Consider the following 144179-nt stretch of genomic DNA (forward strand, 5'->3'; position numbering starts at 1 on the left):
AGGGGATGGACTAATCCTACCCAATATACCAGCTTTTACTCCGCCATCAAACTTGACAATTGCGGCGTGGCCTGAAGGAGCAATGGCCTTAATGGGGACACGTCTCACTGTCATCCATGGCAAGATGATTAAGAAAGTGATGGACACGGTGAACCAAAACTCTTGCCGTTTGATCAAGCTGGAACTAATGTCTTTTTTGTAGGATTTGGTTTTTGGATCATAAGAGATTGTAAGAATAATAAAGACCCAGAGAAGAGCAAGAGCAATCCATCCAGCAAAGCGATGAGTTCTTTCATATACATTGTGATGAAGATGGCGAACTAGAGGGAAAGCCGCCAAAGAAGAGAGGCAAAGAAGGCCAAGAATGGTGGAGGCTACACCTATGATCTCTGGTGAACTGTTGTCTCCATCTTTGAGGGTAAGGACTAAGGCATACATGAGCCATGCAATTGAAGAGACACCACAGCTACTATGAATAACTCCGAGACTTTGGAGAAGGGATGTTGTGGCTGTCTTAATAAAGAGAGGCACCCATGACCTTCCCAAGAACTTGACCGCGAGCCAAAAAACAACACGCAAGAAGGCCTCGTTCCTACACAGTGTCAAAGCAACTATATTGGCAAGGGAGAAAAGGGCAGTTCTATTCTTCCCATACGAGAAATGCCCCGTGGTTGCAAGAACCAAGCCAGTAATGTTTAGAATCAAGCAAATTGAAAAGAGTCCCTTGTACACTGTGAAAAACCCTTGGTCGAGCAGTATAACTGACAGCCTCGAATTTTTCTTTCGAGATGGCTTTGATGCTTGTTCATGTATACTAGCAGTCAAAAGTGTAAGTGGGGTTTGCTTGATCTGTTTCTCTACGTCGTTCCCTTGTTCCACAACCTCCAAACTAATATCTTCATGATCTTCATCGTCCAGGTCAAGATCACAAAAGTGGCTGCCGCTTTTGCTTATAGACCTCTGAATAAAAGAAGGGAACTCTTTGGGAGAACCAAGCCAAGGTATTTTGATGGCAAAGGGATCTGCATGAGGTTTGATATCAAAAGCCACGCCTCGGCAGCTCGAAGACCTTTCTTGGGTTTGCATATTTCCTATCACAAGATCAAGGAAGAAGACAAGAGGGTTTCAAACACTGTGATTTTCATGTGCGAAAGAAATGCTACTTATATAGGACTTTTTTTTTTTTTTTTTTTTTTAGAAACTACTTATATAGGACCTAAATGTTGGCATATTTTAAAGAATGATATTTATTTCACCGAGTGGCGGACACTAAGTATACATAACAATTTTTATATATTAAACCGGTGACTTGAAGTCACGATTTTTAAGTGAAAATGATAATTATAAGCCATAAGCTCAGAGTAAAAAAATAATTATATATATTTTATGTGCAATAATACATGTGAACTAATTATTACCAAAATATAATATATGTGCACTAATTATTACGAAAATATGTGTGATATAATCTATGTAAACTAATGTGAAAGAATATTTTCTTTTTCAAATTCGCCATAACATGCCTCCATACTTTTTTTTTTATTATTTGACTTTGATAGATCAAAGTCTATTGCTATTCAGTTTCTCAAAATAGTCTAAAGCTATCCCAGTATCAAAACGGAATGCTTTGAAAAACGAGTCTCATTATTGCACTAACTGACCTTTAAACAGATTCTCAAAAAAAGAAAAAAAAAAGACCATCAAAGTTTAAACACAGCAAGTCCTGAGAAATTGACGTTGGCACACAAACGAACAGTAAATATAGACCTAGCTCCTAGTCAGGAGGCTTTCTCGCGTAAGAACATCTTTCTGTGTTCACTTCTATTTTCTTTATTTATTTTCCTTTAATATAAAGTAATGTGATTTTTTGATTAGTGCTTTCAACTTTTAAACTTTAGTTGACTTGAATAGTTTTTTGGGTATTGGAAAGTGCTTGTCTTTTTACTTAAATTTTTCTTCCTTCATAAGGAAGGCTTCTCTTCATGCAATGTTCATGGTTTCTTTTGTTTAGGATAATAAAAGATAATTTTTTTGTAAGATCCTTTTTCTATAATTCAATAATTAGGACATTTGAAATTTTTATTGAAAACACAAAGAGATGTTAATTAAGCTACAAGACTAACATTTATTAATTAGACTTTTATTTTCTTAGAACTAATTAAATGTGATTTTGTTAATATACTTGAGAGCTAATTAATATTTTATCTCAATGGTGCACCTTGAATTGCCTTTGTCTGGCTTGTACTCCATCGGTTTGATATGTTTGATTTTTTATTTTTTGTGAATTGATGTGTTTGATTAATGATCAAGTGAATACTTACAATTAATATTAAGGTTAGCTTCAATCTCCACCCCAAAGTTAATTTGATGGAGATATAACTCGTCGCATCCAAACTCATCTTGAAATTTGGAGCCAAAAGAAAAGTTGTATGTACCGTGTGTTGAGACACATGTATGAGTATTATTGTTGCATATTTGTCCAGTTTTGATGTGTGAATAAGATTCTCTTATTTCTTTATAGGGTCAAAAAGAAATAAGGTCAAATTTTGTATGTATTGGCATATTCAAGTCAAAACGTACTTTTGATGTAATTGAGTTTTAGTTTAGATTTTTCATTAACTGTACGGATGGTACCAATTGAAGACAAAATAAGAACAAACTCAAAAACTGCTCAAAATGTTTCAACTATCATCTCGGCATAAGTCTTGATAGCAGTTATTCTATCAAGGTTCCTTAAACCTCGACAGCAAGCTCGATTGCTGTCGATTAATCAAGTTTGGTTTATGCAGAATTATAAATTCTATTTTAGATGACATGGTTAGGGGCGTAGTCAAGATTTTTAATTTGGAAGGGCCCAATTACAAGTTTGTACATTAGTTATAACTCATATATTTATGTGTACATATGTGTGAGATAGATAGAGTTAAAAGAAATAAAGCTTAATGACTAAAAATGCCACAAAAAAAAATCACTAGTTTAAGCAAAATAATAAATTTTTAGCAACTTTCACATTTGAAAATGCACAAACATAGTGTACTTTTGTTTACTTAATAAAAAATAGCATCTTGACAATTTTGTTTTTTATTTTTATTTTATTTGAGTAAACATGTGTTTTGTTGGGTAAAACTCACTTGAGAAACTAAAATATTATAATTATAAAAAGGGTCATATTTCAAAAGAAATGTTATAAAGAAATTAACATTATATGATGCATAAGACTCGTAACAAGATAAAACATATGACAATTGCTTCAATCACTTACTGAACCACAAAGACTAATGACTAAAAGGTGACTAATACTTTTACTTTATTTTAGTCATTTTATATGCCATAATTTGCTAGACAACCCCACTTACTTAATTATTTTCATTACTTCTATATATTTTCTTTCATCCTAATAGTTTCATGCTTTGATTATATCCAATCATCAACCAATAAGATTGAGACATACTTATGATATCAAATATTTTTTATCACGCATCATTCTATGTAGTGAGAGATAATTACCTTAACCCTTTGATCGATCATACAACCACAACATATTTCAAAGGAGAAACTACTAAAACTAACATTAGACTAGATATGCGAATTTTTTTTGGAGGGGCAATTAATACATATGCAGGGCCAGCTTGTTTTTATATAGTTTCGACCGGTATTTCTCTTACCGGTCACTCAACCGGTACAGAAACATACTTGTATCGTACTGCTCTAAATACGGAGCAGTACCGGACTATACCGGCTGTACAGGCGAAAATTGAACATTCCGGCCGAAAATTGAAATTCGGACGGTGCTAAAAAAACCTATATTAATCACCTGCACTGTCATCCTCCAGTCACTAACCCGGCGCCGATCACCCACTGCCAGTTGCTGCTGCCACCGCTTCTTCTTCACCTTTGTCCAGCATAAAAGCCGCTTCTTCTTCACCTTGTCCCAGCATAAATTTTCTCCCTTCTCTATATACTTTTCTTGTTTTGTCCGCCTCTGATAGTCTAATAAATGTGAACGAATGATGTTTAAATGGGCTAAAAGTGAAAGCTGAAGTTAACTTTTCATATTTTGTCTTTTTGACATCACACGGCTTGGTACTTTTATTATTATTAGGATTTTACTAATGTGTGCCCTAAGGGTACACATTAAGCTTTCTGTTTTTAGAAAAATTTTCTCGAGAATTGAAAAAGTAATAACAGCTTTTTCAATTCCCGAAAAAATGTTTCCAAAAACAGAAAACTTAATATGTGCCCTAAGGGCACACGTTAACCGGACCCTTATTATTATTATATTATCATTTTATTAAAAGGATAGAAACATTAATGAGAGAGAGCAAACTCGTTTGTTTTTTTGAAAAATATGTAGCAGACTAGTTAGTAGTAGTAATTAGTCCTCCATACATTTTAAAAAATTATTAAGTTTTGTTAATAAATTATATACAATTTGACTAATAAATATATAAATAATATATATATAAGGGAAAATTTGAAACGGTACATCGGTATTGATCAATACCTGAAGTATATCGTATCGCTAGTCAAATTGGTACAACCTCTAATACAGTATTGACTTCCTTATTTTTAATAACTTTAAAATTCTAAGAATGTTGAGGGAGCATAATGGGCATTATTTCGACTATAACTAGAATGTGGATAGATAATAAGTTTGATTAGTACCTCATCCTATCTTATTAATGGAAAATTATTAGGTATTTTTGGGCCATGGATAAATTATGTTCTCTCCTCTTATATTTATGATAGACTTTACCATAATTTTAATGAGTGGACTCCAATATGAATGTGAAAAAAATGAGCATCATTCTCAATATTCCGAAAGTACCTAAGAATTACTCCTTTTTATTGGATAAATATTTACCTCATCCTATCAAATTGTGTAAACATTTTGTCAATTAAATAGGTAAGAATAATAATAATAATAATAATAATAATAATAAAGATTTTGTGGACCCATACTCACTTTTACTAAGTGTGCATTTGGAACGCTTTCTATGCGTTTTGCTGAAAAACAATGAATCTCGTGCACTGTTCACAGAACTCGCATGTATTTCTTTCAAAAACAAAAAAAAAATTTAAATTGGGTTACACGATACTATTCACACATTTAAAAATTATTTTACTATAATATTTTTCAGTTTTTAATTTTCAACAATAAACAGTATCCAAACATACTCTAAACTTTCTTGAAGGCAAATATAATGAAAACCTGTAATACTACCTCAAAAACTTGTAGGTTTAAGAAAGAAAGGAAATAAGGCCCCACGATCAATATAAAGATTTTTTTTTTTTTTTTAATAAAAAAAGCCCTTAAACCCATCAAAACGTGTAAGTTTTGTGATGGTAGGACCAGCCCTAGCTGTATTTTCTAATTATATTCATTGTGCTTTGGGTTTGGGGATTTTTTTTTTTCAAAACACAAAACTGTACTTTTGAAATTTTATTCTTGAACGTGTGTTAAGCATAATAAATGATTGCATGCCTATAAAAAAAAATGATTGGATGACGTTTAATAAGCGTTTATCATTTTGGAAATTATATTTTGCAATATATATATATATATATATTTTGAAAATATATATATATATATATATATATATACTTGTAACTTGTTTCTAAATGGAGAAAATTTTGGTTATATATGTATTTATGCATGCATTTTTAAATGTTTCTATTAATCATATTATTCAACTTTACCTGGTTGTAGATTTCAAAAAATCCTCCTAAAAACTTCCAATTTATTTTCCTTGTATATCTTGAGTAAAAGAAAAATGACAAAATTTAACGACAAAATTGGTTATAACTTAAGGTTACAAACTTACTCAATAAAATAAATATTACAACATATTTTTAAAATCTAACCATTGAACATGTTTTTTACACCCTTAATACACATGTTAAATTTTTTGTCAATCAAATATCATTTACTATATGATTTATTAGCTTATATTTTGTGCATAATTTTAAATTATAAAAACTTGCAATTAAAAAAATTTATCGATGACATAGCTATTGATTTTTAATTTTCTTGAAATTTTGCAAGCATAGATGATATAAGAAGAAGATGTAATCTAATTGTAAATTTGTCAAAACTCACCTCCAATAAAAAGATATTAAGTAAGTTTATAGCTTAAAACTATGACTAATTTGTAGCTAAACTTTGTCTAATGAAAAATTACATTTTCATTTTTTTTCTCAGCGTCTTACATATGCCTTTCACTCTTCAATCCCTCTTTCTAGAAACCACACAAACAATGCCTTTTATAAAGCCCCTGTTGCCTGGCCTCAAAGTCCTTATTCAAATCATATGAATTAGGAGTCTTAGACTTGTAGGCCACTACTCTTATTTATAGTAGGAAGGAAAATTATTAGGTACTCCGATAATATACAATAATTTCCCTTAGTAGGAATATGAGTACCAATAACAGTGGGCAAAAAACTCCTATTCCAACATGAAATAAAATTCCATGTAGGCAGGACATCTAGGTGTCGTGCACCTCAACAGGATAGAGATAGATATAGTAGGGGTGTGCAAAAAACCGACGAACTGAACAAACCGACCGAAGCCGATCGAACCGTTGCCAAATTTTCGGTTTGGTTTCGGTTCAATTCTGTTTTGGTTTCATTTTTTAAAAACCGAAATTTTCGGTTTCGATTTCAGTGCTAGATTTTTTCACCTGAAACCGAACCAAACTGACCGAATATATATATATATATATATATATATAAATATATATATATATATATTTGTGTAACATTAATACATAACTGATCAGTGGCCTTAATGGTATGCTCTTTATGATTTAGCTAGCTGATCCCAAGTTCGAGCCTTTGTGCGGGACGTTGGTATTTTTTGCTATTTAATTTTTTAAAACCCTAGTAGTAGCATAAATATAGAAATACCCTTGTTTATTCTTCCCTTTTCTTTTCTTCAGCTTCCCTTTTCTTTCTTCAGCCGCCACTTTCCCCATTTTTTTCTCTGTCTATCTCTACCTTTCTCGTTTCAATTTTTTCTCTCTACCCTTCCGTCCTTCCCCAATTTTCTCTCTGGTCTCTGCCCTTCTCAGTCCAGCCGCCTCATTCTTTTCTTTTCTTTTCGTTTTCTCTCTGGTCTCTGCCCTTCTTAGTCCAGCCGCCTCATTCTTTTCTTTTCTTTTCATTCTCTGAGTCCCATGGACCATGGCCATGCCTTTCTCTTCTCTCTAAGTCACATGTCTTTGTTCTTTCTTCAATTCACTACAAAGACATGGTGGTAGGCTCAAGCATGGTGGTAGGCTCCTGCTATGGTGCAACAACGGTAAAGTTCTGTCTAGACCCTTTTGCTAATTCAAAATATTTTCAATTTTTTGTTGGAATCTGTATGTAATACTATAAATTGTTGAACAAATATTGTTGGAAATTTTTCTTTCTCTATCGTTCTGATTTGTTCAATAGCTCTCTCTCTATGTTGCTCTATTTGTTTTTTAAATGTGATTAAATTTAGGGTTTTGAAAATCTCAATAACCCTCTCTTTGGAAAACCGAAAACCGACTGAAACTGACTGAAACCGATATACATCGAAACCAATGGTTTTCTAGTCATTTCGGTCGGTTTCGGTTGAGAATTTGACAAACCGAAATATTCGGTTTCGGTTACCTATACAAACTGACCGAAACCAAACCGAGCACACCCCTAAGACATAGTTTTAACTTTTAATCAAGATAGTCAAATTTGTACCCGAGATCATTTCAGTTTGGTCAAAAAAATGATATATTTCGATACCGTTTAATACCCGTGTAACATTTCGAAATTACCGCTATTTTATTTTATATAAACATTACTATTTTTTTTTTTTTTTTGATAATATACTTACTTATTTAGTTAGAGTTTAAAACCATGTATTTTATTAAGATAAACCATGTATATATATATATTGAAAAATGTTAACCATTCAAACACCCATCTAACTTCACAAGTACCACATCAAGTGTCTAAACTTGATGGTGCACTGTAAATGCACACGGTCCATCTGAGGTGTTGAAGAAAAACAAAAAGTAAGCTTTGTTGAGGACCTAAGAGCACTCATAGCAGTGGTGCTATATAGGTATAATGCTATTTTTTAGCTCTCAAACACTAAAAAACCATCATGCTAGATTTAGCTCCTCAGCTATAGTGCACATCTAAAGATAGATGCGCACTGTAGCTCAAAGCTAAAAAAAAAAAATTATTACACTCTCTCTCCTCTCTCATTAAAATAATCCTTTCCTTTGCTCTCTCTTTCTCTGGCTTCTTTTCTTTCTTCTTTCTTCCTCAATTTTTTTTTTCTCTCTAGCTCCCCGGCCTCCTTTATCTCCCTCATCCTCCTGATCGCCGGCCAGCTCCCTCACCACCGACTTGTTCCACCGACCCAGATCGCCGACCCACACCAAGCCCCATCGCCGATCTCTCCAAGCCCCATCGCCCAGTCCGTGCCCCTCCACCGGCCTCAACGTCACTGGCCCAAGCCCCAAGCCGCCAATCCACACCTCCGCCCAATCCTCTGATTAGACCCATGCCACCCAGTCCTCCCCATTCTGCCGATCCACGCCTCCGCCTAGTCCTACGATCAGACCCACGCCATCTCTCTATTCTCTTTGCTGTGATTGAGTTTGTTTGTTTGTTTTTTTTTTTTTAATGTGTTTTCATATGGGTTTGGTTGTGGTGGTGGAATGATGTTTGATTTTTTTTTTTTTTCTTCTGTGGGTTTGATGGCTATGGTGGTGGCAATGGTGGTTGTTGTGGCTATGGTTTGGTGGTACGGTGTTTGATTTTTTTTTTCCTGTGGGTTTGGTGGCTGTGGTGGTGGCGATGGTGGTTGTTGTGGCTTTGGTTTGGTGGTACAGTGTTTGATCTTTTTTTCCTGTGGGTTTGGTGGCTGTGATGGTGGATTGGTGACTATGATGGTGGTTTGATTTTTTATTTTGTTTTTGGGTTTGGTTGTGTCTGCTAGTGGTGGTGGTGGTGGTGGTGGTATTGGTGGTTGTGGTTGTGGCTGATGGTAGAGGTGGTTGTGGGTTGTTTTTTTGGGTAGTGGGATATATTATTTTATTGTAGGTGATATTTTTTTTTATTGTGATGTTTATATTATTTTATTGCGTTGATAGCTAAAATAGATCTACTGCTGCAGCATATGTGTAGGTATAATAGATAAAGTAACTTTTGATGAAGCTAAAAATGAAAGCTAAATTTTTAGCTTCACTGCTATGGATGCTCTAAGGTGCATGTCACAATACGTTCACCCTTTTGACCGAAAAATAAAAACTTGTCTCTCATTTTAAAATAAAATGGGACTTTGTCTTTCAAGGATGTCGAGAAAATAGGGAGTTGCTCGCTGAAATGAAAACAAGAAGAGAAAGGATAGTCCGCCTAAACCATCTAGTATGTTGAAAGGAGGAAGAAGAAATGAGGGATGATCTAGCAAGCTGAAATTTGGACCATCATGGTCATCCAACAGTCTGAAGATAAAGATATGTTAGTACCAAAAATACTCAAGGAAAAAAAAAAAAAAAAACTTGTTCATCTTGTATCGGCCCGGAACAAGTTTACCGGTGAAACCACCGGAATTCATTGGAATTGCCGAAATACACTGGTATTTTGGGCGGTACGAATCAGTAGTGTTTTTGTACTGTTTGACTTGCCAGAACGGTAAGTGTCGGCCGTACCGGCCGATACGGTACGGAATTGTCTTCCCTGCTCTAACCCATTCTTCAAGGGGTTGGTTATGGAAATCCTTTTGTGTGCAATCGGTTGGTTTCGGTCTTTGTGCTCGGGCGATTTCAATCACTTTATCGGTTAAAGGGCATGTCAAATTTCCCATTTGGAGATTTTATTCATGAGCACGTATTAAGCATAATAAATGATTGAATGCTATTTATCATTTTGAAAATTATATTTTAGATAGTTTACAGGACTTAAGTACTATTTTTTAGTTTTCCTTTTAAAAGTCAACTATGTAGTTACTTAATTAAAAATACAATTCTATTCTATAAGAAAAAAGATCATATAATTAAATTTTAAAAGAATAATCTAAAAAATAGCACCTAATTACTTAAATTTTGTCTATTTTACAATATAGACTTGTAAGATATTTTTATATTGAAAAAAATTTGGTTATATATACGTAAGGTCATATCAAGTTAAATTTGATATAATATTAAGTAGCGTTAAGTCACCTATCAAATTTTTATTAAATTAAAATATAGAAAATCCCACCATATATTGGATTACCTGATTTCTATATCCTTAAACATGCATGCTAAGTTTTCTATCAATCAAATGCTATTTGTTATTTGATTTAAAAACTTATCTTTTATTCATAATTTTAAAATACAAAATCTTAAAATAAAATATTTCATAAATAACATAACTATTGATATCTAATTATCTTAAAATTTTACAGACATGTAAGGTATAAACCTTATTGAAACCCCATTGTAGAGGGTCTTTTTAAATGTGTAAAGTATTTTTTGGCTGAATTATGAATGCATAAAGTACCATCCAAATTGTTACTTTTCTGTGTTCTTTGTCCAAGATGCCAGTTTTCTGTTGTTCTTTCTTATCAAAAAATCGAAAGCTATATACTTTGTCACAGCTTACTTAAATGTCAACTAATAATTAAAATATTTAAAGTAATATACCCATATATAAATGATATAATCTAATTGCCAATTGACACCCAAATAAATTGTAACAAAGTATGTGGCGAAAAGATGTTCTAAAATAACTCTTTTTTTTACCTTCAGGATAAAATCCGTTAAAAGCTTCATCTAAATGTTTTCATGGTCTTGACTCTTGACCCTAGAATCGAGGTTGCCAAGTCAACACGGATTTAGTTTCCTCAGCATGTCGGCGCCCATTAATAATTGAGATAAAGAAATCTAACGGAAGCTACTACTTCTTATTTGGGAGGATTTTGTAAAGCCAATAATTTTCGAAGTGCATCTTTTAAATATATTTTCTTCAGTATTACTTAACATTCAATTTTTAAAGGGTTGCAAAATAAACAATAGCAAAGGAACCATAACTATAAGAACATTCTTGATACGCTCGACTAAAATTGTAATCGTCCATACAATGCAGGTCATGGACGACCTTAATAAAACCGTCTTGAGGGAAAAGGTCATCGCTCAAAGACATGAACACTCGTTTCCACTCCTCAATGAGTCGTTACAAGAAATTAATCAACCTCTAGACCGTTGGGAAGGACAGCTCATCATTAACATCCTGCAAGGGCGTTACCAGGCAAGATTAAAGCCTCCATCAAGACTCCACCAACGGTTAGAAGAAAACACCTGTAAGCACACATATATAAAGACTAAACCCCAAAAGGGGTAGAGGGTAAGAAAAACACTCTAGTATATTATTCTCATTGCTCTCCTTTGTTAATCTGTCTAACTTTGGCATCTGAGGCCTTTTTGCAGGCACAACGCCGGCGAACTACTTCCTTTCTTTCGTCCACGAATTGCAGAAGATTGGATTGGTCAGGGACGGCTTCCATCTGGACAATCATAATAGATTGACGATCTGCTTATCATCACTTTGGCGCCATCTGTAGGGACGATGATTCAACACGTGATCTGTCCCCAGTCCAAATGGAATCCAGTACAAACCCAGATCCTGCTGCGTTGACCCTATAAATCCAGTCGCTATTAGCAATCGTGGAAGCAATGACTGCTGCAGGAAAGTAATCGTGCAAACAGGGGGGACGACGAAGACAGCAATAGAAGGCGAACCAGCACTCCGGAGGAAGCAAGCTCGAATCTTTTAAGAGAAATGAGGAAAGAGATGGACGAACTAAGGAACGTCATCAAAGGAAAGACGGACCAAAGCTTGGAGAGAATTTTCCGGAAGACGGATTCGCCCTTCACCATAGCCGTCCAGGAGTGCCTAGTGCCCAGTACCCTCCAAGTTTCGTCTACCCCAGCTAGAACCTTTCGACAGGCTGAAAGATCCCTTGGATCACCTGAATACCTTCAGGACGACCCTAGGCCTTCAACAGCCACCTGACGAGATCTTGTGTCGCTCATTCCCTATGACACTCAAAGGAGCAGCTAGGGAATGGTTCAACAAGTTGCCAACATCGTCCATTGATAATTTCGAAGAGTTAAGCAGTTCCTTTGTCCGTCATTTCGTAGGCGGACAGCGACCAAAGAGAACTGCCGACCACCTGCTTACCATCAGACAAGGAGAGAAGGAACCACTGAGATCTTACGTGACACGCTTCACCCGAGGCATGCTGGAAATAGACGAGGCAGATGACAAGGTGCATCTCACGACCTTCAAAGCAGGATTGAAGTCTAGGGATTTTGTGGCGTCCTTGGCAAAGAACCCCCCTAAGATAATGGCTGAGGCATTGCTAAAAGCTCAGAAGTACATGACCGCGGAAGAAGCCCTGGCAACTATTGACGGGGCAGATAAGAGTAGGGAAAAGAAGAAAGAAAAGGAGGAAGATCGAAAAGGGCTAAAAAGGGATCGGACTGACAGACGAAATGACAATGGAAATAGAAGGAGGGACGATAAGAACCCTCGTCCATCAAAATTCACTCCGCTGGTAATGCCAGTTGATCAGATCCTAACAGAAATAAGGGACGAACCATCCCTAAAGTGGCCAAAACCACTCCATTCAGCACCTGGATTGCGTGATAAAAGGAAATACTTCCGTTTCCACAAAGATCACGGGCATTACACGGAGGATTGCAGGGACCTCAAAGAACAGATTGAGGAGCTCATTTGTAATGGGAAGCTATAACAGTATATAAAAAGGGGAGATTCCGGCAGGTACAGACAGAAAAGCCAGCAAGTTAATGCATGGAGAGATGAAGACCGCCCCCAACCTCGTCCACAGAGCGCGCTAGGGGAAATAAAGACCATCGCCAGAGGACCGACCACTGGGAGATCATTCAAGTCTCTCAGGAAATCATGCCAAAGACAGGTAAACATCGTCCACAGTATACCTCCATCGAAGCAAAGACGCACCAGTAGAGATTTGTGTTTCTCTGAGGAGGACGCCAGAAGTGTGAAGCAACCCCATGATGACCCACTTGTCATTATGATTATGATCGAGGAGTTCAACACGTGAAGAGTCCTGGTCGATAGTGGAAGTTCAGCAGACATAATCTATCTTTCTACCTTCCAACAACTAAGGCTGGATCCAAAAAGGCTCCATCCTTTTGAGTCTCCCCTCGCCAGTTTCAGCGGAGACAAAGTATACCCCAGAGGAATCGTGGCGTTGACAATAACGACTGGGTCATACTCCCTTCAGGTAACCAACTAGCACAATTTCCTGATAGTAGACTCACCCTCGTCCTACAATGTGATCATAGGGAGACCGATGCTTAATCATTGGAAGGCTGCTATCTCCATCTACTGCTTAAAGGTGAAGTTCCCAACAGAACACGGCGTCGGGGAGATTAAAAGAGACCAAGTATTGGCACGAGAATGCTACCATGCCGTCCTGGCCTCAAAAGAGAATCATATGTGGACAATTGAAGAGAAAACACCAGAGATTATGGAGAAACTTGAAACGATAAAGCTGGCTGAAGGGAATCCTCTAAAGACGACCCAAATAGGGACGAGCATGAGTCAAAGGACGAAAGGTGAAATCGTTAGCTTTCTGAAGAGCAATCTCGATATATTCGCCTGGAGCCATGAGGATATGCCAGGGATCCCAGCAAGCCTCATCCAGCATCACCTAAATGTTGACCCGGAGAAGAAACCTGTCCAGTAGAAAAGGAGAGTCTTTGCTCCCGAGCGAAACAAGGCAGTGATGGACGAGGTAAACAAGTTGTTTGCAGCAAAATTTATCCAAGAAGTCCACCACCCAGAGTAGTTGGCCAACGTAGTTATGGTCAAAAAAGCAAATGAGAAGTGGAGAATGTATGTCGACTTCACAGACCTGAACCAAGCCTGCCCAAAAGATAGCTTCCCACTACCCAGAATCGACCAGCTAGTAGACTCCACAGCAGGGCACAAACTTCTCACATTTATGGACGTGTTTTCGGGATATAACCAGATACAAATGGCTGAAGAAGACCAAGAGAAGACCGCTTTTATCACCAGCCAGAGACTTTATTACTACCAGGTCATGCCTTTTGGGCTCAAGAACGCAAGTGCCACCTATCAAAGATTGGTGAACCAGATGTTCGAGAAGCAAATCGGGAGGAACGTGGAGGTTTATATTGACGATATACTCGTCAAGAGCAAGGAGGAAGAGAACCATCTGGACGACCTCAGAGAGATGTTCAATACTCTCAGGCGGTACAACATGAAACTCAATCCGTCCAAATGCGCTTTTGGAGTTTCCTAGGGAAAATTCCTTAGGTTTGTGGTATCGTAGAGAGGGACTGAAGCAAACCCTGAGAAGGTCAGGGCAATCCTGGAAATGTCCTCACCCAGGATGGTCAAAGAAGTGCAATCTCTCACAGGGAGAATTGCAGCACTCAACAGGTTCGTCTCGAAGGCTACAGACAAATGCCTTCCATTCTTCAAGACTTTGAAGAAGGCTTTTTCCTAGACGAAGGAATGCGAAACGGCGTTCCAAGAGCTGAAGCGTTATCTTAGCAACCTGCCCCTCTTAAGCCCGTCCAAAGAAGGCGAAAATCTATTCCTGTACTTAGCCGTCTCGGTGACGGCTGTCAGCGCGGCATTGATTAGAGAAAATGATGGTTTGCAACTTCCTATGTATTACGTTAGCCAGGCCTTCCAGGGTGCCGAGGCGCGGTACCCTCGTATAGAGAAGATCACCTTCGCCCTGATCATGGCTTCGAGAAAACTTCGTCCATATTTTCAAGCCAATCCCATCATCGTGATGACGGACTAGCCCATCAAAAAAGCCATGAACAAGCCCGAGGCAGCAGAAAGAATGGTGCAATGGGCAATCGAGCTCAGCCAATTCGACATAAAATATCGTCCAAGGATGGCGATAAAAGCACAGGCACTGGCCGATTTTATAGCAGAATTCACCATCCCTGGGAACGTAGAGAATATCTGGACGGTAAATACTGACGGATCGTCCACTCAAAGGGGAGGCGGAGTAGGCATCTTCCTCACTTCCCCTGAAAAAAAATGTCCTCAAGTATGGAGTCCAGCTTAAATTCCCTGTAACCAATAACGAAGCGGAATACGAGGCCTTATTGACGGAATTGAGAGTAGCCCGGGCACTAGGAGTTGAGAATGTTGTACTCAAAAGCGATTCCCAACTCGTCATTGGGCAAGTAAGACGGCAGTACGAAGCAAAGGAGGCTAGGATGCAGAAATACCTCAAATTGACGAACCAATTGATAAGCTCCTTTAATTACGTAGAGTTCATCCAGATCCCCAGGGATCAGAACTCAGAAGCTGATGAGGTGGCCTGAAGTGCCTCAATGGATAACAAAAGTTAAAGGTTCGATTGGAAGACGGAAGAACAAAACTATCCTAGCATCCAGAAACTTCAAACTTTCTCCGTCCACACTGACCGTGGCTGGACGAGCCCAATATTCACATTTCTTCAAGAAGGACGACTATCACCAGATCCAGAAGAAGCTAAAAAGGTACGGAAACGAGCAACCAGATTCATAATACTTAATGACGAACTCTACAAAAGGGGCTACTCCCAACCGTATTTGAAATGTGTGGAAAAGGAGGAAGCCAGATACATCCTTGAAGAAGTACATGGGGGAATCTGCGGAGATCACACGGGGGCAAAGTCCCTCGTCAGGAAGATCATGAGAGCAGGCTACTTTTGGCCAACAATGCAACGAGACACAGCTGATTTCGTGAAGACGTGTGACAGTTGCCAAAGATATAGGAATGTTCAAAGAATCCCTGGGGAAAAGATGACCACAATATCGTCTCCCTGGCCATTCGCACAGTGGGGGATCGACATCATGGGTCCCTTACCTCCAGGAAAGAGACAAGTGAAGTTCCTACTCATCGCCATCGACTACTTCACGAAATGGGTGGAGACAGAAGTTCTGGCAACAATCACCAAAGCAAAAGTACAAAATTTTGTTTGGAAAAATATTGTTTGCAGGTTCGGGATACCAAGGACGATCATATCAGACAACGGTCGTCAGTTTGACAGCCAAAGCTTCAGGTCATTTTGCTTGGGCTTGGGCATTAAAAACAAGTACTCATCACCAGGTCATCCTCAGGCCAACGGACAGACGGAAGTAACCAACCGGACCCCACTTAAGATCATCAAGTCCCGGTTGGTGGGGGCAAAAAGAATATGGCCTGAAGAACTGCCAAGCGTCTTGTGGGCATATAGGACGATAGCGCGGACACCAACTAGAGAAACACCGTTCAGTCTGACATACGGCACGGAAGCAGTCATATCGGTCGAAGTTGGGCTCACAAGCCTTAGGAGAGAATTCTTTGACAAGCAAACTAATGATGACCAATTGAAAGAAAACTTAGACAGTCTGGACGAGATTAGAGACCAGGCAGCTGAAAGAATGACCAAGTACCAACAGAGGATAGCCGAATATTATAATCAAAGAGTGAAGCTGAGAAGATTCAACATTGGAGACCTCGTCCTTAGAAAAGTCACCCCTGCAACAAAGGATCCAGCGCATGGCAAATTGGGACCATCCTAGGAAGGTCCCTACAGAATCGTCCATTATTCACGTCAGGGCAGTTACCATTTGGAGGACTCAAAAGGAAAAAGACTACCTCGTTCGTGGAACGTCGAACACCTAAAGAGGTATTACGAAAAGGAACCATAAACTTCAGTGTAAAACCTATTTGATACTTCTATCTTATGTAAGCAATTGTTTGAATCATAAGTATTATCCAGCATTTCTTAAGTGTTATTGAGCAAATCATGCGCCACAGTTTTCAAAGGAAAATACAAACGATCGTCCAAAGAAAAAAATGACGATAAGATTCCTTAAATGGATGTACATCATCTCAAAAAAGCTAAACGAAGATAAGATTCGTTAAATGGATGTACATCGTCCCAAAAAAGCCTAGTGACGATAAAATTCCTTAAATGGATGTACATCATCCCCAAAAAGCCTAGTGACGGTAAAATTCCTTAAATGGATGTGCATCGTCCCCAAAAAAAAAAAAAAAAAAAAAAGCTTAACGACGATAAAATCCCTAAAATGGAGGTACATCATCTTAAAAAGCTTAATGACAATAAAATTCCTTAAATGGATTTACATCGTCTCAAAAAGCTTAATAACGATAAGATTCCTTGAACTAATCGTGTAAAATGACTTCATCCATACAACGAAGCAAGTGGATCAAGGTAACCTCGTCCATACAGGACTACGAAAAAAGTCAGTAAGTGGGGAAACCTTTTTAAATCCCCCAGGAAGAGGCAGAAATCCTCACACAACTTATGCGATCAAGAAAAGCAAACACACAGATATTTATATAAAGCCAAAAATCAAACATAGAATTAAATTGTTTAGAGGCAAAAAGGGGGACCCCAAAAAACAGGAGGGGCATCCAAACACCAGCTGTTTTAAAAAAAAAAACTTAATACATACAAAAAAAAAAAAAAAAAAAAAAGAGAGAGAGAGAAGAAATTTTGAGCAAAATCAAGCTGGAGGGGCAGCATCGTCGTCCTGAGTAGCCTGGGAGGGTTCAACACCGGCAGACGCCACTGCTTGAGCTACTTCGTCCTCTTCAATCTCCTTGTCGACGGCCTTAAAGTCTAAGTCTTCAAGGTTCACACTAGGACCATGTTTGATCAAGTACCTCCGAAGCAGCTCAAACCCCTTGAAGTACTACTGGAAAAGGATGGTGTTATATTCTTCCATGGTCTGGAAGGTAGTGACGGCCTTGGCCACTACAACCTTCATCTTCTGGGCAGCTGCCGCCAGGAGTTCGTCCTTTTGCTTCACAGACTACCTCTCAACGTCCAGCTACTTCGTCAGTACTCGAACCTGCTCCTTAGAGGTGTTGAGAGAATCCATGGTCGTGACCAAATCCCTCCGCAAACCCGAGGCCTTAGCCTCCAAAGCTTCCACCTTCGAGTTGGCCACGACGGCCTTCTCTTCGTTTGCTAAATACTACGTGGTGATGTGCATGGTCTCCCCCAACACCTATGGACGAGAACAAAGATAATAATAATTAGTTCAATCAAAAGCAACAAAAATGGTCAAGCAGTTAAAGACGAAGAAAAGGACAAGAAGTATGATGGATCACCTGCACGAGCTTGTGAACGTGACGGCTCACCATTTCATGCGAAGGAACGCTCGTGACTTCTCTCATCTTACCAAGGGTAAAAAGCTCGTTGGCACGATCCATGACCGTCTCGGAGTCTGACCAAACGCTGGCACCAACTTTCTCTTTCCCCTTGCTGGCCGCCTTCTACTACTTGAAAGGACGAGCCACCTCCTCAACCGAAATGCTAGGAGATGCAGCCACACCCTCGTCCAGATCAAGGGCAGGTATGGACGACCCTCTCTCCACCACCTCTTTCTCTTTCTCCTTTTCTTTATCCATGATCCTTAACCTCTTCTAGCCTATACTAGAAAGAGGCTTATTCTTTTTGCCCTTAATTTTGTTATACATCTCTTTGTTAAACTTCAACATCATTTCTACACAAAAGAAATCAAGGATGAATAAAGGGGGGTAGGGACGAATAAAAAGAATGAAGATAAACACGAAGAAAAGAGATGACAAATTTATCTTGAAGTACAGCTTACGTTTTTTCTCTTCACGGTCGAGGGTACTGAGTACGTAGAGGGAAGGTTCTGGTCCCAGACAGTGACGAGCTAGGGTACGCGGATCAATTAGTTCACCAAAATCTTTAATCGTCCTTGCATACTTGATCGCAGCCTGAACTCGCTCTACAAATTTTGCCTCAAGCTCTGGACGATCTTTCATTGCAAAGGACGACATCAATATATATATATATATATATATATATATATATATATATATATAAAAGGGAAAGAATGGGCAACAATTTTGGGGTAAACGCACCAATCAAAGGGATCTCCCATCGGCGCAGCAACCTAGGTATGTTCCCCCACAAATCATCAGGTAATGTTTCCCAACCGTCGCCAGATACAAAGAAGTATCTTGACTTCCAATAGCGAAAGGACGACGGAAGGTCAACTACCAGACGAGCCTTCCTATTCCAGGGTACAAACTCATAGTACCCAAATTCTCTGGACTCTTTTAGATGATACAGATGGACGAACTCATTAACTATGATCATATCCCCGTCAGCAATGGTCGTCTAGATCACCATACAACTAATTACTATTCTCCAGGAGTTAGGCATAAGTTGCCCTAGTGCAAGGTCAAAATGGTAAAGAAGCTCCATTATGAACGGATGGACGGGAAACCAGAGGCCACACGAAAAAGCAGCCTCGTAAAAGCAAACTTCTCCGTGGGCAAAAGCACAAGCCTTTTCACCCTTCCTAGGGAGACGAGCCTTGGTCCCCTCTGGAAACTGGAATATGTCCTTAAATTTGCTAAAAACCTCAACTATCAAGGAACAATTTTCCTTGAGGGCATGAAATTGACGGACCGTCGCTGGAGCGGGAGAGTGGGAGGACGAAGGAGCACGGGAAAGCGCGGTGGTTGTTGCATCGATCCCGGCCTCTTCCTCAACTACGTTAGAGGACAAACCCCTCTCTAAATCACCTAACCCTTCCTCTAAACCCATACTTCCCTCTCTTAGGAGCCCTCTAATAGACCGGAACCAAGCTTGAGATTCTAACAATAAAGGGTATAAAGCACCCAACGCCAAATCTAACCCGCTACCCCTACTAACAAATTCCTCAACTAGTGGGTACGAACCGGCAAGCGAAGGCACACCCAATGGGTCACCGGAAAGCTCTAACAAGGAACCTAAGCGGGCGAAGAGAAAAGCTACGAAGGGGAAGTTACGCCTAACTTCGAAATTATCCACCATTAAAAAACCAACACCACCACTCGGTAAGAAGAAAGAATAGTGTAGAGAGAAAAAGGAGCTTAAGTGACACAAATACAAGGAAAATTCAGAAAGGAAAGAAAAGCATAAATGGGGGTGGGCGTACCTGGAAGTTAGGGAGAAAACTGAGGAGGTGAGGAGCAAAATACGCGTAGGAGAGATCAACCGCACAGAGAATGGGGAAATGGGAAAAGGAAAAGCCAAAAAAATCAAAGGACTCTGCCTTGGAAAGTGCAGGAAAACTGAAAAGGCACTCACCGGAAACGAGACTCTCCAACCAATAGAAATCAAACACGTGGCACTGAGATGAGCCATAGCCGCCACTACGCAATCAATGCGGAGCAGAACTCCAAACGCCATAACTGAAAAAAAAAAATAATAATAATAGCAAAATATAAGCCTATAAAAACATTTTCATATTCCTATAATCATCCAAGATATGGACGACCATGGAATAGGGGGGCAGCTGATACACCCGACCAAAATTGTAATCGTCCATACAATGCAGGTCATGGACGACCTTAATAAAACCGTCCTGAGGGAAAAGGTCGTCGCTCAAAGACATGAACACTCGTTTCCACTCCTCGAGGAGCCATTACAAGACATTAATCAACCTCTAGACCGTTGGGAAGGACAGCTCATCATTAACACCCTGCAAGGGCGTTACCAGGCAAGATTAAAGCCTCCATCAAGACTCCACCAACGGCTAGAAGAAAACACCTGTAAGCACACATATATAAAGACTGAACCCCAAAAGGGGTAGGGGGTAAGAAAAACACTCTAGTATATTATTCTCATTGCTCTCCTTTGTCAATCTGTCTAACTTTGGCATCGGAGGCCTTTTTGTAGGCACAACGCCGGCGAACTACTTCCTTTCTTTTGTCCACGAATTGCAGAAAATTGGATTGGTCAGAAACGGCTTCCATCTGGACGATCATGATAGACTGACGATCTGCTCATCATCAATTCTCATCAAGAAGGTTAAATGCTATAAATGCTAAATTTTAATATCAAGTTTGTAAAAAGCACCAAAAAGCAAGCTACAATAAACAGAAAGCTCACTGTAACTCTAATCTAAAAAAAATAAAAAATAAAATAAAAATTATTATTTTAATGCTTGTGATGGAAAAGGTGGCTTGTGTAGTTGTTTTTTATTATTTTAATGAGTAGTTTATATTATTTTAAATGAAATAGTAAAAAAATAAAACTTTTGATGTTGGATGTATTATAAAATGAATTGTTAAAATTGATAAAGTGACTTTTTGATATGCAAAATGCTAAAAATTTTAAAAGCTTTGATGGGAATGCTCTAAGCATAGAACTCATCCAATCGTACTTGATTTATATATATATATACCCCAGGATAATTGCACGTAGCTTACTAATAGTCATGTTCACTACCACCACAATTCTATGACTTTTAATATGATGAGAATGATAAATATAGATTCAATGGTTTATTTACAATCTCAAATGACATATGCATTGCATGTATATTTCGATCGTGCAACGGTGCAACCGCAGAGTTAGGGATTATTAAATGCACAAATGAAACAATATATATATATATATACCGGGATACTTGCACGTAGCTTACTAATGGTCATGTTCACTACCACCACAATTCAATGACTTTTAATATGATGTAAATAAACCATTGAATCTATATTTATCATTCTCATCATATTAAAAGTCATAGAATTGTGGTGGTAGTGAACATGACCATTAGTAAGCTACGTGCAAGTATCCCATTGAATCTATATTTATCATTCTCATCATATTAAAAGTCATAGAAATGTGGTCGTAGTGAACATGACCATTAGTAAGCTACGTGCAAGTATCCCATTGAATCTATATTTATCATTCTCATCATATATTAAAAGTCATAGAAATGTGGTGGTAGTGAACATGACCATTAGTAAGCTACGTGCAAGTATCCCGGGGCCCGGTCAAACATGCATAGATATCAAATTGTATTTTAGAAAAATACGTAGTCACTCTCGTTGATGTACGCCACGTAAAAATAATGTCTCTGATTTTATTTTTATGCACAATGTCTATATATATATATATATATATATATTATTAACATTCATATTTGAAATATGAAATAGATGATGTATATCGATAATGTATAATAAAGAGTGTGTAAAAATAAGAATAAATTGGTATGTGTATTTTGTGTGCAATAGTCATTATTCAAAAAAATATATAAACGAAGGTTAGGAATCTTGAGAGAGAGAGAGAGAGAGAGAGGTCCTAGTTGCAAGAGCTCAAGATGCATGGAAGGTTGACAATATGCACCCAATTATTGTCAATGATAGAGCAGAAAACACACACACTCCTAGAACCAAGATTTTCAAAAAATTCTTTTGTGACTTCAGGACTTCAGAGTTAACTTAATTTGCATCCAAATTAACTTTGCCACTAGGTTTATTACTGTTAGTTTTAGATTCTTGTAAACTAGATTGTTTAGGTCCTAGTTGCAAGAGCTCAAGATGCATGGAAGGTTGACAATATGCACCCAATTATTGTCAATGATAGAGCAGAAAACACACACTCTTAGAACCAAGATTTTCAAAAAATTCTTTTGTGACTTCAGGACTTCAGAGTTAACTTAATTTGCATCCAAATTAACTTTGCCACTAGGTTTATTACTGTTAATTTTAGATTCTTGTAAACTAGATTGTTTAACCTAATTAATTAACCAAGTTAATACTTAGATTTATAATTCAGATCTAGGTTAAAACAAAATAATCATATCATGTAAAGCAGTGGAAATGTAAATAACACAACGATATGATGACCCATGAAAACCAAACTGGTAAAAAACCTAAGAATGATTTAACTTAACTATCCTCAAGGTAAAAAGCAAATCCACTATAGAGAATCGAAGTTTACAATAAGATTTAGACCACTAACATTCTATTGCTACCACATGTCGAGCTTACTAACATAACCACATGCAAGTTCCGAATCTATGGACTCCTTCTCTATTAGGCCTTTGTGACAGAAGTACCCACACTTGTGATAAAAAAACACAAACTCTCCTATTTGTGACTCCAAGACCACCCTTGAAGATTTAGATCATCAATACTTTTGATGACTAGAGAAGGCAGCAACTTCGACAACACCAAATCTTGATATTCTTCAAGGAATAATATCGGTAGAAGACATGATAAAGTTTTTTTTGGTACAAAACCCTAGATACAAAAGAGGCACACTCTTCTCTCTCTGAAAAGCCTTATAAAAATGTGCTTAGTGTTTCCTTTATATACTATGAGAAGTAGATTTGAAACCCTAATTCTTTTTGGGCTTGAACTGCTGTTTGGGTTTAATTAAAATTCTGTAGACCCGTATTTCAATCAGTTGAGCCTGTTCTTTGATTGATTAAACCAGGCAAATTTCAAATTCTCTTTTCTGCAGCTTGCTGGTTCTTGGATCTTGACTTGTATCACCTTGAACATTGTCTAATAAAATTATAGACTCTAAGATCTATATTTAGACAAGTTTGTATTCACGATTTACTACTTGTTCTAAACTTTTAGAATCTAACAGTTACCTCAAGGCTTAGGGAAATATTCAAAAATAGGTCTATATTAAAAATACAATAACAAATGTGGCATGCTATAGAAATCAGACAAACAAATATGGAAAATATAGAGATACATTCTCGTTGTAGTGAGTTTTATAACTTAACTAGTTGGTATATTTTAGTGTTTTCAACTGAGGCATTTAAGTTCAAATGGCCTACCCTCAACTATCTGTATATATACGATTTACTAATTGTTCTAAACTTTTAGAACCTAACAGTTACCTCAAGGCTTAGGGAAATATTCAAAATTAGGTCTATATTAAAAATACAATAACAAATGGGGCATGCTATAGAAATCAGACAAACAAATATGGAAAATATAGAGATACATTCTCGTTGCAGTGAGTTTTATAACTTAACTAGTTGGTACATTTTAGTGTTTTCAACTAAGACATTTAAAGTTCAAATAACCCACCCTCAACTATCTATATATATAATAAAATAAAATAAAAAACTACATTCTCGCTTATAATAAACTTCACATATACTATTTTTATTAAAGGGTAAACTACATATTTAGTCTCTATCTTTTACATTATATTTCAATTTGATCTCTAACCTTTCAATTGTGTCAAATTGGTCCCCTAACTTTTCAGTGTTATTTCAATTTAGTAATTGTCGTTATCTATTAGATGAAAATTGCTGAAATGACAAACGACCAAAATAAAAAATTAGTTTCTGTTAATGTAACAATAAAATAATTTTTTATTTTGACCATTTTCCACATCAGCAATTTTTATCAAAGAGATAACAGTATGGACTAAATTGACACAGCACTGAAAGGTTAGGGATGAAATTAACATAATTGAAAGTTTAGAGACTAAATTAAAATATGATGTAAAAGATAAAGACCAAATACATAGTTTACCCTTCATTAAATCATTTATTTTATTTTTTTGCAAAGAGATTTTTTTTTATTCTTTTAATATTCTAATAAATTGACACAACACTAAAAAGTTAGAGACCAAATTAATATAATTGAAATATGATGTAAAGGACAGAGGCCAAGTACATAGTTTATCCTTTGTTAAATCTTTTATTTTATTTTTTTTTTAAAAGAGATTTATTTTTGTTGTTTTGATAATTGCGAAGAGATTTATTTTATTCTATTAATTACACTGGATTGTATATAAAAAAACTGATCATACTTAAGTAAGAATAGTAGCACCAGGCCCATACCACAAAGACTGTTGGGTTTCTTGCAGTATGTGCATCCCACCTATAAGTGAGACTCCTCCTTTTTTTCTTTTTTTTTTGGGTAGAAAGGAAAATTCATTAAACAACCAAACTAAGGGGTAAAGGGAGGATTAGCAACGGTCCTATTAGCATACAAGCCAAATCTGTCCGAGCATAACGGCTCCAAAAGGTCCACAGGCCGATCTTGATACAAAATAAAAGGTCTCTCTTGAACAGAACCTATTCTAGCCAAACAATCCGCACACAAGTTTGCTTCATGAAAACAATGCACGATCTGGATTTGAGCTATTTGGGATATCAGCTGCCTGCAGTCATCAATAAGAGGCAAAACAGAGAGATTAGTAATAGTTGGGCTGGTGAGGAGCAGCACAACAGCCATTGCATCAAGTTGAATGTTCACAGCATTCAGGTTCATGTTTTTGCAGAGCATAAGACCATCTCTAAGGCCTCACAACTCCGCTATAAAACTATCCAAGCACCCAAGCCTCCTGGAAAATCCTCCAACCCGCTCTCCTTGCTCGTCCCTGATCAGACCGCCACACCCAGCTCTGCCAAAGCTAGCCGAAGTAGAACCATCAGTGCTAAGGCAACACCAACCGGCTTGAGGCTTCTCCCACCTGACATGCACCACCTTTTTACTACCTGCCACCTTCGGAGACAGCCCATAGTGCTGAAACTTCAAGGCCTGAAACAACACATCCTTATGGACAGAGGACTAAACAAGTTGGTTCTTAAAAACCACGTCGTTCCTGTGCTTCCATATGAGCCAAATAGAAAAAGGAAAAACAATACTCCAAGGGGGTTGGCTGCTCATTCTATTCCCATTATACTTATAATTTTTCTCAAGCCAAGAGTTCAGATTGCCCTCATAGAAATTGCTGGATTCATGGATTCCCATCTGCCACCAAATGAGTCTAGCTGCCTCACAGTCCCTTAATCTATGCAGTATGGATTCAGACTCCCTTTGACACAAAGGGAAGGTAGCCAAGTCCCTCAAACACCTCCTAACAAGGCACTCTCCCACTCCAATACAATTATGTAAGCACTGCCATATAAATGTCTATATTCTAGGCAAAGTGTCAAGCTTCCACACCCAACTACCAGAGAAAAGAACTCCCATCCATAAGACTACCCATGGCTATAGAGTAAGCATGTTTCAAGTCATAATTCCCTTTCTTAGCTCCTGTCCAAAACAATCTATCTCCTACATGATCAGCTCTAATAGAAGAAGGAATGGAGTTAATATCCATAAGGACCTGGCTTGGCAGCTCAAAGGATATTCTAGACCAATCCCATCCTTGAGGACCAAAAACATCCTTAACCCAAATAGCTTCATCTTCAATAGTGAGGGAGCCTTGAATAAGAGTTCTAAAAGAGACATTGGGGACCCAATTGTCATGCCAAACACTCAAATTACTATTTCTCCCCAGAATCCACCTAACCCCCTTCCTAAAGACTTTACCCCCTATTTTCATAGTCTTCCAAGTACTTGAACAAGGTAGTCTATCACCATTGATGGCCCTAATTCTACTGGTAGAGCAATATTTTTTATTAAGAACTTTAATCCACAAAGCATCCTTTTCCACATGAAATCTCCAGTTTAGCTTGGCCAACAAAGCTTAGTTTCTTCCCTTAGCTGATTGGATTCCTAAACCCCCTTCCTCCTTAGATTTAGTCACTTTATGCCATCCCACCCAATGGGCTTTTCTTGCATCTTCTGTTGACCCCCATAAGAAATTATGATTGACCCTATCAATATTGTTAAGCAACTTCTTTGGAAGAGCCGTGCACTACATAACATACGTTAGGATAGTAGAAGTGGAGGCTTGGATCAAAACAGCCCTACCTGCCAAGGAAAGAAGATTGGCTTTCCAACTAGCCAATTTATTCTTTACCCTATCCAAAACAAAGCTCAGATCTTCATTGTTGGTTCCACAGTGCTTTATGGGCAAACCAAGGTACTTACCAAGAGTGGGGGTGGTATGAAATCCTAATATATCACATAAGGATTCTCTTGTATCAACATCAACATCAGGGGAAAAGAAAACCCTTGATTTGCTAGCATTGATGGACTGCCCAGATTTTGCAAAACAACCATCCAAAACATCCCTAATTGTTGAACAATTGACATGATCCGCTTTAGCAAAAAGCACCAGATCATTTGCAAAGAAAATATGCGAAAAAGCAACCACATTGATGGAACTTTTGATAGGGGTCCAAAAATTTTCTTCGCATTTCTCCTCAATAAGATGGCCAAGGGCTTCTATACAAAGGATGAATAAATAAGGAGAAAGCGGGTCACCTTGCCTAATTCCTCGTGAGGGAAGAATAGGCTCCATGTTTCCGCCATTAAAAAGAATGGAAGTAGAGACGAACGACACACAACTCATAATAAGGCTTACTAAATTTTGGGGGAGGTGGGCATTTATGAGCACTTCCTGAATGAAACTCCATTCAATCTTATCGTAAGCCTTCTCCAATTCCACTTTGATGGCCATGTAACCCACCTTACCTTTCTTGCTAGTAATAGTATGGATGAGTTCTTGGACCACAATGGCATTGTCCACATTTCTCCTACCCGGGACAATAGTTGACTGAAGAGGAGAGACAAGTTTTTCAAGATAAGGCCGAATTCTAGCAACAAGAATCTTGGTGACCATCTTGTACATTGTGTTGCATAAACTGATTGGGCGGTAATTTCCCAAACTCTCAGGACCAGCTATCTTGGGAATCAAAAATATATTGGTTTGGTTGAGGTAATTTGGAATTTTGCACTCCATGAAGGCTTTTTTCACTTCTACCTTGACCGAATTTCCAACAATAAGCCAGAATCTTTGGAAAAAACTTGCATGTAATTCATCAGGACCAGGATCTTTGAAAGCTTTCAAAGCCCAAAGCACATCCTTAATCTCAACATCCATAACCAAAACACCCAAATTGGACCTCTCTTCCTCAGACAAAGCAGCTTGCCAATTGGAGGGGTGAGAGGAATGAAGAAGAGAAAACTCCAAACTAGTTGTAAATAACTTCTCAAAATCCCCTCTAATAAAATTCATGGTTCCAACTTCACTTTAAATCCACTCCCTAAAATCATTCTTAACGCAAGAAATTTTATTGCATCGCCTCCTCACAATGGTAGTCACATGGTGAAAAACAGTGTTGCTATCACCCTCAACCAGTTCGTTAATCCTAGATTTTTGCACCCAAAACTCCTCTTGGTTTAACAAGACATTAAGCTCTTTGAGTAAGTTCTTTTCTAGCTGAAGCAAAGAATGTGAGGGGTAGATGGCTATGGCTTTTTGTATGCCATTAAGGTGAGCCATAACTCTCTTCTTCTTACCAAAAATATTTCCAAAATGATTTTTATTCCAATCCATGGCTTTCTTGGAAAAAATTTCAATAGATTCTCGAAGCGGATGAGCATGACCTGAAGCATCCATGACAATAGCCGGAAAGGATAAATCCGAAAGACAAACACTATGAAACTTGAATGGTCTGGGAAGAAACATCCCAGTGCTAGGTTTGGACTCAAGAAGAACCAGACAATGATTAAACACACATCTAGTAAGGTGAGTAACTCTAGCCTCCGGGTGAGCAGCATACCAACTTAGGTTGGCAAAGAAATGGTCAATTCTTTCTTGGACAAGAGCATTTATACTCCGTTTATTTGTCCAAGTAAAACGAGGTTCGACAAACCCCATATCAATCATATTACAGCAATCAAACACTTCTTTGAAAAGTAGAGACCTGTTTGAGCTAACACTTCTACCCCCAAATTTGTCCCCATCAGAAAGAACTTTATTGAAATCCCCAGCAATAATCCAAGGCTTATCATGGAGGTTAGCAGCATTTTTTAAATTATTCCATAAAATGCATCTTTCATGAAATATAGGGCTAGCATAAACAGCAGAACAAATGAATTCAAAATTAGAAGGGAGTACCTTCACCGAAACATGAATTTCTTACTCTGACGTGGCCAACTAGGTCACCTGAACTCCATCTAAATTCCAAAGAAGCCAAAGTCCCCTTGCAAATCCAATAGTCTCTGTATGAATTGCCTCGTCAAATGGAAGCCTGTCAATGATGCCTCTAGCTTGATCCCCCTAATTTGAGTCTCCGTACTGATCATCATAGCTAGATCGTGATTATTCACTAGGTCCCTTACATGATTCCGAAAAGAGGCCTTTAAAGCTCCCCTGCAATTCCACGCGATAATATTCATGATTAGGCAGTGATTGGGGGAGGGCAAACATCAAAAGGAGGAAGGAAATTTGACTCCTCTGTCAAAATCCATCTGACCATTTGCACTTCTACCTTTGTTTGTCCTCTGCCCGGCATCAAAGTCAACAAAGCTCCAACACTCCCATCAACTCTCTCATCAATCCCCAAGCAACCTCTGTTAGAGGGAGGAACAACAATATCCATGGTATCTGTAGCTTGACTTTGAACCAACCTAAGGTGCATGCCGGGTGAGCTCAGATTTCTTCCATTATCATTCTCAAAGTTTCCACGATCATCCTTTCCAACTTGATCACCCACTTGAGTGTTGGAGTTGGCCGTAAATCTGAATTCTCCAATTTGCTCGGCTTTGAGTGTTGAAATACTTGTAGACCAATCAGTTGGAGCAAGCATGTTATCTCTCGGTCTAGCGACAGATTTTGGAGCATGTTGGAGAGCCCTAGCACGAGTAGCTTCTTTCTTGCCCTTTATTGGGCTTGAGTTTGGTTTTCATTTGATTATTCCTATACTCTCTCGGTTAAAACCTTCATTAATGGTCTAAATTGGGTGAACTCATAGTTGTCAAATCGTGAATCAATTCTTTATTTTTCCGTATCGTGTATCGTATCGTATGGTTTACAATACACAAACACTTAATAAAATTTATAAAAAATTATAGATATACATATATAAAGGGTATATTCATTATAAATTTTGAATATATTTAGCTAATGACTAATTTATTCATCACTTATGTAATAATATTTAACAAACTAACTAAATAAATCAAACTAGCACGTGTTTATAACATACACATTCAAATTGCTTAAATTCAAAACTGATAATATATAACAAATGACCCAAAAATTAATTAATTTTCATCATATTGGCTAATCAACCTCATCTAAGTCAATACTATCATCATGTGTTATCATTTTGCAAATTTATTTCTTCATTAAAATTTTCTTCATCGTCATTAACATTTACTATCTCTTCTTGTTCTTTTTATTTTAATAATTAAAAAAAAAAATTCTCAACATTCTAGTTTCTTGGACTTATAACAATAGTGAAAAAAAATAAAAATAAAAATTATATTTTCAATTAATATCTTATTCATGATATAGAAAATAAATTTGTAAATATTAAAGTGAAGTGTAAGTGTGTACTGTGTAGTCCAAATTTTGTAGAAAAAAGAGAGGAAAAAAAAACTTATGAATATGTTATTATATTAAGTTAAATTAAGTAACCTAATAATTTTGTATTTAAAACAAGTCTAACAACTTGTAAGATTCAAATAAAGTACAAGTCTTAATAAAAAAATCTCATTTTAAAGCATTTGTCTATGTATCGTATGATACATACGATTTTATGATACGATACGATTCATACGATACACACACTGTATCGTACAATTCATGAACACTTACGATACGTCAATACGATACAAAACTTTTTACACATAATACAATATGTATCGTACGATACATATCCCGTATTGTACGATACTGACAACTATGCTTGAGCTATCAAACCCATCCGAAACAAAAGGAGGGTGACTATCTAAGCGAGTTGGGCTTGAAGAAGGGCTTAAGCTAATCTTAGCTTAGCCCTTTCTCTTTCCCTCCAGGCCTTTGGCAATATTCGACCCACCTTTTTCCTTATCAAATCTAGCTGTTGCCAACGACTCTAAAATCCTTTGTTGGTCAACTTCCAATCCAAGTGAAACACTAACATTGCTTTTCTTCGCCCCTCTGTTGTCTTTCTTTTTTCGTGTAACCACCATCTAGGGTCTATAGGCTTCCTCAGACTGACCACCTTCCAGAGTTTCTTGAGCCACGGGTTGAGCTCCAGCTATTACCTCAGAATTTATAGACCCCTATTTCGCTTTTTCTTTGTCATTATGCACAGAAGATTCCTTTGGTGGAGATGCCGAAGATTTGATGGTGTACGAACAGATCTCTCTTCGATGGCCTAGTCGTCCGCAAGAAAAACAAAGCTTGTTAACTCCTTCATAGACAACGGCTTGATTGCACTGCTTGATTCTGACCATAGTGTTCAACGATTTACTCACATCCACTTGAACAGATAAGCCTGCATACCGACCCCTAGCTTTAGTTTCCGTGTGTGTATCCACCCTGAGCACTGGTCCTAAAGCTTTTCCAATCTGCCGAAGAATCTCCGCATCATAGTACTCAATGGGAAATTCATTGAGCTTGACCCAAACTACCACCGAGGATACTTGAGCCTCTGATGGTTTGAAGTTAGCTTACCACCGACGTATGGATAGGAAATGCTCACCGATAAACCATGAACCTTTCATAAGCACCATCTCGAGATCATCCATGACCGTAAACCTTAGCAAATAAAAATTTCTACCAAGGTCCACCATGTCAAGCCTCCCTGATGGCTTCCAAACACTCAAAAGCTTCGCGTGGAGAAAATTATACCCCACTGTCTTTCCGAATACTTTCACAATAAGTGCTTTTGTCCTTAGAGCTCGGATACGTTGCTTGGTCTCTTTTGAGAGACTAATTGCAGCAAACCCTTCCCTAATATCCTCAATCTCTTCATCCAACTCAGATTTTGCCTCCATTTGCTCAAAAAAAGCAAGTGATTGAAGGTACCCCCGGAATTTCTCCCACAAGTTTCTCCTTGAATGAGAGCTTATTAGCGTGGAATGATCCTTCACATCGACCAGGGCTGCCTTCAGTGATGCCATTGTGTGAATCTTTGACCTTCAAGAGAGTGTGCGCAAGAGCATTCTATAGCGTTCTATTCTGCTTAATACGTGAGACTCATGTGATGTGAGAGAGTTATATACAAAATACAAAACATCATCTTCCCATTTTATGACACGTGACATGCCTCTTATCCCAAAAAAAAAAGAGAAAAGAAAAGACGTCTGACATGCCACTATGGTTGGCTTTTCCCAATAAATAAATTTAATATTGCATGGGCCAATGGCCCAGGAGTCAAAATATTAAAGTTTATAAATTTTTAGCCGAAAGCCTTTAAATTTCTGTCCAATATACATATTTGAGGCCCATGAAGACTACATTGAACAATAAACCACCAAAAAAAAAAAATATCGTTTCGCTAATACTTAAATTTAATGTAGATATTTATTTAAATATAATTGAAAAATCTAATATTATAAACATATAAAAAGTAAGAAAACTTATACCTAAATTTAACCCTTTTATTTTATACCTCACCCTCACATGCCCAACCATTTTTTTCCCCAGCATGGCAGCATGGGACGTGATTAAAGACAAACGGGAACAAGAGCAGGAGCGTATAGCAATGTGGCTGTAACTATATTTGATTTGATTTGATTTTTTTCCTTTTCCTTTTGGGGATAGGGATAGCTATATATATATTTGATTGGAATATAGATTTTTTGTTTGCTTTTGTTTTGTTCAATCAGCTGACTGGTTAGTGGTTAACACTCAACACATCAAAAGCAAAGGCCGTTATCACTAATTGGGTGCAAATGGTGAAAGTAAAATGGGACACAACCAATGTAGTATTTACGCATTGATACATATATGGGATGCATGATAGATTTTTTTGACTCAACGAGTTAATAATGATATAGCCTCTTGTTTCTTCTATCCCATAGTGGCTTATTGCGTTTCCTAGAAATCTACCACAGATATGTCTTAGTGTTTGAAATTATTTGCTGTCGCAGATCACGGAATTGGGTGGAAAACTCAAAACATTACAAATTCAACAAAATCAGAAAAGACGTAATGTCTTCTTTCATGTTTTATGAAAGAAAATCAATAACTTCCACAATATATAATGAAATTTCACATAATATTATTTCCTATGAATTTTTTTTTTTTTGGGTGGAGTTGGCCTGGGGTTGGTGAATAATTATATAGATTAAGATGGCAAAAGAAGTGAAGGGACCAATCTCAGACTTCCGGGGAAAAAATCCGAAGTGAAATTTGGATGAGTTGTTCACTCTTGCCTAAGAATTAAAAATAGTAAAATACCACGAATTAACCAAAAATAAAAAGAGTTAATTTTATTTTATTAGAAGTTTTCTTTGTTTCCTATATATATATATTTTATTTAAAATAGAAGAAAGAATGCTGAGATGGGTTAAATAATAAATAATGCTGAAAATGTTGAGTTTGTTAGGGTAACAAATTTGGTCAGAAGGACCATCTTCGAAAAGACATCAAATGGATCAAAATAAAAATTCTAAACTGCCTTAAGCTTTTAGAGGAAAATATGATTAAGTAAACTTCATATACCTGCAACAGAGGGTTCGCTTGGAGGACTATTGGTTCAAGATGATGGCTCTGGCCAAGATATATCAATATTTTATTTAATTCACGGATCAATTCGACACAAGGTCCAGCACTAATAGAAGTTGCCGACTATCCCAGTAGCAAAGGAAAAGGGCAGGGCCAGAAATTCAGACCAGATCAGAGTCTTCTCTGTTTGAGCTACTTCCACACACTGACCGGAAACTCAGTTGTCTTGGACTGGACAAGTACGTAGAGATCTTCGTGGGACTATGGAGGGATAGACCAAGGACTGCAGATGTAAAGGGAGGTGGAGTTCGCAAAACATCTTCTTACAGGTATATCTTTATTTGGTAGAGATTGATGAACGTCTCAAGATAAGCAATGTATTTTGTAAGAAAAGTTATGATCATACTTATTACTATTTATGTACACTAATATTAGATGACCAGCATCATCACACACACACATATTGATTTTTCTTTTTCTTTTTTAGGCACATTCTTAGAGGCTAAGAAATAAAATAAAGTTCATATCCTCAATAGATAATTCCCATCTTAGTCAATAGTTTTTACATATTAAATATGAATTTTTATTTTATTTTATTTTTATTTACAAATAGCATATACACCATGTATTTTTGAATTGATAAACTTTTTCTTTTCTAGTTATTTCAATTTGAGATGAAGACTAGAATTCAAATATTGCTAGAACGATAATTTCAAATCAATGGCTAACCCGTTTATCAAGCATTGGAGTCTTCTTCATCAACAATTACTTGATGATCCATATCAATTACACCTAACTAGACAGTTAGTTTATCAAGCAATGGTGTCTTCTTCAAAAACACCTACTTGAAGATCCATATTAATTACTAACTAGAAAGCTAGTTTATCAAGCAATGGAGTCTTCTTCAAAAACACCTACTTAAAGATCCATATCAATTGCTTAAGCAATGTATTTTGTAAGAAAATTTATGACCATATTTATTACTATTTATGTATACTAATATTAGATGACTAGGATCATCACACACATGTTGATTTTTCTATTTTTTTTTAGGCATAGTCTTAGAGGCTATGAAATAAAATAAAGTTCATCCTCCATAGATAATTCCCATTTTAGTCGATAGTTTTTACATATCAAACATGATTTTTATTTTTTATTTTTTAATTACAAATACCACATACACCATGTATTTTTGAAAAGATCTTTTTCTTTTCTAGTTATTTCAATCTGAGATGAAAAATAGATTTCAAAATTGAGTGGAATTTTCTAGAAGGCATGATGATTAAATTGGGATTTCCAGACATATGGATTCAGTGGGTGATAGGGTGTGTAACTACTCCCTCATTTTCCATTCTCATTAATGGAAAAGAATATGGAGATATCCGGCCAACTAGAGGAATCCGGCAAGGGGATCCCCTTTCCCCATACCTGTTCTTATTATGTGCAGAAGGCTTCACTTCATTATTAGAGAAAGCAGAGCTGGAGGGGCGTATCAGGGGAGCTTCTATATGTCGTAGGGCGCCTAGAATATCAAATTTAATGTTTGCTGATGATTCAATAATTTTTTGTCGAGCTACTAGTGGAGAGGTTGGAGTGATTAATGAAGTTTTACAGACATATGCTAATGCTTCTGGTCAATGCATTAATATGGAGAAATCCTCGATCTATTTCAGCAGTAACACTCAAGAAGGGAAAAAAGCAGAGATTGTGTCATTGTTAGGGGTGAAGGTGGTGGACAGATTTGAATCATATTTGGGGCTACCTACACTGGTGGGAAGGGCAAAGTATCAAACTTTTTCCTATCTAAAGGATAGAGTTTGGAAAAAATTACAAGGGTGGAAGGGCATGATGTTGTCAAGAGCAGGCAAGGAAGTATTAATAAAGGCAGTTATACAAGCAATTCCTACATATACAATGGGGGTTTTCCAGTTGCCAGTTAAATTGTGTGAGGAACTGAATGCTTTGTGTGCTAGATTTTGGTGGGGACAAGTGGGTAATGGAAGAAAGATTCATTGGAAGAATTGGGGTAGCCTAACTCAACCAAAGGCGGATGGAGGGATGGGATTTCGGGATTTAAGGTTGTTCAATCATGTTATGCTAGCTAAACAAGGCTGGAGGTTAATGCAGGACCAAAATTCTCTCTTATTCAAATGTTTCAAAGCTAGATACTTTCCGAGATGCCACTTTTTGGATGCTGCTGCGTCTCCCAATTGTTCGTATGTATGGAGAAGCATTATGGCTGCCATGCCAATTTTGAGAAGTGGATCTTGTTGGCGTGTGGGAAATGGTGAATCTATAAAAGCTTTGATGGATAAATGGATTCCTAATTACCCATCAAATAGGGTGCTGCATCCGGTTCATGAGGGTGTGGAGGATTGGAGGGTTTCGGATCTTATAGATTTGGAATTACATGGGTGGAGGAGAGATACCATCATGACACTATTTAATAGAGAGGATGCGGAGGCGATATGTAAAATTCCCTTAAGCCATAGGCATGTGAATGATGTTGTGGTGTGGTTGCATAATAAAGAAGGTGTTTACACTGTTAGATCCGGGTATCATGTGGCTAGAAAAGTGCTTAGAGAATGGGCTGAAAGTTCAACAAGTTCTGGGCAGCAACTATGGAAGAAATTGTGGAGAGTAAGGGTGCCTAACAAAGTGAAGGTATTTGTGTGGAGGGCTTGTCATGAGATACTGCCAACCCGAGTAAATTTGGCCAAAAGAAATATTAGCAGAGAGAATTTCTGCCTTTGCTGTCAGCGAGCTCCAGAGACTGTGATTCATGCTCTTTGGGAATGTCCAGCAGCCCAAGATGTGTGGGCTGGCAGTTCCACTACGATGCAGAAATGTGCTACTAACTTTCATGATTTTATGCAGCTTTTTGAGGCTTTGATGAATAGACTTGATGCAGCTGGGCTAGAGCTTTTTGTGGTGCAAGCTTGGACTGTGTGGAATCAGAGGAACACGATGGTGCATGGAGGACAGATAAATAATCCTTGCTAGCTGAACAGACGTGCAACAGACTACTTGGACGAGTTCAGAAAGGCGCAGGAGCAGCTGGTTGTTTCGAATACAACTTCAAACGGACACCATTGGAAGCCTCCACCTCAGACTATGTATAAGTTGAATTTTGACGCAGCTGTGTTCACGGAGCAGCAAAGTTCTGGTATTGGAGCAATAATCCGAAATGCACAGGGGCAAGTAATGGCTGGAATGTCAGCTAAAGGGCCCTATGTGAGAAATAGTGAAGAGGCAGAAGCTTTGGCGTGTCGACAAGCAGTTGTTTTTGCCTTAGAAGCTGGATTTTCAGAGCTTGTAATTGAGGGTGATAACAGCACAGTAATGAAAGCCATCTCGGGTTTGTCTTACCATAATTCCTTGCTTGGGCATGTATATGAGGATATTTGTGCTTATCTAAATGGGATGCAGCTGGTTTCAATAAGTTGTATTAAGAGAGGGGGGAATATGGTTGCGCATTCTTTAGCAAAGTATGCAAAAAATATTAGTGATGTAGTCTATTGGTTAGAGGACTCACCACCACCTGCGGTGGAGGCTTTGTACCAAGATTCTTTACATGTTAGTGAATGAATGAATAACTTGTTTTCAAAAAAATATTGCTAGAACGATAATTTCAAATCAATTGCTAAGCCGTTTATCAAGCATTGGAGTATTCTTCATAAATAACTACTCGATGATCCATATCAATTACACGTAACTAGACAGTTTGTTTATCAAGCAGTGGTGTCTTCTTCAAAAACACCTACTTTAAGATCCATATTAATTACTGTGGGGCCAGAGAATTTGTGGTCCCGACCCACTTTCCATTAGGGCCCAAGGCCCGTGCTGAGGAAAGAAGTTGCCGAGGACAAGTAGCGAAAGTCCAAATGGCCTAGAGATGCAGCCGAGGATGACCCTGTCCTCGGCATCCCGAGGACTAAAAGGGAATAACGACACGTCATCAAAGGCAGCCTCCAAAGCGCTCCTAGAAGAAAAGGCGAGTGGAATGGGACTCGCATGGGGGTGTAGTGTGGGAATGGTTTAAGGAAAAGACGTCATCTCCACATTGAATGCGCCAACGAATGTCCTAGCCACATTGATGAGAAAAGACCCTTGAACAGTGTGGCTTATGTTATTGTAACTAACAGAAAGTGGAGGGAGGCCGCTGATGGAATAAGCACTCGAGTAGTTATCTGCCTGATCGATAGATGGAAGATCAGGATCAATTGAGAAGGGCTATATAATGTAAGGATTCATGTACCAGAAAAGGGAGAGGTAACAAAAAAGTGAAAGGAATAATAAGAAGAACATCAAGCTCAATGGATAAGATCCATGGACAAACTTAGTTCACCTTTGTGCATCCACCATGAACACCATGACTAACTACCGTCTGGTGACCAAGGCCTAGCCTTTCAGTCCACTCTTTACAAATTTATTATTTGGGCCTTTAACGTTCGAGCCCAATAAACCAGTTTGGGATCGTTACAAATTGAGTCCTTACAATTGGCGCCATCTGTGAGAAGGCTTGTGCGTTGACACAAGCGGTGGTAGGATCAAGCTCCTGTCAAACAAGAGTTTGCGAAAGCCCCTCTATTATGTCCAGCAATGCATAGTGGTTGCCTTAACGCAGCTCCCACTGGGGGCTACACTACGAAGTGCCAGTGGCTCGGGCAATTCTAAGGGTTTCCAACATCAAGTCAACGCCCCACACCTTGGTCGAGGGGCTAATCCTTGAAACTTAAAGAAAATCTAAGTTTTGGACAGAATCAAGGTATTGCATGGTCCTCGGACTCAAACTTATGGAGAAACCAACTACTTAAAGAAAATCTAAGTTTTGGACAGAATCAAGGTATTGCATGGTTCTCAGACTCAAACCTATGCGGAAACCAACTACTTAAAGAAAATCTAAGTTTTGGACAGAACCAAGGTATTGCATGGTCTTCGAACTCAAACCTATGGGGAAACCAACTACTTAAAGAAAATCTAAGTTTTGGACAGAACTAAGGTATTACATGGTTCTCAGATTCAAACCTATGGGGAAACTAAATACTCCAAGAAAATCTAAAGTACCGGGCCCAGCCTAACAACACACACGGCACCTCGGACAATGCCTTTAATTCCCCAGAAGTATGTTTAGATACAAGTTCAACGCCCCATGGGCGCGAGTAAGTTAGAATTCCGGGATGTGATCCCAAATATGTCATATGCACGACCATTCATACATGTTAAGATAACTAGTTCAAAAACCATGAGATATGCAACAATAGTAAGTATCGGCAAGGGCAAGAACATTTAATTTAAAGGAAAAAGGAAGAAAAGAATTTCATATATAGGGTCAAAGAGTTTAATTACAAGGAAACTCTAAAATTCTCAAAACAAAAGGGAAACTAATTAACAGTTAAACTAGAAACAAATACAAAAGTTGGCCAGGGCTTCTACTACTTCAATTTCGTTTTGGCCACATCCTAGGAAGGCTGAGCAGGATTAGCCTCAGGGCCCTGGGAGACATCCCCTTCCTGGGAAGGCTGAGCAGGATTAGCCTCGATGCCTTTGGAGACATCAACAAGGGGAATGGCCTGAAGGGGTTGAACAAAGAGGGCCGAGTCCTCGGCACCGGAGATCTGAGCACTAACTGTAGACTTGGCAGCCTCCTGAGGCATCTCAAGATTCAGACCTCCAAGTGCTTCTGTTGCCTCATGAGGCTCTCCTCCCTCAATCGGCTCGTTGGGAAAGACAATGAGCTAAACAGCTTCTGATCGAGCAGCCTCAGCCTCCTGTGGAGCGCTCATAGCCTCGGAAGTGGCGGAGGCAGTCTCACGGATGGCTGGAGGATAAAATATGCTCTCCACCTTCCACAACTCGGACAAAGCCTCCACCCCAGCTCTTTTGAGGGCCTCATCCCAAACCTGGGAGCAGTATAGCCTACATACACCATGGATTTGAGCTTTAAGGAGGGCTTGGGTTTCAGCCACCCCCGCCTCATAACCCTCCTCCTCAGCCTTGTCCTTAGTAGTTTCGGCCTCAGTCTTGGCAAACTCAGCCTCCGTCTTGGCCTTCACGGCATTATCCCTGGCAAATTTCGCCATGCCCTTAGCATTGTCTGCCTCGATTAGTTTCTTCTTTAAATCACTGATCTGCATCTTGGCAATCTCCAATTGCTTCTCGGCAGCAAGTAGGCGCCTCATCTGTTCCTTGGCTTGTTTTTGGGCACCAGTCAAACCCGCCTCGGCACTATCCCTGGCTCTAGTTACGTCCTTTAAGTCCTCTCTGGCCTTCGCGAGGTCAGCCTCAAACTTTTTGAGGGTTCATGTAGCCTCTATACATTTGTTATGCTCAAGCTTTGCGGTCTTACTCCGCCTCTTAACTTCTTCCTTCATCCTATAGGTAGCTTGGACAACCTGCCAATTGAGACAAACATATTATAAATGAGAATCTAGGAGTAAGAATCGACGGAGTTATAGGTTTTAGGAGCCTTACCATACCTAGGTACATCTTCATGCCAAGGGCAAATTCCTGCATCCTCATATTCTTCAACTCTTCCATATTAGTGGGAACTAGCAGGGCCCTCTCTAATGTGTCAGCCACATAAGGGCCTTCACCCTCTCCAAGGTTCCTTATGGATGCATCTTCTAGCAATAGCTCCTCGTGGAGTATTGGGGCAGGAAGCCAAGCACTGGGCACGAATTGAGCATCGATCCCTTTCCCCTGACCTTAATGCCCGATCTTTAATTGCTTTTGAGCTCGCGGGGCTTCGTCTCCCTCCTGAGAGGATTGAGATTTTCCCCCATCCATTGGTTCCTTACCCTTGGGACTCCTCTTTCTCTTTGGGTCAGTGGGCTCAGACCGAGGAGGCAGAGCTGATTGAGGAGGAGCAGGAAGTTTGGAGCGGGGAGATTGTGGCTGGGACTTGGAAGAGGAAGACCTAGTCTGGACAGGCTAGGGCTGGGGTAGGGGAGTTGGAACACTAGATTGCGGCTTTCCCTATGCATTCTTCCCCGGCTGACCCTCAATGAGGTCGAATAAGCTAGTCGGGAGCTTTCTCTTAAGACCCATCTCGGCTCGAGAGGATGTTCCCACTGACAATAATTCCGTTTCGGACAAGTCAGGGTCACCCAGATCACCGGGAGGATCCTCGATGGGTCAGCTTGGTCAAATACTCCAAATCCCTCTTCAGACAGACCCAAATCACCTTTGTCCTCCGCTGCTTGGTGAGATGAGGAAAAGCACGCCAACGGGATGCCTTCTAGGACAGGAGATCCTTCAGAGATCAAAAACTTATGCTCGACTACAGTAATTTTTGGAAGCCGAGGATCGTTAGCTCTAATCACGTTCTTTGGGTCGTCAAATGACTTCTAGATGGGATTGTACCTTAAAATTTTGTGAGCGGCTTGGACTTGGCCATCCTCATCATTTATAAAAACCGCCGCTTGAAGAACAGTCTCAAAATCCACTCGGTTGACCAGATGAAAGTATCAGTGAAAGGCGTATGGATCTACAAAAAAAAGGCATGTACATGGTTAGTAATTGAATCACACCAAATTAAGACGGCGCAAAGGATTGGCACCCTCCTACTCTCTACACCCTATCTGGTTCTCCCTCCACAATTGGGCAAGGAAGGCCATCGTGCCATTCCCCAAATACAATAAGACAGTCCTTGTTCAACCCTTTGTTGGACTCGAGGAGGCACTGGATTAGCCGAACCCTATCATCTCTCGTCTTCATGTAGTAGGATTTTCCCCTCAAATTTTGGAGATTGTAACACCAATTTACGTTATGATGGGTTAGTCTTAGCCCCTTTTTTGGTTTAAGGCATCCACACAACCCAGAATCCTAAACATATTGGTAACGCACTGGGTGGGAGCTAATCGAAAAGGCCTAAGGTAACTCCTCATTACCGGCCCCATAGGGATTCTCATACCCCCCCTCTACGAAAGCGAGAAGGGGAATTACCACCTCGCCCGTCCTTCTCTTAAGATGCCACTCCCCCTCTTTGCAGTACCTCAAATTTACGTTGGGGGGAATTCTATAGTCGGCGATGAACTTTTCTATCGCCTCTTCGGTCTCAACCAACTTTTTCAATTTAACCATCTCTAAGAACTACTAAACAGAGTTAGGAGGTGACGGGAGAAGGAGAGGAACAAGAGAAAAATAAAACCAGAAAAGAAAAAAAACACGAGTTAATGAGGGCAGAGAACTTACAGAAAAGATGAAAGGTTCCTCGGACAGGCTTTTTGTGCTGGAGATAGACTTGAATTTGGATTAAAGTTTGATTGAACCCAGGATATGTGTGCTAGAACTCTTAAGTACGAAAGTGAAGAGATAAATCAATTCTAAAAATTATTTATACCTCTCATCGAAAGTAACTATATGAATTTTCCTACCCATAAATGTAAGGAAATCTCTACCGTTAGATCACCATCGCGCCATTGAATATGGGAAGCACAGAGCCGCCCGCATTTAATGAAGACATGTTTCACCTTCCAAGGCTCCAAGAATGTGTCTCGGGCAGACGAAGAGCCTCTGGAACTAATAGATGACAAGGATTAACAAGCTATGACAGAGGCTTGATGTCATCAAAACCCTCCTCTTCGTCCGAGGATCCGGACAGCAGGATTTTGAAGGGCTATCGTGGGGCTAGAGAATTTGTGGTCCTGGCCCACTTTCCATTAGGGCCCAAGGCCCGTGCCGAAGAGAGTAGTTGTCGAGGACAAGTAGCAAAAGTCCAAATGGCCTAGAGATGCAGCAGAGAATGACCCTGTCCTCGGCATCCCGAGGACTAAAAGGGAATAATGACATGTCATCAAAGGCAGCCTCCAAAGCACTCGTAGAAGAAAAAGGTGAGTGGAATGGGACTCGCACGAGGGTGCAGTGTGGGAATGGTTCAAGGAAAAGTCATCACCTTCGCATTGAATGCGCCAACAAACGTCCTAGCCATATTGATGGGAAAAGACCCTTGAACAGTGTGGCTTCGGTTATTACAACTAATAGAAAGTGGGGGGAGCTGGTTGATGGGACAGACACTCGAGTAGTTACCTGCCAGATCGATAGATGGAAGGTCAGGATTAGCTGAGAAAGGCTATATAATATAAGGATTCATGCGCCAGAAAAGGGGGAGGTAACAAAAAAGTGAAAGGAATAATAAGAACATCAAGTTCAATGGATAAGATCCATGGACAAACTTAGTTCACCTCTGTGCGTCCACCATGAATACCGTGACTAATCACCGTCCAGTGACCAAGGCCTAACCTTTCAGCCCACTCTCTACAAATTTATTGTTTGAGCCTTTAACGTTCGAGCCTAATAAACCAGTTTGGGATCGTTACAAGTTGAGTCCTTACAATTACTAACTAGACAGCCAGTTTATCAAGTAATGGAGTCTTCTTTAAAAACACCTACTCGAAGATCCATATCAATTGCTTAAGCAACATATTTCGTAAGAAAGTTATGATCATATTTATTACTATTTATGTATACCAATATTATATGACTAGTCTCATCACACACATGTTGATTTTTTTTTTTTTTTTTTAGGCACATTCTTTGAGGCTATGATTCGACAACAAACCAAATAATTATGATAGCTTTTATTCATCAAAAAAGGTATTAACAACGGCCTTAGTTCGTCGTAAAAAGTATTTGGTCATATGACTTCCTCATATAAAGTTGTATTGTAGATGACAAATGAAATAACTACAACGGCATTTTGTCGTTGAAACTATGCATTAATGACGGCCGAAGGTCATCACAAAAGGTATTTGGTCGTCCAACTTCCTCGTATGAAGTTGAATCTACGACGGCAATTATCAAGTACTTACGACGGAGTGGTGCTGTCGAAAATGAGTGTTAGCAACGGTCTCATCGGTATTATAGTATTACCAACAAGGCTTTTTCCAACGGCAATCAATGGCCTTTTACCGTCGACAATACTAATTTGCAACGGCTTTTTGTGTTGTTTCGATGAACTCTGGCCATCGCTAATAGCAATCTTTTTTGTAGTGTGATTTTTTTTTTTTTTTTAAATTACAAATAGCATATATACCATGTTTTTTTGAATTGATAAACTTATTCTTTTTTGGTTATTTCAATCTGAGATGAAGAATAGAATTCAAATATTGCTAGAACGATAATTTCAAATCAATTGATAACCCGTTTATCAAGCATTGGAGTCTTCTTCATAAATAACCACTTGATGATACATATCAATTACACCAAACTAGATAGTTCATTTACCAAGCAATGGTGTCTTTTTCAAAAGCACCTACTTTAAGATCCATATTAATTACTAACTGGACAACAAGTTTATCAAGCAATGGAGTATTCTTCAAAAACACCTATTTGAAGATCCATATCAATTGCTTAAGCAATGTATTTTGTAAGAAAAGTTATGATCATATTTATTACTATTTATGTATACTAATATTAGATGACTAGTCTCACCACACACATGTTGATTTTTTTTTAGGCACATTATTAGAGGCAATGTACTAAAATAAAGTTCATGCTCTACAGATAATTCCCATCTTAGTCAATAGTTTTTACATATCAAACATGATTTTTTTTTTTTTTTGAATAATTACAAATAGCATATACACCATGTATTTTTGAATTGATAAATTTTTTTCTTTTCTAGTTATTTCAATGTCAGATGAAGAATAAAATTCAAACATTGCTAGAACGATAATTTCAAATCAATTGCTAACCCGTTTATCAAGCATTGGAGTCTTCTTCATAAATAACTACTTGATGATCCATATCAAGTACACCTAACTAGACAGTTCCTTTATCAAGCAGTGGTGTCTTCTTCAAAAACACCTACTTGAAGATCCATATTAATTACTAACTAGACAGCCAGTTTATTAAGCAATTGAGTCTTCTTCAAAAAAACCTACTTGAAGATCCATAACAATTGCTTAAGATATGTGTTCTGTTAGAAAAGTTATGATCATACTTATTACTATCTATGTATACTAATATTAGATAACTAGTCTCATCACACACGTTTTGATTTTTTTTTCTTTTTTTTTTTTTTTTTAGGCACATTCTTAAAGGCTACGAACTAAAATAAAGTTCATCCTCTACAGATAATTCTCATCTTAGTCAATAGTTTTTACATATCAAACATTTTTTTTAATAATTAAAAATAGCATATACACCATGTATTTTTGAATTGATATACTTTTTCTTTTCTAGTTATTTCAATTTCAGATAGAGAATAGAATTCAAATATTCCTAGAACGATAATTTCAAATCAATTGCTAACCCGTTTATCAAGCATTGGAGTCTTCTTCATAAACAACCACTTGATGATCCATACCAACTACACCTAATTAGACAGTTCGATTATCAAGCAGTGGTGTCTTCTTCAAAAACAACAACTTGAAGATCCATATTAATTACTAACTAGACAACTTGTTTATCAAGCAATGGAGTCTTCTTCAAAAACACCTACTTGAAGATCCATATCAATTGCTTAAGCAATGTATTATGTAAGAAAAGTTATGATCATATTTATTACTCTTTATGTATACTAATATTAGATGACTGGCCTAATCACACACATGTTGATTTTTCTTTTTCTTTTTTAGGCACATTCTTATCGGCAATGAAATAAAATAAAGTTCATACCCAACAGATAATTCTTATTTTAGTCAATAGTTTTTACATATCAAACATGATTTTTTTTTTTTTTTAAATTACAAATAGCATATACACCATGTATTTTTGAATTGATAAACTTTTTCTTTTCAAGTTATTTCAATTTGGGATGAAGAATAAAATTCAAATATTGCTAGAACGATAATTTCAAATCAGTTGCTAACCCGTTTATCAAGCAATGGAGTCTTCTTCATAAATGACTACTTGATGATCCATATCAATTAAACCAAACTAGATAGTTCATTTATCAAGCAGTGGTGTCTTCTTGGAAAACACCTACTTGAAGATCCATATTAATTACTAACTGGACAATAAGTTTATCAAGCAGTGCAGTCTTCTTAAAAACACCTATTTGAAGATCCATATCAATTGCTTAAGCAATGTATTTTGTAAGAAAAGTTATGATCATATTTATTACTATTTATTTATACTAATATTAGATGACTAGTCTCAGCACACACATGTTGATTTTTTTTTTTTTTTTGGGCACATTATTGGAGGCTATGTACTAAAATAAAGTTCATCTTCTATAGATAATTTCCATCTTAGTCAATAGTTTTTACATATCAAACATGATTTTTTTTTTTTTTTTGAACAATTACAAATAGCATATACACCATGTATTTTTGAATTGATAAACTTTTTCTTTTCTAGTTATTTCAATGTGAGATGAAGAATAGAATTCAAATATTGCTAGAACGATAATTTCAAATCAATTGCTAAGCCGTTTATGAAGCATTGGAGTCTTCTTCATAAACAACTACTTGACGATCCATATCAATTACACCTAACTAGGCAGTTTGTTTATCAAGCAGTTGTGTCTTCTTCAAAAACACCTACTTGAAGATCCATATTAATTACTAACTAGACAGCCAGTTTATCAAGCAATGGAGTCTTCTTGAAAAACACCTACTTGAAGATCCATATCAATTGCATAAGCAATGTGTTTTGTAGGAAAAGTTATGATCATATTTATTACTATTTATTTATACTAATATTAGATGACTAGTCTCATCACACATATGGGTTTTTTTTTTTAGGCACATTCTTAGAGGCTATGAAATAAAATAAAGTTCATCCTCTACAGATAATTCCCATCTTTGTCAATAGTTTTTAAATATCAAACGTGATTTTTTTTTTTTTTTTAATTTAGTACAAATGGCATATACACCATGTATTTTTGAATTGATAAACTTTTTATTTTCATGTTATTTCAATTTGAGATGAAGAATAGAATTCAAATATTGCTAGAACAGTAATTTCAAATCAATTGCTAACCCATTTATCAAGCATTGGAGTCTTCTTCATAAACAACTACTTGATGATTCATATCAATTACTCCTAACTAGACAGTTCCTTTATCAAGCAGTGGTGTCTTCTTCAAAAACCCCTACTTGAAGATCCATATTAATTACTAACTAGACAGCCAGTTTATCAAGCAATGGAGTCTTCTTCAAAATCACTTACTTGAAGATCCATATCAATTGCTTAAGCAATGTATTTTGTAAGAAAAGTTATGATCATAGTTATTACTATTTATGTATACTAATATTATATGACTAGCCTCATCACACACATGTTGATTTTTCTATTTTTTTTTAGGCACATTCTTATAGGCTATGAAATAAAATAAATTTCATCCTCTACAGATAATTCCCATCTTAGTCAATAGTTTTTACATATCAAACATGATTATTTATTTGTTTTTTATTATTACAAATAGCATATGCACCATATACTTTTGAATTGATAAACTTTTACTTTTTTAGTTATTTCAATTTGAGATGAAGAATAGAATTCAAATATTGCTAGAACGATAATTTGAAATCAATTGCTAACCCGTTTATCAAGCATGGGAGTCTTCTTCATAAACAACTACTTGACGATCCATATCAATTACACCTAACTTGATAGTTCATTTATCAAGCAGTGGTGTCTTCTTCAAAAACACCTACTTGAAGATCCATATTAATTACTAATTAGACAGCCAGTTTATCAAGCGATGGAGTCTTCTTCAAAAATACCTACTTGAAGATCCATATCAATTGCTTACTAGACAGCCCGTTAGTGCTAGTCCCAATTTTAAGAGAAATACCTGCATATTTCTTAAAGTAGAAGACAAAAGTGGAAGGGAAATGATGAAGGTTGAAAATTTTAAAAGATAGGGAAAAGGGGAGATAGCCAGACAGCGATATCAAAATTTGTAAATTAACAAAGAAAATTAAGATCTTTTGAACTTCTGTCCAGAAAGGGGGAAAAGTATATATTATGATTATTAATATTATACACGTAAAGGAATCTTAAAAGAATTGAGTAAAAATTGTAAATATAGTTCATCAAGACAAAATCATCAAAAAATTTATCATTGTTATCATGAGATATGAGGATCTTGTTGATGCATTCGCCACTACCACTGTGAGTGACAAATCCTCCAACCATACAAATGAAAGGATTTGATGTTCAGAAGTATTCATCAACCTGAAGAGAACAAAGAGAAAATTATATTTGAATCATCACATACAACATTCAGAGAAAGAACTGAAGGTAAGGAAAATGTTGGAATTAAAAAAAAGTGAACATGAAAAATTCTATACTTTTAGTATAAAGAGGTATAAGGTAATTTATCTTATAATTAAATTTTGTTTTTGGTTTTGACTGGTATGTTATCAATCTCACTTATTTTTAATAATAATAATAATAATAATAATAATAGGTCATACAGAAATCTACTAATTAGCACCTGAAGTAGATTTGAATGTCGATTTCAATGGAAGACATAAAAATCTTATTTATATATTCATTCAAACTACTTAATGGTTAGTTTTTCTTTTTATTATTTTATGTATAAATTATTTTATAGTTATGACTATGTTTATGTTTACATTTATATTATTTTGTACCCTTATATATACATACACACAAGAACACACATAATTATAAACTTAAATGTAGAGGTTTCTTTGTTTGTACAAAAAATATTGTTAACTTGGTTTATAGATATTTATAAGTTGAATTGAAAATAATCTAGCATTATAGCAAGTTAGATTTGAGTTGACCAACTATATGTAGGATGTAAAATGTCGATGCTTATTCAATAAGCTCAAAATTTATGTGTAATATACCAATGCCTAATTTAAACAATAGTGGATGAAGGGCCAAGTTAATAAGAATAAATGTAAACGTTGAGGGAAAGGTATACAAAATTTTAATTTTACAAACGAAAATTAAAATTATCCTAAACCCAAAAGTTGTAATTTGAGTTTTTGACAAAATTAAATAAGATGTATAAATAATTTGGAGAAAAAAAAAAAAAAAAAACTTGTGGATTAGACAGTAACAAACAAAAAAGGTTTAGATTGAATTTCACTTTGTTTCGATCATTAGTCTTGTTGATCAGATCAATTAGAGTTTAGTAACTATAGTTTGCATAATGCATCACTTTTATCCTAGAGTAGTTGTTATATGCAACACCTAAACACTGAGGCATTGGAACATGAAGGAAGAGTGACAAGATTTATGTAAAACCTCAATATGCATGGCTTCTCAGTTATTTTATACATGGGAAAAGTTGTATTGTTCAACCATTGGATTAATTTTTTGGAGAGGATAGTATTGTTTTCGTTAGCCCCAAAAAATAAAAAAGTTTAAGCAAAACTGTGTTATGTATATATACTAAAATTAGTGATGGGATAGCAAGAGGTATTTATTGATCTAGCTAGCCTGCTGAATGAATAATTTTATAGACAATCATTCTTACAAAAAAAATTTACAACTTACTAATTTGTGTGATTATGAATGATGAATATTTTCTATCTTGTGTGACCCATGACTTTACGTTTACCACTTACAAATGTTCAAATCAACAGGTTGTGAAATAAGTTGCGAGAATGGTTGTCTCTTTGATAATGTTCTTGCTAAATAAAATTAAAAAGAAAAAAGAAAAAACTAAATTCAAGTAAGAAGGATATGAAGATCTCTGGAAACTAAACCCACGTAGGAAACGGAATGCCATTACATAAGACCACCTAATAATATATTCTTCTGGAATGAAATAAGGATACCTTTTTCATTTCATCATACATCTTTATTGTCATGACCTATCTACTATATGCAAATTGTGGGTACTTTCCTTAAAGAAAAAGTGTTGCTACTTTGTTTTTGGAGTGAAATTTTCAGTTAGATATAGCAGACTGGAGAGAGAGAGAGAGAGAGACAGAGAGAGAGAGAGAGATCCTTTATGCAATCCTGGTATATTGAATGATACACAAATGAACAACGTCCAAACTTCCCTTTTTTTTAACACTAATATGACATTCCTAATCCTAAAGAACTCCATTACCTAGATATATAGGTAATTAAGCCAAGGACTCAATCAGTTTGTGTCATATTACATTATTTAACATTCTTTCCTTATTTAATTTCCCCCTAGATCTAAAAGTACAACCAAATTGACACGGCAAGCAACTCAAACAAAGTATTCAAATGTCATCTAAAAGTATCTCCAACAGTATCCCATATGTATATAAACATTCAGCTATCAGGTCCATCCACTTCATGATCCATCATTTTCCATGAACCATCAAGTTGTTGAACCATACCCTTGTTCTGCACACATCGCCATGACGTTGGAACAAGATACTCTTCCTTCAAACTATCCATTGTCTTGTTTACAAGTACAATATCTCGATGAACCTCCAACCTGAACCCTCCTAAAGTCCCATGTGTTCCAGCAACTCCATGCAAGTAACCCTCCAAGTTATGCCAAGTTGACAAATTTCCCGGACTCTTCAAGTAATGCGATTTGCGATTATCTATTGTCAACTCGTCTCCAACATCGGAGTAACCTATGAAAGGATAGTCAGGAACAAGATCTGGAGCATTACGAATACGTAAGACTCGAAGATCTTTATGTTCTGAGAAAACTTTCTTGAAGTTGGAATCCCCCACATGAGGGCTGGCAAATACTATTGCTGTTACTGGACAAGCTTTGTTTGGCTGGTCTTTTAGCTCGTTAATTCTATTGGCAACTATGTCAACCGCATTTAGAGTCGCAAGTGCTGCACCCAAGCTGTGACCAGTAACAGTTATACTGATTTCCTCGTTCTTGAATTCTTGAACTAGTCTCTTAATCTCACCTAGAACCTGAATGACAAAAATAGCAAACAATATTTAAGTTATTGTGAAGATGTTGTAATTCAATAACATTGCATACTCTTTTTTATGTGGAGAATCAAGTTTTGAATCCCCTCTCTCTGACTCTCCCCCATGGTTGCTACCATTGAATTATCAAAACAGATACTTTGATTATCATTTTTTACCTTGATTTATATCTAATTTTATTTAAATTACTATGTTATTACATATTGTCACCTTTTATATCTTATCAGTAACTCTCTTAATTAAATTTTATACTTATATGGCTATAGGCAAAAAAAAAAAAAAAGTATCAAAATTTACCTGGTTTCTGGCACTAGTCTTGTTGTATGGAGAACGAGCATCATCAGATGTGTATATGGAATACCAACCTTGGTGCACCTTAGGATCATCCTTATCTCCAACTCCAAGTAATTTGGAAGCTGAAACAAAAAGAAATTCTAGATCATTAATCCACTTCAGGGTTTGAACTGTTCCTCTCCAAGCGATCACAATATCCCTCCTTCCTAACACGGCCTTCCCTTCGTCTGTGGCTACCGCAACATACCCAATCCAATTTGATTCCTTGCTCCATGCCTCCCTTGATAATGACTTTATGATAAACGCATCAGGAACATCGATGTTGGACGTTGCATACAAGAACTTGGTGACACGATATTTGAAAGGATTTCCTTTCTCTAAATTCACCTTAGAGAAGAAATCCTTCTTCGCATATCGGCTACTTCCCGCAAACTTAGAAACCTTCTCTGTATCAAATGCATCATATGTAGCTTGAGCCATTTCTCCATAATGAATTATGTACCTTCGAAGATCATTGTCTAGAGGCTCCAACAAATGCTTCCAGTTATTTTCGCCGCTAAGAAACCTCCACTTTTTGGCTATGCTATCCATCTTTTTCTTCTTGCCTTTCCACCTTCTAAGGATGAGTCCTATTGCATGCTTTATATTATGTACTACTTGAGCTATCATATAGAACCTTTCAAATTTAAAATCAAATTTTAATTTTCTCTCAGTAAGGTAACCAACTCTAAACACTAGATTTTGAGAATGAAATGTCTCTGTCTAGCTGCCTTATTAGTAATTTTAAAAACTCTTGACATATTCATATGCGAATGTTTCATCTCACATTTAAATATGGGTCATATTCGGTCTATTGTTCAATAACTTGGCCTAATAACTCAAGTCATTCCAAAAGTTAAAAGAGTATAGCCAGAACTTTCTTTTTCCGGCCATCCCAATAAAAAATGATTATTCATTGGATAATTATTGTTATGTTAGCTAGCACAGCAATACCATTAAAAGTCAAATAACCTTTGGTACACGCCGATTAATTCGTACAAATCCTCATACTAAACCACATGTTACAAAAACGTTAATACTATTATATATAATTAATAGTGAAAGTTCAAATATGTGTAAAAACACCCTTGAACGTTTAGACCCCCAAATACAGAATAACCAATTCAAGCTTTATGACAAACAACAAATGTGCGGAAAATGAACATAAACTATAAACAGAATTGGAAATCAATCTAAGCCAATTATAAATCACATCCACAGCAGAAAATAAAAGGCAAAGATAAAGGGAAGAGAGATGCAAATACAAGGACAACACACGATGTGTTATCGAAGAGGAAACCGAAACTCTCGGCGTAAAACCTCTCCGCCATCCTCCAAGCGGTCAATAATCCACTAGAAAATGTAGTTGGGATACATGAACAGCAATAGACCCTCCAAGTCTAATCTACCCAATGTACCTAAACCTTCTAAGTTTCTTGCTCTAACGAGGTTGCGCCGAACCTTTTTCTTTTCTAGCTTACCGAATTCCGCTATAATCCATAGCATCCGCCATCCTTGGCATCTTCCAATGCTTCCCAAAATTCCAAAAACACTCAACACTCTAAATGGGTGTGGGTAATGTTTGGATAGAAATCTCCTCTCAATAGGTATGACAATGAGAGAGGGAATGAGAAGAGACTACAAGCTCTCTCTAATTGGGTCGGTGTTTTGAAGAAACCTCTCTTAGGGTTTTTCTCTCTGAATGGCCACACTTATTTTGTGGGAATGAGGGGTATTTATGCTGGTGTGAAAATGGAATGCAAAGAGTCAATTTTTCCAAAACAAGGCTGGCTGGCGACTTGACCTCGCGACTTGACTGAGTTGCGAGTTCAAGCCGCGAGCTAGCTGAATGGCCAGTCTGGATCTTTGTCCTGTAGTGCTTCAGCTAGCATGACTGTTCAGCTCCTCTGCATGCTCTGCACGTGTGCAACTTTTGGCAACTTGCAAGCCGCGAGCCTCCCGCGAGTCCTAGTCGCGAGTCTCTGCTTCACTGCATTGTCTTGAACATTTCTTCACACTCTCTCACACACTGCCCTTACATGATTCCCAACTAAATACAAGGTTTCTAAGAGCTGTATTACAAGAAATTTTGTCACAGAATAAAGTCAACACATGATTGATTAAATTCAACCTTACAAATAGCATCCCACGTAAGCTTGTGAAATACTTTTAAGGTATATTTCACGTGGCCGGGCTAATAATTACCAAGTAAAATTAGGCAAAAGGATAACATACGCAAAAAATAAAATAATAAAAATAGAAAAGTTAAAGAACTGGATTTTCGAAGCCTTATTAATTTCAATGCTTCAAGCGACATACTAGCATTCCTTCAGGATTAGTAACCGAAATTCCCAAATTTGATGGCAATACTGGATCATGTGACTTAAATTAAGTTAAGTTAAGCGAGATACAGGCTTGTATGGTCTACACCTGTTCAGTTAAGTTAAGCGACATACAAGCTTGTATGGTCTACACTGCTGTTAAGTTAAGTGGTCATGACCATGGCACATCCTTGGCTTTGAAGGCCTTCCCACCTTTCTTTTTTTTTCTTTTTCTTTTTCTTTTTTTCCGGCCAAGATTCCAGTATAGCAAAATTATATACTTCCCAAACAAAATTTATCATTAAATAATAGTAACAAGACGTAGATGAAACTAGCTCTCTATATTCAAATATATTTATAAAAAATTACAATTAATTCCTTGGAGATTACTCAAAAGTAAACGGCACTTCTTATTATATAGGTGCTTTAATTTCCAAATACTCTTATTTACTACATAATTGCTATTATTTTGGCCCCTAATGATCTTGACAGCGGAACCACTTATTCCCACATCACAAATATTGCTTCTAGCTATCTATTTCGTGTAGGTTGATCTAAACCAATTCATCAAGACACGACTAGTCTTTCCTTCGAAGTTTTCAAAAGAAATATATATGCATATATACGGAAAGTATAAGAATATGATTGGAAGCCGAAGAAGGCATGTATGTCGATTTGTCGATGAGATACTTTGCTGACCCTTGCCAGAAAAGGCAAGTTAAAAATGATATATATATACTGTTCACTAATGCGGTGGTGTTATCTATGGCATCATTGTTTCTCAATATATATATGGCATCACAATCCAGCTGCTTCATGCAAGCTGGCTAGTAATGACATATAAGGAACTCCCTAATGAAAGTCTAGGCATAATATTTAAATTAATTACATAATTCATTGTAAAGGTAACGTGACTAAAATTATTTGTGGATGTTCATTTCAATTGTGAAAGAGTGGGTTGAATAAATTTTTCTCCAAACCAAGTTGGAAATTAACTCTATCTAGGGAGAAGGGCTTGAAAGAGATTACTAACTCTTTGAGTTGAGGTTGAGATTATGGGCAGGATTCAATGGACCGAGAACCCTATATTTATTGATAAAGATGTGGCGGCATCTTCCATTTGGAAAGAACCAACAAGCTAGGTCTTATTTTTTTGTGGAAATTAAACAACAAAACAAGAAGTTGACCAAAAAGATTTGTTTTTTTAATTAATAGATTCGATGATTACTAATCACAGTGACTTCTTTATTGCTTTAGTTAAAATGTTAAATTACTCAGGTTAGAGAGTGAAGTTCGGAACCCTAGTACCAACCTAGGTTTTGAAGTAAGGAGCAAAGAAGCAACAAGAACTATTTCTTTATGAAATGGATCTTATTCTAATATAATGAGTTGGCTGGGTCAAGTATGGCTCAACCCATCCTAGAAGCTAAGTGGGTTGGATAACTTGGATCAGATCGACCCATTTTTTCCTCTTAAGTCCAAAAATCATGTATCTGGTTGGGCTCTAATTTTGTTAGGTTTTCTTTAGGGATAGGGAATTACGACATCCTAATTTTTTTTTGTGTTGGGGGGGGGGGGGGGGGGGGGGTGGATTCCTTGATAGATATTGATTATATTAATCGATTGCATAATCCTTCAAGCCCTTTTTTGTATAGTTAAAACTTCAAGTTGATGCTATTAAATCAATTGAAAAATTAATCTAAGGTTTTGTTTTAACCAAAGAATTATAAAAATTATTATAAAACTTCAAGTTGATGCTATTAAATCAATTGAGAAATTAATCTAAGGTTTTGTTTTAACTAAAGAATTATAAAAACTATTATAAAACTTCAAGTTGATGCTATTAAATCAATTGAGAAATTAATCTAAGGTTTTGTTTTAACCGAAGAATTATAAAAACTATTATAAAACTTCAAGTGATATGTATAATTAATGTGTAATGTGACGTTTAAATAATGCATGTAGAGGTTAAGCAATTATTAAAAGTTCTATTGATTGATGTGATTCGATCATTGTATAATTGGTTTTAGGCTGCACTTTTGGATCTTACAAAAGAAAGATTAAAAGAAGAATACGAAATCTTGTAAAAGAAAGTAAATTTTTTCTTAGTTAATTATATTTTGCTTAAAATACAATATTTCATTTATTAAATATTCCTTTCTCTTTATTTACAAAGTTGTTTTAGTTATATGCTGATTTAAAGAAAAATCTAGAATTTATTCCTCATTGAAATATTATAAATTTATTTGGTTCAGTTGGTTATTTAAAAACTTTTTATTCCTACAACCGGATTAAACATCAGTAAATTTTGTAAAAAAGAACAAAAGATTTGAATAAAATATTCATTTGGACAATAATACTATGACATTTAATTTTTGGACATAGACTAAAATAAAATTGAAAATATTCTATAAATTAACTGGATAATTTGATTATACTTTGGACCCTACAAATGGAGATATATACATTGGCACAAAAATTTCGGGATCTCACTACCGGCCTACATGTGATTTTAGGCCTACGCACGGGACATAGAACATAGTCATAATAAGATAGTTAAGCACAATAAATTTAATGCATGGAATATGCATGTCTATCATTTCAAGTACAATGAAATTTTTTGTGCCTTTGGAAGTCATTGCTAATTATGTCAATTTTCCAATTGAACTATGACGCAATTTCTAAGTTTGTGAGATTTGTTTTTCCTATAAATGTTTTATTATTCATCTGTATTTCTTGTATTTGTGTTTTATCCGACTAGTTGAGATTTGGTTGCTTACTAAGATGTAGAGCTTACCTCTTATTTCTCTTTTTTAGATTTTGAGGATTAGAGAGTTTGTGCTACTACCATTGAGGTGGTACGCCTGAGAAGAGTATTAAAATTTGTATTAATAAATTACAAACACAAATCCATAGGACTGTTAGAAAATTTGAATTTGTGAACTTTTTGGTTGATTGTAATTTTCTAAGAAATCTCTTTTAACTATTAATTTAATGGAATTATTTAGCAATGTTTATGTACCTAACGTACACATTATGTTGGGAGAGTGACAAACACTATGCACTATATATGCATAACTCATCAGCATCAAATAAGATAGGTGGTGAGCATTCTGTAAGGTTTGGTTCAAGTTATACTTACTGTCCGTTTAGGAACGGTTTATTTAGCTGAACCTGAAATTTTTTTGTTGAAAATACTGTAAATAAAGCTAAAAAGTAGCTGAAATAGTACAGTGAGATTCAAGAATAGTACCAAAAAGTATATTGAAACCCATAAATAATAGCATTATGTAAGGTTTGGTTCAAGTTATACTTACGGTCCGTTTAGGAACAGTTTATTTAGCTGAACCTGAATTTTTTTTGTTGAAACTACTGTAAATAAAGCTAAAAAGTAGCTGAAATAATACGGTGGGATTCAAAAATAGTACCAAAAAGTATATTGAAACCCATAAATAATAGCAAAAATAAGCTGAAAAAAAAAAAAAAAAAAAAAAAAAAAAAAAGAGCTAACTTTTTAAGCCATTACCAAACGCATACTTAATATAATTTTAAGCAATGTTATACTACTCATTACTCATTATTAGGTGGTTTCTATCTTTTAGGCCGTTTTGTGGCGTCTGCCAAAGCATTTGACTCTTTTATAGATGGTGCAGTCAGATTATATCAATGGGGGTAAAGGCTCTTTATTTTCCGGGAAAGTAATGAAAAAGTTGTTTTCTTCTTCTCTTTCAGCACACAAACACACATGCGCTTGGGGTTGATTGATGGATCAATTACAACTTGCACTCTCTGAACTGGGCTAACCTGCTTCACTATCCTTTTTTCTTTCTTTTTCTCTTTGCCAAACAAGCCTCTACTAATTAACTATAAAAAGGTTTTTTTTTTTTTTTTTTTTTTTTTTTTGAGAGAGGAACTAACCATAAAAAGGTAAGTGGCTAAAATGATCCATTTATCCCAGCCCTTTGCAGCATGGTCTTAGCTCTAATCTAATTGGAACAGATTTGGATTCCATGCAACAATTGTATGATGTAACAGTTTGAAAGGTAAAAAAAAAGTCAAAAATTAAAAGGTGAAAAGAATTTTGATCCAGTGATTGAAATTAAAAGTGAATTTTTAACTTTTAATCCCAACCGTTGTTACACTATTAAATTCTATTGGCATGGATCCATCATAGGCTTCCATTCTTCGAGTTTTCTTTTTTCTTTTTCTCTTTTAGAAGAGCTTCCATTCTTTGAATTGATAAATAAATATTCAAGGTTCAGTCATTTAATATGACCTCACTCATTAAAATGAAAATAACATAATGAGATATATAAATCGTCGATCATACCATTAAAATTAAAGAATTAACACCGACTGACTTAGTTGTTTTCTATACCATGCTAGCTAATTAATGCCATAAGTTATCAAAAAAAGAGGATCTTACGCTAGGTCAAATGTATGAATGGTGTATGAATAGAGATTATCAAAAACAAAAAAAAACAAAAAAAAAAAAAAAAGAAGTACGAATAGAATTTTAAGTTTTGCATTCATATCCCTTTCACAGTACCTCCTTGAATTTTTATTTTTTATTTTTTAGTGTTAAGTGATACTTCCTTGAATAATGCCCGGGTGTTTCGTTGATAAACAAATGAGCATATAATCAAAGTGATGCATTATTCATGCATGACGACAAGCAATTGCGAAGACAATTTTAGCCTGAAAGAAGTCAACTCCAATTAAAGACAACTTTTAGCCAAACCAAAAGATTGAAGCACAGATTATGACAATACAAGCATAACCCGCAATATTGGTTTCCCAGTATTCTTAATTGTTACAGTATCGAGAAAAAATTGTACTGATAATCATTGGTGTAACTTGGAGAGGATCATGTTCTATTAGGACATATGTAGTTCACATGTTAAGTTTTTATGTAATTGGCTAATTTTTTGACAAAACACACTTTACTTGTAATTGGGTAGTTCTAGGATGTGTTCAAATACTTCAAGAAACAAAGTTCCAAGATCAAGTGTTGAAGTCATCAAGTCTGTCCAAGAAACAAATGAAGAAGTGCTGAGTTTTTTAAAACTTGATAGCTACTCGACACCTCTCGACAGCTAAGCTATCTATCGAGCCTCTTAAGGTGTTTCTTATCGCAATCTCGACACCTTCTCAATAGCTGGTCGATCGATCGAAAAAGTTCATGTCCCGTCGATAGCTTCTCGACACCTGGTGGATCGATCGAGACTCATCTCTTGTGTCTAATGTTTTAATCCTCAACACTTGGCTCGACACCTGCTCGACACCTTATCTGTCGAGCTTTACGAATTTCTGATTTTCAGATCTGATTTTCAGTCCATGATGACATGTATGTGTAGGGTTTCTTTTCTCACAACCCTAGACCTATATAAGGCTTATTTTACAGGCCGTCACATAAGAGAATACAATGAGAACATATGCAAAAGGTGACTGATACCTTATTCTCTCTGAAAGAAGTCACTACATCTTTGCATCTTAGGGTTTTGTAACCAAGTGCTTCTTGATTTTCATTATTGATGAAATGAAGAATTTTGTAGCCAATATCTTCTTCTAGTTGGTGATTAAGTTGCGTACTCGGATCCGTGCATCAAAGAGTGGCGTTCATATATTGAAGAGTTCAGAGGTTCTGAAGCGGTAGAAGGTTTTTGTTGCGAGTTCATCTACGGGGATTGTAAAGTCTAGGGACAAAGGTTTTGTACTAGATTCGAAACTTCTCTTTACTATAGTGAATTGCTTTTTGGGAAGGTTTCCCCCCAACTTTTTTACTATGAAACTAGTTTGTTTCATTGGTTTTCTTGAGTCTTCATATCTTGTCTTATTTATTTTTCCGCTACATGATTTTGACTTGATATTTCTTTGTTTGTTTGTTTTTTTTAACAAGTTTTATTCATAGTAAATCTAATTAACAACTTGGATTTAAAACTTGTTAATTCTATCAACCGGGGTCTAAAATTCCCAACAAGTGGTATCAGAGCGGGTACACTCTAAGTGGATTAATTTCCTGAGTGTGATCCTTAACCCCCATTGTCATAGATTGTGGACAACCTCTTTTGATTCCTCTTTTATTTAATGGAACTAATTATGCGTATTGAAAAGTTCGTATGAAAGTTTTTTTGTAGGCTTTAAGTGAACAGGTATGGCAAGCTGTTGAAGTTGGTTGGATTAAGCCAAAGGAAGCGCCGGTGGATTGGGATGATGCAACAATCATAGTGGCAAATTTCAACAGTAGGGCCTTGAATGCTTTGTTTTGCGGGATGACCAATGAAGAATTCAAGAAAATATCATCCACAGAAGTTGCCAAGGAAGCATGGACCATTCTTGAGACCACCTATGAAAGTACTAAGGCAGTAAAGAGTGTGAAGTTTCAAAGACTCACTAGTAGTTTTGAAGAAATAAGGATAGAGGAGGATGAGACCTTTGATGAGTTCTATGCTAAACTTATGGATATTGTGAATTCTACCTTCAATCTTGGAGAATCTATTGCGGAATCCAAAATTGTTAAGAAAATCCTTAGGTCCCTTCCTAAAAGATTCCATGCCAAGATTACTGCCATTAAAGAAGTAAAGGATATTGATCAAATTCCTTTGAGTGAGCTTGTAGGGAACCTTCAAACCTATGAGATGCGATTAGGCTCAATGGGAAAAGGTGGAAAGAGTAAAAACTTGGCTCTTAAGGGTGTAGAGGAAGAGATCGAGGACTGTGAAGATGAAGATGAAGATGATGATAAGGATGAGGATCTAACCTTCATAACTGATGAGATTATCAAGCTTCTTCAGTTCAGGAAAAAGGATAAGGGTAAACCTCCTAGGAAATCTAAATCCTTTAGGAAGGGCAAGAATGAGAAACCCCTCATCCAATGCCATGAGTGCAAAGGTTTTGGTCATATGAGGATAGAGTGCGCAAACTATCTCTAAAGGAAAAGACCAAGGAATCCAAAGATAAAAGGTTAGTTGCTACTTGGAGTGATACTGAGAATGATTCTTCTGATAAGTATGTGGATGAATGTCGTCACGTTATGGCCTTTGCTGCCTCAACCGATAAGGTGATTGTGGAGAGTGCTAGTGACAGTGAGGATTCTTTTGATTATGAAGTACCCAAGAAGATGACCCTTCAGGAAGCCTATGATAAGCTATGCACTGAATTCATAAAATCTAAGAGACTTCTCATCTTTGTAGAAAAGAGCTTAATGAGGTAAAAACTGAAAAAAACTGATCTGTTAGTCAAACAATATGAGACTACAAGGTTAGTTGAGACTCTTGTTACGGAAAACACCTCATTAGAAGAGAAGGTCAAAGATCTTGAAGTTGAGCTTAGTCAAGGTAAAACTCAAATAGAGAGGATGTCTAGTGCAAAGCTTGATGAGGTATTGAGTGCTCAAAAGCCTAGTTCTGACAAGACTGGCTTAGGATATGCTATTTCCTCCAGCCTCTCCTCTTCCACGGCTTCTGGATCAAGGACTGTCTTTGTACCCCAATCTGAGAAAGGTGATAAAGGTATGAAATTCAAAACTGATTTGTCTAATTCTAAATCCTTTGTTAGACCTTATGTTTTTCATCACTGTGGTGTTTCTAGACACATTTTTCTTAATTGCTTTAAGTTGTATCATCATTTGTCCAAATGGTCACAGGTTTCCTCTCAAGGACCTACACCTTTATTTGAAGAGTTATTAAAAGTCTTGAGCTTTTTAACTCAATTTCAGCAGAATTTTAATTCTTCTATGTCCTTTAATTGACATACTAGGACACGTGTCTTTTCCATCTTCACAGCCAAAGTCCCATGCTATGTGGGTAAGAAAGGAGCCTAAGACTTAATTGTCTTTTCTATTTGTCCTCTGTTTTAATTCTTTCTATTTAAAGTAGAACTTTTTTTGCTTGATTTCTTATCTCTTTTGGAATCATGTTTTCATGCATCTGCACCTTTCTATCATGCCTTCATGCATATATATCTTTCTTTCATGCTTTCATGTCGTTTGTCTATTTTTGTTTGGTTGTTTAGTTTTTATTTTGTTTTGTTTTCAAAGTAAAAAGAAAAAGGAAAAAAATTAGAAAAATACATAAACTGTGTGTGTTTTGTGTACATTGGTACTTGTGTACCTTGGATGGCCATTAAAACAAAATTTTCTAAATTTTGTATCTCTTGTAACTTAGATGAGCATCTTTATGCACAACTAAGCAAGTGAGGTTTGTGGCTCTTGTTTGTGATGAGTAAGATTAAGTTATCTCTTGTACTTAATACTCATATCACTCTTTTTGATGGGAAAGACTAGAAAATCCTAAGAGAAATGCATAAATAACCATCTCACCACTGTTGCCCGCCAATCATAATATGACACCTGTATGCTCCGGCATAGCAAAAGTGCAGTGTCAATGACATTTGTGTGCTTCGGCATAGTAAAATTGGAATGTCAAATATCATTGGGTATTTCTTTTCTCTCTCTTATACGCCCATGCATGATATGCTTAAAAAAAAATATGCAAGGAAAAATCAAAAGCAAAAAGATCAAAAATGCTTTAAAAATGATTGCAAGCGTATATTCTAGGAGATGTGGGAGTTATTAGATGTACCTCGAATGTGATAGTTCCTATCAAATAGTTATGATTGTGTGTGAGTTAAAGTGATTTTCTCATATCTCAAATCGTCATAACATGTATACACTTATGCAATCTTGCGATGTTTTTCACACATAACACGCAATATTCTTTGCTACTCTTGATACATGTGTAGGTACAATGTGATTTGGCCATCACAAGGTTTTACATGTGTTAATGTATGCTCACTAAACTGTCTTGATTTGTTTTTGAAATATAAAATTGGTTAGACTTGTTTAGTGTGTGTGTGTGTGTGTGTTTTGCATCTTTCTATTATCTTGTCATCTATAGCATCTTGTTTCATTACATTCATTCATTTTTATGGATTCTTTGTGCCTCCTTGATCATCTTTATGTCTCTCAAGTGAAGCTTTCTAGCTTCTTGTACCCTTTGTCAATCATGATAAAAAAGGGGGAGAAATTGTGGAGACTTTGTGGTTTTTTTTTTTTTAATTCTATATGTTAGGGGGAGAAATACATGCCTCTGTAAGGGGGAGATGTGTTTCATCTTGTTAGGAGGAATGCTTACTTCCTTGTTCTTGTACACCGGTCTTGTGACCATGTTTACATACATTGTGCTTCTCTTTGATGATGTATGTTCTTCTTCACCTATCTCTACATGTGTTGTCTCTTTTCTATCTTTATACACATGTTTCTATTTATATGCAATTTATTATTTCTGTTTCACACAAAGATGCCTTGATAAGTTTTGTTTAAAGTGTTTCAGAAATACAGGTTGTCAAAGTCTACTTGTCATAAAATCTCTTCTTGCAAAGTTTTTCAAGAGTTTGTATTAGGATAGATTTTATTAGATTCAACAAATAAATATGAATTGAGTGATTTATGACTTTTCTCATATGTTCATTTGTTTGTTGTGGTTTTGTCACGGATTGCCAAAGGGGGAGATTGTTAGGACATATGTGGTTCACATGTTAAGAACATATGTCATGTTTTTATGTAATTGGCTAATCCTTTGACAAAACGTACTTTACTTGTAATTGGATAATTCTAGGATATGTTCAAATACTTCAAGAAACAAAGTTTCAAGATCAAGTATTGAAGTCATCAAGTCTGTCCAAGAAACAAGTGAAGAAATGCTAAATTTTTTAAAGCTCGATAGCTGCTCAACACCTCTCGACAGCTAGGCTATCTATCGAGCCTCTTAAAGTGTTTTTTATCGCAATCTTGACACCTTCTCGATAGCTGGTTGATCGATCGAGAAAATTCTTGTCCCCTCGATAGCTTCTTGACACCTGGTGGATCGATCGAACCTCATCTCTTATGTTTGATGTTTTAATTCTCGACACCTAGCTCGACACCTGCTCGATACTTTATCTATCGAGCTTTATGAATTACTGATTTTCAGATCTAATTTTCAGCCCATAATGACATGTATGTGTAGGGTTTCTTTTCTCACAACCCTAAACCTATATAAGGCTTATTTTAGAGGCCGTCACATAAGCGAATACAAGGAAAACATATGCAAAAGCTAACCGATGCCTTATTCTCTCTAAAAGAAGTTACTGCGTCTTTGCGTCTTAGGGTTTTGTAACCAAATACTTCTTGATTTTCATTGTTGATAAAGTGAAGAACTTTGCAGCCAACATCTTCTTCTAGTTGGTGATTAAGTCGCGTATTGGGATCCACGCATCAAAGGGTGGCATTCATATATTGAAGAGTTCAGAGGTTTTGAAGAGGTAGAAGGTTTCTTCTGTGAGTTCATCTACAGGGATTGTACAGTCTAGGAATAAAAGTTTTGTACTAGATCTGAAACTTCTCTTTACTATAGTGAATTACTTTTTGCGAAGGTTTCCCCCAAGGTTTTTTTATTGTGAAACTAGTTTGTTTCATTGGTTTTTCTAAGTTATCATATCTTGTATTATTTATTTTTCCGCTGCATGATTTTGACATGATATTGATGTTTGTTTGTTTGTTTTAACAAGTTTTATTTATAATAAATCTAATTAACAACTTGGGTTTAAAACTTGTTAATTCTATCAACCGGAGTCTAAATTTCCCAACATGTTCTTCAACCCCAAAACTAGATTAAACCTTTCTCTATTCATACATTATTCAGACTTTAGAGAGAGAGAGAGAGAGAGAGAGGTTGAATGTTGGGCATTCTAGCATGAAGCAAAACTGAGCTAGGTAAATGTTGCCAGTTGCTACAGTAGCAAAATGATGTGATAGAAATAGATTTCTCTAAGTAGGGGCCAACAACGAAACATGCATATGGCTATTGTATCCTAACTCGTTCTTCAACAATATTTGCTCTAAACTGGAGATAGCATGCATAAGTCTACTAGAGTGCTTATACTTTCTCTTTTTATATTATTTTTATAACTCGATAGTTATAATATGGAGGAGATTTGAATCTTCAATATTTCTGTTGTAAATATTAAGACATGCAAGGCTCTTGAGTTCTTCACTTATATACAAATATTAATAAAATAAAATTTATATTTTAATTTTGTTTTTCATTTGAGAAAATTATTTTCTCTGTCTTTTAAGATACAATTACTACTAATTATATTTTTGTGTGTTTAAATTCTGTTAATTAAATTTTTTTTTTCAATTTAGAATATGGTTAATTACTTAATCTTTCTTATGATATAACTGATGTAAAATTGGATTTTATCAATTTTTATTTCAAGTAAAAATGATAGTAAAAATATTATTAAAAACTTTAATGTTGTACATCAGAAACCATTAAGTCAAAGTCACACACAAGTGTGTCTTCTACCCAACATACAATATCATCATAATAGAGGGACTAAGTTGCAAATTTCTTGACTACTCCATGACCCTTGCTTGTAAGTTGTAACCACCGAAAAAAAATCCAAATTTCCAAACTTAAAAAAAAATGAAAAAAAAAATTAAGTAAAGATATACTTACATAGAAATTTGGACCAATGAATATAATTTAACCAAATATTATTTATGACCTAAAAGGATATTGGAGGAATTCTAAATTGAATTTAATTAGACTTTCAAACAAACAAGGGAGGAATTCTGTATACTAAGAAATTAACACAAATCACAAACATAATTTTAAAATATAAAAATAGATAAACATTTATAAAGTTTTAACAATCAATAAGTAAAAGTAATTTGGAATTAGATTGCACTACAGCACACATGAAAGACATGTTTTGAACCAAAATTTCTAATTGATAGTCAATTAAAAAAGATCAAAACACTTGCAAACTAAATACATAGAATAGCCAAAACCTGAAACACACAAAATAGTTCAAAAGTTGAGAATTTAAAAAATAAAATAAAAAACTTACCTAAGAGAAACTAAGAACTTAAATGGGTGTCTCTTGTTTTTCTTATTTATAGCAAACTTCCTTTAACACAATATTCATACATGAAAATTTAGAAACAAATAACAATAAGTAAGATTAATTTATTTAATCAAAACTATCATATACAAATACATATGCGTAAGTTGCAACTTGAAAAAAAATAAATAAATAAACAAAAACATAAGGTGCAAAAAGGATTCTATGTAAAGACCATTGTTGAATATATATAAGTTTTGAAATTTTGATAATAGATTTTTAGTTGGAGTAGGATTTAAATTTCTTAAACTTATATGTATGTTACATTGCATGTTTTATTAAAACATTTATTGTTACTTTATCTAAAGAAATTGATAAGAACAAATAAGTTGTTGTTTTTATCAATTGAAACTTAGATACATGTTACATATTTTGTTAAAACACTTATTTGTTACTTTATTTAAAGAAAAGAAATTGAAAAAACAAATAAGTTGTTGTCTCTATCAAGGGAAACTTAGATTCATGTTACATGTTCTATTAAAACAAATATTGTTATTTTTTTTATCTAAGATGCATATTGCATGTTTTGTTAAAACACTTATTAATTGAAATTTAGATGCATATTGCATGTTTTGTTAAAATACTTACTATTATTTTATCAAAAATGCATGTTGCATGTAAAACACTTATTTTTACTTTATCTAAAAAAGGGAAAAATGCTCACACACCCCTGAACTTTGAAGTAGTGGCTAAAACACCCCTTGAACTTTTTTATTGGCCAATTTACTTCATAAACTTTAATTTACATACCGGCCAAATAAGGTTATGTTTGATAACAATTTTTGTTTTCTATTTTTAAAAACTTGTTTTTAGGAATATAAAGAAAAAAAATATATTGTATTTTTGAAATAAAAAACATGTTTGGTTAGTTGAAATTTTTTTAAAAAATATATAGTTTTTTGAAAGAAAAAAAATACTAAAATATGTTTTTATTAGGATTTGAATTATAATGCTAACTCATTAAATGAGACAAATTTATTAAATCAAATGCATGTTTTCTTTGACTTTTGAAAACTAGACGCTAAAAACAGCATTTTGCACGTTTTTAGTTTTCTTCACAAATTGAGTTTTGAGAACAGTTTTTGTTTTCTATCCATTTTGAGTTGCCAAACGAGTTTTTTAGTTTTAAAAATAGAAAATTTGTTTTTGAAAACAGAAAATAAAAGAAAAAAAATAGTTACCAAACATACCCTAAGTATCGTCTACTGTCATAAAACTAACGGAATGGTCATGTGTCTCACATGCGAATTTAAAAAAAAAGAAAAGAAAAAAAGCAAGGTTTTTGAAAGCCAAACCCAGTTCTTTGTTTCTTAGAGCATCAACATCAGGAAATACTACTCTATTCTATTTTACCATCTCAAAAAGTTACTTTATTACTTATACCATACCGTTTTACAATACTTTCAGCATCCCAAAACTCTATTTTTATGAAAATATTATTTGTTAATCTTTCTTTATTATTTCTTTCCAACCGTCACTTTTTTTCAGACTTTGGCATGATTCGATTTTCCTAGGCTTTCCAACAGTATTTTTTTTCCTCTCTTTCTCCCTCAACCTCTAGCACCAATTCAACACATAAAGCCACACACACAGACCTATGATACACCGATCAACCTATCCAAACCCACCACCACACACACAAAGCCACACACGCACACAAACACAAACCATCAAACCATCAACAAAGCCACACAAAGCCACACAAACCATCAAATCATCAATAAAGCCACATACACACAAACCATCAAACCACTTGGAGCCAACAATGGCCACCACACCCACCACCGAAGCCACTGATCAGCAAACCGAAGCCACCAATCAGAAACCTACGCCGCCAATTTGAAACCCACCGGAGCAAACCCATTTTAAAAAAATCATCATCGAAACCACCATCGGAGCAACCGATGATCAACCCAATCGATCCACCCATCGATCAACAAATCCACCATTTCAAACCCACCATCAACTGCTCCCAGCCCACCGATCCAAACCCAGCTCGCCGATCCACGATGAGAGATGAGAGAAAGGCCGTGTGAAGCTTCAGCGATGGAGATGGGTGAGGGTGAATCGGTTGAGATGGGTGAGGGTGAATCAGGTGAGAAATTTTGGAGATGGAGATGGGTGAGAAATTTCGGAGATGGTGATGAAGCTTCAGAGATGAGAGAGCAGATGGAGAAACAGAGAAGGAAGAGAGAGAAGAGAACAGAAATAATGTGTTGATGAGAGAGAAATTTCAGGAAAAAACATCATAAAATATTATTATTTTTTTTACAATATTGCTATTTACAATTCTCTGATGTAAGAGTTTTTGGGGCTGCAAATGCCAAATTCTCCTTACATTTGGTATTAGTATTCCCCAATACTAATGCTCTTACAATCTTAAGCTTTTCGTTGTTCAAAAAGCCTAACCTAGACCAAGTTCTTGGTTTCTTAAAAATCTTTAGTTTTTCTTATTGAAAAACCATACTCGGTTCTTTTTATTTTTAAGAAAAAGGTCAAACTTAGGTGAACAAGTTTCAATATTTTAACAGCTTTGCTTCTTGAAAAACCATACCCAGACCAAGTTCTTGCTTCTTGAAGCTTTGGCAAGCCCATCAATATTTTAAGAACTTCCATCTCAACAAAAAAATAAAAATAAAATAAACAACTTCATTCTTGTTTAAACTAGCATAAAGCAACTGTTAAATATACTTAAACTATTTTGTTAGTTTATTTGCGAATTTATACGTGTATATAGGCCCACCAATTTCAACATATCTATGGGGTAGGTACTCTCAATATAAATTAAAACCACAAGGACCTATTTGGTAATGCTGTTTGGTAGTGTTGTTATAGTAACATTGTTTATATTTTTTGGAAATACAAATGGGTAAAAAAGTATGTGAAAATTCGTGTAATATTGTTTAAGCACTAAAAACTATTGTTTAAACAACGGTAACAAACGGATCCTTGGTTTCTACATCACAAAGACCTTGCTTTTCTTTGGGTTTGAGTTTTTTTTTTAAGCTCAAGTGAGATATACGTAACTATTCTGTTAGATTTTTAACGGTAGACTAACTAAGGTACTTATTTGGTATATATGTAAAGTTTATGGAGTAAATTGGCTAATAAAAAAGTTCAGAGGGTATTTTTGCCACTACTTCAAAGTTCGGGGGGGGGGGGGGGTGTGAGCATTTTTCCCTCTAAAGAAATTGATAAGAACAAATAAGTTGTTGCCTCTACCAATTGAAACTTAGATGCATGTTACATATTTTGTTAAAACACTTATTGTTATTTTATCTAAAGAAATTGAAAAAGAAAAAAAGAGTTGTTGATCTCTACTTAAAAAATTGCTTTTATTTGAAATATTGTTATAATTTGGTGAAGTCTCTTAGCGCAACCATAGTTTCTAATCCCAACTTTTATTATATAGTGTATGAATTTAGTACGTTAATTGGAGTATTTTCATTTATGATAAACTTCTCTTAAAACTTTTAATTCTGAAAATAAATATAAACCATTATTATTAGAATAAATATTATTTTTAGAAATAGTTATTGTCTCTTTTGACAATTTTGAACTTTAATTATTGAACATTGGATTTTAGTAATGGATTCATGTGGAAAACTATTAATTCTCTATTTTTAATTTTGATATAAAAAGAGATAAAGAATCTATTCACCATCAATGTGATTGGGAGATTGAAAATTTTTACACTCTTAAACTACCACAAACAATGTAAAATGTACAAACATAGTTCACAACATTCGAAAAGAGAACAATTTTTTTAAAAATAATTTTGATTCATTAAAGTTTTGGGTCTTGATAAAAATTTTTACATTGTAAACAAATAAACAATGGCCAATAGAGGCCTTAATTTTTTTTTTTTTTTTTTTTTTTTCTTACTACATAGAGGGCTTTCTTTTTTTCTTTTTTCTTTTTTATTTTTCTATATACTACAAGAAAAATAAATATAACATTTTATATTGTATTGAAGACCTTTTTCCATTTGGGGGCTTTAGGTCATTACCTAAATGGCATAACTGCATAAGGCTTTGATACTTTCCATTTTTGAAAAACTTATTCAATATAGTGGAGAATAAATAAGAGCATTACACTTACACGCATGGTGATAAAATTTTCTCTTTTTCATTAAAAAAAAAGACAAAAATAGAAAGGGTAATTGCAATAAAATTAAGGGGTAAATATGAGTAAACCAAATGAATCTTGTATGAATTTATTGTCATTATAACTCACACTGGAAGGCTTCTTTATTTTCCTTTTACAAACAAACAACCCTTCATATTTTTTATTCAACTCTTAAATCTAAGAACACAACCAAAAAGTTCTAATAAGCAACAAAAAGCAACTTAAACCAAGTAATGAAATGACTTCTACAAGTAATTTCAACCGAATATATTAACATTTAAAGATCCCTCTCATCTTCTTCATGATCCATCAATTTCCATGAACCGTCCTCTAGTTGAACCATACCCTTGTTCTTCACACAAAACCATGAAGCCGGAATAAGATACTCATCCTTCAAACCATCTATCATCTTGTTCACGAGTGCAATATCACGAGGAACTTCCAACCTGAACCCTCCTCGAGTCCCTAGTGTTCCTGCAACTCCATGCAGGTAACCCTCCAAGTCATGCCAAGTTGATAAATTTCCAGGACTCTTCAAGTAACTCGAATTGCGAGTATCTATTTCCAACTCTTCTCCAACATCAGAGTAGCCTATAAATGGATATTTCGGAACAATATCTGGAGCATTACGTATACGCAAGACTCGAAGATCCTTATGTTCAGAGAAATTTTTCTTGAAGCCGGAGTCTCCCACATGAGGGCTGGCAAATACTATTGCTGTCACTGGAAAAGATTTCCCTGGCTGGTCTTTGGGCTTGTTAAATCCATTGGCAACTATGTCAATCGCATTTAGAGTTGCAAGTGCTGCTCCCAAGCTGTGGCCAGTAACAGTTATACTGATTTCCTCATTTTGGAATTCTTCAACTAGTCTATTAAGCTCACTAAGTACCTGGATGACAAAAAACCAAAAAAAAAAAAGGCAAATAAAATTTTAATTATCATATTTAAACCTTGAATTTGGTCGAACCTTATTTTAATTACTATTTTCTTAACATTTTTCCATCTACTATATTTTGTCAATAAGACATTCACCCTGTTTTTTACATAGATAAAATATGATTGAAACATATGGTATTAATTCTATAATAATTATTTTATGCAATGAAGTTAAGACAACAATTAATTAGTTCTTTTATGTAAGCAAAATTTAAATATAAAATTTTTATTCGAAAATAAGACACTTCACAAGTTATATAAACTCCGCACTTGCCTACCCGACTAGCCTGGAAGCAATTCAATTTACCCTCTGAATTAAATTATAAACTTATAATAGACAAATAAAGTATCAAAATATACCTGGTTTCTGGCACTAGTCTTATTGAAGGGTGAACGGGAGTCATCAGAAGTGTAGATGGAATGCCAACCATGGTGCACCTTAGGATCATGCTCAGCTCCAAGTAAATTGGAAGCTGAAACCAAATTAAATTCTAGATCATCAATCCACTCCAGGGCTTGTATGGTTCCTCTCCAAGCAATCACAATATCTCTCCTTCCTAACTCGGCCTTCCCTTCATCTGTAGCTACCGCGACGTACCCAATCCAATTCGATTCCTTGCTCCATGCCTCCCTTGATAATGACTTCACGATAAAGGCATTGGGGATTTTGATATTTGATGTTGCATACAAGAACTTGGTCACTTGGTATTTGAAAGGATTGCCATTCTCTAAGCCCACCTTAGAGAAGAAATCCTTTTTCGCATACCGGCTACTTCCTGCATACCTAGATATTTTCTCTCTATCAAAGGCATCATATGTAGCTTCAGCCATTTCTCCATAATGTATTATGTATTGGCGAAGATCAATGTCGAGGGGTTCCAACAAATTCTCCCAGCAGTCATTTTGACCACTAAGATGCTTCCACATTTTGGCTATGCTATCCTTTGCTCTCTTCATGTTTAGCTACACTTTGTAAGGATGTACTACTAAAGCATGCTTTATATAGCCGTCTGTGAAATCAAAGACCGCGTTTGAAATACAGAGCCAAATTTGGATCAACATCAACTTCATCATCTCTGACGTTTTCTTCCTTTGAATCTACAACTAAAATTAAATATTATAGATTGTAAGAATGAAGTTTGCCTTTGTTTAGCAACCTTGTGCGGATATTTTGATTGTAATCTACAACTAAAATTTAATAGTAGGCTGAAAACGATGATAAATTCTTGTGCGGATTATTATTATTATTTTTATCTATGGCACTTAAGACTGGTCAAATCTGCTCTATTTGTGCAATAACTTCCAAATTATAAATCGTTATTACTGAGCGATATCATTAAGTTAACTAAAAACAGATACATGTTAGGTAGCGACACCATTAACTTAAATAATCTTTCGCAAATGAAAATTAATTTTTCAAATTCTCTTCTTACCACTGCAAAATGCAAATGATATATATAAAACGTAAATCTTATAAATAATTCTGGGTCAACAGATACAACCTAATCCCACCTCAAAGAACTTGTCAAATACTCATATGGCTCATATGGTACATCGATCTCATGTGTACTATTGTCTTAATAATACTTTATGCTATGTTTTTTTATAGATACAATAGAATTTTAACCTATAGTTTTATGATGATCACTCTTCATCATCAGATCAAGACAGTAATTTTTTTCTTTAGAGAGTTTCACAATCTATGACGTCCGTTATTAATAACATCTCTTTATCATCGGGCTAAGATATCAATTGGTTTTTGGTGTAGGCAGAAATTAAACCTCAAATTTTTTATTCAACCATCACAGACTTTACTAATTGAGTTGACAGGAACCCACAAGCCAAGACAATAATTGGACATAACAATATCATTAAATTCAAAAAATAATTGTTAAAAGCTTTATAACTCAACTGCTTCATACCTCCTAAATTTAGTTACAAAATTAGTTGTAGCCGTAAACTACAACCTTACTTAATATCTATTTATTAAATTTAAATTTTGATAAATAAATCGTTGGATTACATCTTCTTTTTATATCCCTCATACTTGCAAAATTTTTAGAAAATTAAAAATAAATAGCTACGTCATCAATCGATTGTTTAAATTGTAAGTTTTTTTAATTTAAAATTATACATAAAATATAAGCTTATAAATCATATAGTAAATAACATATGATTGGCGCAAAAGTTAACATGTGTATTAAGAGGGCCAAAATGGGCATTTGCCCCTTTCACCCAAAACAAATGGCAAAATGCATCTATTCTGAAACTATCTAACAAAATAACCCTGTTTTGAAACTCGATTTAAAAAAAAAAAAAAAAATCAATTTTCAATATATATGAAAAAAAAAAAAAAAAAAAAAAAAAAAAAAAAACCTCGATTTAATGAAAATCAAGTTATTTGCAAAATGTTACATGGAACTCGAGTTCCATGTTTTTTTTTTTTTTTTTTTTAAGTTTTTTGCCTATAACTCAATTTTCTAAAAATCGAATTTTTCATTGAAACTCGATTTTTAAAAAATCAAGTTTAAAATAGGAGCATATGACAAAATAGTTTCAAAGCAGAGGCATTTTGTTAATTGTTTTGAACAAAATGGGAAAATGCCCATTCTGGCCATATAAAAAGTGTAAAGAACATGCAATTTAATAATTAGATTTTCAAAATATATAGTAATGTTTATTTTACTAAATAAAATTGTAATCTTATGCTACAACTAAATTTGTAACTAAATTTTTTTCCTTAATTTAATGCTTCAAGAAACGTGCTCATATTTCTTTTTTCTTTTTTCTTTTTTTATAAAACACAAACATACAATTTTTTTTTTAATAACACACAAACATACAATAACACACCAACTCCAAAATTGCTAGCGGCAGTTAGAGTAGCGAAGCTGTTGATATACTCACGCACACCAAGCAAACTAGCCAATGTGGGAAAAAGCCCACACACGTTTTTTTTTTTTTTTTTTAATAAAAAACAAACATACAACAACACGCCAACTCTAAAACTGCTAACAGCAATTAGAGTCGCAGAACTGTTGATATACTCATGCACACCAAGCAAATTAGGCAATGTGGGACAAACCCCACGCACATATTTTTTATTTGATAACACACAAACATACAACAACACGCGAACTCCAAAACGTGCTCATATTTCTTCAAGATAGCATGCGCCACTGAGATTCCCAAGGTTGACGGTAATATTAAATCTTGCAATTAACTTGTAAGCACGGCAGAGTTGTTAATCCAAGTTAGTTGACGATGACTGCCTATATTATTGGCTTATTGGAAGGCCTTCCCACCTTTTTTCACCTAATTTTTTATGGAGCCCAGAAAGCCCTTCCCCACGAGAAAAATATTTTATGTTGATCGATCAAGGTACAATAAACCATGGGGCTATCAAATTATTTAATTTATTCATTAGCGTACAAAACAAAACAAGGAAAAAGGCTTTTTCTTTTCAAAATATATAGTTAGATCATTGAGTTAATTTTAACAAAATAGGAAAACAATTAAAAAAAAAATTTATGTAAACGAGTAGCAATGCATTAAATAAGAATAAGTCAGAATAGTCGAATTGATTGGGATCACGATTTTCCTGACATGATATAAGCCCCAATTGGATTAGTACAATGATTATTAAATATAAATTCAATGGTCACTGTACTTTTAAATAATGAAATAGTATGTCATACATTTAAAAAACTATAGTAAATGTGTTTAGGTGAACTTAAGATATCTATAACGAATTATATTGCGAGTATCCTTTGTATTATACTTTTCAACTCGAGAGAAGCCAGTGTATTATTCAAAGTAAGGAGTAGGTGAAATTTCATGCATGAAACCTGATCAAGGGATGAAGAGATGTCAGTGTGAAAACAATGGTTCATAGGTACTGAAAGGAAGATTTCCATGGTCAGATTTTTTAAGACATGGTCAAACATGTTTCATTTATGTTTGCATCTTCACTCCAGACTAGACGCAGACAGCGGAACTACCTATTCTCGATGACAAATATTGATTGTTAAGTTTTTCTTGCAGGTTCATCTAAACCACCTCAAGACATAAGCAGTCTGGCTTTGAAGTTATGGAAAGAACATATGTGGAAAATATGAAGATGTTTGAGGATCTCGTAGAAATAATTCATCTTTTACTTCTAAGTTTATCCACTTCATGTATGTATTCAAACCACCAACTAAACCAATCTGACGGGTGTTTTCTTTAAGCTTAGTTTGAGTCGGGTTTCGATGACTAAATTTTCAGCCCAAGTAATAAGATCAATTTGATTATAAAAACAAAAAGGAAAAAAGTTATTTTGTTTCCTAAACTTTAGGAAAAGTTTTGTTTTTTCATTTCTAAATTTTAAAAAATTCTTTTTTTCATCCCCAAACCAATCCAAAATTATCACAACCCAACTCAATCCCTATGGTTGGATCAGTTTAGATTTTAGAACTAACACGAGATTTTTCAACCCAACAATGCCCAAATTTGGGTTGAAAAATACCCCTAACCGAACCCAACTCAATTTACGAACAAAAATTTCTGTAGCATGCAGGCCAGAAAGTTGATATGACATTGGTTATTAGGTCATCAACATCAAGTTGTATTGAATAAAAAAATGAAGGGTTCTCAGCTAACTTCTTGTTTCTGAGACTCATCAAGCTTCTTGCATCTCTGTCTTTCATAGCTTTTTTTTTTTTTCATTTTTGAACACCAATAATAATTATAATCTAGAAAAAGATAATCCACATTTTTTCAGCTCCTTACTTGTGTACTACTCTACTCATAAACTCGGACTGATTTATGTGAGACCCCAGACTTATCTGTAATATCTGCTTCAACAGCTTGTGCAATAGTTACTCTTCTTTATAAGGGCAACATGTGAGCTTTGTTCACGAGGTACAAGTCCATGAATATTCCCTTCTTCAACATGGATGACTGAATATTCTTCATCAGGTTGACGAGAGATATAGTGATTTGTGCTAAACAACATGTTCGATCTAACATGTTTCCGAGGTTTCTCACATTCATATTGCGTCTCATTTTGTAGCCAAAAAAAAATCTTCAAGACATAACAATCCCATGTCCCCATCCTCCTTAGGTTTATTTATAAAATCCTTTCGAACACTAAAGCCGATTGACCCAGCATATTCGTTATAGAATAAGTATGCATGATTTTATGATTCAAATCTCATGTTAATTTTTAGCACCAAATTCGATATGTTATCCTCAGCCCCCAATTCATGCTCACTCCATTACATGAATACGATAATATCCACATCTGTGAAGAAAGGTTTTTTGCCAATTAGTTCTAACAAATTCCACACATCAGTAAAGAAACGGAAAATTCAATTTTTTTATTTATTTTTTATTTTTTTTGTTAATAATTGATCAATAGTTAGGAGTGGTGAAATTTGAACCTGAATATCTCCGTTAAAAATGCAAAATGATGCAAGCAGTTGAACTACAAGAAAAAGACAATAATAAATTTGATATTAATTTGGCATAAAATTAAAATACTTCATGCAAGTAATCATTGTAATTGAATCAATGCTATATTAAATTTTCCTAGAATGATAGGATAAAAAATAATTAGAGAAACCTTTAACAGAATTGTCTCATCCAAATGACTCCATAATCAAAATAATCTTACTTTCTTAACTTAGGACTCTTGTATTTAAATCCTTTATAATTTTTTTCTCAATTGGTTTAGAAATATATACTTACTAAATATACCCCACCCCAATCCCCTTGAGCCCTGGAGCTCAAACCGAAACCCCCCATACCCTATGCATGGGGAAGGTACCATCTGGGCTACCGGTGGTTAGTTAAATCCTTTACCAATATGATACTACCATTTGAGGTTTAAGTGTATGTTCAATAATATCATGCATTTTGAGAACTATTGATACAACCATGTTTGTCATTAGGCTAGCTCTAGAAGATGAACACACTCATACATGAACATATGATTTCAATGTTTTTTCGATGTTCATTTTTTTTGTGGCTAGCTCATGACACTCCTGGCTGCGTCAATAGTTCTGAAATGCATAATATGATTAAATATATACTTAAGCCTCAAATTGTGATGAATAGAAAATTATGACACTAAACCCAAAAAAAAAAAAAAAAACAAACAAACAAACAAACAAACCTCATGCATACGCAGAGATAAGGCTAGTATAAAAATATATATATAGATATATATAGATATATATATATATATATATATATAGATATATATATTGATGATTAAAACAAAGTAGGCATGAAAGTTGGAAACCAAGTTCATCATTGCCAAGTCCATACTTCTATATTACGTCCATGCTTACATTATATATGCCTAATCTGTCAGAGCATTCACATCAAGAATGCTAAAAAACATATAGTTTTTAGCAATTCAAAACACTACTTTATCTATTTTAATACCACACTTTGCAAGATACCAAATATCAAAGGTTTTATATTTTTTCAACTTCATTAAAATATTATTTCTTTATTATTTTTATTTTTATTTTATTCTCAATACACCTCTCTCTTTCTCTATGTATCTCTCTTCTCCTAAACAAAAACAACCAACCCACCACTCATAGCCACCACCATCATTAGAAAATCCAAGCCACTACAAAATCGAAACCTACTACAAAGTTGTAATCACCAAAACCCAACCCACTACAAAACCAAAACCTACTACCACTACCCACACCCACTGCCACCAACGACCACCGCCCACAACCACCACCACCCACAACATCAAAGCCCAACCACTAAAATCACAAACAAGTCACAAACCCAAATCCAAATCACAAACCCGAAACCAAATCACAAACTCAAACCCACAATCATCGAACCTTTTGACACCCTATTTTGCAACCCGTATTTAATCTCACATGAAGGGTAAAAGGGTAATTTCACATTGAAAATATGCATCTTGATTCTGGTCATTAGATCCTTAATCTCATTTCACCAAAATGATCTTGATGTTGTAACGATCAAATCAATTGGTCATAAGCCCTAATCGGACCATTAGATTGAAAGTTATCATCAAATCAAGTTTTAATGGCTGAGATGTACTATTACAAATTGAGTCTGACTATATGTGATTATGAACAATTGATTTCAATTGGTTATAAATATAATCAATTTGAGATCGATGATGTGTCATAATTTGATTGGTTATGACTACATTTTATGGTAGAGTTGCATACACCTAATTAACTAGATAGTTAAACATTAATTATTCAATGAGTAATTTGTGCAATTATCTTTTAATTAGAGTAAATTTAGAGTCAATTAATTCTGAAATTGGAGTGATTGGAGCCATTTAATGTTAATTGGGAGCTAATTTGGGACCTATTAATGTTAATTGTGCTGAAACTATTTTCTAACAAATGACCTCTACTTACCATTTCATTGATATCTCTCAGAATATTTTGAATTTGTGAATGAGGTTATTTTTTCCAGAAACTAGACGTCCAGGGCTTCAATTTGAGCACAAGAATGAGACAATTCCAATCAAAATTGAGGCAGATATGATTTTTCAAAGTTGGCTCTATAGGCTGTGACAGCAGTTACGGAAAAACCGAATTTTAGCTTACTCCTCACTCCTACCAATCTTTCCATTTAATACACCAGATTTCCCTAAAGGCTAAAATGAGATCTAGATTCATGATTCCTTGTCAACTCTCATTAAATGGCCTTTCATTCATATTTTCTCCGCCACTACTATATAAACCCCACTCTCCTTCATTCTAAGACACAAAAAATCCCCCTCTCTTCTCTTCTCTTGAGTTCTAGTGAAGTTGAGTAGTATTGTCATATCTTGGTCTTCCTGAGACTCAAGGTATTGAGTGAGACTCACTCTCCCTTTCCTAGTTCTTCTTTTCCTCCACCCTTAAGACCTCCATCAAGAATCTCCTCCTCCATTACATGGATTTTGCATAAAGGTATAATCCCCTTCCCTAACTGTTTGCTTATATTGCCATGATGAGAATTTAAGATTAAAGCATGATAATTCTCTTCAATATGTTTGAATGTTCTTAATTGTTCTTATGTATTCTTCACATGTTTTTAGTTGTTCATCACATATTCATGCATATCACTAGATTTAATTTTAAATCCACATCAAAAATATGAAAAATATGTTTGTTTAGTAATTCTTTCAAATCCTTAAATCTAGGTTATCACTATCCACACACATTCACTAGAGTTCATTTTTTAATCCAAACATCATGCTTAATAAATTGAATTAGGGTTTATCACATGCACACACATTAAATTCAACATACAAATTGATTGACATATTGGATGATGTGATATGAATGTTGGCCACCATAGTCTAGAAGACTGGTTTCACTGGGCAAGGTGGGTGCCTAACACCTTCTCATCTTGTAACATAGTCTCCGAGCTTAGATCAAGGGTTAGTAGATCAAATACTTATCCATGTAATTTTTGATTTTTAGATTGTAATTAGGAAATAAAGCCATGTACTTTATCTTAGATTGTATCTAGGACCAAAGTCATGTAATTTTCTTATGATCAATGTAAATTCAATTTCAAATTAATAAAATGAGGAATTTTTCATTCATGATTTTCTTATTTTTTCCAATAATTAAATAAGTGGCAGCTCCATTGTAAAACCCTTAATCTAAAGGGAAAAATATAACTAGTCGAATCTCCATTTTGAGAGACAATAACACGACTCCACCCATTCACGTGGGTTTGACCCAACACATTTCAAATGAAAACGGGCCGGAGGCGCGGTCTCTCACAGAACCACGAAGAAAAAATTTCACAAACTCAATCACAACCAAATCACAAACTCAAACTCACAACTATCGAACCATCAAGAACAAATTTTACAAACTCAGACCCACGAAGAACAGAAAAACAAAAACAAAAATAAAAACATCAAAACCTACGAAGCACCACAGTGAGAGAGAGAGGCATGAGCAAGAGAGAACTGATTGGTCGACAACAAGTGGTGAGGTCCATTGGAGGCATCAAAATATGGCATCTCTACCAGATTTGAGTTTAGAATTTAGGTGCTTCGAGTGGACCAGAACTGTGAGAAGATTAAGAGAGATAGAGGCACGAGTTGAGAGGAATAGGCGTGGGTTGAGGTAGAACCAAAAAAAGAAAAGGAGAGGAGGCAGCTTGTGAGAAAGAGAGAAACAAGAAAAGGGCACATATGTGAGGATTAAACAAATAATATTTGGTTTTGACACTCAGCTGCAGCGAGCTGCTAGAGATGGTAGCTCATTGTAGTTGAGTGTCAAAAATCTTAGCATTTGACATGTTTGATGTAGAAGGTATTTTTGTGTGTTGGTTGTTAAATTAGCATTTTTTTGCATTTTAGCATTCTTAATGTGAATGTTCTCACTGAAACAAATTGGAGTTTTTTGAGCCAAAAAGTGGCCAAAACAGTAGAACTGAATCTGGTCGGAGAGAGATGCGAAATGTAATTATGAAATTTGGCTAGAAATAGGAAATGGTGGAGGAAGATCTGTGGGAGAGTCATGTGAATTCTAGTTATTGTATTTGGCTAGAAGTTGAAGGTGATCCAAAAGTAGTTTTTGGCCATGTTTAGTGGGAAGTTTTCATTTTCTAGTGGGAATAGGAAGTTTCATCAAATGGTTTTTTTCTTTCCTTTTTTTGAAAACATCAATGTTGGTTTATAGATATCTTGTAGCAGATTGGCTTCTTTTTTTTATTCTATTTTTGTTTTGGTAATTCGGATAATTGTGTGTTTTAATTGTGGAGCCTATTTTTGAGGGTGTGGGAGGAGAACACGAGTGGGAAAAAATTAACTGGAGTTGGGTGTTTTTTTTTTTTTTTTTAGTAATACTAAGATCACAATTTTGCAATAATTTATCCACATGGTAAGTTATAGACATTTTTACTCCTCTATTCACAACTTTCCATGTGGATAAGTTGTGGCAAAAGTTATGACAAAATTTGTGGTCCTAGAATTTTTTTTTTCTACATTGAATTGTTAAATTTAAATTGCTTGTATACCCTCAAGTAATTTAAATTACTTGCTTAAAGAAAAGATTATGGGTGATTTAGAGATTTGAGATATGAGGTGACTAATCATTAGAAACCTCTTAATATATAGAGATTGAAATAAATAAATAAAAACATAAATGATGGGATAAGAATAAGTTTTTTTTTTTTTTTTTGGATAGAATTATTGAAATGGAATTTTTTTTTTTTTCTAAGAAAGTGAGGAAAAAAAAGGAGAGGAGATTTCATAAGAGGTTTCTGTCTTGAAAAAAGAGAATTAAAAAAAAATAATAAAAATAAAAGAGGTAGGTTTTTGTGGGAAGGATAAGGGTTTTTTTTTTCTTTTTCTTTTTTTTTTCAACTTACTTTTTTTTTCTTTTCGATAAATACGGTTGTTTTAAAGATATGGGTTTGTGAGAGAGTGATTCTATTTTATAGGTAATGTAGTGGTTTAGCCCTTTAGTTTTTTATTTTTTTTGTTTTTTTTTTATTTTTTTTATTTTAAAGGTAAGTCATGTAAAACAAATTGCCAATTTAGTAGGATTGCACGTTTCTTTGTGGTTAAGGAATGAGGCCAGTAGTTTTCTTTTTGAAAAAAATAAAATTTTGGACCAAATAGTTGGCAATAGTAACTTATAGTTATAGACAATGTCCTAATTTTTAGCAATTTTAGAGTCCATGGCTTGGAAGCCAGCTTGAAGTCCATAGCTTGGAATCCACAGCTTAGAAATACCTTAAATAGTAATATAGACTAGCATTTTCTTTTTCTTTTCTTTTTTTTTTTTTAAATTGAAATAATGTTCATATCAATTTTCTAACCCCAAAAAAAAATTGTTAATTTAAGGAAAAAAAAATGTATCTCTCTCATTTTTTATTTCTCTTTTACCTTTTTATTTTTTTGTACGTATTTAACTCTATCAAAAAATAAAACCAAATTAGAAAGAATAAGGAAAGGTGGTGCCTAATTTTATGGGATATAGAGAAACATGGTTAAAAATAAATAAATAAATAAATAAATAAATCTTTTTTTATTTTAAATTTACCTAAAATTTAGGGGTTTTATTTAAAATCCACATCTTAGAGTCCATGACTTAAATGGCTTAGAAGCCCCTTAAATTATAGTATAGATGATTCCAGATTTGAGTCCAAAATTTTATAAATATCATGAGTAACTTTGGGCCGGGTAAAAAGAAAGGAAATAAAATTATTATTAATTAGAGGGCTTTTGTCTGGTCAAAACTATAGGCTATTGTGCTTTTGACGTGCTTAGTCTCATCAAAGGTTATTTTTTTCTTGTACCCTTTTATTCATCTATAAATACTATACAATTGAATCTTTTAATTAGTGGTTGACTTCCTCATATTATGCCACGTAAGCTTAGGATCCTCCACAATTTTCCATACTAGTCGAAAACCCGTGTAATGTACGGGAACTTACCTATTTATAATAGACTAAAATAATTTTATAAAATTTTAAATTGATTATGAAACTATACTATTGCGTGAATTGCTCCTATCTTTTTGAGTTACAATTTGATGAATAAGCCAAATTTAGATATTGAAAAAAAAATAACTAAAAAGTTCTAATGTTAAAATGTTCGAAAGGGGGAAAAAATCATAAAATTTACTTGGACTGCCTAGAAATTATTGAAACAAAACAAAATATATATGACTACCAAATAGAAAAATATAAAAGAAAGATCAGTTGAAATTTGCTAAACTGTTTCAAATATTGCAAAAAATTGAACCCAAAAATTTAGATGGTCAAACTTTCAAAAGACGATAAAATTAAAAATCAAAACATTCAGAACCTACAAATTATAAAAACAAAACAAAACAAAAAAAAATCATTATTGCGAGATAATTTTAGTAAGGATGGAAAGCCTTTCTAAGTTTTTTTTATCTAATTCTTCCTAATTGATGAAAAATTTGGTTCAAACATTTTCGAACACTTTGAAGGTGCAAATAATATAGGCTTCCAACATAATCTTTAATTAATAAACAAAGAAGCATGACACCATAAGAGAAAACATAAGATAACATATAGTGCATATGCCTTACTCCACAGCTGTGAGAAAATATCCACACAAAAGGAATTGAAAACTTGTACATACGTCTCCATAAGGTAAAGCTTAAGGTTATATAATCTAAAATAATATAGAATATAGCATCTTTGAACCACACAAAAAGTTAGCAAACTTACTACAATACTTGTAGTTATACTATATATTGTAAAGTACTACTCCATGCAAAACAAAAGCAAAAAAAAAAAAAACTAATTCACAAAAAAGAGAAAAAGCAATAACAAGCGTAACAAAGAAATTGAAGTTTAGGGTTTTCTCTCTTAGTGGAGACGGACAGAGGAGATTGCTTTAGGGTTTTCAAATATTTTGTCTCTTATATATATATATATATATATATATATATAAGAGACTCTTGTTAGGACTCTCTCTCACTATTTAGTTTTAAAAATTAAAATTTTTTTAAATTAAAATGATGATGTGGAAAATGGTGGGAGTTTCAAAGGTTTCGATTTTATATATATATATATATATATATATAGATTATTTTAATTTTTATAAAATTATTTAAAATTTTAAACTAAATACCACAAAATCTTTTGAAAATATCGACTACAAGTTTTGTCTTTGAAACATCGACCCTCCCAAAATTAAAAACCCTAAATATCCTAACATTAGGCTCAATTGAAAACCTTAGGCTTTGGTCATAATCATTTGAATCAAAGCCACCAAGTACCACTGCATTTGCTCTAATTTTGATTCAAAGAGCGAAAAGAATACAAATTGGCTGTATGAGCTACAATACTTATTTAATTCCTCTTACTATGTTCCTTTGGTCATCTCAAAAAGATATACGTATGAATCTGTAAGGTTAAATTTATTAAACCATTTTGTTGACTTTATTCCGTACCAAATTTGCTTTTATTTCAGCAATTAGTAACCCTGTATTTAGGTGGGTTTGTTGTAAGGGTAGTGAGTGAGATAGAGTGTTGAATGCTCAAGAGTGTGCAAGAAAACAGAGTCTCGCAGCTGGATCTCGCGGGTGACTCATGGTTTCAAGCCGCCAAAAACAGCACACATGCCAAGCATGCTAGAAGTTGTAGCGTCATGCTAACTGGAGCACTACAGGACAAAATAGGACAACTGGCCATTCTGTTATCGCGCGGCTGGATCTCGCAACTCAGTCAAGCCGCGAGGCCAAGCCGTGAGACACCCTTGTTTTGAAAAACCTGACGTTTCACATTCCATTCTCACCCCAGTATAAATACCCTTTATACCCACAAAAGAAAGAGAGCTTCCAGAGAGAATTTTGAGAGAGAAACCCTAGAGTAAAACAAGATTGATTCATCTACAATCTTTACATAAAAGTCTCTTCAAATTTCTCAACTCTCTTCCTCTCCATTGTTAAACCCTTGAGAGGCATTTTACCAAAACCTTTTCTTACCATATCTATTACTGTGAGAGGGCTGTTTGGTGTTCTAGGAAACAGTTAGGAAGGAACCAATTTACATTGGTTGATGCTATGGTCAAGTAGCGGAATCCGGAAAGCTAGAAAATAAATAGTTTCGGCGCAATCTTGTTGGAGCAAGAAGCTTGGAAGGTTTAGGTACACTAGATAGGTTAGGCTTAGAGGGTCTATTACTGTTCATGTATCCCAACTACATTTTCTAGTGGATTGTTTACCGCTTGGAGGGCGACGGAGAGGTTTTACGCCAAGGGCTTCGGTTTCCTTTTCGATAACACATCGTGTGTTGTCCTTGTGTTTGCATTTCTCTTCCCTTTATCTTTGCCTTTTATTTTCTGCTGTGGATGTGATTTTAATTGGCATAGATTGTTTACCAATTCTGTATTAAGCTTTTGTTCATGTTCTGCACATTAATTGTTTGATATAAAGCTTGAATTGATAATTTGTAAATTAGAGGTCTAAACATTAAAGGGTGTTTTTACACTATTTGAACTTTCAGAATTTATCAACTTCCTGAATTAGGGGTTATTAGCCTTGCATATTGAATCAATTTATCATGTCGAATCCCTTTGCATATTGAACCAAGTTATTTGATTTCATTCTAATTGTATAATTGTGATATGAATGCTTAATTGGTTCTCATGACAAGACTTTATGTTAATTGGTGGCTACTACCTCTTTGAGATTTGGGCAATGTTAATCTTCAGATGTGTTCCTATGTCAAGGGGATTTTTTTAATCTCTATGTGATTGGGGTTTCGTTCCTCCAATATAAGAGGTTTTTACTCAATCTCATGTGATCATTATTTTGTTTCCATCATGTGTATTTATATTTACTTCATGAGTGTAAATAAATCTCACTATAATTTCATGGAGTTTAATTGAAACCATAATATTTTAGAGAGCGCGTGATTTAAAATTATTGACCCAATAATTGCTTGGTAGGATATCTACATGTAGTATTTACGTTATTTGATATCAGAGAGGATGGGTTTATTTAAAATCGGCTTGCTGTCTCTGGACAGTTTTAGGAGTAACTTTTTTTAGTTTTCATATTCTCTTGGGACCTAATTCAATGAGTAAGGGATTAAGTTATGTGATGTAGCATGATTAATGAGTATAGTCGTAACCATTAATATTTTTTATAAAAAATAAATAAATAATTGAATTGCGAAAAGAATATCTAATATAGTCATAACCATTACAATGCTTTGATATAGCCAATGAAGAGTTCTAGGAAAAACAAGATTACGGACCAAAAAAATTCAAGAATTGTGGATAAAAGATGGTTATAGGGTTGAGTATTGCATCACAGTGTATGTTTCATACTTAAACTAATTTTTGCCTTGATATTTCATCACAGTGAGTATTGCATCACATGTTGTTACTTATGTTTGGTTTAGCTGTTGTTTGTTTTATATGGTGTTATTTGTGATTAAGATGCTAGTCTTTTCTCAAAAAAAAAAAAAGATGCTAGTCATAATTTATTTTGTCTTTATATGTTATTATGATGTTCTCTATATATCACTTTTGTTTATAATATAAATAAAGGTTGTTTAGAGAACTGTCTATAAGTGAATAAATATAGATTGAAGAATGAATTGAAGCTAACGCAAATATATGACCCAAAAAGTTAGTTTTTATTAAACCTATATGTTTTACCAATATTTAATAAAATAGAGGATTATGAGCATCATTAAGATCTAATAGGATTATTAAATAGTTGTATAACATAAGTGAAAGATAGCTTATGCACCTAAATTTTTTTTCTCTACTATCCGTTTGTTTGGTTAATGTGTTTGACCTTACTTTTATGAGATTTCAAAAATTTTAATACCAGATTTGTGGTGGAAATTGAGATTATTCTTGATTTAAAATATGTATTTGCATGATCAATTTCCTTTGTAGTTATTGTTGTGTGCATATGTTGCACATTTTGTATGACTCAAATTTATGAATTGTGTGACACTTCTTACTTTGGTCAGTCTCTATTGAGCAAATTCAACATATTGAGAATTTTACATCCATTCGAAAGGGTAAATGTGTCACTAAAGTGAATATTACCTTTCCAAGAGTATAGATAATTTATTTTAACTTTATTACTTTAGATGAATTGCACATGCAAGGCTAATTAATAATCTTTCTCTAATTGTATTTCTTACACAATTATATATGATCAAAGTCTAATTTTTAAATGGCATTATGAGATGAAGTTTGTACTTTTGAACTTCATTTTTTTTTTCCCTGTTCATTTTCAAGTTGAGGTCTCTTCATGCAAAATAAATATTTAATTTTTATTGATCAAACCCGTGTATAGTACACGTTAGCGATTAGTTTATCGAATTTTGCAATACCCTTTTAATTTATGCTTTACTTTGTGTTTATATATTTGGGTTTTTTATGCTTTACTTTGTGTTTATATTTTTGGGGCAATAGTTTATTGAAGCTAATGGTAAGCATGGCAGCGTGAGTCGGACTCATCAAAGTGTGTGCTTGCTGTTTCTATCAATGACCGTAAAGATGACCCAATATGTGTTTAGTGTAACAAATTGTTTGAGTTTATTGAATTTTTGAATTTTAAGAATGTGTGTTCTTGTTGGCAATATATTTCAATTTTTTTTTTTTTTGTGTTTGTTTTTGTTTTTTTAAATGTTATTGTTTTGGTTCCAATTGTTAGTTTATTGTGATCGGTTGAAGTTTGGAGAGTTTTTGAATGTGTAAAGGATTTCGTGCGCAAAAATGAATATTGCATTTGTAAGCATCTGTTTATCGATAGTATGTTTTGATTTCAATTGGGTTTCTTTAGCTGTTTGAAGGTTTTGGTTTGGATGGCTTGTTATGCAGCTAATAGAGTTTAATTAATGTTTCCCCAAGGGGTAGTAGAATTGATTGGGAGCCATGCCTTATGAAGAGGAGGTCACTAAATTTGAATCTCTCATTAACATCTTCTTGGGGCCAACACTCATTAAAAATAAAAATAAAAGTTCAATTAAAGTTAATAAGTTGAACAAACAATATGAGCCTTTGCGTTTTGAGTTAAATTTGGTAATGCACATTACAAATTAAGTTTGTAATTGTTCATGAAGTTTGGGACTTAAAGCATTGTACTCAACTGCCATTGTATTTACTGTTGTTTTCTGAAGAAATAATAGGCAACTTATTATTGTATATATAAATATATACATGAATAGGTTGTAATAATGATGTTTGAGTTTGGAAAATATTGTTTCATAAAGTGAAAATTCAAGTTTTGGAATTTTCTAAGTGAAAATTTGAAATTTAGCATTTTCAATCGGTTGAAACTTTGGCTTGATCAATCGAAATGGTAAGAAAATAATCTTGGAGCCTCTAGATGAATCGATCGCTACTCAATTCCTATTTGATCAATCAAAAAAAGCACTCAATCGATCAAAAGTCGTAAAACAAGATTTTCTGCAGAATTTTCTTATAATTTTTCTAAATTTTTGAAGAGGTATCAAGTTTTGCAAACGGTTTTATAAAACATTTTGACTCTCTCCATACATTCCTTTTGATAAAATATAACCCTATATGTATAAATAAAAGCTTATGTTCACTCCACAAAATAGTAAGTTAGAGAGAAACACAAGAAATTATATGATCATTCTCCAGAATTGTTATCTGTAGAACTCAACATCTTGGTTGTATCCTGGGAACAAATTTGTAATAACCTTTTAGCAACAATAGTGTGGAAGCAAATATTGTATAAGGAAAAAGATATTGTACCTCTAAGTTATCTATTTTCTATTTGTCTTTTGTGTTAACCTTATTCTTCTATTATTACTTTGTGTAATATCCCCAACACTTATATGTATCATCCTTTAAGAGAAACAGGTCCTAATATTTGTTGCAACCAGTTGATTGGCTGCACTAATTATTCCCTTGCGTATATTTGGTGATAATGTGTAATGTTTCGATTGCCAAAAGAGTAACTTGCAAGTTTCAATTATTGCCTAAATCGAAGTTTTTAACTTGAACTTGGACAATATATCCTCTTGTTTTACATGTGTATAAATTCAGATATTCCATCAATCCATTTCTATAAATATAATTAAGGCCCTTAAATCCTTTATTTTGCAGAAGTACTTCCATCATTTGCTCTGAAATTTGATGTTGTTAAAGTATTTTTTTATATTTAATTTCTTTTTCTGTTGCAATTATTAGCAGTTGCAAGAAAAACTGGTTTGGTGTGGTGAGATACGCTCTGGGACTATGAATATATGGGTACATGTTTTGGATTTCAATTTTGCTCTTACTGAAGAGACTCTTCAATATTTGTGTTCTTAATGTGTACTACATATTGAGGTTCTAGTGCAACAAACGGGGATCTTCAATGCACGATTTCTAATACTAATGGTGGTGGTCCTAGACCTGAAGATGATGCAGTTGTTGGATTGCATTTATTTACCGGACAGAAATTGGAGCTGACATCCAGGTTCAGGAAAATTGTTGCTTTCTGGGTTTTGACATCTGATTCCATGATAGGTGCTTACATCCTTGGTTACCAGTAGCTACTTTCTTCCTATGTGAATACAAATACCGATATTTCCTGAATTGTTGTCCATTGTTAGGTCTTGTACTTTGCTTACTTGCACAACAAAAGGAAATGCAAGCATGAGGTCCATTGAAGTTACTAATTCACCTGCAGGTTCTGCCTCTATTGGTTCATCAACCACATGGAATGCATGTGGTTCTGGCAATATCTTATGTTGTAAAGTGGATGGAAGTGAAATATATTCTACATTTGGAGTGTGAGTGCTCTCATAATGCACAGTTAGATTAGAAACTTGAGAATTAAGTAAATCTCCATTCAGTACTGGGATGTTATGGTGTGTACTAGCTTATTTGTCTGTGAAATAATGATTTTCTTGTTTTCCGTCTAAGAAAGGGTGTTGAAGTTGACATGTGGGATCTTGAAAACTGTACTAAAATCTAGACTTACAAACCTGTGAGCCTTTCTGTTATCTGCAAAATCTTGAGACATTTTTCCTTGCATTTATTTTAATTGCTTCTACCTCGTGCAGCCTCCTAAGACTAGTCTTGATCTCTTTACCCCAACTTGGTTTACGTCATCAACATTCCTGAGTAAGGATGATCACCGCAAAATTGTGGCTGGCACCAACAGCCATCAGGTAATCTTTCATATGGAAAATTCTTTTTTCTTTTTGGAATGAATAACTGGATACTAGAAGCTTCTGGGAATTCAACATTTTTTCAGAAAAATTTCCCACTTTCTACTGTCTTTTGAGCATGTGGTGCTTGAGGCTGACAGAATTGGGGGTTTTCGTGTACTTGAGTTCTTTTCAGTTGAGATATTATCAGATTTTATTTCACAAGAGAGAAGAGCTGTGTTCTGTTATTGATCATGAGCCATTAAACTAACAATGACTAACAATAAACCATAGATGAAATTTGTTAATTTTTTATCTCTTGTTTGGGGCTTAGAAAATGTCAATTACATTTATGTACTTGGTTGTATGATATAAATGTTATTGTCAGTTACTGTTCTTTTTAAGAAGTTGAAATGCTTTCTTAACATATTTTCCCTTGCTGATCTCTTGGAGGTTTTTATAGTTCCTAATCTCTAGTAGCTATATCGCAATTGTAATTACCCTGGCACTAAAAAAAAAATTTAATTCTTTTTGGTATCAGGTTTGCCTCTATTGTATTTCTACTCAGTGAAGACCTGTTATCTCATTTGATTTCTGGGAGACCCCTATCAAGGCAGTAGCTGAAGATTTAAATGGCTACACAGTTTATGTAGGGAATGGGTGTGGTGACCTTGCTTCTGTTGACATGCGCACAGGTGAATGTAGTTCCATCATGTAGTCACATAAAGTTGATATTCTATTTGTGTGGACGATAGATTTAACATTCTCCTATAGTGTATTCTGGTTGTGTATGTGTTCTGCTTATTTACACAATTAGTTTTCTTCAATAGAAAGTCTGTCATTGTTTTTTATTTAAAAAAAAAAAAAAAAAAAAAAAAAAAAAAAAAGTGCTTTCTGTATTGCCTGGCTCATGTAGATTGGCATTTAATATTTTAAGGTGATCAAGTTTTATATTCACAGGGGGGGTGTTGTTATATGTATTGCTAAATGCTGGCTCCACCATGTATGCTCAGGTGGGGATATATGAACTGATAGGCATACCTTGATGCTTGTTTGATCTGTGAAAAATGTTTTCCTTATGTTAGTTTTAGATCCAAAAGATGAGGCATCTAATACTTATGAACAATATGATAGTTTTCTTTTGGCTTCATCTCAATTGTTCGCTTTATGTTACATGTATCAAACACTGTGTGCTTTAAACAGCCAAGGGATCATATCAGGGAAGAGCTTGATCACCACAGGTAAACACCTAATTCAGTTTTGAGTGTTCAATGCAATAGAACCCAAGCCTTTTGTAGAGATTTATAATTTCTTATCTAAATTGTGGATTCACAATTGATTGGCATATGTCTGTTTATGTCTAGACAGAAGTCCTTTTGCACGTTGATTCAAGGAAATCACTCATTTTTAACTCTGAAAATTTAATCCGCCTTACTTAATTTAAGGTCTACTTAGGATTGTTGGTAACTATTACATGGTTTTGGATTGGCTTAATCATGTTGCATTATAGTAGATGTTAAAAATTGATATCTAGATCTTGCTAATGTTATTTTTTCATTGGTTTGTTTGAATTTTTTGAGATTTTTCTCTCTTGTGATTCCATAAATGATGAAAGCATCTTGTTACAGGGAAATTGTTGGGGTGCTTTTTGGGCAAATGTTCTGGAAGCATCAGATCTATAGCCAGGCACCAGGAGCTTCCAGTGATAGCATCATGTGGTATGTTGACGTGTTGTATTGTTTTCTCTTGTGTTAATTTGCATTGGAACTCATATGGACACAAATACTTGCACAACCCATTTGCACACACACACACACCCAGAGAGAGAGACCTATCATCTGTGTTTCCTAATGTGTGTGCATACCCTCTCTTTCCTTTGCTTTTTAGGTAACAGTAATGCATGTTCACCCTCTTTTAGGTGGTCAAACTCAAAATATTGGCTTCCTTTACAACAGTCACTATGTGGTTACGAGTTAAAAATAGGGAAGTTTACTTAGGATGGTCTTGCAATCTGGAGAAGTGAGAAAGAAGAGGAAATGTTCATCTTAGTTTATGCTGAATCACTTGCTATATTAATTACTAAGCAATAATAAGCTTTTATTATCGTATATATTTTTTGTTGGTCATTTTTTTTATGAATATTTTAATTAAAAAAAAAAGCCTGTGTGCAGTTAGCACTTAATTGTGCGTGGGATCAATTAATATTTATCAAATCATCCCTCAGCATTTTGAAGTTAAGTTGGTTGCCTTAGAACCTAATTTTCTTGACTATCAAATTTGAGAACTTGACTAATTTCTAGGACTGGACAAATCTACAGTTTTAAGATATAAAGACACGGCAATTTCTGTCTGCAGTATGTTCTTATACTTTATGATTACAAAGATTTATTGAAATTTTTTGCTGAAAGACAGGGCTGAATATATTTGCTAGTTATAAACTCTTACATGTATTTATTTCCCTTACCAGATTTACAATTTTTAATTTGTTATCACCCCTTGTTTTGGTGTCTCTGCATTGCCTTACCTAACCGTCAAAACTCTTCATTCAAACTTGAGGTCAAGAACAAATTTTGGATCCAATAGAGATGAGTGGCAGAACTGTTCTGCATTCAAAGTTAAAAAATTGATGTTTTAACCATGTAATCTTTTTTATTATTTTTTTAAAGGAATCAGTGAAGCCATTGCTGAGGGTTTAGATATTTACTTGGAGCTATTATGTTAATGGAAAATGTGGTTTTTTTCAGCTTTCATTGACACACTCAATTTATTGCAGCTAACATTCATTTAATAATATAAAAAGTGAGATGCGCAATCAGCACTATAATTTGACTTATCTCAAAGGGACATTAGTAATGTGCGTATGATGGATCCAAAGCAAGATGGTCAATCAACATGATGGCATAATATTGAAAATGTTTAGCAAGAAAGTTAAAAGGTGAATGTATAAAATTGAGGGGGAAAATGGGCATTTGCTCCTAATTTACAAATTATATAGCAAAATGTTTATGTTTTGAAACTATTTAACAAAATACCCATGTGGAATCTGACATTTCTAATGTTGAGTTCCCCTAAAATTGAGTGCATTACTCTTGTCTGCGGTGCACATGGATGCTTTGCTGGAAAGGTCTGCTTAGGGCATGGTGCACTTTGAATTTTTGGCTCGAAAGGGCTGCTGTTCAATGGAAGGTTAGCGTTCTTGAGCATGCACTGGCTATTGATCCACCGGTCTAATGACAATCCCTTATTCTTTTTTCTTTTTCTTATTTCTTTTTTTTTCTTTTTTAATGATAGAATGACAGCCCCTTGTTTTGACTATTATGTATTGAGTTTCATGGTTTGAATCCATAGCCCTGTATGGTTGACACTTTTATAGAGCTCATGCAGGGATTGTAGATTGTATTTTCATTTATTTGATTACATTAATTGCGTTTAAAACTTGTCAAGATGATTTCATCATATTTGCATAGTCAACTAATTTCCAAATGGAATATAATATATATATAAATCGACTGTTGACTTTGAGTTTTTAGAAAGTATTTGACTGTAATGAGTTGAGAGGTTTTCTTTGCTTATCTCTAAATCTATTAGAGAGTTTGTGAGAAAGAAGAGAGAGTGCATCAGGGCTTAATACAAAGAAAGTAAGAAAATAAAATCTTTTGAGTATTTTGAATTTATTGCATATGATAAAAAAGGAAACAATCATAACAATATATATACATTTAAAGCAAATAAAACATATAAGAAAAACAGTAAAACATGACATTAAAAAGGAAATAAATTTTTTTTTTTTTTTGGAGAAAAAAAAAGGTAATAAAATTGAAAATGAAAGAAATTCGACTTCTGTCCAAAGTGGCGTATGCCATAAGAAAGGTGCGCATGCTTCCTTCTACCAACGTACCTACATCTAGCCTTCAAACAGATTCCCAAAAAAAAAAAAAACACAACCAAAACATGTACACAAAAATGATAGTGCGTACGCAATTGGTTTCATACATATGAATCAAGAGGCAGATTTTAGGATTTTTACAAATTTGCAGAAAAATGAAGGAAATGAATCAAACGAACAAAGCAAAACATGTTATGGTACAGAAAATTATTTTTTGACGATAAATATTTTACTAAGGAAATCTTGAGAATTTTTGGAAAAGAATTTCCTAAGAATATAATATTTTCAAAAGAAATATCATGGTTTTTGGACAAAAGAGTTTCCTAGGAAAAATATTTGTTGAATCCCATGAGTTTTTTAGAAAAATAATTTTCTAGGAAAAAAAGATTTTTCCAAGAAAAATCACATTGGTTTCGGAAAGAATTTTGTAGGAAAAATATTGGAATGAGATTTTTAAAAGAAACCATGTCTGAAAAATATTTTCATAACATGTTTTGAAAATTTATGTGTCTATACTTAGAAAAACCTTTTTACATTTTGAGAACAAGTTTGGAAATCACTTTGAAAGATATTTTTGGATCAAGCCTTTTAATGTAGGAAAATTAATATTTAAAATGTTTGTTGTTTTGATTCATTTATTTCTTGTTTGATTGAATTTATTTATTTGCGTAGATCTTAAACAGATATATCTCTTAAATTATTAACTTCAAATCTTTGAAAGAATTCTTTTAGCTATTCGGATTTGGTTTCAGGGCTTTGTCTTTTCTTAATTATCTATTAACTACTGTCATTTCTTAGATTTCCTTAAAAAATTCAACGAAATAATTGCATTGATCAATGAACCAAATGATTAAATTTATTGTTTCTGGAAAAATGTGACATTATTTGTATTTCATTGGTCATTACAGCCATGTGATAGAATTTAATTCGGGAATTTAAGGTATAACAATTAAGGTACTATGAAATTGTACCTAAGCTTTATTTTTGGGTCATTCATTTCAAATTGGGTCATTTTGTACCAAGAGCCTTATAACTAAACTATTTAGTGTCTCTTAGTGTTCTATACAAAAACATCCAGTTCAAATCCCCCCAACCCCAAATATCAAATTATCAAATAGATTTTCATCTTGTTGAGAGACCCAACATAGGTCTCATAACCATTTTAATATGCCAAATTCTGAAGATTTTTTTTAGCTATCGAACTATCAAATTATGGAGTATCATTTTGTCAAACTATCGAGTTTATTTATTACAATGTTCAAATTTGTCTACCCCCAACTATCAAATTATCAAATAGATTTCTTTCTTGTCAAAACCTAACTTAGGTCTCACGACCACTTTAATATGCTAAATTTGAAGATTTTTATCAACTATCATGTTAATATTAGAAGAGAAGGCAATAATCCAGCTCATTTGTTAGCAAAATATGTGTTAGGTATTGGCGACTATATGACCTGGATGGAAGAAAATCCTTGCTTTTTAGAACAAGCTCTTCTCCATGATGTATCGTACATTACATGATTTTATTTAATAAAGTTTACCGTTGCCTATCAAAAAAAATAAAAAATAAAAAGTACCTGTCAGGTTTATATATTACAACGTTCATATTTTGACGTTACAACTTACAAGTAGCAGTACAGGCATTTTCACAACTATAACAAATTTAACAGGCATATGGTTAAAGTGGCCTGAAAATTTTTATTATTTATCATTACATTACTTAATACTAGCAGTAACTGTTAGGTTTATTTAATATATACAACGTTCATATTTTGATGTTACAAGTAGCAACACGCATACATTCAGCAAAAAAAAAAAAAAAAAAAAGTAGCAACACGCATACATTTTCACAACAAATATAACATATATATATATATATATAGTGAAAGAGAGACCAAGTACCATTAATTTATAGGTGATTTGATTAGTCACCATTGGAGTACCAAACCTAAACAGCTACATAGGAAGGCAACTTGGCAAGGCCACAAAGACCTTCTGGAGCACCGGAGTCTCTTTGAATCCTTATATAGCCATCCTCACCCCAATCGGCGCCCCATGAATTCTTCATTAACCAGTACTTGATACCATCATCACTCGTTCCATAACCAATTGCAGTAACAGCATGGCTTAAACTGGTCGACTCGCACTCTCCCGTTAAAACTCCGCTTTCATAAAATTGAAAGTCATGACTAGCCAAAATGCCAATTGAAACTGGCTGGGAGGCCACTGCTTGAAGTATTGCGTCCTCATTATTGCGAGTTACCATTACTAAGCTAAGAATCTTAGCTCCAATAATAGATGCCTTTTGCTGGTCACAAGTTCCATCCGATTCCCGATGTGGGTAATTTTCTTCAGTGGCTATTCCTCCATTTCGTTCTACATATCTAAAGGCATTATCCATATAACCACCCTGGCAGCCACCATTGCCATCTAACTCATTGGAACAGTCCACTAGTTGTTGTTCAGACAAAGAGATCAAGTTGCCAGTTTTGATTTGGATGGCCCCTTCTATTGCTGCCACTGCTGAAAAGGCCCAACGAGGTCCTGCGTGTATAAGAATCAATCATAAGTAAAATATTTTTATGATAACAGTAAGTACGGGAACTGAAGCTAAACTTATGAGTGTTGGGTACTGTAATCCTCTTACCACATGATCCTTTGGTCCTTTACGTTGGTAACAGCTCCTCTCTCTCTCCAATCCATAGTCGCTAGAACTTCTTCGGTAAGGGCTTCGTACCTAAACCTTGTTGCATTGAGAGAACTTGGTTGGTTGGAAATCTTGTATCCAGTATAAGAGGCAAGAAATTCTTCAGTTGTTAAGTCCGCAAATTTATTGACACCTAGCTTAAAAGTGCGATTCCCTTCATTATTAGATTTATCTATATATTCTATGTTGTCCTTAAATATATTGAAACGCTTTTCTTGCTCTATACTGTCTATATAGTTGCGTCCATGCTGAGCCATCCATTGCTCATATCTCTCATAAAGGGGGGCTTTAGGGAAATTTCGGGACATGGCTCGAGATATGAAAGTCTCAAGAATGAAAAACATGACTATGATAAGTTTTTTTCGCTGTATCAAAGCCATTTTTTACAAACCAGAAAGGGTTCTAGTATCTGTGCATCCAAACAGACAAACATTCGTGCACTCATAGAGCTGATTAGACAAAAACTAATTGAAGTTTAAAAAATGTATGCATTAAAAACACCAGAGCTAAATTCAAACTTTTCAAACATTGAACAATGCAGACCGCTCCAAAAAAAGTTTCCCCAATTTTTCTTGCATTTTCCATCAATTTTTTAATGGTTACTGAGGTGCCAATGGGCCAAAGACTGCATTTTTGCTCCTACTTTCCATCTGATGACCCCCACAAGTTTGCCATTGTTCACAAGATCTTTGGTGCAAGCAATGTTAGCAAAATGTCCACTCTCATTGATTCCAAATCAGAGATCTTAGCGGCGGCATTTCTAGATTTGAAGCTAGATTTGAGCAATGAGCAATGAAGTGGCGGTAATAAGGCTCACCTCAGGCCTCTTACAACGACTTCTCCAACAACGAAACAGGCTGAGATCTGATGGTGGTGCCACCAAAATGGAGGTAAAGAGCGACGAATGGATGCTGGCAAAGTGGAGGCGAAGACTAGAATGTCGATGGGTGTTGTCGCTAGTTTGGGCAAGTGTGAGAGAGGACAAGTAAAGTATGAGAAAGGGGGAGAGAGTCAGGTGTGAGGCTATGAGATTTTTGTAAAATGTTTTACACTTGTTTTTTTGGTAAAATATTTTACAAGTTTTTACGCACGGGGTTTTAGTCAAAGGAAAAGAATTTACAACATTAACTATATTTTATATGCAATTAAACATTTGAAAATGGGAAAATATTTTACGGAAAATATTTTATACTGAAACAAAACAGAGGAGCGTAAATGTCTTATCTCTTTAAAAATAAGTTAGAAATTTTCTAAATTACCCTCATAAAATATTTAAACACCTGTGCATAAAAAAAATAAAAAAATAAAATAAAAAACCTTTCTACCATGCAATTTTCAAAGTTATTGTAGATTACAAACTCTATTGGTGTACTATCCTACATTACAAACTCTATTGGGTGTAGATTACAAATTCATCTTCAATCTAAATTATGTAGCTGCCAAACTCAACCAAACCTAATCTTTATCTTCAAATCAAAAATTAATATGATTATTGGTAAAGGGGTATAATGAGAATGTTACTAAATAATGGGGTTCGACTTTTCAAACTAGACTTAATTTTGGGACATCCCAAAATAGAAGATAAGTCAAACAATTGGGACGGATGAAGTAAAAAGAAGAAAAACAAAACAAAAAAAAAAACAAAAAAATCAAATGTGTAAGCGGAAAAATTGTGACTCTTCTCCCATAATACCGATTTTAGGATAGAAAAAATAAATGTGAATAAAAAAGAAAAGAGAAGAAAAGTTCATAAAAAAATTTATGCATTTATATTTATTCAAAAGATTGTTTTGGTCAAAATATTATAGGATAATAGATTTTATTGAGAAACAATAATTGAATGTTACACAATTTTTATGAGAAGCCAGATATAAAATTACTAGAGTTACATAATCATTTGTACCTGATTTTAGTTCGAAGCCTTATTAGCGCTTGGATCCGTATCGCTAGTGTCCCCACCCACTTTTTATTTCCTATTTTTATATTTTTGTTTGGAATAATTATATATTATAAAGTATATCATTAAAACTATGTTGTTTTGGTTTGAACGGTATTAACATAGTTTCAATTTCATGTCCCAATAGAAACAAACAACAATAATCAGACAAAATAATATCAATCCTTAGTAGTCCAAAAAGTAAACCATAATTAAAATCTCTTTCCCCTTTAGGACATCATTATTAAAAAAATTGCGTTTGTAAATTGTGATGAGAGAAGTAATCTATATATATATATATATATATATATATATATAATAGGTGAAATGGAAAGTAATTCAAATTAAAATTTCAAATTATAGTTCCTAATTTTGTGCCATATATCTAAATTTATGTGGGAACCACACTATACTTAATTTTTCACTCAAGTATTTGTCATATGTCCACTTAAGTTTTTTAATCTTTGTGCGAAGTGAGTTAATGAGTACAGAATACTAAGAATCTAATATTAATAAACTATAAAATTTAAAATAAAAAAAAAAAACCTAATCACATATACTCAATAAAAATTATTACACAATCTATCTTATTAAAAATTAGAAAAAAAAATTATAATAAGTAGTACTAAATTTTGGTAAGAATTATAATATGTGACTTGTAAGGACACGATTCGTATCGAACCACAACAGTGTTGGGTTCGCATGTAAAAAGGCCCAAACAATATCATTTGTAGAGCGTGGGTTTGAAAGGCTAGGCCTTAGTCCTCAAGCGGTGAGTCTTTTCGTGACATTCATACATGGCAAAGTCATTTTCGCCCTAAGAATCTTTCTCCAGGAGACGGGCTGGGAAGCTCTGGTTTTTGGCCATTTTTCCCAGCCCCTTCTACGAATTGCTTACTTTTCCTTTTATACTAGCCTATGTTTTTTATCCTTCGTCCACGTGTAGGATCGACATTCCAAGACTGATACTTGTCCCATCAGCCCCTACTCAGAGTGGTTGGGGGTGGTTGTAAAAGCTGGAGAGTATGTCTTTGTTAAGTGCAGAGTATTGAATGACAGTAAGGGCAGCTTTCCCCAGTCGTTTACGCTTTCCAGCATACCCTTTTATATTGGTACAGATATTTTAGATTTTTTTCCAAGGTATTTCTATACCACTTTTGCCCTTTCTTCCGAGGAGACCTTGGACCGGTCGAGGATTGAACCGTCCTCGGCTGTATCCCAATGCTTATTTTGTACTTGCATTACAACTTCTGGGCCATAACCTTCCTCGGCTTGGGCCTTTGGGCCTCAACGAATAAATAGAGCTGGCCCAAAAGATTATTTTTATTCGGAGCTGGCCTAAAAATTATTGGGCCCCACAATAGCCCCTCAAAACCCTGCTGTCCGACCTCTTGGTTGGAGATGAGGGTTTTGGTAGTACCGAGCCTTCATCAGGGCTCATTTAATTCAGCCTTTCATTAATGTTGGCGATTCTCCATCTACCCAGAAGGTGTACCGATCTACGAGACATTCTTTCGAATTTACTCCTGGCGCGTTCTCGCTGTTTGATTATCCGAAACGTGCCTTTAATGACTTCTATTTACGAGACTATTTAAATTCGATGGTTTGTTTGATGAGGTGGGGAAGTGGAACAGGCATATTTTGTTTGCAGATTCCTTTGGAGATCTGAACATATTAAATACCTTCCGCTCCACCCTCCGTATAAGAAGGAAGGTAGGAGGTTATTGTTTTTGTAAAGAGACCCTTTTCATCCTTCTGAAATCTGAAATACTTAGCCTCCCCTAGAGTTTACTTTACCCACTAGTTATACATTAAATCGTGATACATTCACCATAATAAGTAATGAAGGAACCATACCCTTCCCGAAAACACCATGTTCTAATAAAGCTCGAAATAGCTCGGTCAGGGCAGCGATGGCGAAGACTCAAGATCTGTCTCACCTTCCTTTCAGCCAAAATCCGAAGCAGGGGCTTGTCACGTCAAACTTTCGGCGTGACTGAGCCGAGGACACCCATTATCACTACCAGCCACTCTCTGATGAGCATAGCTAATATGACACCAGCGTGTTAGGAGTCAGGACTGAGGCAGGGACTAAGTGCCCTTACTTCTTCCTCTCTTCGTTCACTGGTGTCTCCTTTTGCCTCTCTTTCTTCTTCTTTCCACCACCAGGTCTATCCTGGTGGTTTTCCTTCTCCCTCTTTTGCTCCTTTTTCCTTCTTTCCATCTCCTCCCTCTTCTTCTCCTCCTTCTTTTCATTCATCTCCTCCATCTTCTTCTGAAGAAGGTCCTCCTCTCAATATGGGAGCTACCGAGGCAGAGTTTGGAAGGACTTCGGAGACGAGTTTAAAAAGACATCTGACTATTTACTTATCTGTATTGCTGTTGCTTGCTTTTTCTTTTCTTTTTTTGGTAATCCACCTTTTGTATAGGCTTGTTTAAGCCCCTTTTTGTACGTTGTAATAAATCTTTATATTTAATAAAAATCGTTATTACTTTACTTCACATGTTCTATCTTCATATTTCCGAACTGATAACGCAGTGAGTGGACATACAATCTTGTGAATTCTTTTTATTTTTAAACTTTGACCGACGTCTAGGACCAAGGTTCTAGTTAATAGAAAGATCTTTCTCTGTGTTTATAAAAACAATCCGGCTTAATAATACTGAATCGAACAAGTGATACTTAGGACTGAAATTCCTATTAAGCAGAAAAAGAAAGGACATTATGACGAGCTTACTGAGTCGGCCCGGCACAATACCGCCGACTTTAGAATACAATACTTGGGGCCATAATCCCTTATCAAAGAGAAAGGTGCTATTATGAACTTGCGAGTGCTGTTTGGCACAATAATATAGCATCGAATCAATGACACCCAGGGTCGAAATATTTGCTAAGAAAGAGATATCACCATAACTCTAATAGAGTTGTTTGGCACAACAATGCCGACCTGTGAAAACGATACTTACCCCAAAACTAGCCGAGATGATAACTGAGTGCTCGATACGGTGTAGGAAGTAACCATCCGAAGACATATCACCCGCAAAATGAACAGCCCCCCTAGGTTGCTGAATAGTGGGGCGTTTCACCATCTTCTTAACACTTTTATTGGCTTTAATCTTTTACAGTATTTGAGCCAAGGATTGAGTAACTTAGAATTTTTATTAAGTAGTCGATCCTACGAAATTCAGTCTTTTTCTCATCTAAGTAGCTGGTTTCCCCATAGGTTTGAGTCCGAGGACCATACAATACCTTGGTTCTGTCCAAAACCCAGTTTTCTCATCCAAGTAGTTGGTTTCCCCATAGGTTTGAGTCCGAAGACCATACAATACCTTGGTTCTGTCCAAAACTCAGTTTTCTCATCCAAGTAATTGGTTTCCCCATAGGTTTGAGTCTGGGGACCATACAATACCTTGGTTCTGTCCAAAACTCAGTTTTCTCATCCAAGTAGTTGGTTTCCCCATAGATTTGAGTCCGAGGACCATACAATACCTTGGTTCTGTCCAAAACTCAGTTTTCTCATCCAAATAGTTGGTTTCCCCATAGGTTTGAGTCCGAGGACCATACAATACCTTGGTTCTGTCCAAAACTCAGTTTTCTCATCCAAGTAGTTGGTTTCCTCATAGGTTTGAGTCTGGGGACCATACAATACCTTGGTTCTGTCCAAAACTCAGTTTTCTCATCCAACTAGTTGGTTTCCCCATAGGTTTGAGTCCGAGGACCATACAATACCTTGGTTCTGTCTAAAACCCAGTTTTCTCATCCAGTAGTTGGTTTCCCCATAGGTTTGAGTCATACAAAGTAGTTTTCTCATCCAAGTAGGTTTCCCCATAGGTTTGAGTCCGAGGACCATACAATACCTTGGTTCTGTCCAAAACCCAGTTTTCTCATCCAAGTAGTTGGTTTCCCCATAGGTTTGAGTTCGAGGACCATACAATACCTTGGTTCTGTCCAAAACTCAGTTTTCTCTTGGCGTGGGACCTTGGCTTTAGGGGAGTTAGCTCCTCGGCCAAGCCCCTAGAATTATCCATGTGATTAACGCTACCAAGCGTAGCCCCTAGTCAAGAAGCATAGCCCCTAGCGGAACTTTAGACTAAAATTCTACAACCAGTTGTTAGAAATGACAAAGGAACTCTCTCGACCTACCGCCTATGCCAACACACAAGCCCTTCCCACAGACGGCGCCAATTGTAAGAACACGATTCGTATCGAACCACAACAGTGTTGGGTTCGCACATAAAAAGGCTCAAACAATATCATTTGTAGAGCGTGGGTTTGAAAGGCTAGGCCTTAGTCCCCAGGCGGTGAGTCTTTTCGTGACGTTCATACATGGCAAAGTCATTTTCGCCCTAGGAATCTTTCTCCAGGAGGCGGGCTGGGAGGCTCTGGTTTTTGGCCATTTTTCCCAGCCCCTTCTACGAATTGCTTACTTTTCCTTTTATACTAGCCTGTGTTTTTTATCCTTCATCCACGTGTAAGATCAACATTCCAAGACTGATACTTGTCCCATCAGCCCCTACTCAGAGTGGTTGAGGGTGGTTGTAAAAGCTGGAGAGTATGTCTTTGTCAAGTGCAGAGTATTGAATGGCAGTAAGGGCAGCTTTCCCTAGTCGTTTACGCTTTCCAGCATACCCTTTTATATTGGTACAGATATTTTAGATTTTTTTCCAAGGTGTTTCTATACCACTTTTGCCCTTTCTTCCGAGGAGACCTTGGACCGGCCGAGGATTGAACCGTCCTCGGCTGTATCCCAATGCTTATTTTGTACTTGCATTACAACTTCTGGGCCATAACCTTCCTCGGCTAAGGCCTTTGGGCCTCAATGAATAAATAGAGCTGGCCCAAAAGATTGTTTTTATTCGGAGCTGGCCCAAAAATTGTTGGGCCCCACAGTATACATTAATGCATGTGTTACATGCTTTTAAAAAAAAATAATAATAATTGGACTAATTATTTATATTTTTATAATAAAAATTGTGTTTAATTTTAAATACATCCATGCGTTTGCATGGGTTACATACTAGTAATAATAATAAATGAACCTGAGAAAAACTCAAATTAGAATTCCAAATTAGAGTTCTAATTTTGCGCCATATGTCCTAAATTATTTATTCTTAAAGAGTTTTATTTCTTAATTTTAGAATCAAATGTGAGACCACATCATAAATATTCATTCAAGTGAGTTATTAAGTATAAAAATTAAAGAGTTTAGAATAAATGAATCATAAAAAAATAAAAATAAAAAAAAAAAAGTACTTCACAATAATTAAAAAATAAAAAATGGACAATTTACATTTTATACCTAATAATATCCTTACAAAATTTTTTTAAAGAGCTAACAAAATATAAAAATGACTATCAATAGTATTAAATTATATATATATAGAAACTATATTATGTATTTTATTGTATATCTTTAAGTGTATCCATATATATACATGGGCTACTATAAAAAAAATAAGGAAAGCAAATTGATCAAATGAATAAAGAAATAGAAAAAAATTTATTAAAAAATAATATCTAAATGAATGATAATTATATAATTGAAAGTAGAAATCATGCTATATATGTTTGTGTGTGTATATATATGATAAAAAAATATTAATTCAATATTTAGAAAGAATCCATAAAAATATTTGAAAACAAAGTTAAGCGTAAATCTCAATTCAATAATTAAAAGCAATTAATATAAATTCTCCATAATTTCTAAATATTAAAGTTGATATTAGCAGAAAAATTATGTATTAAAATAGTATTAATAAAAAGCTAATAGTAGAAATTAATACGTTGATGGTATATACATTTATGACTTTATATATATATATATATATATATATATAAAATGTCATCTATATATATATATAAAACCGAAGCCTCTGCCGCTCCCACAATTTTCCACGTCAGCATTTTTTTTCTAATTTTTAAATCTGATTTATTTCTTTTAATTAAATATATAATATATATACCCTCCTTTCTCAATCCAAATAGTTTTCCCGATATAATTCTGAAACCAAACACAAAACGGCAAAACCTAGAGCAACAACACAAAACGGCCAAACCTAGAGCAATAGTGCAAGGGCAGAACGGCAGAACCTCTCCTTTCGACAAAACCAAACCCAGAACCTCTCCTTTAAACATTACTCACCAAACGCAGAACATCTTCACTCCCTCAAACACACACAGATCCAAGCTATTTTGCAGAAAGCTTGCAAGGGCATGACCATGGGAGCCAACGTTTTCAATCTTTGACCCAACCTCCATATCAGCGCATTCTATCTCGGTATCTCTCAATTAATCTATGAATAATCTCTTTTCCTATTCTCTTTAATTAGGTTTTTCTGTCAATTTAAGGATTTCTTCTTTAATTAGTTTTTTTTTTTTGTCAATTTAGGGATTTCAATTCCTATCCCCTTTTTCTCTCTATTCTTTTTTGTTGAAGTCAGGGAAACACTCATAGAATTGAAATTCGTTTTTATCACATCCTCGCTGCTTTCTTCGGCATCGTCTACTTCGTAGCTCTGGTACCTTTTTTTTTTTTAATTTTAAATTTCACCGCTTAGGTTTTTATTATTTATTTAAGAAGAATATTTAATTTTCAATTGGAATTTGGTAATTACGTAAAATTAATTATTATTATTATTATTATGTGGTTTAAGGTTCAATTAATTCGGATACAATTGAGAGTACCAGAATATAGATGGACCACGCAGAAGGTTTTCCACTTTCTCAATTTCGTTGTCAATGGAGGTTTGTATCTCATAATTAATTTCCTTTTATTATCATGGATTTGGTCATGGTGCTCTAATGCTCACAACTTTCATCAGTTTTTTTTCTTTTCTATCTCATTCACAGGTAAAACTTTTTTTTACTTGATAGAGGTTTGCTGTAGCCTGTATATGTTTCGAAACTTGTAATTATATACCTGAATTTATGAGTTTTCAAAAAAAAAATATATATATATATATATATATATATATACACACACCTGAATTATGATCAATATTCATAATAATGTTATATTTGGTCATTCTGATCTAGCTATGGTTATAATTTACGTTCGAACATCTATTAAATAATCATGAATTTTGCTTTTACATTTAAAAAATGACTTCTTTAGTAACGCAACTTCTACAGGTTTTGTAAGAAAGTGTAGATAGTATTGAAGAGCCTCCCAGCCTTCAAAATCTGACACAAAGGAAGAAATTCTACAGGTTCATGTCTTTTTTGTTTTGGTCTGTCTCTGATTGTAAAATGTAGGAAGAAATTTTATGTTCTCAGTTGGGTTGTAGCTGTTGTTTTGTTTTATAGTAGAATTGTAGTGAAACTCCAGCAATTATTCTTTTTAAGCTATTCTAGCAGATGTTAAGCTTATTCTTTGACATACATGATGTTAAGTCTTTTGGAAAGCAAAAAATCAAAATTTGATGATTTCTGATGCATTCATTCATCTTATGCATTTAATTGTAGGAAAAAGAAACTGGATATCTAATTATTTCAAGAAACAACAAAGGATCCTTGAAGGTTGTTTGGGTATGCTCTCTTCTAAACACACATCAAATATATGGTTAGAAACATGAGAGAGTTTGAATGTTAATGTTTTGATTAGAAATTAGTGTTTTTTTTTTCATTTATTTTTGTAGATAAGCTTTGGTGATCAAATTTGTTTAGAAATCTGTAACTGTAAACAAATTTAATTAGGAGCTTTCAATGAATACCAAACAGCAACAGATTTAATTCTTTGTACATTCGTTTGCTGTTTTAAAGCAGATTTCATTCTTAATTTTTGTTCTTCCATTCACTTTTATTTAGATTTAATATTCCTGATTAATTTCTACTTTTTTATTGCCTTTCTCTTCAGTCTTTTCCTCCATTCGAATCAAGGTTAAAGGTATGGTATTCGTTTGCCTATGTACTAAATTTCTGAATTTTTTTTTAGTATAGGGTTAACTATTTGTCTATGTACATAAATAATATATATATATATATATATAAAATCCTATTGTAATTATTTATATATAAAAAAAGATTTACATCAAAATAACCTAAAAGAGGCAGTGTAATTTCTCAAAAAGGCCTGAGCATCTAACACTGAAAGCACAGTTGGTATCAAGGCCAATTTGTGCAATTCATTGTAGCCTAATTCACTAGGGAAGCTACCTAAATAGTGTGTGCTAGGTTGGATAATTGATTGATTGGTGTTATTGTTGCTTTCATATGCCTATTATATCTATAGCTGAATTCATAGATAGCTTACCTTCTTCCATTAAGAATTTTCCAATTTTGTTATTACAACTTGAGCTATGTATTTTTTGCTTGCTTATAGAAAAGGATATAAGTGCAATTTATGAAAGTTAGAATAACATTTTGTTATCATTTGTCTTTATTAAATGAAGATAGAAGAAAATTTGTTATATATATTTTTTAGTTTTTCATAGATACGTGTTTGTATATGAGTTTGTTTAATTTTATATTTCTGTCTAATTTATTGGTCTCTGTGAGCAAGATGGTTTTCCCTTTTTGGTGACTTTCATTAGCTTTACTTACACTAAGTGTTGTTTGTATTCCTGTTAATCAAATAGTTCGATGAAAGTGATAGATATAAGTGCAATTTATAAAAGTTAGAATAACAGTTTCTTATCATTTTTCTTTATTAAATGAAGATAGAAGAAAATTTGTTATATATTTTTGAGTTTTCATAGATACATGTTGGAAATGAGTTTGTTTAATTTTATATTTCTATCTAATTTATTGGTCATTGTGATGTTTCCAGCAAAATGGTTTTCCTTTTTTGGTAATTTTTATTGGCTTTACTTACACTAAGTGATGTGTAACATTGGTTACACATTTTTGGATTGGATGTTAGTTTTAGGATGTTGATTATAATGACAGAATTTTGTATAACCTTATACACATTCTTATGCAGTGACCACATGGCACTTTTTAAAGCCTTTGAAGGATAGAAGGATGCAAACCATAATGAAAGGAGTCCTGTCACTTTGCAAATGACAAAGGATATGAGAATGCAATTTGTAGATCTATTTAGCATTGACTTTGTAAACAAATTGATGAGTGCTAATGTAAGTTCTATAAGATTTTCAAATTTTAAAGCATTTGATTTGCTAAAATCTTATAGTTACTAAAAACTTTTCCGTGCATCGCACGGGTTAGCGACTAGTTTTATATATACTCAAAGACACATTCTTAAGTACAAAAACATTCTATTCTTTGATGTTATTGGGTTAAAATAGATTGAATCCGGTTAATTAATTCAATTATTCAAGTTGATTCATTAGGTCAAATTATCTGCAAATCATAGAGACACCAACAAATCAACAAATAAACTAAATGCAATAGAAATTAAATTAATATGTTGATTTATTGACAAATGGGCAAAACCTCTTGCAAGGCAAAAGCCCCACTGGGTGAATTTAAGGCCACCACTGCCAAGAATCCACTAATCAATAATCAAGCGGTTATAAGTATAAGGAATCTTACCACTACCCTGGCCTATCCCAAAATACCAACCTAAAGTTGAACCTTCACTTTAATACCCAATTGAACTTGATATTGTAATAGCCTTCTTTCCTTTGTTGCACAATTGCACAGATTCCAGTACATGACTAACTCCAGCAACTTGAATGATTGTTATTGACTGCAAAGTTCTTCACTTCATAAACAATGAAAATCAAGAAACACTTGGTTACAAAACCCTACGATGCACAAACGTAGTTGCTTCACACAAAGTAAATGAGTTCTAGGTTTCTGTTTCCATGTATATAAACTTTTAAAATAAGCTTAATATATAACTAGGATTGTAAGAAGAGAAACCCTAATCATCCAAGTCATCATGGGCCGAATTTTAGATCTGGAAGTTCTGAAATTATAGTTCTTGATAGATCGAGCTTTTTCATTAATCTTTGATAGCAGCATCTGTCGAGCTTGTGTTGAGACTTAATGAAACAGTTTTTCTTTACTTGTTTCTTTGATCAACCTTCATATCTTTAATGATATCACTTGATATGTTTGAACAGCATACTTCTTGATACATTAAACCTAACTTAGATCTATCTAATTACAAGTAAAGTGTGTTTTGTCAAAAAATTAGCCAATTACATAGAAAATATGACCCTAACAATCTCTCCCTTTAGCAATCTGTGACAAAACCACAAGCATAATTATGAGAGAGACGTATGAAACAACAATCTCCATAGCTATTACACAAAAAGTACATAAGTCTAACTACTACTATGAACTCTTGAAAAATTTTGCAAGAAGAGAGATCATGTTATGAAAGACTTGCAACTTGTCTTTAGCTAAAACACTTAAACAAGATCCATCAAAGTATAAAGTGTGAAATATAGACAAGTTATATAAACTAAGAAATATGTGTATAAAGAGAGAAAAGAAACAACACGTGTGAGATAAAGGTGAAACACATACATCATCATCATATATATTAAAAGAAGTACAATGTATGTAAAATGGTCACAAGACCAAGGTACATGTAATGAAAAAACTATACAACAAAAACCTCACTAAATATCTCAAAAGCACTCTCCCCCTATCACTAGTCTAGCTCTCCCCCTAACAACATAACTACTCTCTTATAACCAAAACAACTCCCCCTTTTTGTCACAACTGACAAAGGGTGAATCATGGAAAACAATAATCTCATCATCATGAGTAAAGCCAAAAGCATCATCACTCTCATCATTTCCACTATTAGAAGACTCCTCAAAAGGATCAGGCGAGGGAGAAGGAGCAAAGCCACCAAGACGGGACTATTGGCAAGCGACGCGACCAATCCTAGTGTTCATCTGACACATCTCATTAGAGAGATGGTCAAGATGACTATCAAAATCTGCACGCATGAGCTGGAGCTGATCCAAGATGGCAATGAGAGATGCCTCTACTCTAGAAGAAGAAGATAAAGCAGATGAAGAAGAGGGTCAAGAGGCATAAGTAGCATCCTTAGAAGCTCGAATGTCAGCCTCCTCCTGTTGGGCGGGAGTAGACTCCTCACGAGGCCACTTAGCCTTGGAGGCCAGTTGTGCATCGCTTCTCCATATAGATCCCTGACTGATAGCACCCATGATAGAAAAGAGATGAGCAGAAGGAATAGGAACATGCATGTGTGTGAGAATGCATGTGATAGTTGAAAGGCAGATTAGCTTATCACGTGTAGCATTGTCTTGATAGATATCTATCATAGATACTATCATGTGTGAAGGAAAGTCTATAGAGAGACCTTCCAAGAGACAAAAAAGAAAATGAGCACGAGGCTCAGTAATGGTGTTATAATGAGACTATGGAGTGAGAACAAAGGTCATCACCATGTTAAGGATCCTTGGATCCTTAGCAAAGTTGCGTGATGAAGTTAAGAAGATCACCCACACCATGACTTTCTCGTAGAATCGTGAGGCCAACTCATCTCGAGAGATGGAATGGAGATGAGGATGACTAGGATAATTCGAATGAGCTACCCTAGGGACACGTAGTACCTCGGAAATGAGCTCCAGAGTAACTACGATACGTGTTCCTCTGAATACCATAGTAAACTAAGGAATAAAGGTATCAATAGCGTGTATGTTGAAGTAGAACTCTTGTATAAACACGCTGGGACACCTTAAAGGTTTCTTGCAGAGATTCCCAACCCCAAAAGCTAAACGCACTAGGAAGAGGAGTTTCTGAAAAATCAAACAAGGTAACTTGGCATTCCAAATGAATCACCCAGTCACAAAAGTTCTCATCAAAATCCTTTTGGGATTTTAAATCATAGAACCCATCTCTAGCAGGAAGAGAAGATGAAGATGACGAACCACGACAAGATATCGGGTTCTTCGAAGGAGCGAATTTCTTGGGTGCCATGGCCAAAAGCTAAAGAAGAGAGCAAATAGAAGGCACAGCAGGAAACAATACTCATGAAAGATAAAGAAGAAAGGAACAAGGCATGGTAATGCATGAGCATGTAACATGCAAAAATAAAAAACATCATGGGCAAAAACCCAATCCAAACAACAATACTCACAATATATAATCAGTCACACAATCCTAGAATGCTTGAACACATGATTATAATGCTAGAAAATGCAATGCATGATCATGTGATATTATCTCAACAAAACCCAACTTAAAAAATTTTCACAAAAACTCAAAAACCCCATATTTCCCAAAATAATGAAAACCTAGGTCTAAGTGCATGAAATGCATGAGAGATGAGGAAAAGAAGAGATTGAGACCACTTACCAAAGGATTTAAGGTTGGAAGAGGCCAAAATCTTGAATGGAAGAAGGATTTTGTTAAAAAGAGAGGGTTTGGATCGAGAGAACATGAAGAGATATCTAGATATTTAAGTGAAAATGAAACCAAGTTGGCCTTCAAATATATATGGATCCAAACATCTCGATCGATCAAGAAGGTGTTGAGAGGTGTCAAGAACAAAATCTTGATAGATCGAGAAGGTATCGACGGCTAACAACTTCGATGTATCGAGAGAGGTTTCGAGTTTCTATCGAGCAAATAGAGAATTCAGAAAAAATGACTCAATGGATCGGGATATGTACCGAGAGGTATCGAGAAAAACCCAAAAAACTTCAATAGAAGAAGCTTGTATCAAGAGGTATCGAGCATCTATCAAGCTTCTTGTGGGCGCAAAGGAGAGTATGCCTCGGCCGAATGAACCATGGCGGAGAAAAGTAGAGTCGCCATCTAGATTAGGTTTAGGAACCATATTGGACCTTTTGGGCTAATCACTTACATGCATGGGTTGGCATACCAGATTATGGGTCCGGAGTTTGGGTATGGTTTGAGAAGGTGTTAAGCACCCAAGATCTTCCCGCTTGTGGGTTGGCCTTCATTATGTGTTGCTAAGCCATATTTAATTAAAGAGTTTATTAACAAAGCACTAATCCTTAACCTAAACATGCATTATTCACTTAAGGAAATAAGACACAACATATTAAAGATCACATCACAATATATATCTAAGGGCAGCAAGCACATCACAAAACAATAACATCAACAAGACATTAATCAAGCATATTCATCATGTTCATCAATCAAGAAAGTGCATCATATTCATCAACCAAGTTAAATGCATGCTCATGTAATTATGCATGACTTATTTCGCTTACCTCGTTTCACCATAACACCTCAGCACTTATGCATCAATGCATGTTCAAATTCTTTTGAATGTTCATGTGATTCATCAAATCATAAACCCTAATCACCAATCTATCAATTCAAGCATGTGAAACATGTTATTCTACTAACCCTAGATCTAAACATGTGAAAGCTATATTCAACAAGACCTAAACAAAGGATTAAAACTAATCAAAACACACAAAATAACAAGAACCCTAAATCTACGTTTCTGGGTACAAGTATGCCTGCGCATATGTCAAGTGTGCATGTGCATGCCTAGAGTATGCGTACGCATACATAAAGCATGTGCACACATACATGCCCAGAAACATTATTTTAAAGCAGCAACAAAACAACAATCAAACAAAACCTAACATGCTTCTAATATCCAATTCAACCATTCATTCAAAGCATGGTAAGACACAACCAAAAAAAAAAAAAATCAAACAAAGCAAAACACATTTCTAAGCATGTATAACAAATAAAACAAATTAAGAACCATGTGAATCCTATGTAGCAAAGTGAGCAATCATGGGAAAAAGGCTCACCTTGCTTTAGAATCACAAATTTGAGATTGTATAACCGACCCCTCAGTGCCTACAACGCAAAGATTAGATTGAGGACAAGAATAATTAAAAGAACACAACAATAGTTAGTAATCACAATTTAAGAACAAAAGATTTTGAAAAAGGTTTTGAGAAATCAATTTAGTAAAATAATTTTTGCCTTAAAACTAACTAAAGAGAGGTTTTTAATTTGTAAAAAATGTGCTAAGGTCCTACAATTAGGTTTTGAAAAGAGAAAATAGGGTTTTAGAGAAGATGGAGGCAAAAAAATCACTCTCATTGACTAGGGTTTTGATTGGAGACATAAGATGAGTATTTATAAGTTAAAATTAGGATTTTCTGGGTTTTTTAATGGTCTTTGGACATTCCCAGGGTCAAAGGGCTGGCTCACTTCATAGCATGATTTGGGCCCTTAAAATGAAGTTTTAAAACCCAAAATATCAGACTACTCAATTAGCTCAACTTCAAATGGTCATAACTTACTCGATATAAATCCAAATTAAGCAAAATTTGTGTACAAATTGATCCCAAGATCTTTAATTTCTAATGAAATAAACATCACTCAAAAATTTTGTGTGTATAAAAAGTTATGATTAAAACAGTAATCAAAGGTCATTTTTTAGTATCGATAGCAATTTAAGCACTTTTGAGTTGTGATTACTTCCAAATTATTGTGAACTTTTTAATTACCCTTAGTTGACATATGTCAAGCACATCATTGGGGTCGGGGACAAAAATTTATTAATGTGTACAAAATGCGGTGTCTATAGATGCCCTTATTTTAACTTTGCTTGCACTGCAAGTATAGTTAAAGCCTAAAGAAAAAATATTTTGCAAGTTAATAAACTTTGAGTCCACACATATACACATAAACATGCAAACATGGGGGCGTGCTCAAAAAATGTGATTAGTGTACTTCCAACAAGAAGGGTGAAAAAAAAAACATAAAAATAAATAAAAATAATAATAAAAAACTGAGATGTTTTCACTCTACCTTCATGACACACATACATGCAAGCAATCATGCAAACAAGAAATGTACCATAAGAAAATTTGGGATGTTTTTGAGTTTTAAAGACTCTAACTTCGAGTTTTAAGGACTCTACCTAAAGTTGGGAGGACCACTATAAGCGAGAAATTTACATCCAAATACAAATAGACCACTCAAGAATGAGAAATTTACACCAAAGGGGTCAACTCAACTAAGCAATTTAAGTACAAACCAGGCCACTCAAGAATGAGAAATTTATGCCAAGGGGACCACTCGACCAAGCAATTTACGTCCAAACACAAACAAGCCACTCAAGAATCAAAAATTTATGCCAAAGGGACCACTCAACCGAGCAATTTATGCACAAACACAAATAGACCACTCAAAAATGAGCATTTATGCCAAAGACACAAATAGTAGTACATGGCTCACACAAACATACAATCATACAAAAGTTAAGAAGAAAAAAACACACAAGATTCATGCAAACATGCAAGAATGCAAAACATAAACACACATGACTCACATAAGAAAAGAAAAAACAAACACACAAGACTCACATAAAAAATCAAACAAACATGTGATCACAAAAGATAACATGGTAGGCACACAAACATAACAAAGCATGCAAACACAAAAAAAGTTAAACAAGATGGGCCTAAGACCCAAGACAAAATGAGGATGAGCCTAAGGCCCAAGAAAAAGAAAGGAAAGGCCTAAGGCCCAAACAGAGTATGAGATGGGCCTAAGGCCCAAGATGGAACAAGGATACAAACAAGCAAACAAACACACGACATAAAAAAAAAATAAAAACGCAAAGATCAAAAACCAACTGCAAGGATTGCAAACAAATATGAAGACACCAAAGACAAGAACAGACACGACAACTTCTAAGGAAGCGATAAATGCACCAAACAAAGGATAACAAAGATGACAAGGACACAGATCATGAGGTTAAACAGACTCTAAGAAAAGAAGACACGAAATAGGACCATACTAAAAGGCATGATAAAAAATGGGAACCGAACCCTTGATTTATTATGGATAACTTTTGAAATGTTCAAACATTAGGATGCATCCACCTTGTGGGGTCCACCTTGCCACTAGCTTGACTGATTCACTTTCTTTTCTTTTCCTTTCCTTTTTTTTTCTCTCTTGTTTTTAAGGCCCTAAGTTTTGCCTAGACCACCTTTACGGGTTTTCAACCTAGCGGGCTCTTTCACTTTTACAAGAAACAAACAAATGAGATGTAATGAACAAGTGCTATGACTTATCCTCAAAAAATCTTGTTGATTCAAATTCTCAATACATAAGTAGCACAATTTATATGATGTGATATGACTACACCTCACAAGGTCGCCTACGTACCCAAAAGGGATCAATCCTAATGTAGTTTACATGAACAACTTCAATTGATCATAGAGGACTTTTACTTGGCTTATAATGAAGATTTAGGTTCTTGGCTTACAAAAAAATGGATAACAAGGCTCAAACTTACTTCCTTGAGGGTTACAACTTGGTCAAGGATTACTCTTCCATCACTTTCACTTCTTCTTCTTTTTTTTTTTTTTTTTGCATTCTCTTCCCTTTAATTTTTCACTTTTTTTTTGGTTCAATTTTGATTCACTTCACTTAACTTTTTTTTTTTTCTACTTTTGCCATATTATTCCACTTCTTGCCCCTAGTGTAGGGGGTAATCCTTGACAAGGGTTACTTTGAAAGAAAATAACTTTGAAGGCTCAAAGGGATGAGAAAAGGGAAATGTGTTTAGGATAGCAAAATAATGGCGCCTCTTCATCCCAATTTCCATTGTTCAAATGGGCAAACACACAACATCACATATTAAGAATCAAATGAACTTGAAACTTTGAGAATTCATCATAACACTCAAATCATTGTTGATAGGCCAAGAATATATTGACCCATTATGATAAATTAACTAATTAATTAGTCAAGTTAATTAATTAATTCAATTTGCATGCAATAAGCATGGTAGCACAAAGAAATCACTAAATAACTAAATGCAGCAGAAATTAAATTGACACGATAATTTGTTTACAAATGGGGAAAACCTACATAGCAAAAACTCCACCGAGTGATTTTAAGGTCACCACTCCCAAAAATTCACTATTATCACAACAAGCGATTACAAGTAAAGGAATCCCAGTACCTTATACCAACCTACAGTTGAACTCTTACCCCCAATACCCAATTGGACTTGTTTTCTTGTAATGTACGGCTCCTAGTACGTGACTAACCAATTCGATGTGCAGATCCCATTACACGGCTTACGAACCAACTTGAGAAAGATGTTAGCTGCAAAGTTCTTCAATGCATCACACGATAAATATCACAAAGCTCCTTGGTTACAAAACCCTACGGTATACAAACACAGCAGCTTCTTCAAGAGAAAAATGAACTAGGGCAAATTCTATCCTTGGTCACAATTTGCATGAACACAACTTTGCTTCACACTTGAACTTTGCTTCACACTTGCGCAACCTTTGACGGCCCTTAAAACAATCCTTATATATGTTTATGGTTGTGAGAAAAAAAAGTCCAAACATGTATTCACGGATTGAAATGAAATCAGTTCTGAAAAACTGATTTTCATAAACCTCGATAGATAGCTTATTTGTCGAGAAGTTGTCGAGTATCAAGCTTTAGCAGCCTTTTAAACCTCGATAGATACTAATTGTCAAGCTTTAAAATCCAACACTTCTTCACTTGTTTCTTAGACAGACTTGCATGGTTTTAACACTTGATCTTGAAACCTTATTTCTAGAAGTATTAAACACATCCTAGTTCTGCCCAATTACAAGTAAAATGTGTTTTGTCAAAGGATTAATATGAACAAAAAGATTTATTAATTGTCTAAATTAACGAATGAGTTGGTCGTAACAGAAGGCATTCTTGGTACATCCAGTGTTGATGCTAATACGGCTGAAGCTTCTACTTCTCAACCTAAGTCGAAAGGCAAGGATAAAAAGAAGAAGAAGAAGGACTTCACCAAGCAAGATGGTAAACAAATTGTCTTAGGAGTTGCCAACAAGGGAAAGAAAAAGGAGTACGCCAAAGGAAAGTGTTTCCATTATGACGAGAAAGGTCATTGGAAGAGGAATTGTCCAATATTTAGAGCTGCTAAGAATAAGGGTATGAAAAGTTCATTCCTTCTTGAAGTATGTTTAGTACAAAATCCCACGGATTCCTGGTGTATAGATTTAGGTTGTACTAATCATATCTGCAATTCTTTGCAGGGGTTCCAAGAGACCAAAAAGCTGAATGAAGGGAAACTGTTTCTTACTTTGGCTGATGGAAGCAGAATTCTAGTTGTAATTGTGGGAGTGTTTAATTTATGCTTTGATTATAGGGTTTTAATATTGGAAGACTGTCTATATGTACCTAATATTCGTAGGAATTTAATTTCTGCAACTTATTTAGGTAAACATGGATATTGTGTTATCTTGAAAGACAATGTTGTAATAAAGAAAGATAAAGTGTTTATCTGTTCTAGCAATATTGTTGATGGTCTATATATTTTAACTCCCGATAAGCATGAATTATATAATTTTGAATTAGATAACAATTCACATGTGAAATCAATAAAGAGAAAGTTTCCTTCTACTTGTGATGTATATCTTTGGCATTTATGTTTAGGTCATATTAATTCAAACAGGATTCAAAGATTGGTCCAAGATGGACTCCTAGAGCCATTGGACTTTGATGGATTTCCAATTTGTGAATCTTGTTTGAAGGGCAAAATGACCAAAAGACCTTTTTGTGCAAAAGGTAGAAGAGCCCAAGATTTGCTAGAACTAGTACATTCAGATGTATGTGGTCCTATGTCAACTCAAGCAAGAGGTGGCTATGAGTATTTCATTACTTTCATTGATGATTACTCTAGATTTGGTTATGTGTACCTAATGAAACAAAAGTCCAAAACCTTCGAAAAGTTCAAAGAGTTTAAGGCTGAAGTTGAGAATCAATTAGGTAAAAACATAAAGGACATTCGATCTGATCGAGGTGGCGAATACCTTCTTGGGGATTTTCAGGATTACTTAACTGAAATTGGGATTATATCCTAATTGACTGCAGAACTCCACAACAAAATGGTGTAGCAGAAAGAAGGAATATGACTCTTTTGGATATGGTTAGATCCATGATGAGTTATTCGACTCTACCAATTTCTTTTTGGAGATATGCCTTAAATACTGCAATGTATCTTCTGAATTTAGTACCTTCGAAGTCAGTTCTTAAAATAACTATAGAGTTATGGATTGGGTGTAAGCCTAGTATAAGACATCTCCGTATTTGGGGTTGTCCAGCACATGTGTTAAAAGGAAAGTCTGACAAGTTACAATCTAAAACAGAAGTAGTTTTCTTTGAAGGGTATCCAAAAGGAACTGTTAGAGGTTTATTCTATAGTCATAAAGATAAAAAAGTGTTTGTTAGTACAAATGTCAAATTTTTGGAAAATGACTATACTCCTAGAAGTAAAGTTGTTTTGGCTAAAATGAATGAACCTGTAATTGAACAACCAATGGATGAAACTAAGGATAATGTGGTTGTATCAGATACACCATAAGATATTACTTATGAGATGACTAGTACATAGGTGCCTCGACGTAGTGGGAGGAATGTAAGGCCACCTATAAGATTTATAGGTCTAGAAGAAACTTATGAAGCTATCCCAGAAAAGGCTAAATTTGATCCTTACACTTATGAAGAGGTAATGAATGATATAGATGCACATCATTAGGTGAAAGCTATGAAATCTGAATTAGATTCAATGTTTTCCAATCAAGTTTGGAATCTTGTAAAGGCGCCTATCGGCATTAAACCTGTTGGTTGCAAACGGGTTCACAAGAGGAAGAGAGTGATAGATGGAAAGGTTAAAACCTTTAAAGCAAGGCTAGTGGTGAAAGGGTATACATAAAAAGAAGGTATTGATTATGAAGAAACATTTTCGCCTATAACAATGCTTAAATCTATCAGAATTCTTTTATCCATTGCTGCTCGTTATGATTATGAGATTTGGAAAATGGATGTCAAGACTGCATTTCTTAATGGCAACCTTGAAAAAGAAATCTACATGATGCAACCAAAAGGTTTCATAGCAAAGAACCAAGAGCATATGGTATGCAAGTTGAAAAGATCCATTTATGGACTTAAACAAACATCTAGGTCATGGAACATCAAATTTAATCAAGCAATCAAGTCATTTGGTTTTGAACAAAATCTTGATGAACCATGTGTATACAAAAGACATCGAGATAAAGTAGTAATGTTCCTAGTGCTTTATGTTGATGATATTCTACTCATTGAAAATGATGTAAGGGTAATGTCACCAGTAAAAGTTTGGTTGCCAAGCCAATTTGATATAAAGGACTTGGGCGAAGCTAACTTCATTCTAGGGATCAAGCTTTGGCGAGATCGCAAGAATAGAATGTTAGGTTTGTCACAATCTGGATATAGAGATAAGATTCTAGAACGGTTTAGCATGCAAAACTCCAAGAAAGGATTGCTTCCTTTCAGACATGGAGTTCCTCTGTCTGATGACCAAAAGCCTAAGACTCTTGAAGAAGAAAATATGATGAGACAAGTTCCTTATGCTTCTGCAATGAGAAGTCTCATGTATGTCATGCTTTGTACTAGACCAGATATCTGTTATTCAGTTGGTATGGTCAACCGATATCAATCAAATCTAGAACCAAAACATTGGCAAGCTGTAAAACATATTCTCAAGTATCTACGGAGAACGAGAAATTATATTCTTGTTTACCGGTGTGGGGATTTGATACCTATTGGTTATATAGATTCAGATTTTCAATTAGATCTTGATTTCAAAAGGTCCACTTCAATTTGTGTATTCACCTTGGGAGGTGGAGCTATAAGTTGGAGAAGTGTTAAGCAATCTTGTATTATCGACTCCACCATGGAGGCTGAATATGGTGCTACTTGTGAAGCGGCAAAGGAAGCTATTTGGCTTAAAAAATTCCTTTCTGATCTTGGTATTGTGAGAATGGAGCAAGTTCCTATCACATTGTTTTACAATAATAGTGGAGCAGTTGCACAATCAAAAGATCCAAGAAATCACAAGAAAGAATAGCACATTGAAAGAAAGTACCACATCATTCAAGACATCGTTGCTCGAGGAGATGTAGTAGTAGCAAAGATTGAAAGTACAAATAATCTAGCAAATCCCTTTACTAAAGCCTTGTCCCAAAAGACTTTTGAGTCACATTTGGAGGGAATGGAAGTTAGATTAGTGCATAATAGTCTTTAAGGCAAGTGGGAGATTGTTAGAATTAATGCCCTTAAATCCTGTTGTATGATATTATGTATGACCTAATGTTGTAATTAATAAAGTTGTTTTCTTATTATCTAAAATAATGGTAACATGAATATTTAGACATTATCATATAGCCCATAAGATGCATAGTATGTGATTTAGTCACAGAAGATATAAATCACAAGTTCTTTGTAAACTCAAAATTTTAGTTCGCAATCGGTGATGAAATTGGGCATTTCATCTACGAAGAATATAACATGTCAATTAAGATAATTTATCTTGATTATGGAAGTGGAGCCTTCTAGTTGATATGTTGATATATTTTAAGATGGAACATATATTCTCAAGATGGAATTCATAATCTCTTAATGGAGATATAAAATATTCCCTTAAGATAAGTTTAATGGGTTTGGTTATTCAGAATATTAGGCCTAATTACTTTAGTAAGGAGTTACTAAAGTATATATTTATGAAATTGGATTTCATAAATATATGATGAATAACTTAAAAGATTAAATCAGATACTCAAGAATTAAGATGTAGTGATCTTCAAAGTGGCAATCTACATTCATAACTTTGTATTACTACGAATATTTCATGAAGGGGTTACACGTACAATAAAGTCTTGGGATATAATTTATTAATAAAGCTTAAAGTGCAATTATATTTATATAGTGGTATTAAATATAATTAATGATAACTTTAGATTTGTCAAGAGTTGACAGAAAAGCCCAAGGCCCACTGGAGCTAGAGTCTTATTTGTTCCTTTTTGGTCCCAATCCAAGCCACATACTCAAAGCCAATTGGAATGACCCAAAAAGCTAACCCAATTAAATAATCAGTTATAAGGAAAGAAACATACAGAATTTTATAGGAGAATGAAATGATTTGTATATGAGTGTTGGACATTTTCTTATTCTCCTTCGAACACATACATATAAACTGATTGAAAGATCACACATCTTGGGCATCAAGTGGAATTGGAGTGAAGATTAAAAGTGTTCTCAAGTACTTCTAATCTTTGGTTTTGAATTTCACCGCACTAAGATACACTCTCTTGTTCTTATATTTTGAAATTTACATAGTACATGTTATTAATTGCGAATGAAGTAGATCTATTAATTTTCCACTGCGTATGTCTTGTATGCGATACAAACATGTATTTTTCCAACATGATTAACTCTAGCAACTTGAATAATTGTTGTTAGCTGCAAAGTTTTTCACTTCATAAACTATGAAGATTAGGAAGCACTTAATTACAAAATCCTACGAAGCACAAACACAGTTGCTTCACACAGAGTATATGAGTTCTAGGTCTCTATATCCATGTATATAGACTTTTAAAATAAGCCTTATATATGGCTAGGGTTGTAAGAAGAGAAGCCCTAATCATCCAAGTCATCATGGGTTGAATTTCAGATCTGAAAGTTCTGAAATCATAGTTCTTGATAAATCAAGCTTATGTCGAGCTTCTCCATTAATCTTCGATAACAGCATCTATCGAGCTTGTGTTGAGACTTAATGAAACAACTTTTCTTCACTTGTTTCTTAGATCAACCTTCATGTCTTTAATAATACCACTTGATATGTTTGAACAACATACTTCTTGATACATTAAACCCAACTTAGATCTACCCAATTACAAGTAAAATGTATTTTGTTAAAAGATTAGCCAATTACATAGAAAATATGACCCTAACAGATGGAATGATGAGTAAGTTGAAATTTATTAATTTGGTTTTTAATTTGGAAGAATATTTTAATTTTGGCGTAAATGCACTTTTAGTCCCTACATTTTGGATTTTTTCCATTTTGGTCCCTACATTTTAATTTTACCACTTTTAGTCCCTAAACTAATTAACGCGTGTTATTTTCGTCCTTTCCGTCAATCAACTGATGGAAATATCTGACGCGGTTGATAGAGGAATTAAAATATTATAAAAAATGCCACATCAGCATCTAATTTTTTTTTAATAATTTATCAATTTTAACTAAATAAAAAAAGAATTAAAAACAATAAAATACATAAATTTAGATCTAATTCATTTTGAACAAGAACACACAAGAACATGATCACAGATTTAAACATCAACCCAAGAACATTAGAGCACAAACCCAAAACCAAACACAAACTCAAATTTAAAAACACAAAGAACACAATAACAAACTAAATCAACCCCACGAACCCCAACCCAGATCAAATCCACAAAAATTCTAGACCAGTAAAAACCAGATTAGACAATCAAACCAAGCAACACTACCAAAATCGACTACAGACTCAACAAAATGCATCGATCGGAGAAATAGTCAATCCATACAAGAGGCTACATTTCACTTTCAACCATAAATGGAATCGCAAGCTTTCCATACTCTTAGATCTCAAGTCAACAAGCACAAAAAGCTTCAAAAAACTACACTAAAACCCTAGATCAGTAACAAATCCACAGCAATCTAACTCAATTTCAGCAAACAAACCGATCTATTCACACAATCTAAGAAACACCAAACTTCAACATGCAAAAATCAAATCATACAGAAACCAATCAAGGTCAAAATTAGATTGAACAGTCGTAATCCATAAACAAAACCAAATCTAACAAGAGTGAAAACAAAAATAACACTTCGGATCAAAGCAAACTCACCTTAGATAACGTAAAACAAAGACGGAGAGAGAGGAAATCGAAGATCGAAGAAGAGCAAGCCAACCTCCAAAGTCAAAGGCTAGGCTTTCTCTGTGTGTGAGAGAGTGTGAGAGTTCAAAGCAGAGAGAGAGAGGGAGGGTGAGATGTGAAAATGGTTGGAGAAACCCAAAAACTCACCTGGAGAATCCGAATCTGGAGAAATCGAGTTTTTGGGCTTCTTGGAGTTTTTGAGTTTCTGGATTTGCTTGAGCAATCGAGCTTTTGGGTTTAGAGCCGCTAGTTCTCAAACCTCTCTCTACCTCACCCTCACTCTTTTCCTTTCTCTAAGGTTGATTTGGAAGTTTTTAGCATAGAATTTTTGTGGATTTGATCTGGGTTGGGGTTCGTGGGGTTGATTTAGTTTGTTATTGTGTTCTTTGTGTTTTTAAATTTGAGTTTGTGTTTGGTTCTGGGTTTGAGCTCTAATGTTCCTGGGTTGATGTTTAAATCTATGATCATGTTCTTGTGTGTTCTTGTTCAAAATGAATTATATCTAAATTTATGTATTTTATTGTTTTTAATTCTTTTTTTTTTAGTTAAAATTGATAAAATATTTTTAAAAAAAATTAGATGTTGATGTGGCATTTTTTATAATATTTTAATTCCTTCGTCAGCCACATCAGATATTTCCGTTGGTTGACTGACGGAAAGGATGAAAATAACACGCGTTAATTGATTTAGAAACTAAAAGTGGTAAAATTAAAATGTAGGGACCAAAATGGACAAAAAAAAAAAAAAAAAAGGGACCAAAATGGAAAAAAAAAAAAAAAAAACACCAAAATGTAGGGACTAAAAGTCCATTTACACCTTTAATTTTTGGAAGATTTATGATGAAGAAAAAGTACAGATATCATTTAATAAATTGAAGGGGGAAAGCAAAGGAATGGCAAGAAGCCATTCAAATTGATAGAAATCATTGAGGTAAGCATCCAATTTGCTCTCAGCAAAGAATGAAAAAGTTTTGATTGATTATGGTTTCCTAATAATTGTTGTGATCAGGGGCAAAGCCATGCTTTGGCTCTGCCCATCACTATCCCACTTAAGCAAAAAGAAAATGCCCATAAAAATTTAACTAATCTAAAATCGAAGAAAACAAATTAGCAAGCTCAAAAAAAATTAGTCCAACCACAAAATCACCAATAAAAGCTCAAGAAATTTTTGTCCAATCAACTAATTTTAGACCCAACCCATAAAATTTAAACAAAACCAGCCTAATTTCACACATCAAAAAAAAAAAAAAAAAAAAAAAAAAAAAAAAAAAAAAAAAAAAAAATTGAGAAAGACGGATATCAGAGACGCTAGCGGCTTATGAGTTTTGACTCCTAAGGACTGAAGCGTGACTGTGTGAGGCAGAGTAGTGAAACTATGCAAAGGCAAGATGACACTATCCACCAGATTTGAGCAAAGCAACACGGCATTGACATGGTATTTCTCTCTGTCAAATCTGGGCAGGGGCACCTCTCTAACTATGTTTCTCTCTATAAGACCATTTTTTACTCTTTGATACATGACTACCCAGTGGTGCTGTACTATTGTCTCTATGAGCTCAGTTACTTTTTGAATTCTTTTATTAGTTGTTTATGAACGTTTTTAGACCCTTTAAAACACAACTAAATTAACTTAGTAAATTAGCCAAGTGATTACTTAGTTCAAATTTCAGATCTAGGTTAACACAATCATATAATCATATTAATGTATAGCAGCAGAAAATAAAAAACACAACGATATGATAAACCAGGAAAACCAAACCGGTAAAAAACCTGGGGAGGATTTAACCTAATTATCCTCAAGGTAAAAAGCAAATCCACTAGAAAGAATTGAAGTTTTACAATAGCGAATTAGACCATTAACATCCTATTGCTACCCACCAGTAAAAACTTACTGACACAACCACGTTCAAGTTCCGAGATCACGGACTCCTTCTTTCTTTGACATTTGCAAAACACAAAAACCCACGTTTGTGACTTTAAGATCTCACTCAAAGGTTTAGCAACACAAACTCTCATGTTTGTAACTCCAAGACCACCCTTGAAGGTTTAGGTCATCAGCACCTTTGATAACTAGAGAAGGCAGCAACTTCTACAATACCGGATCTTGAGATTTTTCAAGTAATAACATTGGTAGAAGAAATAAGAGAGCTTCTGGGTACAAAACCCTATATCTACAAAAGAGGCACAAGATGCACTCTAATTTCTCTAAAAAACTCTCAAAACCCCACCTAGGGTTAGCTTATAATGTCCTTCAAATACTGGAAAAAACGGCTCGCAATTTGGGCTTCAAACGGATAAGTTATGGCCTTAGATGTTTGCTGATTTTGCTGATATGCGATTTTTGATTAATAGAAAATCACTAGCATCAATTGAGTATCAATCTAACCAAACAGCTTGTAACTCATTTGTTTTTATCCCGAACTTGAGTTTTTTGTCTTGGATTCAATGTAGACCATTCTAAACTAATGAGACTTAGTTTTTGTTATGTTTTGTCATGATTTGCCAACATTACAAACTCAAAACCTAACAGTTTATAACTTATATTAATAGACAGTAAAGCATTAGTTCAACTTAATGGTAGAACTTAGAAGAGTGTAGAACTATGTAGAAGAACTACAAAACTTTAGGGGCTATTTGGTAGACTTGTTTAAACAAATATTTTCAGTTTTTAAACAATATTACACGTATTTTCACACACTTTTTTACTCACACGTATTTTCAAAAAAACTAAAAACTGTTATTTAAACACACGTATCAAATGGGCCCTTAGAACTCTTGATCCAAAGAATACCGGATTAAAAGAGAAGCCTATCGAGCAAACCATACCAGAGAATAAAAGGTTGAAGTTTTGGAGAAATGGAAGATATTCATGAAAGAGGTAAAAACAAATTATCCTTTCTTTGAATACTTTGAGAAACATTTCAATTGGTATCAGAGCCATTTGTGCTCGATCGTAAGTGTCTGTAAGTTACTGTAAATTTTGATTTTAAATCAAGTTGGCCGATACAACCGCCATAGTTATCCATTATTTTGTGTATTACTTTGAAGTATGTTATCTCTAACAAACATTATTTTGTTTTACATCTATTATCTGATAGCACTTCCACTCCCATATGTTGCATTTTTCATCTACTACTTCATCTTAGTCAGTTTATACTATTCTTTCTTTTGGTGGTAGGCTGAGCCTCCCGTTCATTCAAACTGTTTATTATTTTGTGATTATCTGTTTAAGCTAATCCTTTGCTTCCCAGTTATCTTCTTTTTCCAGTCTTTGTTTCTCCCCACAATTTGTTACAGATGTGTACTATGCTAGGTATTGTATCAAGCTGTTATCCAGTAAGTCTAGGAGTAATTCCTATTCTGTGTCCGTTTGCTACCCAGTAAGTCTTAGTACCAAGGTTGAGCAGGAAGCCCGAGTCGATTCCGTAATGCCCGTTTAGCCATTAGCCAGGAGAGCGTTAGGCGTTGAGGGTTGGAGAAAGATAGGGAAAGTACACTCGTACCAAGGGAACAGTGTCAGAAGTAGCAAGATTCACAGAGAGGTTTCTGAGCGGCCGTAAGTTTGGTAACAAGATACAGTAGGCGTCCATACACTCCCTGTTTCAGATCTAAGGATAGATCCAGAAATTGGAAGATAAAGATAGTCTAGGTTGTAATTGATTTCTTAGGCTTATAATCCAGAATGATAAATAGAATGTTTAGAAGGAGTGACTCTTCCACTTCCATTAGATCTAGCAGTACAAACCCACCTGAGATTCCACAAGAAGATGGAACAATCAACTCAGAGTCGTACCAGCTTTCAGATCTAGATCAAAAGTTAGGAGATTGGAACATACCCAAAGTTCCCACAACCCAGGTCTATAAGTCTTCGTCATGGTCATTGAAAAAGTCTTTTAGAACGGACTACCATGTTAGGACTATAGAACAAGTCTACAGCATTAACAAGGAATATGAAACTTGTTATTTGTTGTCCCCTGCCGCTATTAAAGCCCACAGGGAATCTGGTCACAAATACCTCCACATAGGACTTGTCCAAGTCGGAGTTAAACCATTGATCAGAGAAGGTTTGAATAACTCGGTCCTTATGGCCCTCAGAGATACCCGTCTCATCAGATTTAGAGACAGTCTCCTAGGAACCATAGAATCCAGTTTGAGTAACGGTCCAATTCATTTCGACTGTTTTCCAAACCTCACAGTTGCACTTGACGACCCTCACATCTTGAAGGTCCTCACCCTCAACATCAAAACCCATGGAATCTTTGTATTACATGGTACCAAACAGCTTGCTCTTATATACAGAGTGTATTATAAGTGCATGAGGACGAACATGTCCATCCAGGCTTTCGATAAGAGAAAGACAGGTGAAACCACTCTTATCCAAACCTCAGATGTTAGATCCACCGTTCAGGTACCAAGAACCCTGAAATGGTCTGAAATAACATTCCCAGAACAATGGTCTTTAGAGAATGAAAACTACCCTCTACAGATCCAGAATCCTGTTAGGAACCCAGATCTAGATTATGTCCAGCAGCTAGCCGATGGAACGGTTAGACTAAGCTTTGACCAGTCTAGGTTTCGATCACCCTTAGAGTATGATGAACCCTTACTCAGATCCTCATTAGATCTGCACCAGGAAACATACCAGGAACCAAGGTCTAGATCCATGGATCTACGCCCCCCCTTTAGGCAGCCAACTATCCTCTTGAAAGATAGACCTGCATCCCATAGTAGTTCGTCTAGAACACGAGCTCCTACATCTAGAAGAGACTTAGGCCCACAGTTCCAAGGTGTCAAAGACCATTCCCAGGTTAGTACCCCTTGTTACACAGTCAAGCAAGACTCAGTTGTTGATCAAGAAGAAGACAACAACAGTCAGGACAGTCTTAAGCCTCCCTCACCATCAGGATCTGATTTTAGAAATCCTATTCAGCAGGAAACTGAATATGACCATCAGCTCCTCGTGTTAACAAAAGAGTTCATTCCTGATATGGACGCACTCGAAAAGGATTTTAATTCCGAAAAGAACCGGATTAAAAGAGAAGCCTATCGAGCAAACCATACCAGAGAACAAAAGGTTGAAGTTTTGGAGAAATGGAAGATATTCATGAAAGAGGTAAAAGCAAATTATCCTTTCTTTGAATACTTTGAGAAACATTTCAATTGGCATAAAAAGAACTGTGTCATATCCAAAACCAACTGGACATTACTTCCCAAAAAGGATGCACCAAGCTCTAGCAAACCAGAAATTGTTAGGTCCAGCCATCCTCCCCAGGAAGCCATACTCTTTAAACACCGTAGTACAGATGTTATTGGTTCTCCCTTCAAGTGTGCAACTCAGGATGAAAAGGTTGTTAGGAAGGTAATAGAGCAAAACAACTACACTAACCAGTGCTTAGGAGTCATAGGAAAGCAACTTGATAGGATAGAGGATAGGATTGACAACAAAGTTCTCCTCCAACCAGGAAACCTTACCAAACCAATCCAACCTCTAGAAAATCCTCTAGACAAGCTTCCCACAACCAGACAAGCTAGCCTCAGACCAAAGGAGCAAACAGCCCTGAAGGAAATGGCTCAAAAGCTTGATGATCTCGTGAAAAAGGAACCAGTTACCCCTTCACCAGATCACACCACAACCTGTAGGGACCCTAGGCTTGAACACCAGGCAAACACCCTACATGCTCATACAGCTTCTAGCAGTTCTAGCAGAACCTCCTCAGAAACTGAACAGGAGATAGAACAAATAGAAGACCAATTTCGAGGTTTACAGGTAAATAAGCTTTACCATCCCAAGGTAACGCCAACCAGCCTTACCAAGAATTGGTATCCCAAACCAACACCCCCTGACCTCCAATTTGAGGAAAGAACCATGCAGTTCACAGTCTCCAGTGGTAAACTCTATGAATGGAACATAGATGGTTTATCCGAGCAAGAAATCCAAAACAAAATCCAGCATATAACCATGGTAGCCAATAACTATCTTAATGATGGTATTCCAAATACCGAGGTTGTAGAGCTCATTGTTTTAGGATTTACTGGAAAATTGTTGAATTGGTGGAATCATTGTATGACAACCACTTCAAAGGAAGACATTAAGCATGCTGTTCAAAAAGATGAGGATGAGAACCCTATCTTTGACGAATGCATAGGAAGAAGAGTTCCCGATGGAGTCAATACCCTGATCTATACGATCATGAAACACTTCATTGATAAACCCAGCAATGTCACATCTAGGATTTACGATCAGTTGAGTAACCTTAGATGTAAAAACCTTGGAGAATACCGGTGGTATGAAGATGTGTTCACCACCCGTGTCATGCATAGAAGCGATTGTAACTCTCCATTTTGGAAGGAGAAGTTCATCAATGGCTTACCCACACTGTTTGGACAAAAGGTCAAAGAAACTCTTGCTAGCTCTTTAGGTATCATAGATTATGATAACCTGACCTATGGAGACATCTCAAGCACAATCCGAAATGAAGGGATGAAAATGTGCAGAGATCTCAAAATCCAGAGCCAAGCCAACAAGAGCAAAGCCAAGTACGAAATAGGGAATTTCTGTACTCAGTATGGCTTACCTTCAATCATCCCCAAAAGGAAATCCAAACACAGAGGCGAAGAACCCTCTGAAAAACCCCATAGGAGAAAACCTACCTCCAAACATCATAGACGTCAGAAGTTCAAAACTGATGATTTCTATAAGAAAGGTAGATCCAGCCCCAAAAGAAAGTTCACACCAAACGCATCAGGAACGTGCTATAAGTGTGGAAAGAAAGGTCATTACCAGAAAGAGTGTAAAGCTAAGGCCAAAACCCTTATCAATACCCTCATTAGTGACCAAACCAGCAGGCAAGAAATCTTCAAACTCTTAGAACTCGATCACCTAAGCAGTGAGTCTAGTGACCAAGAGAAACACCAGTTGTTTAGGACATCCTCTGAAACCTCTAGAGTATCTTCTAGTTCCTCTAGTGACACAGACGAGATCCTAGCTTGCCAGGATAGTTGTTGTAGAAACAAGACTATCCATGTTCTAACCAAGCAAGAAGAGCTGCTCCTAGATCTCATAGAACAGATCAAGGACCCTGAAGAGAAAGCTCAAAGGCTTAGTGAATTCCATAGAACCCTAGTCAAGGAATCAAGTACATCCAAACCTAGGTTTCAGGAACCCAAAGTCGATTTGGAGAAAATCTACAATAGGTTTACCAAATCCAAGAAAGAAGTTACCATCCAAGATCTCCAGAAAGAGATTAAGGAAAACAAAATTGAGATGAGAAACCTTAAGCAGGAATTAACCATCCTTAGGGTTGATCATGGTCTCATGGACCTTAGGGTCAAAAATCTAGAATTTACTTCACAACAGGGCAATGAGGATAGAATCTCATTACAGAACCCCTCTGATAATGAAGTAGATGAAACAGTTAACCCTACTGCAGGTATGGAACCAGAACCTGGAACGTTCTTGTCAACCATCAGTAGTATTAACTTCTAGAAATGGCATTCCAAAGTCAGGATTGTCATAGGTAAGGATTTTGAATTTGAGGTTGTTGCCCTAATAGATTTGGGTGCTGATCTCAATTGCATTCAAGAAGGTATTATTCCCCCAAAATACTTCCAGAAAACCAAAGAAAGGTTAACCTCTGCAAGTGGTGGAAATATGCAGATTGAATTCAAAATCCCAGATGCACAGGTTTGTCAAGACAATACGTGTTTTAGAACCACTTTTGTCCTTGTCAAAAATATAACGGATAGGGTCATCCTAGGAAACCCGTTCATGTGTCTGTTGTATCCCTTCATCACGGATAGTGAAGGAATCACTACCCATCCTTTTGGCCAACCAGTTAAGTTTAAGTTTCTTAGAAACCCAGAACCAAGAGATATTGAGAGTCTCCAAAAAGTTTCTGTTTCTAAAAATCTTAACCTAACCAAAGCCAAAATCTTCTCGCATGGTCCAAATCAAGCCCAGAACCTTGATCAAAATGTACCATCCATCATATTTGATAATTCTTTGAGTCTTCTTCAATCTCATAAATTATCATCTCATCCCATTGCATATAAAAGAATTTGCTCCATGACATCTCATGATTTTAACAAATATGTTTCCAAAATTAACCATTTTGTTAATACATGGCAGGCAGAAAAGCAAAAATCTTTTTATAATAGTCCCACTAGTAAGTGGAAAATGGCTTCTTCAAGCAGGAACAAAGGAAAAGCCCCTAATCAGGGTAATCCTTCTCAAAGGCATGAAGGCGCTTCTTCTGGAACAGAACCCAGGGAAGTAATATCCCTTCTAGAACATGTTCCGCTTCAAATAACATTTTCAGGTGGTAATATGAATATCACTTTGCATGAAGTTTTATCCAGGAAATACCAATTTACAAATGGAGTGTATACAGGACTTCCACCCTCCATCAAAATTGTCCTCGATAACCTTCAAAGAGCCTTCACCCAAAATAACAATCACCTTTTCCAGAGAACCCTCAGAGCACTAGAATTGCACCTAGTTAACCTTGAGGCAGAAATTGAGATTGGAAAAATATCAATTAGTCAACTCTTTGGCAAAGAGGATATCCATTCAATGGATAAAACGACTATCATGGGCACAGACTACGCTAGGTTAAGTCTTAAGACTCAAAACCAGCTTAGAAGTGCTATTGCCAACTTGCCTTCTAATATACAAGCACGTATATTTAGAAGCAAGGCTATGTCTGAATCATGTGACCAATGGTTCACGCATTTTCAAATTATGGTCACCACCCATTTCCCGGTTTTAGGTGAAGAAGCAGACCCCATTGAAACTGCTTTCATCCGAGAAACCTGGAACCAATACTTTGGAAGCAGTCACAGGGTTTATGAAAATCAACATCCTTTTCCTGGTCTAATAGTCAACTATGAAGACGGGGCAGATGATGAAGATAGAAACCCAAGCTGGCTTTCAAGGATGTTTGAATATGGTTTCCTTAGACTCATCAAGCTAACGAGCCATAGTCAAATCAGCCAATTCCCTTTGATAATACAACAGGTGGTCACAAAGATCAAAAGTCCATTTGTATCCATCAGATGCTGGAGTACTCTCCCACAATGGGACGGTAACAATTGGATGACAGTTCAACCCGCTCACCACCTTGTACTCATCAACGGGTACTCTCACAATGGCCCTTGGTATGATGGTGATTCCTACCTTTCCTATGCCGATCCTCTGGCCCTCGTAGAATGTTGGAAAAACTACTTCAGCAATGAACTACGAAACGTCACTGGAGAACTATGGGAAAATTACCATTTTGTTGGTAATACTGGCAGAATTACAGTATTTTCCACCAAGCCATATTCAGAAGCTTTCAACACAGAAGGAATTATCTGTCTTTATCCTCCTCAGTACACGGCCCAGAAAGCAGACTATGAACCTCTCCTCTATTGTGAGTTTTGTAATCTGTTTGACAGGTACCATGAGCACGATCAGATTGATGAACCTCCAAGGTTTGATCCATATGAAGGATACCCCTCTGGTTATGATACAGACTGAAAGCTCCTCCAGAAATGCTCAAGAACCACCTTTGCAAATACGGCTACTATTCAGAACAGTACCCGCACTGCAGAGTTGACCGACAGAGCACTATTCACTGCACAGTCCAGAACACTATGCAGAGTTACTATTCCAGAAAAGCAAGGGGACAATACACTGTTCATAAATAGTGACCAGTTACTGTTCACTCAACAGTGCCCCAGCAGAATCATTGAAATCACTATTGCTTTCGACTGAAAAGATATTCACCTGGAAGTAAAAGCATTTCACCTTCCTTGATTCCAGCGACCTCCTGAATGGATCCAAGGCTCCCTCCATCTATATAAGGCAGCCCCCTCCTCAGTATTCGGCAGGTTCAGTTTTACAACCACCTCAGAGACCCAGTTTCACTTTGTACTCAGAAATACATTGTAAACCTAAATGGCTCTCTTCTCCTCCCCCCCTAGTTTACAGTTGTACTAGAACTACACCTGTAACCTATTTATGCTTCCGCCCCCAGTGCCCTCTGAACGGCACCTCTTTGTTGTAGCTTACCCCTATAGCCGCGGTTAGAAAACACGACTATAGGTCAGACCTTTAGTCGCGTTTTTGAAAAACGTGGCTATAGGCTTTGAGCTGCGATCTTTAGGCTGCGTTCATAAACGCGGCCATGGAAATGCGGCTCAAAGCCTATAGCTGCGTTTTTGGGGTCTTAAGCTGCGTTTTTCAAACGCAACTTTAGACCGGTTTTTTTGTAGTGTTAAGGCATGGTGCACTTTGGATTTTTGGCTTGAAAGGGCTGCTGTTCAATTGAAGGTTAAGCATTCCTGAGCATGCACTGCTATTGATCCACCAGCCCTTATTCTTTCTTCTTCTTCTTTCTTCTTTTTTTTTTTTTTTTTTTTTTTTTTTGAATAGGTAGATAGTTGAGAGTGAGGAGGATTTTTTTTTTTTTTTTAAAAGATAGAATGACAGCCCCTTATTTTGAATATTATGTATTGAGTTTCATGGTTTGAATCCATAGCCCAGTATGGTTGACACTTTTACAGAGTTCATGCAGGGATTGTAGATTGTATTTTCACTTGTTTTAACTTTTAAGTCTAAGATGATAAAATTAATTGGTTTAAAACTTGTCAAGATGATTTCCTTATATTTGAATAGTCAACTAATTTCCAAATGGAATTGAATAGTAATAGACTATTGAGTATTGACTTTGAGTTTTTAGAAAAGTATTTAGCCGTTATGAGTTGAGAGGTTTTCTTTGCTTATCTCTAAATCTTTTAGTTCTCTAATTATGAGATTCAAATCAGAATTAGAGAGTGGGTGAGAGAGAAGAGAGAGAGTGCATTAGGGCTTGATACAAAGAAAGTAAGAAAATAAAACCTTTTGAGTATTTTGGATTTATGGCATATGATGAAAAAGGAAACAATTATAACAAAATAAATAAACAAATAAATAAATATATATATATATATATATATATATATATTTAAAGCAAATAAAACATATAAGAAAAAGGATTTTTGTCTTTTAGATTGACGAAGGAGTGCAGTCAAAATCAAGCTCAAAGAGCTATTTGTGTGAGGTATGTGGCCTTCACCTTTTCTTGTTTTCCTTTACGTTTCAATCATGTTTTATAGTTAGGGTTTATTGCTTTTTTTATAGTTAGGAGCATGTTAGGTTAGGTTCATTTCAATTTTGGTTGCTGTTTTGTTTGCTCTTTGCTTGTGCGTTTTTGGGCAAGGATGAGCGTGCATGTTTCGTGCATGTGTACATATCCTTATGAACATGCATACGCATGTTTAGGCATGCACACACCTGGTTTATTTTAGAATAAAGTTTGAAACCCTTCAAACTCCCACTAAAACATTAACATGGCCATATATTTTGAAAATCTAATCATTGAATTGTATGTTCTTTATATATTAAACATGCATGTCAAATTCGCTCAAATCAGATGTTAATTACTATTCGATCCATAAACATATTTTTTATACATAATTTAATACTACAAAAAATTAAAATTTAAACATTTAATTGATGACATAGCTATTAATCTTTAATTTTCTTGAAATTTTGCAATCATAAAAGATACAATAAGAAAATGCAATCTAATTTTCAAAATTCACATCTAATTAAAAAATGTATAGGTTTATAAAATTAAATTAAAAAATGAATAAGAAGTTTGAAGAATTTCTTTCTATTTCCTTTTACTTTATTTAAAAAAAAAAAAAAAAAAAAAAAAAAAACCCAGTATGGTTTTCCCTTTTTTAAGTTCTAGTTAAATTAATAAAACGGGTAAATTATATATATGGTCTCTAACTTTTAGGGTATATGTCAATTTAGTCTTTGACTTTTCAAATGTGTTAATTTAATTCCTAACATTTTAGTATTATGTCAAAATGATTATTGCTGTTAAGTGATGAATGAAAAATGTTGACGTGACTAACGGCTAAAATAAAATTTGATTTTTTTTATTTTTTTTATAGGAATAAAATTTGATTTTTGTGACACCTAGTATGTCATGTGGACAATTAGAAAAAGAAAAAGAAAAAACAGGTTCGATTATCAGTAGAACAAGATGTGCATCAATTCATAACCATCAATATTGAGCAACGATCTTGACGAGCAAATCGCACAACTCATGGACTGCAAGCCACTCTCTTAGAGCAACAGGTTCCATTCTATTAATTTTTTTGTGTAAACAATAAAAGAAACTTATGATTTGTTCGGTTACAAAGAAAGCACAAGGCAAACGATAACAAATTAGAGTTTATTTAAATAGTAGCAAAATATTAGCTAGATTATAAATCTACTTTGGCTTTGGTGCAGGTGAGAAGGCTAAGTAGATACAAGATACTAATGAATGAAAGGAATGTTCAGATGGCAATGACTATCCTTTGCTTTTCAAAATTTTAGCCTTTTGTTTCTTTCATTGGCAAATTGTACGGTGCCGTTCTGATAATGCTACAGATCAGCAGTAGCATTGATGATGGGGATGAGCTTCAAAAGTTTGCGTGGTGCCCACTTGAAAGTAATGATTAATTTTCATCCATGGGATTGAGACTGAATTTAGATTTACTTGACATTCCCAGCTGATAGTACATTTAGAGAAGAAGATATGTCCAATTAATTGGACAAAGTTTGGCTACAAACGTAGTTATAACCTAAGGTTAGCCCAATTAGATAATCAGTTGTTGGACAAAATTGGCATTTGCCCCTTTCTATCAAACAATCCAGCATTTTGCCCCATTTTCCAAACTAATTAGGAAAATGCTCCTTTTTTGAAACTCGATTTTCTCAAAATCGAGTTAAAAAAAAAAAAATTCCTGAAGCCCTATAGTGGCGTTTTAAGAAGCCTATAATGACGTTTTAAGAATCTATAGTGGCGTTTTGAAAATCAAGCTCCATGAACTCGAGTTCCATGCAAGTTTTTGTTTTCTTTTTACCTATAACTCGAGTTCATGGAGCTCGAGTTCCAAAACGTCACTATAGGCTCATTAAAATGTCATTATAGATTCCTTAAAACGCCACTATAGGGTTTAACTCGATTTTGAGAAAATTGAGTTTCAAAAGAGGGACATTTCCCTAATTAGTTTGGAAAATGGAGCAAAATGTTGAATTGTTTAATAGAAAGGGACAGAGGCCAATTTTTTCCATCAATTGTTTATTTAATAAGAGTTATTAAATAAAGTTAATAAACTAACTGTCTTTTGACAGTTTAAAAAACGTATGTGCGATAAAAGGAGAAATAAGACAGTTTTCTTAAAAACATATTCTCTCTTGAACAAGTGCGTACATAACTGATTGAGATACCACATATTTTGGGCATCTGTGGAATTGGGATGAAGAGTGAAGGTCTTCCCAAGTTCGAAGTTCTTTTGTTTTGAATTTCACTCCATCAAGGTACGTCTTTCTATTCTTTGTTTCTAAAATTATAGATATTCCATGTTATCTTACATGAATGAACAAGATACTTGTATTATGTTTTGTATGAGATGTAAAACCAGTTTTTCCAACAATTTGTATTAGAGCCAAGTTCAATATCATGCTTGTATAACATGTGATTGAGTTTTAGAATTAAAGAAAACCGTTTTTTTGGTGTTCCAAAATTCTGCAGTAATTTTTCTACTTAATTTCGTTTTAGAACTATTGTTCAATAAACCTATGTGCTGTGATAGAAATATGTGATATATTTATTGAAATTACGGATACTATGGCTTCGGTCTCGCATATATATATAATTTTATATGGGTAGCCATAGTTACTGATGCACACCGCTAATGAGATTCTAGGTTTATTGAGATATGATATAACTACTTTGTTTTATATTATAGTTGAAGCACTAGAATCCTTGTTATGATACTGATATACCTATGGAATTATGTGCTTTGTCATCATCCGCATGCTTTTATATATTTAGATTAAATGAATATGTACAGATTCATGTGCCGATATATAAAATATTGTTTTCTAACTATTGGTTTTTCATATCAGTTCATGATTATACATATTAATATAAGCGTGATGTAACTTTGAGATTAGGATTTTATGATTTATAGTGTTCCTAGCATTTTAGGGTTCTTGATCTTGATCTTGAAACCCTTAATGGTTGATCTATAGATCTTCTTTTATAAAATCAAAAAGTGTTTTTGATGGTGCAAATAATCTGGCAGATCCCTTTACAAAAGCCTTGCCTCGGAGGACTTTTGAGTCACATTTGGAGGGAATGGGAGTTAGATTGGTACGCAATAGTCTTTAAGGGTAAGTGAGAGATTGTTAGGATTAGTGCCCTAAAATCCTATTGTACGATATTATGTATGACATTATGTTATAAATAATGAAGAAACTTTTTTGCCAGTAGCTATGCTTAAATCTATCAGAATTCTCTTATCCATTGTTGCTCATTTTAATTATGAAATTCGGAAAATGGATGTCAAAACTGCTTTTCTAAATAGCAATCTTGAAGAAGAAATTTATATGAAGCAACCAGAAGGATTCATAGCAAAGAACCAAGAGCATATGGTATGCAAATTAAAAAGGTTCATTTATGGGCTTAAGCAAGCATCTAGGTCATGGAACATCAGGTTTAATCAAGCAATTAAATCATTTGGTTTTGAACAAAATCTTGATGAACCATGTGTGTACAAGAGACATCAAGACAAAGTAGTAATTTTCCTAGTACTTTATGATGATGACATCCTACTCATTGTGAATGATGTAAGGGTAATGTCATCAATCAAGATTTGGTTGTTAAGCCAATTTGTTATGAAGGACTTGGGTGAAGCAAGCTATATCCTAGGGATCAAGCATGCAAAACTCCAAGAAATGATTACTTCCTTTTAGGCATGGAATTTCTCTATTTAATGACCAAAGGCCTATGACTTCTGAAAAGGAAAAGATGATGAGACAAATTCCCTATGCTTCAGCAATGGGAAGTCTCATGTATGTCATGCTATGTACTAGGCCAGATATTTGTTATTCAGTTGGCATGGTCAGTCGATATCAATTAAATCTAGGACTAAAACATTGGGAGGCTGTAAAGCATATTCTCAAGTATCTAAGGAAAACGAAGGACTATATGCTTGTTTACCATTGTGAGGATTTGATACCTATTAGTTACATAGATTCTGATTTTCAATCAAATCTTGATTTCAAAAAGTCCACTTCAGGTTATGTGTTCACCTTGGGAGGTGGAGCCATTAGTTGGAGAAGTGTTAAACAATCTTGTATTGCTAACTCCACCATGGAAGATGAATATGTTGCTGCTTCAAGCTATTTGGCTCAAGAAATTCCTTTCTGATCTTGGTGTTATGAGAATGGAACAAGTTCCAATAACACTGTTTTGTGACAATAGTGGAGCAGTTGCACAATCTAAGGATCCAAGGAATCATAAGAAAGGAAAGCACATAGAAAGAAAGTATCATATTATTCGAGACATTGTGACTCAAGGAGAGGTGGTAGTAGCAAAGATTGAAGGTATTTTCAAGTCTTGTTTTTGAATTTTACAGCACCAAGTTACGCTGTCTCTTCTTTGTTTTAGAATTCAAGATTACATATTATCTCTCAAGAATTAAGTCCTTATGTTGCTTCCGTTGTGGTTTTTGTATGAGATGCAAATAATCTTTTTAAAATTTTGTAAGCATGGAAGATACAAGTAGAAAATGCAATCTAATGATGGATTTATCAAAATTCATATCCAATAAAAAGAAATTGAGTGATGTTATAGTCTTAGAGTATAACCAAGTTTGTAGCCAAACTTTGTCCCACTTGCTTTAGGTAATTTTTTTTTTGGCACATCTAGTTTCTTTTTGTGTGATTGAGTGGTATTTTGAAGCAAGATGTGAGGATTCCAGATCAACAGAAGAAAATGTTTATTTTTGTTACATTTGTTTATTTAGAGAGCACAGACCGTAAAGATGATTTTGGTGAAATGAAGGCCTCATTTAGTACACTCACTCAAACATATGTTTTCAATTTTTAAATAATATTACACGTATTTTCACACATTTTTTCACTTACACGTATTTGCACACATGTTTTCAAACAACAAAACAGATGTTTTTAAGTGCATGTACCAAACACCCCCCAAAACCTTCATTTTGTTTGTGACTTGTGGGTGCATATCAAGTTATCAACTCAATCGAGTGGTAATGGCCGAGTTTGTGTTTCCTTGTGATTTCAGGGATTTGAATCCCAATTGTATCGGTTCAAATGGATTGAGTTTTGTTTTAGGCCATGTGGCAGTCCACGTGGCATCCTAAGTGACAAAAATTTTTTATTTTAACTATTAGTCATGTTAGCATTTTTTATTCATCACTTAACGGCAAAAACCATTTTGATACAATACAAAAAGGTTATAGACCAAATTGACATATTTAAAAGATTATGGACTAAATTGACATATAGCCTAAAGTTTAAGGATCAAATATGTAATTTACCCTAATAAAAATATTACTTAAAAAAAAAAAGGATGTACCAAACTTTTATACAAATAGCTATAAATCATTGTTAACAAAATTTACTATGTTTGGAGGAATAAACTCTATCCAAACTTAAAAAGAGAAAGATAACATAGCGGCTTCTATCTAAAGCATTTGCTTGTCTTGCCTAAAGGTACGAAAGAATGACCAACTTTGAAAAGAGTTTACAATTGCAACAATTTCACAATAAATTCTAGATAATAAATTGTTATAAATTATAATTTAAATCTACAAGTTAAATTACTTTTTTTTTTTTTGTTCCAGTTAACTCAACTAATAAAACCTCTGATGGCTGAATAAGAGATCTGATATTCAATCTCCGTCTACACCAAAAACCAATTGGTCTCTTGGTCTAATAATAAAAAGTTATCATCAGGCAAACACCATAGTTTGAAACTCTTTAAAAAAATAAATTACTTTTTTTTTTTTAATTTTTTGGCATATTTATAGCGGCGGCAACATCATATCTAGAAATTGTTACGAAAGTGTCGTAATAATTTTCTTACTCAACGAGAATTGAGCAAAGTTAGGCAGTTGTTGAAACCGAACTGGACTCAAAACCAAGAGTTGAAGCCCAGATATTGAAAAGGCCTGGACCCAGATGAGAGTCCAACAGATCTGCTTCAGCTTCACTTTTCGGTCTCTATCTTTTTCTTTTTAATTGAAGTGGCGTGTCTGTCCTCTGTCGTGACCAAAAATACCGAAAAAAAAAAAAACAGATGGCATTTTATAATTATTGAAGGGAAGGGAAGGAAGATTATTTGGTTTTCGCTTTTTCCCGAGTTTCCAAACTCCGAAGTCGTACGTAGATTCCTAAACACAACACAAACTCAATCTGAACTTTGTTTTGTGTTGGCTTTTTGGTTTTCTATGTGAATAAACGATTAACAATAAAACCCACCCATCTATCTAATTCAATTCTAAATCCCAAAACCACAATCGTTATTATTAGAAGATTCAGTTCCAGAATTTTTTTTCTCAGGTAACCACTCCTTTTCTTCCTAAATTTTCTCTCTTTTCTTATATATTATGGGATTCTATTTTATTTTATTTATGTTAATGTTTGGTTTTGAATTATAGGGTCATTAAATTATGTGCCTGCTTGTAATAACTTGGGATTGCCTTTTTTGCTTTTCTTGTTTTATTATGTCTTTGAATTGGATGATTTTAATGGATAATTAAAATCAGTTTCTCTGGCAATTGTTATGACGCTTTCAGATCCTAATCACTATTTTTTTTTTTCTGGGTTCTATTTAGTTTAATTTTATGTTAATAAAAATTAGTATATGTATATCAGATCTCTGCGAGTTTTGAGGAATTAGTGTTATTTGGGAACCTAGGAAAGTGAGCTCAAGGGATTAAGGTGTGGGCTTTGTGTTTCTCAATGAATCCCAGGTAGTGGTCACAGTAAATACTGCTCGATTGGTGTATGATTGAGTTTATCTATGTATGTATATAATGGTAAATTTGGAAGGGCAGGCTTTGCTGTGGGTGGGGTTACTGAGAGGATGTTGCAAGGCAATTTAATTGGTTAGCTAGTAGAAAAATGCTACAAACCGTGATGTTTGTGGCCGCCCCAGATGAAGAATATGTTGGACTTCTAATGTATCTATCAAAAAAGAATTTAGTAGGGCATTGCCAATGCCCAATATTCATGCTATAGAATTTTTTATTTTTTTGATAGGTATAGAAAGTTTATGTTCACGATGTTGAACAAATTGTACTTGAGCAAATTGTTCATGCCATAGAATATTTATGCAGTCATTGACTCATTGTCAAGGGTGTAAGTCATTCATATTCTTACTCAGAGTCTTAAGTATTCTCTGGAAGTCGAGAAAACGGGTGTTTTGAGTCTACAAGAAAAAAAATAGAGTTGGGTTTTTCTATGTAACTTTAGAATTTGGTAATTGGTTGGCCGCCGTGTTAGCTATTTGGAGGTTGCATGCCCTTACTAGAGACATAAAGATTATAGGTTAACGCATGGCTAAATGTTTGGTAACTGGTTGAGAATAGATGTCATTAATTCTACTACTTTGGTCTATAAAGTGTTTGGATATACAAGTTGAAGTTGCTAAATGACAAGGCCATAAACAACATGGGTTAACATGGCTAAATGTTGAAAAAGAATGACTTTAGAATTTAGATTGAGTTTGATGGGAAACATTTCATTTAAGTCAACCCGTCTTGTTGGGGTTAAGGCTTTTTTAAGTTAAGGTGCTCCCACCAAGATAGGGAAAGAAGAAGTTATTCAGAGTGCACAATTTTGGAAATTGAAGTTGTTAAATAAGAATGAGAGGAATTTGTACTCTTTGGAGTTCTGGCTTATACTAGTGGATGTAATTTGTTGTGTGGATTTTTTTTTTTATTGGTAAGCCCACGATCTCACCCTCTATCCCATTATCATGGGGAGAGGAAGTGCTAGGTGAGCTACAGCTCATTGTCATTATGTGGAACGATTTATTTTCCATACATTCATTCTCCTATTCTTGGTATAGATTCTTACCTAAGATAGTTGAACCTGACCAATTTAATTTAATATTTATAGTATGACAACCTTGAGAACACATATTTTTACTAGTTTTAATGTATACTTTTTCCAGTTTTAAAAATTATGGATTTGCTTCCTTATGTTATTTGCATATAATCCAGTTCTCTTGGCTTCTTTTTGGAAATTATTTCTATTTTTACCTCTGGATTGCAGATAAAGACTAAAATTTGGGTTGCTTCTATGAGCCGATCCCATTATTGTACGACGCTTCATGACTAGGTAATGAAGGGTTTCTGTGAGAGAGCTGTTGCTTCAAAATGTTCTTCTAAAAGTTTAACTGATAACTCAAATAGTAGTACACCGCCTGTTTGTTCAGACCCAGAATCCAGTGATAGTAAGTTCACTAAGGCCTCCGTATGGTCAAATTTCGTTTCATCTGCTCTCTCAATCTTTGAAACACATAGTGAGGCGTTACCTTGTGAAAACAAGGCAGTTCTTAGTGGTTCATCGGCTTGTGAAAAGAAGGCAGCTCATGCTAAACAGAATGGGTGGACAGCAGCTGTAAGAAAAGCTGTGGCTAGTGGCTCAATGAGGAGAATTCAGGAGCGTGTACTAGGGTTAAGTAGGACTGGCATCTCTAGCTCAACAAGTGACATATGGCTTTTAGGTGTGTGCTATAGAATGTCACAGGATGAGTCATCTGGAGATGCTGATACTAGCAATGGGTTAGCCAGATTTGAACAAGATTTTTCATCACGAATTTTGACAACATATCGAAAAGGTTTGGTTAATAGAAAATTATCCTTTTTTTGATGTATCTAGAAAGAAAGCTTGTGTAAATTGGAATCACTGGAATGAAACTACTAATCTCTGTTTTTCTACAGGTTTCGATGCTATTGGAGAATCAAAGTATACCAGTGATGTAAGCTGGGGTTGCATGCTTCGCAGCAGTCAGATGCTTGTTGCTCAGGTATGGTTCTGCTTTATTTTTTCCTTATTCAGGTTAATTAGCCATGATATTGTTACTTGTTATAATAATGCCCTTTGTTAAAAAAATTAATATAAAATAAAAAATTCTAGTTGGTCTATATGACTGGTTTTAATCTGTGCAGGCATTGGTTTTTCATCGATTAGGGAGATCCTGGAGAAAACCTCTGCAAAAGGTGAGGTGAATGGTATGATATGTGATACTCACAAATCAATTTTAGTTGCCTAGTATGTATCTTATTTATGGTTTCTTTTGTATCATATGCAGCCATTCAATCAAGAATATATTGAGATTCTTCACTTTTTTGGTGATTCTGAGGCATCGCCTTTCTCTATCCACAATCTTCTTTTAGCTGGAAAGGCTTATAACCTTGCTGCTGGGTCATGGGTGGGCCCTTATGCCATGTGTCGCACATGGGAGACTCTGGCCAGATGTAAAAGGGAGTCAACTGACCTTGAGAACCAGCAACTTCCCATGGCTGTTTATGTTGTTTCTGGAGATGAAGATGGGGAGCGAGGTGGAGCTCCAGTTCTTTGCATCGAAGATGCCTCAAGACATTGTTTTGAGTTTTCAAGAGGTCAAGTTGATTGGACACCCATTCTTTTATTGGTTCCTTTGGTTCTTGGACTTGAAAAGGTCAATCCCAGGTTCGTAAATTTACAGAATTTTGTACTTAATACTCCTTATCTTCAATCTAGGTTGTCCTGGCCTCCTGGGAAGTTGTAGAATCTAATTCAGCATAGCTATTTCAAGCTGTGGTATAGTAGTAATTAGTTATGGTTGAGCTGGGATTTTATAGCCACTTGGTTCCTTATATTGCAAGCCATGAGGTTGCATTTATTAGCTCCTCAATATCTTGAAACTTTGGTTGTTACTTCTTTACTTGATTGATATTTTTGTTATTTGATATGCATTTTAGGTTATTTTAGTCATGAGCTTCATGATTGTGTTCCTACAAGGCTTTGCTTTTCACCATTTTTGCATACCACTGCCAAAAGGCTTGAACTGCAACTATATTATTTAGTGTATACATCAGATAATATACTTTTTTCCAGGAACTTAGGAAGACTTCTGCAGTTTGTTCATGACCATAAATTGTTTCACCCTTCAGGGATGAATGCCCTTGGATTACTTAGCAATTGGTTCTAGCAAGTGAGGTCAGTTGCCTGTAGATTTTACTGTCTAAAGGGAAACCATTTGCGTCCAAAGGGCTCTTTAGAATATTTAGGAAAAAAAATGGACAATTGGAGATTCCAAGGAACACCTAGTATCCCTTATGGCTTTACTTTTCACCATTTTTGCATACCTCTGCCAAAAGGCTTGAACTGCAACTATATTATTTAGTGTATACATCAGATAATATACTTTATTCCAGGAACTTAGGAAGACTTCTGCAGTTTCTTCATGACCATAAATTGTTTCACCCTTCGGGGATGAATGCCCCTAGATTACTTAGCAATTGGTTCTTGCAAGTGGGGTCAGTTTCCTATAGATTTTACTGTCTAAAGGGAAACCATTTGCATCCAAAGGGCTCTTTAGAATATTTAGGAAAAAAAATGGACAATTGGAGATTCCAAGGAACACCTGGTATCCCTTATGGCTATATATTTTTAGTTAGTTAGTTAATATTTTTAAGCATGTTATATATTTTAGCTATATTTTATGTTTACTTTAGGTATACTATATTACATCTAACTTGCCAAGAGCCTTATTGCTCAACTGCATGGCACATTCTAGTGTTTCCAACGAAAACTTCCAGGGTTCAAATCACCCCTTCTCCATTGTAACTATTGAGTTATCAAAAATATATACTAACTCCTGGCCACCAAACTGATTTCTGTTGGTGGGTTTTCTTACACCTGACAAAATACTCAACCAGTATTTGTAAAAGGCATGTCACCAAGGTATTTTGATAGTTGGGTTTTCTTACATCTGACCATCAAACTGAGTTTTACCATCTTTAAACCCACAGCCGATCTGCCCATGTCTTGAAACTGCTCGCGCAATATTGGGATGAGTCAGGTTGAGTTGTGCAATGTTTTATCTGCCCTACACTTGGGTTTGTATGGTACTCTCTCCTCCCCATATTGTTAAGCCTATTTAGAAAATCTAACTTTTTAAGGGAACATCATTTAATGCATTGTCTTTTACATAAAAAGGTACAAGTTCCCAAAACTAATATCCCTAATTTAAACTTTAGTGAAAGATTAAGAGGACTTCATTTTAAGACATCCCAACAATGGAATGGAAGACTAACAATTTGGGATGGAAGGAATTTTTTTTTTTTTTTTGGTTTTAGGTAAAAAGTGGTTGGTTTTATGGGGAACACCTAGGTAGGCATATGCTAGGATGGGTGTTGTGGTTCATAAGCACATATTGTTAAGCTAAAGAGAAAATATAGAGTAGAAGATGGCATGCTTTGGGTGAGACAAATAGGAGTTGTGCTCTTCAAAGTTATTTATAATGTTTGTTAGAGACATGAACACAACTCAGGATCCACACAAGACTGGACTTGGTGACATGCCTTCTACGGTTCTACCACTTGTTTTAGGGGAGAGCAGATGCCATTTGGTCCAAAGACGATTAGGGTAACGATTGGGGTAACAATTAGTTCTTGAAGAAACATAAACTTGATTTGCCATATCTTCATTTCTCATGAACATGAGCAGACATTCAATGATGATCTCTTGTTTTACTAGTACTAGTATGTAACTCCATGTATATGCACGGATACATTTAAAAACAATCATAATATTATATATATATATATATATATATATTTATATATATAATTTAGAATCTAATTAGATCTAAACTCTTCTGTTTTTGCATTCAATAATTTACTTATCACAAAAATTAAAAAATTAAATGGAACACATGCGCAAAATTGAACTCCAATTAAAATTCAATTTAGAATCTAATTGAATTTAGATTTTTTTTTTTTTTTGCACATAATAATTTGCTTGAAACACATTTAAAAATTAGATGAGACACGTGGCACAAAATTAGACTTCTGTTTAGAATTTAATTGGATTTTCTCTTAGTTTTGACTATTAATATATATATATATATAAACTTGAATTGTTTTTAGTTATACAAAAAAAGACTCATTAATATAAAATCATTCAAAAGTTATATTTTTTATAGTTTACTTATATTGGACTCCTCGTTTTTTACACTAAATTAACTCATTTGACGCAAAAATTTAAAAACTTAGATTAGATGGAACACATAGCACAAAATTAAACTCTAATTGAAATGTAATTTTTACATTGAATTAACTCACTTGGCACAAAAAATTAAAAACTTAGATTAGATGGGACACATGGCATAAAATTAGACTCTAATTTAATTCCAATTTGAAATCTAATTGGATTTTCTCTCAACTTTACCTATTATTATATATATAGATTAGTGGGACCAGGAGATCTTTTCTAATCATGGCCTTTAGAATAAGTTTATACAGAAAATTCAACGTAGACATTGACTTGACAATAAAATCAGTGCACTTTAGAATTTACTGTATCCTAACTATTTTATTTTATTTTTAAAAGTAATTCTATTTTCTACCATATATGTTAATTGCTGAATGTTTCTTATATTCTTTCCAGATATATTCCATCATTGAGGGCAACTTTTATGTTTCCACAAAGCCTTGGCATCGTGGGTGGGAAGCCAGGGGCTTCAACTTACATCATTGGTGTGCAAGATGAAAAGGCTTTCTTCCTTGATCCACATGACGTTCAACCAGTATGT

At 35.0% G+C, this 144179-nt stretch overlaps 4 protein-coding genes, 1 long non-coding RNA gene and 3 pseudogenes across 6 annotated transcripts in view; 4 read left to right on the forward strand and 4 right to left on the reverse strand.

The window, feature by feature from the left end:
* Positions 1–1086, reverse strand: part of LOC115990565 (adenylate-forming reductase 03009-like) — a 1602-nt gene extending 516 nt beyond the window's left edge. Inside the window, exons 1-2 of the mRNA XM_031114385.1 lie at positions 336–1086; positions 1–251 (exon numbers count right to left, since the gene is read on the reverse strand). The exon at positions 1–251 is cut by the window's left edge and continues 251 nt beyond it. Coding sequence (XP_030970245.1) covers positions 1–251; positions 336–1086 — 1002 coding nt within the window. The remainder of the gene's footprint in view (positions 252–335) is intronic.
* A 10966-nt stretch (positions 1087–12052) lies between these two features.
* On the forward strand, positions 12053–12769 carry LOC115990567. The gene has a single exon (XM_031114386.1). The coding sequence runs from the start codon at positions 12053–12055 to the stop codon at positions 12767–12769; it is 717 nt and encodes a 238-aa protein (XP_030970246.1).
* A 36295-nt stretch (positions 12770–49064) lies between these two features.
* Positions 49065–51039, reverse strand: LOC115992441 (phospholipase A1-IIgamma-like). Its single transcript, XM_031116638.1, has 2 exons — positions 50288–51039; positions 49065–49972 (listed from the first exon to the last, which is right to left on the reverse strand). The coding sequence occupies exons 1-2, from the start codon at positions 50951–50953 to the stop codon at positions 49361–49363; spliced, it is 1278 nt and encodes a 425-aa protein (XP_030972498.1). The 5' UTR covers positions 50954–51039; the 3' UTR covers positions 49065–49360.
* A 17959-nt stretch (positions 51040–68998) lies between these two features.
* Positions 68999–77893, reverse strand: LOC115990568 (annotated as a pseudogene).
* A 1257-nt stretch (positions 77894–79150) lies between these two features.
* LOC115990569 lies at positions 79151–91000 on the forward strand (annotated as a pseudogene).
* A 3112-nt stretch (positions 91001–94112) lies between these two features.
* On the reverse strand, positions 94113–95251 carry LOC115990570 (annotated as a pseudogene).
* Positions 95252–103937: 8686 nt separating this feature from the next.
* LOC115989297 lies at positions 103938–105812 on the forward strand. 2 transcript variants are annotated; one of them, XR_004091871.1, is made up of 4 exons: positions 103938–104016; positions 104273–104335; positions 104664–104693; positions 105729–105812. It is a non-coding gene; the product is annotated as an uncharacterized LOC115989297 (long non-coding RNA). The 2 variants fall into 2 exon arrangements; XR_004091870.1 differs by having other exon boundaries at positions 103993–104335.
* A 31812-nt stretch (positions 105813–137624) lies between these two features.
* LOC115991569 (cysteine protease ATG4-like) overlaps positions 137625–144179 on the forward strand; it is an 8082-nt gene continuing 1527 nt past the window's right edge. Inside the window, exons 1-6 of the mRNA XM_031115367.1 lie at positions 137625–137929; positions 139649–140216; positions 140320–140405; positions 140548–140598; positions 140691–141070; positions 144035–144173. Of these exons, the coding sequence (XP_030971227.1) occupies positions 139718–140216; positions 140320–140405; positions 140548–140598; positions 140691–141070; positions 144035–144173 (1155 nt within the window). The 5' untranslated portion in view covers positions 137625–137929; positions 139649–139717. The remainder of the gene's footprint in view (positions 137930–139648; positions 140217–140319; positions 140406–140547; positions 140599–140690; positions 141071–144034; positions 144174–144179) is intronic.

This window comes from Quercus lobata, chromosome 5, assembly GCF_001633185.2.
Source record: "Quercus lobata isolate SW786 chromosome 5, ValleyOak3.0 Primary Assembly, whole genome shotgun sequence".
Lineage (NCBI taxonomy): Eukaryota > Viridiplantae > Streptophyta > Magnoliopsida > Fagales > Fagaceae > Quercus > Quercus lobata.

Coding starts and splice junctions, on each gene's coding strand:
- LOC115990567 (XM_031114386.1), top strand. CDS start 12,053: ATGACACTCAAAGGAGCAGCTAGGGAATGGTTCAACAAGTTGCCAACA.
- LOC115992441 (XM_031116638.1), bottom strand. CDS start 50,953: ATGATAGCTCAAGTAGTACATAATATAAAGCATGCAATAGGACTCATC. Junction 49,973..50,287: donor AGACTAGTGCCAGAAACCAG/GTAAATTTTGAT, acceptor TTTGTCATTCAG/GTTCTAGGTGAGATTAAGAG.